Genomic DNA, 144,179 nt, shown 5'->3' on the forward strand with positions numbered 1-144,179 from the left:
AATTCTCTGGATTATTATAAGACGCTGCAGAAAGGAAGCCGCACCCGAAAATTGTATCCAGTGTCAATCTTTAAATCAGTCAGGTCACACACACACACATCTACCAGATTATAATACACACCCCCATATGTTGCTTATAAAATAAACAAGGGGAAAAGGTGTTTTATAATACGAAGATTGTGGTAGTATTCAGTTGCTTAACGTACACCGTAATATTATGTGAATTCCAGTTTTGTATTCTTGTCAAAAGCACAGGACTGTATTCTGATCTCTATTCAAGTGCTGCTAAAATTGCACAACTCAGCATTTTGGCCCACTAACCCAGTAACAATAAACAATTGACGGTGGAAAAAAGCGGCAGACTGGGCACTATTTTAGAGACTCACTGCACAGAAGAAAAAGGTCTGCATACGCCAAGTGCCATTTATTGTCGTGGCAGCAAGGAAATCACTTGCGCTTTTGAAAAAATCTGGCGGCTGATTTTTTTTTATTTGTAAGTTTCCTAATGAAATATAAAACCGGAGCAAAAATTATTCAGTTGATCACAGCTGATTGATATTAAAAGTTCATCGCCCCACGAGTATTATCCATGTGTATTTTTTGTCACACATGGGTTAGCATTGATTACGAATTATGTACAAGTGAAATTTGTATGTAAATTTTGATTTAATGCTTTCGTGACTGCAGGGATTCTTATTCTTGTTTCTTTTGGTAAAGTCACGTAGAAAGGAAACAATAAAATAATAAAAATATAAAACAATACTTACAAGTGGTTGGCAAAAAGTCTCCAGAGAAAGATAAACACATTCCTGCGAAGGGAGATGGTAGGAACGTTGGGTTGCTCGGTCAATGGCCAGGGTCAACGGCGGCACCACGTGGTGTATTCCGCAAATATGCCCAACTGTGAGGGCGGGCACAAGCCGGTGTGAGTAGGTTAAACGTTGAGTTTTATAAGGGCACCACGGGGTGACCAGCCCCTCCCCACCCAGCCCCACCCTCCCCACCCAGCCCCTCCCCACCCAGCCTCTCCCTCCCCACCCAGCCCTTCTCCACCCTCCCCTCTCCACCCAGCCCCACCCCTCCCATTTTTGAATGCACGACGGACGGACACAATAATCCCCTGTGGGCTGGTGTAACCAGGTTCCCTTCCAGGATTAACATTTAAGTCAATGTAAACTACCAAAATGTAAGATAACAAAATGTTTTTGGATACTCGATTAGCTTCATATTCTTGGTTTTTTCGGTAAAGTCACGTAGAAGGGAAAAAATAAAATAATACAAATATGAAACAACACGTTTCGACTGCAACACAAACAATCATCATCAGGTGTGAAAACCACGAGAAAATTTTAAAAAGTGGCGGGTTTTTTTAACGTTAGCACCACGGAGAGCGATTTGGCAGTTATTCAAATGGACGAGTCCATCTATCTTCAGAAAAGAGGGGGGAGACGAAAACAATGGATGCGGTCTGACAGCCACCGTAAGCGTGAACAATCAATTAAGACCCGAAATGGTTTATCAAATCCTTCCAATTATTGCCAAGCCAGAATCCATCTTCTCGGTTAAAATTGTCTCTGTGTTTGTATATGTGGATAGCCTCATGAACGAATCTCTCATGGTAGTCAGATGGCTTGCAGATAACCTCTGTCTTGGAGAAGTCAATGTCATGTGAGCCTACTGAATTATAACAGTGATCTGCCACGGCCGAGGTGTTGGTCCTACCGTGTTTTAGGTCTGCTTTGTGTTCACGAATGCGGTCCGAGACATGTCGTTTGGTTTCTTCAATGTAACTACTACCACAGAGACACCTTAGTTTGTAGAATATGAATCCCTGCAGTCACGAAAGCTTTAAATCTAAATTTAGATCAGTTTCATTCAACAATAGTGTACCTATTCAGTTTAACACGTAGGCTTTCGCGACCAATATTATTCATAATAAAGGTTTTTGGGTTAGATCGCGTTTATTTATAAATGTGTCGTAACCCTCCACCACCCGACACGGCCAATCAGCAAAAAAAGTGTCACGTTGACAAAAGACAAATAATTCACTACTTCAGCCCACCTGTGTGTTGAAGAGTTAATCCACATTTACAGTTTGAGTACGTTTCGCTGGTAAATACTTCCAGCAATTCGCGAATTGCCCGATGATGCTGGAAGTATTTACCAGCGAAACGTCGTACTCAAACTGTAAATGTGGATTAACTCTTCAACACACAGGTGGGCTGAAGTAGTGAATTATTTGTCTTTTGTCAACGTGACACTTTTTTTTTGCTGATTGGCCGTGTCGGGTGGTGGAGGGTTACGACACATTTATAAATAAACGCGATCTAACCCAAAAACCTTTATTATGAAGTGTACCTATTCTTGGTTCTTTCGGTAAAGTCACGTGGTTTTCACACCTGATGATTGCTTGTGTTGCAGTCGAAACGTCGTGAGAATTGTTTTATATTTTTATTATTTTATTGTTTCCCTTCTACGTGACTTTACCGAAAGAACGAAGAATATGAATCCCTGCAGTTACGAAAGCTTTAAATCAAAATTGAAGTGTACCTGTGTACTGTAATGCATTTGATCTTGTCACATTATAAGACAATGAAAAACATTGGGTTGTTTTGTGTTCAAGACAGACCTTAGCGTATCATACTCCTGTATAATAATAACAATCTATTCCTCGAATTTCCTGGCTAGCTGCTGGGTGGGATGCTTTATACCCCAACAATAAATAAACACGGAAGTTAATCGAAACGGCCGAAGAAGTTCAGAAGAAATAACAGAGCGAGAGCAAAGAGATGGGAGTAACGAAAGCAGCAGACTGACACGCGGTTGATTCAACTTGTGTTCCTGTTAATAGACGTTGAACGTCTTTCGCACCGTGATAATCGAAGGTGCAATTCTTTAAGCATATTCCTGAAATCCCATAGAATATAAAAAAAACAATCACAATATGCATTGTTGACATTTTATTATTACATTTTTAAAAATCGATTACTTTGAGTGTTCCGAGTACAGGACGATTGCGAGAAGACTATGAAAACAAAAAGCGGTCTCCGTTATTTTCCTTCGCAGAGACAACGGGGTTCTCGGAGACCATCCAGAAGGTAATTTGGCCAGGCTGGGCAGACGTCTTGGGAAAATGTAGCATTACCCACACTTTACCCCCATCGCACGTGATCTGCTGGTGCATACTGCTGGGTGGGCACGTGGCAGGAGAAATTCAACTGGCGACTTCTGGGATTGCAATGCCAGCGTGCTAATAATTATAACCAGGGCGTCTTCCACAAGCAGGGAAACACATTTGTCACGTTAACTCGTCACTTTGTTGGAGTGCACTTTTATATATGCTTCATATTTTTTTTATCTTAGGAAAGACCGCGGCAGCGTGCAACACACCGTCGACAGGCCCGTTGCTTGGCCGTTGGAAGTTCTGAGCAAACAGATAAATCACATTTACCCTTGATTTACTTGATGATAAAACATTAATGAGCAATCTATCCCAAATAAGCCGGTATCCCATGTGGCAATTTTCAAGATAGCAAAGGCATGATTGACTACAAATATAAATACCCAGGAGAATTCTCATTGTAAAACATTTTATCTTTGAAAGCCAAGTGCATTTCTAGTGTACAACAAAATGGTTTGCAGAACGTGTGCTGTACATAATGTGCTATGGACTAATTTTATTTTTCTTATTGTGGGTTTACACATCAAGATTCACATTGCAATTAAACTCGGTGATAACGGAATTTCGTGCATGTACACAATGTCTATATGCAATAGAGTGAATGGACGTATTGGTGATCATGTTAATGTGCATCTTCTATGGTAATACTCGAAGCCGCTTAATAAAAGGCTGACCTTTTTTCTGCAGCACGAGCCAATCAGCGACCTTACGTGGACACAATCAATAATGATATTATAGAAAACCCACGTGCACTGGCTTTCATAGTCAATATGATATCGAACACCACACTCCATTGTATAATTAGCCATTGATGCACTGAGGCATTACTGAAGTGGACAAGCGGCATCAAATGCGGGCGCTGTGAGAATTTAATAATTACAGGAAATTATTTTCGTAATCAAGAGAGCAATGTACATTAACAATTTAACACGCAGAAAATGAATACCTTCGCCATACTATGTCTGAGCAATGCATGTCAATTTTATGGACATTATATTGCAGTCGAGGGAGCCATCAACAGAGGCACAATAGCACGACGTCGTGACAGGATGAGTCTACGGAATTGACCCTAGGACTAGGGTGTCCAGATGGTTTCTGTGAATTATAAATCTTATTTGCATTTAGCTTTTCATCTCCACTCGTCTCTCAAAAGCTGTCAACGCCTCACCAACTGACAACGAAATGTCGTGCAGGACACTGTGCACACACAAGGTAATACAAAAGCATTCTCCATTGTACGCTGTGAACAAAAAACACCTCCAGCACAACGGTAAACGGGATGAAAGATTCAGCTGTTAAATTGCTATCATTTTGTCACCAGTTTTGAATCGCATGGAAGAGGCCAACAAAATGAGGCTAGGTGCATGTCAAGGGCGAGAATGGTCACTTTACAAGCTAAGAGAGACTGCGATCTTGGACTCGACCACCCACTTTCTTTCCAATTGCCCTCCAGCACGACCAGATTACCTCATTTGTTTTTTTTGCCGTATGGTCAGAAGGGTCGGCTGTGTCACTCAGTAGTGTGCGAAAGTGATGTTTTCGCAAAGCAAGGACATGTTTAAGAATTCTTTATTATGGTAACATGTGGAGAAGGGGAAGGGGGGAAACACAGACGTCACAGGGTAATGTGAAAGTTAGGCCCGCAGTCGTTGCAAGCCACCCCCTTTTCACGAGGATATTCACAACAAATGTCAACCATCATCCCTAAAAACTTCCGAATGCATTCGGATATCAAAGAACATGACAAAATATTTTACATAAACGTGTTTAGGTTATCACATTTTTTAAGCATAACGATGTGACGGTATTACAAAGGCAAACAACTTTTCACAAAAATATTTAAGAATGTTTTCCTAGCTGCGGCGATCGCGATCGTGGGAACTGTCACGTTCTCTTTTGCGGGGTCTGCCCTGGTGATCCCTCTCTCGTGACCTCTCTTGATCTCTTGCTTTCCTGCTGCTCAAACGGCTATCAATTTTGCTGCCTCCTTTTGCCTCACCCTTGTCTCTGGTTCTGTCTTGCGATCTCTCCCTGCGTCTCTCTGGAGATCTCTCCCTGCGTCTTTCTGGAGATCTCTCCCTGCGTCTCTCTGGAGATCTCTCCCTGCGTCTCTCTGGAGATTTCTCCTTGCGTCTCTCTGGAGATCTCTCCCTGTGTCTCTCTGGAGATTTCTCCTTGCGTCTCTCTGGAGATCTCTCCTTGCGTCTCTCTGGAGATTTCTCCCTGCGTCTCTCTGGAGATCTCTCCCTGCGTCTCTCTGGAGATCTCTCCCTGCGTCTCTCTGGAGATATCTCCTTGCGCCTCTCTGGAGATTTCTCCCTGCGTCTGTCTGCAGATTTATCCTTGCGTCTGTCTGAGGATCTCTCTTGATGTCTATCTGGAAATGTATTCTGTTTCTCTTGCGATCCGTCTATGTGTCTTTCTTCTGAATTGTCCCTACGTCGGTCTTGAAATCTGTCCTGGTGTCTGTCCTGAGATCCACCCCGAGTTCCCACTGGAGCTCTGTCCCTATGCCTGTCTTGGGATCGGTCTCGAAAGGGTTCTGGGGACATGTTCCTGGCTGTCTCCTGCACCTTCACGTGATTATTTTCTCTGGAATTCTTTTTTTGTCTTCCCCCGTCCATTTCCATGGACATGTCACTGGAATGGTCATGCTCCTTTCGTTTGTCAGTTCTCTCTTCAGGTCTGCCAGATCTCTTCCCACTTCCATCTGCCTTGTGATTACTTTTCTTTCCTTCATGCCTTCCACGATCATCATCATCATTCCTCTCTTTCTCATCACTAGCTTTCTTACGTCTTCTGCTTCTCTGCATGTCCTCCTCCTCATCCTCATCGCTTGTGTCATGACGGGCCCTTTTGCCGTCGCTTCGATTTGGTTTCCGTCCGGGCTGTACGTCATCCTTTGCTTGATCATTCTTCTTCTTCTTCTTGCCATGTCTTTTGGACTTCCTTGGTTCTTCGTGCTCCTCATCTGTACTTTGATTCGTCTTTCTCCGTCGATGCTCATCGTTTATTTGTGGGCTTGCACTGCTGCCATGTTCTCGACCTCTATGCTTCTGCCCGTCGTCGCTTTTGCTCGGCCTGTTGCTGCCCTTATCCTTGCTTTGATCTTTCTTTCCCTTTTGATCGGCACCTTTGACTCGACCACCATCCTTCCTTGTGACATCCCTCTCCTGGCTCGAGTCTCCGCGTCTCCCATCAGGGCTGGCGTCTCTGCCGCCACGCTTTGCTTTGGTGCTCGTCTCTCCGCTGTGACCCCTGCGTTTTTTCTGCTTCTCCTTCCTCTCTGCATCGCCGCCCCTCTCTCCTCTTTCCCGATTTGTCTCACTTCTCTGCGCCTCTCTTTGCCTACGATCCCCTCTTTGAGAGGTCTCTTCATCGCCCTCCCTACCTCGTCTACTCGTCCTCTTAGTTTGGCTCGCATCTTTCTTCTGAGCCTTCCCCTTTCCGGAGACTTGCTTGTCTTCTTTTCCACCTTTTCTCTTTTTCCTGGCACTCGTGTCATCTGTCGTGAAACGAAATGACAAGGATCAGAACAAATGAGTGACAAAGAAATCTAAGGTATTATAACATTTGCCATAACACATCCCATCACACCTTGACAGAAGAGGGTACACGCGCGGATCATGGATCCTCCGACAAAAAATCTGCACGTATAACATAGATGCATTAACAGAGACTTAAGAATCTTCTGGAAATGTTTAATGTAGTCATGATGATGACAAATACGCCCCGGGTTGATTAAAGCTAATTGCAGCCATAACTATGCAATTTCTAAATTTAGAAATTCTCCTGCCGATTATAATTATTATTGGCATTGGTTCATTTCAGTTGGGCAATCGATCACAATGCAGACTCGCTGAAAATGTCACCACGGCATATTAAAATAATTCTTAATGACAAAAGGTGTTCTAATGAGAAGAAAGACCATTTAAAGGTACCACACACACTGGGCAGTGACATTTAACTACTCAAGCATGGAAGTATGGGTGCAGTTGCATTTTCTCTCCTCACATAAGCCAAGAAAGACTATACAGCAGTGTTGCGCACGTTCTAAAAATAAAAATTCATGCACCATTTGACTCAAAATAACTTCAATCTAACATGTACACTTAATGCAAAAAAAATGTTCATGGATAGTTTAGTCAATTTCAAATCACCACGTGAGCAACAATATAAATGGCATCCAGAATGGAAAGCTTTAATGTTCCCAAAATGTAATAGCCCTGGGCAAATACTATATATTGGGCTAGTTGTCAATATAAACTCTGTGCTGCGAAATGATGAAACCTCCTGCTGAAGCATCATTAGGATGCAGTATTGATCCTCTGAAGCCCCAATACGTCAAAACAGCGATTAGAAGTCTAATTTATGAAAACAAAAACAAAATGGCGCGGAAAGCAGAAATATAACTGTAATATTAACAAGAGGCCAGGAGATATGCCAGGTTTGATTTTTATGGCACAATATTTCATTTTATGTTGACATTTATAAAACGTACTGAAAAACTCCATAATCTTATTGTATTGCACCATGTAAAAAAATGAAGTTAAAAAATTTGACATTTTATTTAACCCAAAATGAAAACTTGCCATCGGCCGTTCGTCAATTCACTCAACTCTTGAGCCTCCGTCACCGAATTGTGGCAATGTTGAACCGGTTATTGGATTTTCCTGGAGCAGTGTTAAAGTGCCTCAGAAAATTCAGAGGCATTTCGTAATGGTCTGCAGAAAAGTTCACTTGATCAATTCACGAACAATGTGTTGGCATAACGTGGAGGTTACTGCTTATCATGTGGCAATGGCAGAGTTCGTCAAGAAGCCGCGTTATTAACTTCCGAGGTGCTCTCTCCTTAAGGTCATCAGTCACTTTCCCGGCTGAACATTTTAGCGTTGTCATTAAAAGGAAAACATCAGCTGCAGCCTCAAATTTGACGGCAGCCACTGATTTGGTGCTGCGGTGGCGAGATAATAACTACCTTGCCTGGCATGCAGGAGGTCGTGGATTCGATCCCGACCCTGACAATGCCTGTATATTTGGAGTTTGCATGTGCTCCCCCTGTGGTCACGTGGATTTTTTTCCAGGTTCTCCGGTTTTTCTCTCCACATTTAGAAATATTCGTTTACAGTATGTATGCTGAACTATTTTCGCACCGTACATAGCCAACTTGTGCTCATCGAAGGTGTGAAGAAATATCACGTGCTAGAAATTTTCCACGTGCTTAGTCACTTCGTTGAGCTATCATTTGTGGCCAGGTCGTTTCTGACAAAAAAAAGAGATAAATAGCTCATGGGGCTTGCCTGGTTAAAAAAGAAAAAGTTTCGTTGAGTTTAGATTACAAAATGTATCATGAAAAACAAATTAACTTTGACGGGACCACGCTGCTGGAGCGGGACGATAACCAATGAGCAAAATTAACGGCAAGACAACAGTCAAGCGGGAGCACGCATGAAAGGACAAACAGAACATGAAGTGAGGAAATTGAGGCGCATAAGAGTTAAAGAGCAATTGAAAAAGGGGTGGGGAAACATCAACACCGAGAGCTTAACATAAAAAAAACTAAAGATAAGAATGTGCATTTTTTTAAAATAATATTATAACAAGCGCACAACTTTATCTATCCATGACGAACGCTGCGTTTTCCGTCGTTGTCATGCAGGGGGCGCTGCAAACCTACACACGCCCACTGCATGAACGACGGAGGCGCAGGGACAGACGCTCGATTACGTTAAAATCGATCTGCAGACGGCGGTCTTCTCGCACGGCCAGCAGCTCTGTCGCCTTATCTCGATCCCGCAATCCCAAACGGGTGAAAGTCCGCATCGAACCGAACCCCAAGCAAGGCCATCTACTTAACGACGAAAGAAAAGTCACACGAAATGTCGTTTTCAATTAAGTCTTCCAGATGTAAAATTATATAAGCTTTTAATGAAGAAATACAATTATCAAATTCAAAACATAATACAATTCAAAGATGTTTCATTTTAAAACTTCAAAATGGAGCATCGGGTGTTTGCGTGAATGCGTCGTTCGAGCGCAATTTTTTTCGTGAATTTCCTGGCCGAAGGCCGAAGGCCTTAAATGTTTGTGCTCGGGCACCGTAGGTGCCCCCGAACAACCCCTAGTAATATTATAATGGACTTATTAAAAGGAACAGTTCGTGCTATAAACCATCAAGGTACATTTGAGCTTCAAGAAAGGTTAATGTTTTTGTCGATTTCTTCTTTGCAAGGTCCAGGAATTATTTTCATAGTATGACAACGATATTGGTGCCGGTGGTGCATGCTACGTTAATATGCAGTCGCAATTGAAAATACAGCCAACACAATGCAGGTGACACTCTTGGGCTGTCTAAAGGCCGATAAGAAAGCAATAATAGTGCATTTAAAATTTGATACGACTCAATGGCCTTGTGAAAAATATATGCAAGCCAAATTCAAACTTTGGCTGGCAACAATAAACAAATTTATCACGGGAAAAACAACTTCATTTACACAGTCATCATGCTGTCCATTAAAGAAGTCGGTCAAAGCACGGGCAAGAGAGGACAATAATACAAAATAATACGCATTGTGGGCTCATTAGCAGACGGCACTTAAAACGGCATTAACTGCTTTTTCTAAGTGAAATGGTAACGCAGGCCCTGTGCTTATGCAAATTCTACATCTGGGAGGCGGCCGCAGCTTATAATCGAAATCTTTATGCTGGAGAAATCCGACGAGCTATGAAGCTCTTTTTCACAAATGTCCAAATGTCCTTTTTCACAGATGTCGGCAGAGGCCGAGCAAGTGAGGCGAGCTGCTCAATTTGTACAAGCCACCGGCACGTGCGCACCGGGGCAGTGCAAACCACCACAGCCCATTAGGATGGGATATAGGCTGCCTAAGGCCCAACACCTGGTGCTCATTAACTTTCACACATTTCTATTCCAAGGATTATCACAAGGTCAAAGGAAGACGGAAAGTTAATTTTCTTAAACGTACCTATTTGTTGACATTGCACACCATGCACGGTCTTTGTTTCCATTTGGATTAGAGAAATGTTGAATTTAGATTCCCTGTTTGTGGAATTCTATATGCATGACTAATGCAAAAAGCCACCCAACTCTACGTGACTTATTGCAAAAATGACATCCACCCTGAACTGTTAGGGAGCTCATTGTTTGAGAAATGGCCCTGCCATTTGGCATTATAAATCCCAGCTGTTCAAAACCAAGGAAGACATTCACTCTGTGATCCTCTTATTTACAAACCGTCAAAACGTCCCCTATATTTATTTAACCATTGACACAGATAATACGTGAAATATCTTCAACTTTATTTGCACACCAATGCCGTTTTTCTTGAACATCTACTGACATTTCCCAGCCCGTTAAAACACTTTATAGCCATTTTTAAAGAAAAAAAGTGAATTCCCCCACTGAACTCACCAATTCACAGCCACTGTATGCATCCTGAAACATGTTTAATGAATGCATTGTGGTACAATTATAACACCCCTGACAATTGCACATGGTTACATTGCTTAGTTTGTAAGCAACTAGAATATCTAAATGCAATCCCTTCCAAAGTTTATTTTGTATGATTGCATAATTTAGAAACGAATTTAGTAGACATCAAATATAGTTCCTACATTAATTTCAACGCACAATGCTCAGAATGACGAAATATTAGGTGAACATAATTGCTCAATAAATAGATAAAAATCTAAAATGTCAAGGTAAATGTATCAAGCAATTTAAATGACAGCTTACAATCATTTTTGTTCCTTGACATCAAAAGGATATCAACGAATGTAATAAGAAAAATGCAGAATTAATTACACTTTTTTTAAAGTAGCAGTATATTTCTCGTAATGCAATTAGTGTTTTCACACATTCATTACTTAAATAAGCTCGTTAGCATTTCGAGGTCAGCGGCTGACGATCGGGGGGGGGGGGGGGGGGGACTCCTTAATAGCGGGCGTCAGGATTTTATTAATCATTATCTTTTACGGGAGCTACATGTTTTCCTTGGAGCTGCAACAAGCTATTAACAAAAAATAATTCTACGCGCTTCAATGCCTTGGAGATGGAACAGTCATTCCACATGTGCATTGCTGTAATCCGTTGCTAAACCCAGCGAGATAAAATGGGTTGAAGTGTTTTTTTTTTGTTGCCGAGATTTCGCACAGCTTAGGAGAAGCGGCAAAACACTGAGTTCTAAAGACGAAGCGTGGCGTGTGCTGGCCACAGCGACGACCGGAGCTGCTAACATGATAGATGGTTCTGTTCAGAGATCTTTAGTCACTGTCAGAATGCCGTTACAATTATATTCAATCAAGCTCACAGTGTGACCCCACAGTGCAACCATTGGAGGCGATGCAGACAAGGACAACCCAGCAGTCAAAATAATTTGCTTGCCTGCTGGGTTACAAAATTAGGGCATGGGGCATGGGACCAGGAATATAATGGGGCAAAGAGAGCCCCCGTATTCACTCAGTGTGAGGCTTGCTACACCTCCTCAATTGTCGCGTGATGGGTACAAAATTAATTCCACGGCACCATGCCAGCTTTGTACTGGACACAGCGTTTATGCTACGTTATTACTAACCAACAACCTTCATATGTGACACTTAACTCACTTAACAAGGAGTGCCTACAGAATGATATCCAAGACGTGAATATGAACATGTAGGGCTCAGGGGTCTGTGGAGTGGCCGAGTGCCGTGTTTGTCACTGGCCCTCAGCGAGGGGGAAAGGGTCATTCGCTGCTCAATGACTTACGACAGAAAGAGTAAATCTGCTTTGAAGCACCCCGAGGGCAAACTCAGCATTTCCTTTACGAGGACGTAAATATTGTTTGTGCTGCCATTTGATAAACCTATACTGGCGATTTTTTTTTTTTAAAGCTTAGCTGAGCCATGGCCAACGTTTCCCCGTTCGCACCACCGGAACATCGCCGCTCGCAAAAAAAAAACAGCAACAAGGCTGCAACGCTGTAGGTTTTTGGCAGGTCGCCGTTCATCAACTACTGCCGCACTGACAAGCAACGAATAACATTTAACTGTCTCCATCTAAGTTGCGGTCTTCAAACTGTTCGAAAATAAAAGCTTGCTGGCGAGTTCACCCACACTTGAGCGCAACAGTATAGATATATATTTTTACGAAACTAGCCCACTTTAAATTCTATGTAACACATTATTAATGTGGTTCTGTATTTCCTTAAATACAGAATATCGGTGAATTCCACGTTATATTCTTAGTTTTTTCGGTAAAGTCACGTTGAAGAGAAACAACAAAATAACAAAATATATATAAAACAATAAAAAATTCTCACGACGTTTCGACCATAACTCAAACGGTCATCATCAGGTGTGTCGGTTTGCATAAATTTATTTTGAAAACGGCATATTTATTTATATATATAAAAATAACGTTTGCGTCACGCGCAACGATGGCAGTTTGCCAGGACTAGTCCATCTATTTTTTGAAAAGAGGAGGGGGGAGACGAAATTTGTTTTTATGTATGCTGTCTGAAAGGCACTGTAAGCGTGAACAATCAATCAAGAACTGAAATGATTTATCAAATCTTTCCAATGATTGCTAAGATAGAATCCATCTTCTCGGTTGAAATTGTCTCTGTGTTTGTATATGTGGATAGCCTCATGAACGAATCTCTCATGGAAGCCAGATGGCTTCCATGAGAGATTCGTTCATGAGGCTATCCACATATACAAACACAGAGACAATTTCAACCGAGAAGATGGATTCTATCTTAGCAATCATTGGAAAGATTTGATAAATCATTTCAGTTCTTGATTGATTGTTCACGCTTACAGTGCCTTTCAGACAGCATACATAAAAACAAATTTCGTCTCCCCCCTCCTCTTTTCAAAAAATAGATGGACTAGTCCTGGCAAACTGCCATCGTTGCGCGTGACGCAAACGTTATTTTTATATATATAAATAAATATGCCGTTTTCAAAATAAATTTATGCAAACCGACACACCTGATGATGACCGTTTGAGTTATGGTCGAAACGTCGTGAGAATTTTTTTTTTTATTGTTTTATATATATTTTGTTATTTTGTTGTTTCTCTTCAACGTGACTTTACCGAAAAAACTAAGAATATGAATTACTGCAGTCACGAAAGCTTTAAATCAGAATTCCACGTTGTTAAGGTTTTGCTTAAAATATGCAGCCAGACTGAGGTTTGGACCGCAATAGTGTTTACTGAAGATTTCAGAAGGGCACACGTAATAAGAGCTTTTGATACAGAGAAGCCAGCACTTTTGATGACTGAATGCGAGGATGCACTGCTTGGCGTATGGGACATAAGGAAAAAAAAAGCCTTACAAAAGTTAGGAGTCATTATTGTCTGGGAAATGTTTCTTGCTGTTATTTTTTACGTACAAAACACACAACAGATGCTCCCACTGTTAAAAAGAGCTGCACATCCTACTTAAATGCCATGCAATTTAAAACACATTCATCATGTGCATTGCGTGTAACTGCTTCCATGTGCATCTAGCAATAGTAAATGGTAGCACCTCTTTCATGATGGCCTAATGCAATGCAACCCATCAAAATGAGTATAGCAAATACTATTAGCCAAGCATTTTTATAGCAATAACAAGAATGTATTCCCTCAAGTCTTTCCGAACATGGAAATAATTACTAAAACGTATTTGTTTGTAAATCTCGACTTAAAGCTTTTGTGACTGCAGGAATTCATATTCTTGGGTCCTTCGGTAAAGTCACGTAGATAGGTTGTAATTAATGCCCTTTTATTTAACATGGCGAAAGGCAATTACCATTTTTACCTCGAGGTGGTTATTATTATTATTATCATACATTTTCATTTCTCGGTTGCACATTTCACATTTGACGTTCGACGCGGGTGCAAAAGAAGGCCCGCGATGTGACGCAATCCTCAACGTTTGCCGACGAGTGCTCTGGTAATTCACTGGTGTAGACCGCACTGGGCCTATCCCAGCTGCCTTTCACAAATAATGTCCCACGAGAGAGCCGTCACTGTGACACTTCACCAAAAACCTTCCCGTGGTGGGGTGGTGGGTGGGTGGGTGGGGGGGGCACGTGTGGCAATGAAAGTGCGATGTTTTAACCCTTTCGCGTTGCAACGACGTACGTGTACGTCATCAGTTGTTGTTCTTTACGATTACGTTCTGATGACGGAACCGAATCCGAACGGAAATCGGAAGTAAAACGGCACGCGGGAGGGGGGGCGTGGTGGCACAGTTTTGGCGCCAGCCATCGTAGAGTGTGGCAGTCGTGTCGCTACGGTTCTTCGCGGCGAGTGACAACGTCTTTTAACAACAACGGCGCTTCCGCGCCTCTAGAAATAAGATTAACCCTGAACCGCTTTGTGTGTTCAGAGATTCAGCGGCGAACGGGACCCACCCACCCTGCAACTTGCGCGACGTCTGGGAACGGGAAAGGGTTAAGCCGTGGCCGGTTCCGCTCTCTGCACCTGAGTCACTGCTGCTGCTGCTGCTGCTTTCCTCTTCGCTGGAAGAGTCCGCCGAGCCGGTGCTCTCGCTGCTGCCGGAACTGCCCGAGCCCGAAGACGAGTCGACGTCGTCGTCAGAGGACGAGTCAGAATCGTCGTCTGTGTCGTCCGTCTCGTCCGAGGATGACGAGGATGAAGAGGACGAGGTGTCGGACTCGACCTCCTGGCGCTGGGCCATGATCAGCTTGGGGGCGATTTTCAAATGGTCGCGCAGCTCGTCGCTGTAAGAAACGCATCGAAATAAACACGACTCAATGTCTGCGCAGTGAATGAAACACTTCGAAGGCAACACCGATCGATATTCATTCCCAAGAAGAGCGGGCAGAAAATTCTCGCCGTTCTCAATTTTGCTCGCCACGCCGAAGCAAACATTCCGCACGTAGCGATGTGATCTATTAAGCCAATTTTCTGCCTCCCAACGTTCAGCGCAAGCCAGCTGGACGCGCCACATTACTAAATGGGGCCGGGCGGCGCGAGGCGGCTTGGCAACCTCGCAACCACGCGCGCACCCGGAGGTCAAAGCGGGAGGTGCGAAATTCAAAAGGACCTACGTGAGACCCCCGAGCCCAATGGAGGTGAAGAAATTGATGGCGAATCTGGTGTTGCGTGGGTTGTCCCGTGGAAAGAGCCCTTCAAAGAACGGCTGCAGTGTTCTGTGGGGAAATGAGAGGTCGCAATCCATTAAACGCAGTTCGGACGAAAGTACAACAAACCAATACAACACGCGCGCCTAATCAATACGCGCCGATTGTAAAATTGCTCCCCCCCCCACCTTTTAGTTTACCCAAGTGTTGCACCTAAATGAAAACACGTTTTTACATCTTACAGTTTTACATGATACTTGGGTTGGTTTTTTTTAAGAGTGTAAAAATTGGCACTGTTTATTGGTTGAATATTTAAAAAAAAACGTTATATTTATTATGAATTTTGCTGTGCAATACAAGCAAGCTGTATATTAGTGTGTCAAGATATATTTTTTGTCCTGTGGAAATTTATATATATAGAGAGTAGCTACAAGGAATCAATTCAGTGTGCAATCACGCTCAATTTAAATCGACAAGCATCAACAGAAGCAAAGACCGAAATACCCCACGACTTCACAGCACAGCTGTACCCAGGAGTGGCTCACGACGGTAGCTTCGGTTAAATACAGACATTTACCGCGTTAAATTTTCAATCCCATTACAAGTTAACACGTGGCAACACTAATTAATATACTGCACAGTATACAGAAAATTAGAGGGTGACCGAAACTGAATTTCTGGTTTCGGCCAAAACCGAAACCAGCCCGAAAGTGAAAAATTGACTTTTGGCCGAAACCGAAAGTATGCCGAAAGAGGCCATTTGCCAACTTTCGGAACCGAAACCGAATTTCGGTCGGCCTTTACAGCAAATTTTTACGGTGTAAATGGATTGCACATGTGAAGCTGTGAAACCCAAGGCAGAGTACTTGTCACAGCCAAAGTGAACTACGCATCGACTGTCTATGAACAGGATTTACTGGTCTAGTACTTTCATACTGCAGTTCATATATCAAGCGCAGTGATCACTCACTCGTCCTTTAAGCGCGTGTTGAGGCGTGGAAGTCCCATGTATTCGCAAAGCTCTTGAAAAAGGATCTTGACAAAAATACGGCTCGAGGATGTGGTGGTGTCTTCACTGAGAACCACAGACTCCAGCACCTGCAGGAAAACGGACGAAGAGAAATGGGTTGATAAACCCGCCATCAAAACAAAATGTTACTGGTTCAGTCAACTATCATTGTCATCAACAGCAGCAGCCATTTGTCTATCCACTGCCGTTGACATTGCCAGCGGTCATTTGGACAGAGCACTTGTACAAGTGTAGGCACGGAGCCTTTACATTGAGGATAGTTTGGCCTACTCTTTACTCGCCGGATATGTTACGTTAGTTTGGATGATTAGCCGATTAAGTTAATGAATATACAAAAAAATTACCATTAACTTTTTTTTGTGGTCGATTGCCCAGGTGCTGCCGGACAACATCGAGCCTCCTGTCAAACAGCCATGCCCAGCGTGATACAGATGATACTGATAACATCAACAAGACCAGTCCATTTCCTCCCATCCAGTGGCACGGTATGGGAACAGAAGTGAGACTTTTCCCCCCAATTATTTTCCTGTCATCAGATTAGTCGAGTAATTGATAACTTAGGTAATCGGATTTCCCATCCCTAGTGAGAAAATATAATGGTACCAACACTTTTCCCCACCGCCACGTGCATGTATAATTGTTGAACTTCTTTCGCACCACACGTAGCCAACTGTGCTAATCGGAGGTGCGGGGAAAGGACAACAAACTAAACACAAAAGCAGTTAAATTTAGATTTAAAGCTTTCGTGACTGCAGGGATTCATATTCTTGGTTCTTTCGGTAAAGTCACGTAGAAGTGAAACAATAAAATAATAAAAATATAAAACAATAAAATTATCACGACGTTTCGACTGCAACACAAGCAATCACAATCAGGTGTGAAAACCACAGCAAGAAAAATTGAAAAAAAGTGGTGGTTCTTTTTTACGTTAGCACCACGGAAAACGATTTGGCAGTTTGTTCAGACGGACGAGTCCATCTACTTTGATTTAAAGCTTTCGTGACTGCAGTGATTCATATTCTTGGTTCTTTCGGTAAAGTCACGTTGAAGGGAAACAACGTGACTTTACCGAAAGAACCAAGAATATGAGTCCATCTATGTTCGAAAGAACCAAGAATACAAAAGCAGTTGTAAAGAAATGAGCTTTTCAATCGAGATGTAAAAGTTCATAGCGCAGAAAGGCATCTGAAAGCGCATCATATCCGTTTGCTGCTGGTGACAAAACCAAAGGGAGTCACCCAAGTAAACAAAGATCCCCCCAAGGATTCAATAACCCTGCTGACAATTACAACCCATCGAAATAATTGCCAACACTGAAAAAATATTCATAGTCTTGTAACAAAGGCAACAATTGTCTAAGTGTGGGTATTGTAATGCTTACTAAAAAAATAAATTGCAAAGATCAAAGCCGACATTTCTCAAGGAGAGCCTTTCTCCATCAAACTTCCGCGAGTATAAAACGAGTTATTTCTATTAACCTTGTTTTAAATTAACAAAGAGAGCAGTCAATTTTAATGAAATTCCATTTAGCGTCGGGGAAAAAAATATTTAAGAAGTTTTACATTTAATTATCAAAGGTAGGGGGGAAATGAGAAGGTATCGCAAGCATAACCAGCAAGCGAGCGAGCATGTGAGGCAAAGTTCACGTGGATGTATGAACGAGGAAAAAAGCTTTGGTCAAGATCAAAAACTTACTTTTTATGTTATTTTGCCAGCTAAGGCCCACTGAGCTAAAATAGCTCTTTTCCAGAAGCGACCTGGCTAAAATGATAGCGACACTGAGTGGTTTATCATGCAGAAATGTTTCGCAGCCAAATAATCTAAACACATTTTTCTAAACATGGAGGAAAAAAACCGGTGGAAAAATCCACGCGGCCACAGGAAGGACACGCAAACTCCAAATATACAGGCGCCAAGGTCGGGATCGAACCCACAACCTCCTGTATACCAGGCGAGGGATATAACATCTTGTCACTGCAGCGCCCGAAGGTCACGGGGGGTCAAACACATTGCTTCTTTCATTCTGATATTTTTGAAAGCAGTTGCAAAGCCTCCATCGGACCTCTTATAACTGCTTTTGTCGTATCTCACAATCTGGCTTCAGGTCTTCTTGATTGCAGAACCACGGGAGCCACACTCCAACACCAGTCTCAGCAACGCACAAGTGATTCAAACTGCTCTTTATGACACTATCTCAATTCTTTTGTGCCATGTCCTATATTTAACTTTCCAGTTGCTTACCACGATTCTTGCCATGACATTTTAAGCATTCCCCCCCCCCCCTTCATGCACTGTGTTCAAAGGTGAAAAGCATTTCCCTCTTGTCCGCTTGTTAAATCCACACATCTCTCCCCCCCACACACAAGAGGAAACCCATTACTCCAAACGCACACGTCCATGTCTTATCACTCAAGCCGAGATCTCTATTCTTTAGAAAGTGTATATGCTACATCAATAACCTGCCGTACTAATATAATATGCCTGTTGATCTCCTTCCCACCACATGCTGGGTTAATGCACATTACGAGCTCAATATAGTCTTCTTTTTACCATCACATGTTTCACTTTCTCCTGACACCTGTGAATAGCCCTGATATGCAATTTTCATATCAGAGCCCTCGGACACATTTGACCACTGTTGAGTCGTGACATAGCCAATACGGGTGGCATCTAGCAAAGTATCGACAAGGCTCAATTAATGCAACTCACTACTCTACGGGACATCCGGCAAAAACATTAGCAAGCTGCAGCGTGTACAATATTCTCTGGCGCTTGCCGCGACGGGTACTGCAAGATTCGTCCATGTCCATCCAGTGCTCGCCAAGCTGCAGTGGCTTCAAGTTGCCAACTGAATACGTTATAAGGTCGTACTCGTGACACAAACAATTATTGCCACAAATGAACCACAATACCCTGCTGATCTCGTCGAGGAGCATAAACCATCTCTTGAACTCCGGTCATATTCACAGCGGCTTTTGGCCGGCCACTGAACGAAAGACGGTCACCGCATCGCGCGCTTTCAGGTGCGCTTCTGCGTCCGTCTGGAACGCTCTTCCATCCGATATTAGGAAGCCACTGGAGCGATGCACTTTAAAAATCTTATTTCATTTAGAGCTGTGTTTTGTTTGTTGTCTTTACCCTGCACCTCCGATGAGCATGGTTGGCTATGTACGGTGCGAAAGAAGTTCAACATATGTACATACAAAGGTACATGAACCACTGGCAACTTTGTTTATGTAAAGCTCACCCACTACATTGTTGAGCCTTAGTACCTAAATGCCAAAATGTGCAATGCCCCAAAGTCAAGATCCTAGCTAACAAACCTGTATCGTCTACCTACTCAAAGTCTCTTAGGTGCTAATGATCAATTATGATGCCCGAGTGTTTTGCAACAGTTTCATAAAAAAAAATATTGACAATGCTGTCTGCTTTACATATATTACTTATGTTCTGCCTACATTTAACGAATAGAAAACGGTAAGAGTAAATAGCGGATTGAGGGATTTAATAAAATAGGGGACAAACCACACAATTAGTTCACCAATGATATATTACGTGTAAATTAATCTACTGAATAAAATGTTCTCTGTTTTAACAAGCATGTCATGTCATTTAAGTAGTTCCTCACCGAATATGTTATTTTGCAAGTGACTGTAATGCTCAGCCGATAGCAGGCTGCAGTAATGCCTCGCGTAAAACACGTCAATCGTTTCCATAAACGTCGTGTTAATTGTGAATTGGAATGCCCATGTTCCAGGGCAAACTCATTCATCACCAGGACAAAGTATCAATACCTTTAGAAGAGTACGCTATACACCGCAATTGTGAATGAAAATATGCACCAAAATTGTATCAGCCCTCTGTCAATCCACTGCTGCATAAAAGCCCCATGCACATGTCAGCCACATTTCGCCACGTTGGTGAAAGGAGACTGGGAGGGCGAGGCCAGGAGCGGTTTAGATATCACTCGCCACTGATGTTAGCCATGGTCAGGAATCAATCTCAGGTGACCAGGCTATTGTGATTTTAAAGACGTCACTTAATAAAAAAAACATATGCCACTAAAAAGGGCACTGTGGCTGAGACTGCCAACCTGAGCATGGAAAATTATGTCCACCTCTTATCGAACTGCAGATCTCAATCCCTCCTTGTTCTCTTAGACCTCAACTGCTTTTGACAGCACCCACTATACGCTTTTTCACTGCCTTTAAAAGTATGTACGAATTTTCAGAAAATTCCTCCTATTCAGTTCACTTACACTGTACTTCTTATTCAGGTCCTACTATGTTTCCATGCAAGCCATATAGTATTTTTTGCTACAGTATTCCACAAGGTTCCACCCTAAGTCTGTTCCGCCTCTCAATTTACCACCTACAAAGAAAGAAATCACCTCCAACCTTCAACGTTCACAAGCAATTTCTATGCTGACGACACTCTTACAACCATAGACCCCATTACAACGTCGACCCTCGCACTTTGCTTTGACGCTGCTGAATCTCCTGATTATGGTTGAAACTTACTCTAGCTAAACATTGGCAATACCTAAAGGAGTCCTCCTCATAAGCAAGAGGTCCAAGCTCAATAACCATAACAGCTGAAGTGTGTTTCTCTTAAACTTTGCCATGAAGCTGGCAAAGTGCCTGAACATTTGGAGGCAATGATCCTGAGCCATTATTCCCCTCCCACATTTCTCAACTCTGCAGGACTACTCTCTTTCCTGCAAAACACAATACCTCCTGCATCAAACACTGTCTCGCACTATCTTCTGCCGAAACCCGTATCTACGCCTTCGTATCTTTGACTGGACTAATATAATGCTGTGCTTTACGGCCTCCCAAAAATCCTTCACCTCCAAACTCCAATTGCCCCAGAATGCCTTTGCAAGACTCCTCACCTGCATCAGTAAACAAGGCCACATCCCCTTGATCCTAAGATCCCTTCACTCTAAGAATGCCCTCGCAACGTTCATGCTCCACTGATCCGCCCCCAAACCTTCGTATCCCTTCTCATCTGACTCTCTATTGACCTCCACTTTCCTCTCTGCTCCAGCAATCTTCTGCCAAAAAATCCCCAGTCAACCTTTGGTGATAGGGAGGGTCACTTCTTCTCTCGTGTTGTCACTGCTGTCTGGAATTTCCTTCCTACTGGTTGTCCAAACTGCCGAGATCCTTCACCTGCTCAAGTCGATAGTGAACATCTTCTCTTCATTGAAGAGTTTTCATTGCACCTTTACAATAGACGTGACAACGAATGGTGATGATGGATTGATTTAAATCTTTTTTTTTAAGCTCACAACACATGCCATTGAATCGTGCACGAACACATCAATTTATTTTTAAATGTATGTAATTGGTAGATGTAATCCAAGCAGGTATGATAAATACGACATTCACCATAATGTACATATATTGTGAAATTGAATGGTCACCACAGATAATGAATTGTTATGTGCAACACCATCTCACCCAAAAAAAACCTCTATTATGGATGATAATGGTCGCGAAAGCCTACGTGTTAAACTGACCGTTTTCCTGCCCTCCCTTGCCAGTAGCCCCTTCTACTCTTCATTCTCTCCCTGTCTAAAAAAATAAATGGAATACATAAAAAAATAACTGCCATTTGAATTACCTCAATGCATATGTCCTCCTCATTTTGTACGGAATTGAAATGCGGTCACATTTATATTCATAAAAAATTTCAAACGGTCACTCGTATTTTTGAAAAGCGTCGATGATTGGTTTACTCTCGGTGTGCCGTTTGAAGTTCAAGAAAGTTAATGTGCACATATGCTCACATAGTCGAATATATTTTATGGAGTTATTTCATCCCAGATACGGTATCAATGTAACAATAACCTGTTTACGTATGCATTACCCTGTATGTAATAATGAATAAAGCTTGTTTTACTAGTAATAGTGAATCAAGAAATGTATTTTGATATTATTACAAATACTATTAAATATATGGATAATTTTCTTCTATAAATTTCAACAACTGTCGAATAAAGAAAGGTATATTTACTGCCTATGTATTTAATATATCTGAGTCATCTGTAAATGTGGACAGTGCACGTGTGTTTTTCACGTCATCTGCACATATGCAGTTTGCGTGTTATCTGCATGTGTGCCGTGCATCTGTCATCTGCATGTATGAAGTGCATGTGTCATCTGCATGTGTGATGTGCATGTGTCATCTGTATCTATTCAGTGCATGCGTCATCTGCACCTGTGCTTTTTGCATGTCATCTGCATGTGTGCCGTGCATCTGTCATCTGCATGTATTAAGTGCATGTGTCATCTGCATGTGTGATGTGCATGTGTCATCTGCATGTGTGCTGTGCATGTGTCATGTGCATATGTCATCTGCATGTGTGCTGTTCATGTGTCATCTGTATCTATTAAGCGCATGAGTCATCTGCACCTGTGCTGTGCATGTCATCTCCACGTGTGCCGTGCATCTGTCACATGCATGTATGCTGTTCACGTGTCATGTGCATCTGTGCTGTGCATGTGTCATCTGCACGTATGATGTGCATGTGTCATCTCCACGTGTGGTATGCATGTATGATGTGCATGTTGACTGCACTGTGTTGCTTGCGGCAGCCATGTTGTGAGTGTGTGCACAATTGAGTAATGTGATCGTCCTCCGTGTGCAGCAACAAAACATGATTTAGCACCTGCTCATTAAAAAAAATCCCTTCTCAATATTGTTCTGCTTAATTTAACAGGTTCAATATGTAAAAAAAAAACTGTTGAATTTAGGTTAAATTGAGTCTCTAAGGAATACCACAGTCTTTTATCTCAAAAGAAGCCCACTTCTCCTAGCTTTATGGCCTCCATTTCACTTATAATATATGCCACCGTATTAAGAGCACCCTTTCATGTTTTCCAGCTGTAAAGAAATATTTCAATTCGGGCCTTTACAGCAACCCTTTCAGTGAGATAAAAACAAACCCGTAGGTTTACTAACAAGCAATAAACCCACACAGGTCTATTCGAGTGCTATCACTAATGGAAGGCTAAAATAAATCATCACATGCAACAGCTCCTAATTGGAAGGCAGGGCCGTTAAATTAGCGCAGCCAGGAGTGACAAAAGAAGTCAGGGGAATGCATACCTAACAAAACCGCGGCTCATCAGTGCGAAGCATGGGTGATGACCCCTCACCTCCCGCAGTGACTGTGGCACCTGGTGGTTGCTCTTGAGCCGAACTCCACTTTTCAAGTTTATTTTTTTTAAACCAGGTGACAACTCAAGATATAGTCCTAGACAGTCTCATTTTCAAGAATGAAGAATGACCGAGGGGGGGGCGCATTAGTTTGCCAGTAGGCGGCTATATGATTGCTATGTATTGTCCAACTTGAGTCATACGACATGGTCGAAAATTACAAAATTTGAACCCTGATGCCGGCACACAACGGCCTACTCCTAGCAACGATGCCACGGGGATCTTTCGCGTCCACTCTGAAATAGGCCTCGTCACCGACCAATGCACTGCCGCCACACTGCACGGATCCACACCGATACGCAGGACAAATCCGTACACACCTTGCGACTAGCTTTTCTAGGCAACTGCCAGTTTCCCACTTTCTCGAGGGACTCGTGATTCCCTCCCCATGCATTTGAGCTTCTCCGAATGTCCGTCGACCAGTCTTTCGTTGCGTTGTTTCCCAACCGCTTGAAAAATAAACTCAATCGCGGGACGCTCCATCAGTTGCAGAACGGGGCGGGGCTTAGCGATCTATCCTCGAAAATGTACGTTCCCGTAGGAGGGCTGAATGGATCAATTGCTCCTTAGCGGTCCCATGTGGGAAGGCTGAATAATGTTTTTGTTATTCTTTGACGCTTTACAATGTATCTGTGCAAGAGTGTTACCTGTAGGGAATGTAAATAACACAATTATTGAAATCTTATCAATAGAACAGGCTTAGTATACTTCTGTAATAATTTACTCAATATAAACTGCTCTAAATCAAGAGCCAACGATATAAAAAGCTGCTTAATTTAATTCCTAATGGTGAACGACAAAGCTTAGTAATTAATTAAGTTTCAACAATATGTTATTTCTTTTAAAATCATGTTAGGTGGCATAGAAAAAAAATATTTACGAATGTAAATGCCATATTGAAAAAGGCTATAAATACACCAATACTTTACAAGAGTTATTCAGTAATAATAATTTAAATTCACTGGGTCTTAACTTCTTTCTCCAAATAAGACAGCTTCATTGTCTGCTATATTACTCGCCATTACATTTAAATTACATCTACTCTCCTAATGTCTCCTTTGAAATGTCCATAATTCTATGACTGAGCATGAGAACCAGGTTTTAAAGAGCAGAGGTGTTATTGAGTGTTTTGGTCAATGTTGATTTTAAAAAATCTAAGATATTTTTGGTATGTACTCAGTAACATTTTATGAAAGTAGTAAATGTACCAAGATGTGTGATATTTCAAACGCTGAAAACTGTTTGACACTCATAGATTTTAATATACTGATATTATCCTTGATAGTAATCCACTTTTCAATCAACCTTAAATTTCATGAATTCTATGCCAGGCCATTTAAAGTTCAATACACGCAATTGATCAATTAGCTAACATGGTACATGTACTACTTACATCAATACAATCTTACTGAGTACATACCAAAAATATCTTAGATTTTTTAAAATCAACATTGACCAAAACACTCAATAACACCTCTGCTCTTTAAAACCTGGTTCTCATGCTCAGTCATAGAATTATGGACATTTCAAAGGAGACATTAGGAGAGTAGATATAATAATTTAAATGTAATGGCGAGTAATATAGCAGACAATGAAGCTGTCTTATTTGGAGAAAGAAGTTAAGACCCAGTGAATTTAAATTATTATTACTGAATAACTCTTGTAAAGTATTGGTGTATTTATAGCCTTTTTCAATATGGCATTTACATTCGTAAATATTTATTTTCTATGCCACCTAACATGATTTTAAAAGAAATAACATTGTTGAAACTTATTTAATTACTAAGCTTTGTCGTTCCCCATTAGGAATTAAATTAAGCAGCTTTTTATATCTTTGGCTCTTGATTTAGAGCAGTTTATATTGAGTAAATGATTACAGAAGTATACTTAGCCTGTTCTATTGATAAGATTTATCAGCGTACTCTGTTGAAATCGGTGAATAACATTAACTAGGATTTGTTTTACACGATGACACTTATAACAAATACTGAATGTAGGCCACATAATGCACTCAAAATGTTGTCCATCCCTAGCATGCATATGTGCATCTCTGTTAACCAGGCTGCTGCTTCCAATGCATTTGAAAATTGTGAAACCCCATAAAGCAATAAAGCATTTGCTGATGTTCCAGCGACTGCACTGGCTAGATTGAGTAACAACCTATGCAACAAATCTCACTCAAAAAGTGCTTCTTTTCTTTAACACAATGCGACCTCCTATGGGCTTAATTGTCAGATCTGACTTTAGCCACGGGGACTTTCATACACTTGTTTTCAAGTTTTTTTTTTACTGTGCAACGTAGCCTTTTAAAGTGCATACTCTATACTGTATAAGCTCGTGAACTCCCCGCCAAAACATTAAGTCTCAGCGCACAATAGCAGATGTTGGCTTGATTACGGAGCACATACCCAATCTGTCCGACAAATAACAAAAGTGGCATCGCAATCGCTGGCTGCCCCCGGACTGCTAATAAGTTCGGCAAGGCACTTACGCTCCACGGTATGGAGTCGGTGAACAGCAGGTGGGCAAAGAGCTTGGCCACGTTGCGGAGTTTATTCGTCTCCAGCCGGTGGATCGCCTCGTACTGCTCCCTGAACAAAGCCTCGTAGCTCTCCATGTACTCCTTCTTCAGAAGGGAAAATCTCTGAAACCAAGAAATGCGTGACAATTACGTGAGGGGTAAAGCGCAATTAAAAGGAAAAGGTAAAACGCCTTCTTTAGAACAAAATATTCGGATTGGATTAAGTTTCATGGAAAAAAAAACTACGGAAAAAAATGTTTATAATTGTTATGAGGTCGTAAAAGGTAAAAAGTTGCAGCCCTGCAATCGTTTGCTCATGCCACTGCTGGCACAAGGGCCTCCACTTAAGGGAACTATGGATAGGCCCTCTAAAGGGTATTTTGGCCTACTCTTCCTTGGTGGCCAAACCTCCTGGAAGGGGAGGGAGAGTTCCTACACTTTATCCCACCACATAAGACCTGCCGATTAACTGAATGTGGTGTATCTATTTATTTTGCTCCGTGGACAAAGGCAGAAAAATTTAAAATACCTGCCCACTGTTTCAACTGGTGTGCAGGGTAGATCGAACCGGTGACCCTTATATTTAAAGTCCAGCATGCTTCCAATGACACCAGCAATTTGTTTTTATTACGACAGACAAAACTCTGTAACTAAATGAGAGCCAATTAAGACAATAAAATAACTACATTTTGCAATGGAAACTGTGCTGTATGCAATTAAGATGGAACAAAAGGAGTGTAGATGTATCCCTTACACCTGCCAGAAGCCCAAAAAACTTTTCGTATGTCCTCTGTTGAGCGCAGCAGTCCAGAATCATGTTGCATAACTCCTTCTGCAGCCACAGATTAAGAGAGTAACAAAAACAACTTTCATCAGCATTCACAGACGTCAAATCGAATTGCCAGCGAATAACCGTTTGGAACAGCGTTGTATACACTGTGCCTTCACAGTGCCATGCTCACAGTCACATACCATAGACACGCACCCATTCAAAATGTCAAGTGTAGGACACAAAGTTATTTTCTGCAACAAATTCCTCTTTTTTTTTTTAAACGCATTTCTCAGAACCACAAATTACATAGCCTCCACATGCCCAGAATCAAATACTGTACAGTGCAGATTTCTACAATGATATTCGAGAACAACAAAGAACATTTTGTGAGAAAGAAAAGCAAAAAAAAAGAAAAAAATATATATTAAAAATAGATGCGCATGCCTCCTTTTCTTGCCAATGCCACCTTTTACCGAGAATGGCACACAGCACTGGTCTTCTCATAGGATTAAAATCAACACGGGTAGATAAGCAGACTGCCCCGGGTCGCTGCCAACCGGATGCATTATCACATCGCCAGCGGATTGGAAATGCAAAAAGAAGCCTTCCTGATCAACTATGCTGGTCATGCCACACGAGTATGTGTATTTTTATATTGCCTGTAGATCTCCAAGCATTAAGAAACCATGCCTAAGTGCACAGACGGGAAGGTAAGAGAAATGTTTAAACTTCCAACATTACACAATTCAACATTTCATTTCGGGATTGGTTTAAGTGCTATGTTTATCTCAGAAAAAAATCATACAAAGTGTACAAGAAAAAGATGAATGGCCTGATGAGTAAAAAATGATATACAAATTGGTTGGAATTGTAATACAAATTCTATGTAAATTGGTATTAGAAACAGTGTCAACATTAAAAGGCCAAACCTTTGAACAACAAACTCATAAAAACCACCAGTGCAGCACGATAAAGAACAATAATTCAGAGTAAATAACTTGGCACAAAAAGATGCATAACAAAAATGACTTAATGTAATTATAATCCAAACCCACCACTGAATGAATGTGCACAATTTTAGTCAGTGGAAACAACACACCTTACAAATTACTAAGATTTACCTACGCTTGGAGAATTCTCAGGAAATAAAAAAGTGGCAGACTGCTCTAAAGGCACCATCAAAGGGTGAAGATTGTGGCTTCTAGGACAAAGCAAATCGACAGCATTTCCCAAATTGGACGATTTTAAACTTCATCCACTGAGCCGACTCCAAGTGCTGTTTCCATTTACTGCATTTTCTTTGCGTGGGACAAAAACCACATGTGAATACAGACTATTGAGACAACTAAAATAAGAACGTGTTTTTGAAGGTCTCTGTAAATATCAGAATGTAATATGCTCTGGCATAGCTTTGTTTAAAAAAAAATTAGTCACAAGCAATAAATAGAAACAACATAATTATGCATTAGCCATTATCCTGTTAAAAATAAGCATGTGAAATGGGGAAATAAATAATCGTTGAAAACATTTTATGTTTTCATTGCTTTTTTACGTGACATTATTTCCTTCTGTGTCTTTCTAAAACTAGGTTTTTTTTGTGTAACGATAACATTTTTTTTTTACAAATATTCATGTGTGAAGTGCTCTGTAATTCTGCTGCTGGATTAGGACCCATCAATAACCATGAGGGTCGAGTTATTTGACCACACTTCAACACGCTGTTAAGTGGAGGTTGAAGGCGGAAAGCATAAATATTAGAGCATTGAGTGCACTACATCAATGGAATTTGCTGCACTGTCCTCTGGTTTCCAACACTTAGCCCAACAGCAGCCTACAGCAACTTGTTGTGTTCACCCAACCAAGTATTATCCAGGCTCAATGCTGCTCAGCTTCCAATATCTGACGAGACCAAGTGCATTGAGGGTGACTTGGTCAAAGGCTTAGAGGAACATACAGATGAATAATGAACAAACATCAAACAAATCCATGTACGACTTTACAAAAAAAATGTGTTAAAAGCAATTCCCTCCCGTCGAAAAATTTTCCCAAAAAATGCGATAGGAAAAAAAGAATTGGCTGACCTACATCTGACGGACAGGTTTATCATGGTCCAAATGTGTGAAAATATAGGAACATTCTCTATCAAAAAGTAGTCAAACTTGAAGGCACAAAGTTGGGAATGGTTGGAACGAGGCCATCGAGCGCGGATATAGCGTTTCCTGTCCATCTCCTACAAGCCCTCCACATGCCACTGCCAAATGTGCCCATATCAGTCACTAGCTTTCTCTGTAGATCCATCTTATCTGAAACGGTCTAGCAAATAATGGTGGCTACAGACACCCATCGAAATTGCCAACACTTCTATAAAAGTGTACTTTTTAAATCAGTTGACATTTGCGTGTGATTGCTCAAATTCTACCAAACATGCACAGCCTTGCAGATATTACTTTTGGTGAGAGCAAGTCACAAATTATCTTGTTCAGAAAAAATTGTCGTGTCTTTGGAGCTGACAGGAATTGGCGTTTGACGATGGGAAAGCCATGGGGGGGGGGGGGGGGGGGCTTTGTTCACGGCTTCGCAGTTCAATTGCGGTATATTCCAAGGCTCTGGCATGCCATGCTTACTGCAAGCAAGACTGACCCCAATCGAATTCAGACACAATGTTCAAGGAACAATTGTCAAAAATGTTTCTTGCCGAAATATTTTACCAAAGAAAACCATACGTAGAAGGCACTTAGACACATATACTTGTCACACACATTAAGCCATAAAACCAATTTAATTGTGTCTCCAAGACAGAGGTTCTTTGCAAGACATCTGGCTACCATGAAAGATTCGCTCATGAGGCTATCCACATATACAAACACAGAGACAATTTCAACCGAGAAGATGGATTCTGGCTTAGAAATCATTGGAAGGATTTGATAAACCATTTCGGGTCTTAATTGATTGTTCACGCTTACGGTGGCTTTCAGACCGCATCCATTATTTTCGTCTCCCCCCTCCTCTTTTCCGAACATAGATGGACTCGTCCGTCTGAACAAACTGCCAAATCGTTTTCCGTTGTGCTAACGTAAAAAAGAACCACCACTTTTTTTCAAATGTTCTTGATGTGGTTTTCACACCTGATGATTGCTTGTGTTGCAGTCGAAACGTCGTGAGAATTTTATTGTTTTATATTTGTATTATTTTATTGTTTCCCTTCTGCGTGACTTTACCGAAAGAACCAAGAATGTGTTCACGAGTTCAAGTAACAATCGCCAGACCGAGGTAAAACATGGACCCTCCTATGTAGGAGATTTGTTGGTCATCTGCCAAAACCAATGCCTGCGCAAAACGCCATTTTGCACTGAATTCTATCAAGCCTGGCTGAGCTTTTACAGTGGTATTCGGAAAAAAAATATTTGCTGAGTGAGCCCCTCTCTCATCTTTGCTGTGGAGGACAGCACAGTAAAATAGTTATTTAAAATAGATATTTAAAGGATATCGGGTGAAACCCCGTGATGTCAGTTTCCAGACTATTCCAAATGTGGCCCTTGTACAAGCTCACGGTTAAGTTAATAATCATGTGTAGCAAGCCCAATTCACAAATAACACGTACGAATAATTAAACATTATTTCAGCCCTATGTCATGAATCCACAGGGCGAGGATCAAATATCATGCACCACTGATGTCCACGGAAGGCTGGGAATTAAATTCCGGTCGGCAGGTTCAAAGTAAAATGTGCAAACCATCGTGCTACCACACCAGAATAATAACACCCCTTAAATGGACATACTTAGTCCAGACATGAGTAGAAAAAACGCAACAAATTGCAAAACTGCAATCAATAGAATGCCAAAATAATTCCAGATGTGAATATCACTGGATTAATTATAGATACACAGCAGCTGCTTCTAAACAGAAGAGACAACATTTTAATTGGGGAGCGTGGTCAATTATGAAGCACATATTCTTTTCAGCTTGCTCATGAATAATGAGAGGCTATTGCTAAGAAAGATTAATCCTTGTTTCACACAGCATATGGTATGTGCATGTTAAGTATAATGACTACAGGTGTGTTTTACTATTGACACAGATGGCCTTCTTTAATTTTATAAGTGCTGAGCATTACAAGAATTCACCGCACAATGTATCTTCAGGGAAAAAGAAAAGTGTTAATGAAATTATAAACAACGCAGTGCTGGTTGTGCAACTAATGATTTTTCCTTAAACCCCTCCGTTATAAAAACCATAATTCTTTATACGTTGAAAAATAATGCCGTATATAGTTTGCAATATGTGGTCTGAACGCGGGTAACCATGCCGACTGAAAGTCTAACAATGCAATACCTATTATCGTTCCACTGCAAAGCCTGGCTGATATCGTGCCCAATACAATTTCTCAACTAATCATGATAATTTCACACCCCAAAATTGGCAGCCGGATAAAATTAGCTCCATATATGTTTCGACAAAAGTAAGAGTTTCAAACTTTGGAAGAAGCAACAGTAAATGTATCGACCGATTGTGGTGAACTAAAGTGTGGATCCTCGTGCCTATGATAAGTCACCTGGTTAGAGTGAAATAATATTCTACGTGGATGGATAGTGAACATAGTGAGATGAAACAACTAACCAGACGTGTGAAACTACGTACGATTTCAGATAGTAGCTGGGTCAAAATGCTATACTTTATCCAACCAGAAATTCAAACGTATGCCGGTTGGAAACTGATATTCGGCTGATGTAATGATATTATTGCACATACATGGGAAACGATGAGTTCATTGTTTTTACGAATACAACATTTACAAAATAAATGTATCTGCACACGTGAGCTTGCAACAGGGACTCTGACGATAAAACAGCAACGTGCACGAATCACTGTGCAAACATCATTATAAGGCAAGCATGTTACAAAATGTTACACGATTCATTAATTGGCAAATATTGGCAATATTTGGCATCGTTGTCACTCCTTGTGGTGCCGCGATGCCACAATCCATGTCCCTCCTGCATATAAACCGATCTCATCAATCCATCTCTGCAGCGGTCAACCTCTGGGGCATGATCCCTCCCCCGGTTGCAACCTTGATTAACTGTCTTGTCCATCGCCCCATCAACCCTTCAAGTGATCTGTCCTACCCTAGCCCACTTACTTTTCCTCACAGTCACTCTGATGTCTTGGATTTGTGTTTGTTCTCTGAACCATGCGTTTCTTTTTCTGTCTCTCTGTAATTACATGCACTCGCCTCCCATGCTTCTTCATAGAGTACATGTAGGCTATTCTTCTACTAACTATTTTAGTGTTCTGGTTTTTTCATTCCTTTTTTCATAATGCATAATATCCATTGCTTTAATGATTTCCTCTTTAGGCACGTTGTTATGTTTTTTTTATTAGTAAATCACATTTTTCCAAAAGCACTCCAACCTGCACTCGCTCGCCTCTATTTCACAATTGATTTTGGAGTACCTTTGGTATTTTTTCCTAGAAAAAGACATATAGTCTTGTGTTCCTCCTACAACGATTTTTGGTCTCTCAAAAGTTGTTGTAAACAAATTTTATTTTGCTCATATTTATCATTATCCCAAGCAAAGAAAAAATGGGAATATATAGAAATCCATAGATTCTTTGTATAACCAGCAGAGGAGTCAGGTAAGGAGGAGATATGTTGTCACCCAGGATATTCACAGCAAATCCGAGTATAGCACGGTTGGCTACGCACGATGCAAAAGAAGTTCAATATGCATTACATACATACACATATACACAATCTGATAACATTTCGGATTAGATAGGTGAAATAAATGCATAAAATAAAGCCAAAATTGGCCATCTCATATTCGGTAATATTGGACATTACAAAGAATTAACAAATACATATTGAAAAACACCATAATAATGATACATTTAAGCATAGTTTATGATGAGTTCAGTTGCTAAACTATTTCTATCATGGTTTCCTATACGCAACATCATAGGCATATAGACAAATATATACATACATAAAAAAACGTGTAAAAATGATATTCTTAAGTTGGACAATGTAGTTTTGCATAACATAGCTTTTTTTGTGTTAAACAGCGTAAATAAAATGTCGTTAAACCCGCCACCACCCGACAGCCAATAAGTAAGGCATGTTCTGTTAATGTGACAAACCCTACTAATTGGCTCTGTAGGGCCATGGCAGGTTTAACGACACATTTATATTTACGCGATTTAACCCCAACATTTTTTATTATGGATTTTATTGGTCGCGAAAGCTTACGTGTTAAATGTAGTTTCGCCACACATTTTATTTAATAATTGGAAATGGGTGGAGAGGAAGCTTGCTCCTTTATGCAAGCGCATCCTTGACAAAAATAACAAAATTAGGATTCACATTCTCACATGAAAATACTACTTCCCTTTGACATTTAATTTTCAACTTCTTAATGATTGCACCACAGCAAGCGCATTTCTCGTCACAACTGAGGACCGTCGTAACAAAGATTTGCTTATGCAACCAAGTTTTAATTCAGCATTGTTACAAAATGGGCTTATAAAGGATGATTATAACTGATTAGCATACTGTCACAGATGGTGGGGCAGTGGCATTTAAATGTTAATGCTCATCGTGCCTCACACAAAACACCCCATATGTATTCTATGTCTGGTCGGGGAACCAAACATGGGTTGCTTATCTTGCTTGTGGAGATAAATATATTGAGGATTTTTTTTAGGAGGATCTGAAACGCAAGCGGTTATAACTTGTAAACATCTCTTACGTTTTCTTTTGAACAAAGGACATTTATTTTGGCGTTTCTTTAAGGTGTTTTTTTCATTATTATTTTTCATTCAGGTTATACCTTATTATGAAACAATGTAAAATCTCCACGAAACACCAGGTCATATAATAGTTGTTTTGGTGTATTTGTGTGATGGAAATGATACTGAGTTATTTCATACATCACCACAGCAACCTAGATATCAGCAGAAATGTTTTTGCAAGTAACATACTTCCCACAATCTAATATGACGCAATACATTACTGTTCACACCAAACCTGCAATGGAAAATCTCAGCAGGTAAATAACAAGTTGCTTTATGAACGGGTTAACACGTGATTTGGCGGAGCCCAGCTGCAACAAGACAGCTCAATCCAGAATCAAATTTTCACACTTGTAATGGAATCTGTCACTCACTGAGCGCCAATTTCCATCTCCATAACATACCCAAGAAAGCAGGCTGAGGCTTTTCCCCATGCCGATTGATTGCCGGGATGGAGTAGCACTATCCAAACTTAGTTTAGCAGGTCACATGTGATAGCCATGCGGGCTGGCCACGTGGCTACTAGCCAACCCAAGATCAACGCTCATATTAAATTACGGCTTTAAACTTTACAAAATGTCATTTTTATTCATGAATGCATGGCACGACTTTTAAATCATTGCTATCCGTACATTTTCGGCTGTATTTCAATCCCTGAAGTTGCCCACAAATGCTAATGTACAAAAAAACTATGATTGCTATATTTTCGTGCGATATTATAGCATCCGTGGCCTTATCAGTTGAATTGTCTGTTAAATATGTATTTTTTTTAATATTAGATAACATACATAGAGACACACATACTTTTATTTGTATGTGTGTCTGTATGTATGTATGCATGTTGATTTTCTTTCGCACTGTACGTAGCCAACCGTGCTAATCGGGTGCGAGGGAAGAACAAAAAATTCGTTTTCAATCTAGATTTAAAAGTGCAGAGCTACAGTGGCTTCCCATTATCGGAAGGAGGAGCGTTCCAGGTGGCCGCAGAAGCGCATCTGAAAGCGCGCGTAGGGTGACCATCTGAAAATTGCTGCAGGGTGATTCGACTTAATGGTCAGTGAGAAAGAACAGCAGGAAATGATTTCATAACTTAATAAAGGTGGAATATTGTGGTTCGAGAACTAAATGAAGTATTAATAGTTCTTGTGTACGTATAACTTCTTTCACACCCTACGTAGACAACCATGCTAATCAGAAGTGCGGGGGGATGGACAACTAAACACGAAAATAAGTTCGTTAAAAAGCAGTTCTAAAGGTAGTTTGATAAGCAAGTGAAAATATAAATTCAAGGGATGCAACTGGAAAACACTTCAGAGTATGTATCGCTAGGGCAGTGATGAAAGTGGCAGCATGAAGAGGCGCATGCTTAGAATCACACGTGTAAAGAAAAGACATGCGTCGGAGAACATCGGCGGATAAGAGACATCACCTTAAGAACAATAAGGGGGTATTGGGGCATGAAACATGTTGGTAGATGAGTTGATGGCCGGTGGTGGAGGCTATTGATGGAGTTGCAAAGGAAGGATCAAGGGATCATGCCCAAGAGTGTCTACCGCGGAGAGGGAGTGATGGAACCCTGCGTGTGTACGCGAGCTCGACGGATTATTGCATCGTGCAATAGCTAAGGCAGGTGTTCAGGACTAATGATGATTTTGATGACGAATATCTTCACACATAAGCAGTCACCAACTCAATAAGTGGTCAGACAATATTCAGATAAATATTTTTTTTTTCATTAATTGGGTAGTACAACTCAGACTGCTATAAAAACACACAATTATAAACTTTTTAAAAAGCTAAATAAAAGCATATGTATTGCAGCACAGAATTAAGACCATACAACTAACCCTGCAAGAGTTATTGTTTAGAAACAAATTAAAATGTAGATTAACACAGAGGATAGGACGCCTTTCTCATTAACTTTTAACAAATCAATGTGGTGCACAATTCAGACACTCTTAATTTGTGATATAAAATTTAAAACATTGTGGTGAACATGTTACCCAAATAAGTTCGAGCTCTCTCTACTTTTGTGAATGTTTTGTGTATGAGTTGTGTATATGCTGTGTATACGTTGTGTATGCTTTGTGTATGTTTTATGTTTTTTTCCCTGCTTTCAAGTGACCGTTTTTGTTTTGTTTTAACCCATGCACTAATTGTGCGCTTCTGCCACACACGTCCTCCTGCTTGAAAAATATTTCATTGCATGGCAGTCAAGCCAATATTGCCTAATTGTGAACAAATGTTGGCAACTGAGCTTAGGACCAACAATGCACTACACTTGCAAATTTGGTTTCATCGCAGGTGTCCATAAATCAAAAGTTCCAACCCGGATCTCAGTGGTGCCAACTCGGGACATTTAAAGGGCAGAACCGCCCTGCAATCTCAAAACTTAACTCGATCGTTTAACGTTGACATGGGGCAGATCAAGGCGACGCATCTCAATTGTACGTGGCGGGAACGAAATGACCCATCAATATTGGGGTTATCTCTTGCACACAGCAACACGATGGCAATTTTATTGTGGCCGGCATTTAACAACTAGCATTTTTATCACACGGATAATATCAACTTCATTACCAAAACCATACATACCTAATACAAACGAATTTTAATGAGAAAATACAATTTTCTCTGAACTTGTCATCAATGCGCTACTTACACTGACTGTGTCAACATGAAACGAAGGCTTGTTATTGTATCCAGTATCAAATGTACACGAGCCAGCCAAAACTATTTTTTTCTCTCTCTCTCTCTCTTCCGGGAAACCGTTAATGGTTCTGTGCGTTAAGCGAGAGAAGCATGTCGGGACTGCCCTCCCACACTGACCTCCATTAACCCCACCCACTCCCTTGTCACCGAAACGGATCTAACCCGCACATATCATGGCCAGGCTGCAAGGGCTGCTCAATTAAAGGAGCCAGAAGCCATTTGCCTCCGCAAATGTTGATGTTTCTTTCCGATACAACACCACTATGCATGGATTGTTAGTGATGCGTTTTAATCAGCTTCTGATTACATGTGCGGCTAAGCTCCTTGTTGTGGGAGTCCTTTGGGAAAGTGAACCCAGCTCTGAAACCCTACAAAATGGAATGCCCATCGAAATGTGTGCAAAATCTATAAGACAAATTCAATGAGAAAGAATAGGTTTTACCCTTCCTGGCAATAACACATTCCTGCGGAGGGAGCTGGTAGGAACGTTGGGTTGCTCGGTCAATGGCCAGGGCCAACGGCGGCACCACGTGGTGTATTCCGCAAAAATGCCCGACTGTGAGGGCGGGCACAAGCCGGCGTGAGTAGGTTAAACTTTATGAGTTTTATAAGGGCACCACGGGGTGACCAGCCCCTCTCCCCCCCAGCCCCACCCCTCCCACTCCCCACAGCTCCCACCCTCCCCAACCCCCACCCAGCCCCACCCAGCCCCACCCAGCCCCTGCACACCCTCCCCACCCAGCCCCTCCCCACCCTCCCCTCTCCACCCAGCTCCACCCCTCCCATTTTATCCGGGTGTCCGGATACACGTGGACAGGCATCCACAGACATACACAATTAATCCCCTGCCTCCTGTGAATTAATCCCGGTTGGGCTTCCAGTCCACTACATTTCCTACCAGTAACACAGGTGTTAAGAATCATGTCTGCATTAACCACATATACTTGTGGTGAACATGCAAAGAAAAAACATCCTCTGGTAGTATATGCATTGTCTTTGAAACTGATTGGTCCACACCGGTTTTATTGCCAGAAAGGGTAAAACCTATTCTTATATTTTGATACTGGCAAGGGAGGTCCCAAATTCAACGAGTCTGGTGAAAGTATAGCCACACCATTTGCTTGAATCCGTTTTACCTTGCAATGACACTCTGCACGTAAACATTGCTTTTAATTTATTAACCTCTTACCTTTCTTTATCGTATATTCCTATCTCCCAGAGACATTGTTTGAAAGGACTCTCATCATCATCATCATCTGTCCTAATCAATCCACGACTGGATGCGGCCCTCCCCAAATTGTTACCATCTTTCAGGGTTCAGCAGCGTAGCAATCCACCCAGCTCCTGCAACCCGAGCAAATTTCGTTGTTTCATCTCCGCAATTTCAATTGTTTTATTCTTCAAAGTTCAGCTTTTCAAAAGCAACAATTTAACATGTTCTCATCCACCTCTTTACTTAAGAGTTTTGATCTTGGTGTGCGTTTTAACAACTGGCCGAGGTATGTATATTCCACTCGTTTTCAGCTCTGTTCCTGTGGCAGGAAGTTTAAATTCTCTAGCGAACTTTTACAATCTGGCACCCCGTTGCCTCGCCTGGTATACAGCAGGTCGAGGGTTCGATCCCAAACCTGACGCCCGTATATTTCGAGTTTTCACATTCTCCCCGTGGTTGAGTCGATTTCATCTCCGAGCCCTCCGTTTCATCCCTCCACATTTAGAAACATGGAGTATTATTTGGCTGCTATAAATTTACACGCGATACGCCACTTCGTTGAGCTATCATTTGTGGCCAGATCACTTCTGAAAAAAATATCTATTTAGCTCAGTGGGCCTTACCTGATAAACAAACAAAAAAAAACATTAGTTTTAGTAAGAGCTCCAATACTTGTTCATATTTATTTTGGGGCTAACTTTGCTGGCATCACTATCAAATTCTTCCTGCGGTTACTGTGGTTAATTCTGGTGTACGTTGTAAAGGACCGTGCTTGTCAGCACAATCTGATACGGTGAATATTTTTCTACATTTATATTTTACGCCCTTTTTTTCTATCCAATTTCATGAAAACATCCTCCAGTGTCATCGTAAATAATTTAAACAAATTTGGACACAGCTGGCACGAGTGAGGTGAAAACTTAAGGGGAAAAAAAACTGACGGTGGATTTTGCACAAAAAGCTAACTTTATACGTGAACATTATTACATCACAAACAAATCTGAGCATTTGATACATAAACAAGTGCTTTTTATTTTACATAATCATAACCAGTGGCCTTAGGCTTGTAGGATGTTGAAAATTAACATGTACGAGTTGATGGTATGCTAATAAATTGCAATTAAAGAAATATGTATGTTGATAAACGTCTCGTTTTAAGTGGTAATGCAGCAAAGGTTAATATCAGTAGATTATAAAAAAAAAGTATTGTATCGGGCAAAATCTATTTTTCATAATTATGTTAGAGACTTAAAGTTGCATATCAGAAGCATGCCTTTGATGTTTTCAGAGCAAGCCAAAGGAAAATGAAACTTTAAAACGAAATACACCGCGCTATCTTACTTTTACAGTTCGCACGTGTGCTATTGGCGCGTGTGTCGGACTGACACAATTAATAAATTCCTCACCGAACAAAAAATCCACAGCAATTGTAACTGCTCTATAATAAAAGTTAAATTGCAGCAGGAAGCATCTCATTTACATCTAATTACATTGTAAGCTGATAATGATGCGATGTGCCAATGCACCCGAGGGGGAGAAGGCATCTGCACTTGCTTACATACATAATTTGAACAAACAAAATAGCTACCTTTGCAAAATGCAAATATACATTCGTTGTTATCTTTGAATGAAGCACGATTTTTTGATATTTAGAAAATTGGTCACTTCTATTCCCAAACAACATGGCACTTTATAAAAGAACATTTTCAAGGATTACTAAATATTGCATGGTGTCTATGGCATGTTTATTTGTGCTATAAAGGCTGAAATTCTATAAACGTAGTGCACTGTTAACAAATCAATACTGGCTCTTAAATAACAAATGGCATAACATAATAAATTATAGTTACTTCAAATTGCAAATCTGGAATACACTTTGTGAAAAGCATGTCTTGCAGAATTATGTTATCAGCTGCCAAATGGAATAAAAGCAATAATTACGATCACAAGCTCAATCCTAAGCAGTGATTGACACCCTTTCCATGATAATCAAAAATACTTATTTACACTGGAGGAATCCGACAAGAGCTAAGAGGCCCTTTTTCACAGATGTCCGGCAATTCTAGACCCACAATTCTAGGCCCCGCGAACCACTTTCAACCCTCAATATATCTTGCAGACCACCCCCATGCACTACTATTAACACATTTTTCAAAATTCAGCACAAATTCAATGGCCCATTTCACGTGGCTTCACGAAACCACCAAAGGTGCCACACGGATCACAGGTTGGAAACTAAGCGGGGTCGAGAGTGCTAGGCGTTCCCATCTCAATGCAACCCGCGCTGACCTCGTACACCTTTAGAAATAAAAATTGTAAGCTCGCGCACCTCAGGTCAATTCTGGCCTGTAGAGAAGCCCCATTGTGGCCTGGTACAATATGACCAAGCCTACGCTGATAAACTAAGAGCAAACTACAAATAAATAGGTTGTGGCCAGAGGCACAATGGCAATGTAATACTGGCCCGTTTGACGTCAGATTGGAAACATTTTATTTTTCTTCCAGCGCCGTTCTTGGGAAAAAGTTGCCTAACTGCTCCACTGATTCGACGCTATTTATTTGTTCAATTGCAGTATTGTTTGGAATTGCTTTTTTTTAAAGCATGAGCGCTATTGGGGTTTAAATAATTATTTCCTCAACCAGTTCTTCCCAATCAATACAAGTCAACTGTAATTGTGTAGCAGCCATTAGGAAATGTGTAAGGTACATGCAATGACATCTGACGAGACCAGTAAATTACGCGTTGTGAATGTCTTCTTAAGTTCACAATGCTAAGAGTATTATAATCGCCTGGAATAAGTAGTATACAGCATGTGTAACGCATATGTAGTTGTTAATGTGGAAAATGTATGCTCTCTTTTTGGGCATACTATTTTTCATATTTGTCTACAGACTAACTATTTATTCCGAGTTTATTCGTTATTCGACAGTATGGCGAGGCACTACAGTTTGAAATAAAAGCCATATTTAAAACATACCTCTTTAAGGAGATATTTGGTCAATATTTCGAGAAGAGATACATTACAGCAATCACACATATTTTCCGTCATTTGTGTTGTCACACAGCACGATGCGCTCAATATTTACAAATTATTTTCACAGCTTGAGACTTTGTGTATAGCACGCATACATCTGTCTGCGGCGAACAGCAGGGCGGAAATAGCACAACAAGGTAGAAAAAAGCGCTTGCCACAAGATGGCCAGATTATTATATAGTCGGTATAATAACTACACAGCCAATCCAAATTGTCTATTGGTTCATCAGGCCGGGGACAAATATTAAATTGCGCGTGCAAGCTACATTCCAATGTAACGTTTAGGATAATGGCGTGAACAAAAGTGCACAAACAAGACAAAACATGCAAAACAACACAAACGAGATGGTGAAAAGAGCCAAACAAAATAATAATCGTAAAAAAAATCTAATTATGACCTCGCATCACACCAACTCATCCAATCACAAGGCGGTGTGGTCTTCACGCCAATGTTATCGGGCACCCTATATTGAAGCAAGGTATGGTTATAATTTTTTATCACCTTAGCTGCTGTGGTCGCCTTAACGTATGTCACGCTTCTGAACAATGCTATTATATTTTGCTGCCGAGAATGCTTTGGCTCGACGGACAGTTTCACACATACCCATCGAGCATGCACGTCTCCCGGAGACTTCTTCATTGTGGAGGAGTGTGCACCGCATGGGCCAATTACTGCAAACGAGCAGAGGAATTTGTGAGCCATCGACATCGTAACTCAATCAGCCTTGCTCTCTGCGGACTAAAGCTACGGGGGCACAGCCTCAAAACATTGTAAAGCCTTACAAGCCCGAGCCAGTAGAAATCAGTAGAAAAAGGAAAGCTAAAAAAAAGTAAAATGTATTTCTTGATAAAATTAGCATTGAAGCGTTGCACGCTCATCTCCTGTTTAAAACCGCAGATACAAAAATGAAAATGTCACATTCCAATGGCAGGGTTGAGTCTATACATAGGACAACCACTGTTCACTTCCCCACTAGTTGGTACCCTTTTTATCGGCCCGGGTGAGATGATGGGCTGAGTCAACTACCAAGCAGGATTTTAACTCTCTTGAGCTGTCGATTTAGAGCCGCTCGCTCTGCTGCCGAGCCACCTGGCCGGTAATTCAATGCACAACACCGACGCAAGACAGCTTCCTTGTACATACTGTTGCTCAGATTTTGCAGTAAAATGGTTCTAGTTGGCCCAGTTTGGTGGAGGGCAAAATGTATTTACTTTTATGTTGAATGAAGTAGGCGCTTCAGTGCACATTATTTCTTATTCCCGACGAAAGTGAGCTTGGTCTACGCGGAGTCTGTACGGATTGACCAACCATGCATTCAATTTGCATTCACAATATAGATGAGCGATCAGAGTATATGAAGGGAGGAGATGTGAGACTTTGATTATAAGCTCCACACAGCACATCACCAAAGAATTAAGAGAAAAACATGTTTATTCTGATAGGCATATAATTTAAATCAAGGAATTAAATCACGTCCGAATACAATGTATGAGAAACTTAGATGAGCAACAGAAAAAGTTACATACTGGTCCGTCGAAGGAATTACTTTTCTCCACACAAAAGAGAGAATAGCATGTCGTCGAGAAACCTTGATTGTCACGTAAGTTTATATTTTAAGCATCGTTTGCATTATCTGGCGTTTCGGCCAAAAGTATGCAAATCCATTAAGAGTAGAAATGCCTTTTAATGAAAGGAGATTAAACGATGCCGCACATTTTTGTTCACATGGAGATAATTTGTCAAGTTGCTAGCTCAAGCTTCTACTCTGCCAAGAAAGGGACCGTATCTTCTCTCTGTACGCTGAACGCCTTTCGTACCGCACGTAGCCAACTGTGCTAATCGGAGGTGCGGGCCAACCATGCTAATCTGAGAGCATCTTCAACCATATAGTCTCTTAAGACTGTCAATGCCTGAAAAAAAATCATCTTTAATCCTGGTCCATGAATGTGCACATCCCCCATGTTTCATTTTTAAAATCAGTTGTGGAGAACAGCCACAAATGGTTAATTACTCCGAGAATGTATCAACAACAATAATAAACATGATTTATAACACGCAATGTTCAATTCTATCGAGCAACGGGACTATTCAAGGTGTAATTGCGAATGTTTCTTAAACTGAGCAGGGTTATCAGAACTTAAAGAGACAATGTTCTATCGTACAATGTTGACACCCAGTGCACTCCGAATCAAAACTGCAAAAGTAAAAAAAAAAATCCTGAACGCTTCTCAAGAAATGTGAACAGTTATCGTTGTTGGCGTTGTCAACCCAACAATAGCGTGTGATTGCAAGACGCAACCACATATAACAAGATGATCATACACCACCCCGAATTGGACAAAGGGCGTGCCGCCAAAGCACCGCATCGATATTTGGCGCAGAGCAGCAGGGGACCCCCCCCCCCGGCCACCCACGTGTGAGTGCACATTAAGAAAAAGAGCAGACATTACAAGAGAAAAAAAAAACTATGAAAATTCCCTTAAAGAACACTGTGGAAATGTCAGAGCCTGTGGGGGAAAACTAAAAAAATAACTTTCTCGGCAGAAAGTACATCGGTGATGTTCTGCTCGGTTGGCAGAATGATCTTATTCTATTTCTACATTGCTTCGAGTTCAGTTTATTTGAATCACCCTGTGAGCCAATAAGTTCTTAAATCGGCTTTCATCAACAATTATAAACAACACAGCCGCTTCTCCGACATACGCGACAAAATAATACGTAATAAACAATAACAGACAAGCGAAATAAACGATCGACAGCAAATCGCAATCGCAACGTAAACATCACGTTTTGCTTTAAAAATAAAAATTTAGTTACGGAGAGATTAGTCACGAAATAGAACGCTTTATCTCGAAAGATGACCCACATGAAAGAAAACACTTACTGGAGATGTTGTTGTTGCACAATCCTAAACTTGACAGGTGCAATTCTGGGCCACGAAGCAAAGATTAATAGGAAAAGTGCACATATCGAGAGATAGGTACAAGTATTTTTTTGAATGTACCCCCAATGCAGTTTTAAATTTGAAATGAGTATTTTGGCACATGCCAACCAATTTACGTTCCCATACTGTGGACCTTGATGTAATAAATGCAAAACCACGTACACGTTTTAAGTAATTGAGGCCAAGTAACACGAAACTTTATTTAAAATTGTTAAAATTGCCTGTTTATTTCTATTCGTGACAGCGTTAACATTATTTTCCGTAACAAGAAGTAGGCTTACGAAAGAAATGCTCCATAAAATACACAGCAGTGCATGGAAGCTTCCAACATTCTGTTGCCTTAAATAGAGATTCCTTAAAGAAAATGTCGATATGGATTACATTGTATATCCAAGTTCACGCAACAATTCATCATAACCATATCAAAACATTAGATAACGTACGCTTAGAATTAAATATTGTAGACGGACACAATATCTATAGTACTCTTGCTAGATAAAAAAAACACAACAATAATAACTTAAAATTATTATCTCCAAGAGCAGGGCCATGTCAAGCGAAAATTATAATCATAATGACACCTTTTAGAAGCACTTCAGGGGGAAGTGAACACTTGAAAATAATCTAGTGTGCTAATAATAAGGATTAAAAAAGAAAGACCTCCCTATTAGTATGACAACTAAACTGCAAGGCACAGCCGCCTTTGAGCGACATACAAGCAGCCAGAGAGCTCAGCTGCAAGGATGCAGCCTTTTTCTGCCACAAGGAAAGACAGTTTGATAATTGAGCTATGCAGGAATAGAGATGAAAAGTAGCTGACAAGAACAAGATAATTGAGCTGCATGCCTTGCAGCATGATTGGAGGACAGGGGAATAAAAACATGTATGTTTGGCTGGTAGGCAGCTGCAAATTACATATCCGATCAGGGCATGGGCCCTTTCACCATGTTTTGTGGCCGCGACCGGGCACATGCGTGTGCGCCAGCTCAGTATGCGGTGAGGATTTTAAGAGAGAACAACGTCTTTACTTTAGGAGAACCGGGCCCAATCGCGGAGGTGTTGCGGAGTGGTTGAAATTCATCTTTGGGCGCACTGTTCATTCACCAAAAGGCAGCATCTCTTTTACACAAATTGGTACCTTCACACAGTCCTCTGTCCTAAGCGTGCTCTCCTAATTTTGTCAACGATTGCTTTTGAAGAACGAGTGCCACCACTCTGGATACCGAATGTCGTTCATCGACCTCCCAGTCGGAAGCGGCAAGCCTTTTATCGCCGACTTGTGCCTGCCGAATAGTGCAAATGCAAGCCAACAGGGCTCAGAGCCACACGTTACCGTCCAACCAAAAAGCAATTGCTTCATTTGTGAACACAAGCAACAGATTATTGCAAGCAAGGAAACGCTATTAAACGTTTATTGGGTTTCACAATTGAGCAGCGCTACCTTCATGGTTAAACATGTAACTTATAGGAGATTTACATCATGAGGCCTCCTTTGCCAGTACCAAAATATACTAATAGGGGTTTTTCCCGTTTTTTTTTCTAGCAACAAAACCGACACCTTTTTCAAGGAATCATGTTTACATTAACCAATCAGTTTCAAGGACAATGCATAAATTATCAGAGCATTGTTTTTCGTTTGCATTTTACTGCAAGTATTGTGGTTAATGTAAACATGATTCCTTGCAAAAGGTGTCAGTTTTGTTGCCAGAAAAAAGGGGAAAACCCCTATTAGTATTATTATAGATTATTACTACTGTTCTCTGTGGTTTAGATGTATTTTCGTACTGGCAACTGAAACCACTGCTACATATATAGTACGCCGTTTAATAAGCACGTATACATATACCCTCTCCAAATGATACAAAAATTACACTTAAAAAGCCCTGCTTGGCCCTGACAGACTGCTTTTGTACATTAAATATAACAAGCCACGTTTTTATTGATGGTGACAAAATGACGATGGCAAGTCACGACAATTTGAAGCATAATAAAGAATTAAAGCTTTCGTGACTGCATCAATTACTCATTGTATTTTTCGGTAAAGTCATGTACGTAGAAATACCACAAAATTATATTGAAACAAATCAATCACGACGTTTCGACCGCAACACAAGCGATCTTCATCAGGTGTAAAAAAAAACAAATAGCAAGGGAGCATATAGGGTGACAAGAATTCAACAAACCTAAGAAAAAATGTACGTGATGCAAAACCAGTCGGCCAACGACACAGTTAAGACACTTGCCTGGCGGACCACGAATTTTGTGGTATTTCTACATACGTGACATTATAGTTCACTCTGTCTAAGCTGGTATGTTCAACCCAGAGGATGAACACGAAATTTAGCACTCTTCTGAAATTCGTGGTCCGCCAGGCAAGTGTCCAACTGTGTCGTTGGCCTGACTGGTTTTACATCACGTAAATTTTTTCCTAGGTTTGTTGAATTCTCGTCTCTCATCTCCTTGTTGTATTTACCTCCGTGCAGTTTAACGCTCTCTATGTGTTGCGTTGATGTCGCCCTATATGCTCCCTCGCTATTTGTTTTTTACACCCGATGAATACCGCTTGTGTTGCGGTCGAAACGTCGTGATTGATTTGTTTTAATATAATTTTGTGGTATTTCTACATACATGACTATACCGAAAAAACCAAATGAGTAATTTGAAGTATGCCAAATTTATCTCCCCACACGACGTGAAAGAGTTTTGCAAATTGACGCAAGCGATGGCAGAACATTGCGAGGTTTATTTCTGGACTAACCGTTCACTCTGATGCGCAAATAACTAAATTTGGAGAATGAAAAGTTTTAGGCGAGTGTTACTCCCGTTTTGAAGTTACTTATATAACAAGACAGGAAGGAAGACTCTAAAAACAAATCCAAATCTGTCTTCTAAAGCGATAACAGTCTCCAGAGCCATTTTCACAAAGAATCATCAGTAACAACCTCATTACTCCTTTATCATTAAGCATTTATTCTGCCACGCATTGCGCATGGGAGGTAAATCGCATCAGTGGCAAACACTAACTTTATAGAAAATTAAATTACATTACAGTAAAATTCCATAACGTTGTTGTTTGATATTGTATAATTTACATCACACCTTCAGGGTGTTACCATCATCTAAATATAGAAATCTAATTTGCTTATTATCAAATACAATTTGTAATTCCCCCCCTCAGAAATCATTGTTATTACATGCATTCATGTGCATGTTTTGGTGCTTTATTGAAAATACGAAAAGCAATATTCCGAGATTAAAATATTTATCCAGAAAAAGAGGGCATTTAAATTCGCTTGCTGTGGGTGCGAACGTGTAATCATAACAGATTGCAGCCTTTTTTTTTAAAAGAGCTACGTTGTTTTGTGCATTCATCATTCATGGAATGTCAGTCGATGACAAGATGTTTTCTGTCTCCGGCTCTTGCTAGTATATATATCTGACTTTGTTTTCTCAGTCCCAACCTGTAATCTATTCCAGACCAAAGGTTATGTATTTCTTGTTCCAGACGAAATGTTCTTAATGCACGCAGGTCTCCCAAATGTCTCCAGTGATGTGATCACGGTGAAAAAATGAAAATATTTTCTACGCTTCACTGAGGAATGTATCTTGGCATACTGCAGTTAATTTAAACGTCCACGACGCACCCATTGCATAAACAAATAATTTGCAGGTCTTTATCCATCCACTGCTGGATGACGGATCGCATTCACTATAACTCATGGCAGTTTTTTTTACCATACTGACATTAGCCATGGCCGGGAATTAAACTGAGGTTGCTGGGCTCTGAGTGCATTTGCGCTAACTGCTGTGTCATCCAGTCATCATGTTCCTCATGATTCTGTAGAAGTAGTTATTAAATAATGAAAAGTCAACAATTAGGAGTTCTAAATAAAATTTTAGTCAGAAATAATTGGATACCAGCTTAAAATGCTGTCCTCGTAATTATAGCTTTTCCAAATGAATTAATCCAACAAATGCACAAGCTGAAAATCTGTAATTGGGAAAAACTAAAAAAACTCTTCCTTAGGACAAGATGTTCTTTTGGCCTACGAGCACCCAAGAATATATTAAACATTCCCACGTTAACGTTTAGAATGCAGAGTGCATCACCGTTTTGTTCCTCTAAACGTACCATTGGCTTGAAGCTTGTATATCTGGAAATAGTTGGGAGAAGAATTATATATTTTTGTAAACTTTTATCATATACTTCACATTTGTTTGATGTGGTTTATTTTCGTTTGTCGTTATACATTTTAAAATTGCTTTCTCTGAATATTTTATGCTACACGCTTGAAGGTTAATTTCCATTCAAAAACCCCACATGAACAAGCATAAAGTCTACAGCAAATAAATTATGGTTCAACATAATTTACATTGTTACATTTTTTTTTATTGCATAATTAAAGTGTAATGGCAACATTTTTCTTTTCTTAAACAGACAACGTTATATGATTGAAGAGTTAATTGCTGACGGAGGGACAGACCAGCCAGATAGGCGGCGATTGAATGAAAAAAAAACTATCACCAAGCAGCGAGTTAAAGCATTAAAAGCAGCGTTTCAATTGCCCAATTACAGCACCCATAACGACAAATGGCGACTACACATATACTCGTGTTGAGGTACGACAGGCATCTGAGTCACAGCGTAAAGCTAACGGGGATAGGCGCAGCCCAGCAATGTCTTGCTCAAGCAACTGTTGGCCGAACGGAGCGCTATAGACAGCCCCCTCAAGAGCCCTGTTGACCACCTCCTTCACGCTGGTCAGACGCCGTGAATGAGACCGAAGCGTCCGCACTTTTACCACGTCACACGGGACCTGCTCGTCGACTGACCGTGGTGTAATCGTTTACGCGGCTGGGTGGCCAGGCATATGGGCGGGGGGGGTTAAGAAACATTGCCAGTATTTCAACTACCGTGCTGGGAGAACAAATCGAAGCAAGGACTTGAGGACTGCAAGTCTAGTGCGCTCACAGTATTAACAGTTTTGCTTATTTTACCAGGTAAGGCCCACTGAGCTATACAGCTCTTTGACAGAAGCGACCTGGCCACAAATCATAGCCCAATGAAGTGGCTTGTCACGTGGAACGTTACAGCAGCCAAATTACTCTAAAATGCATGTGATTCTAAATGCAGAGGGAAAAACCCGGAGGACCCGGAGAAAAATCCACTCGGCCACAGGGACAACATACAAACTTTAGATATACAGCAGGTGTCAGGGTTGGGATCGAACCCACGACCTCCTGTATGCCAGGCGAGGTAGTTAGCATCTCCTAGCCACCGTGGCGGCCACTTGGAAGCATCCCTAAATCACAGTGCAGAAGTTTTTTTTTAAATGGAAACAATAATCTCACTGGGTCAGGATGCAAAAGGGAAATGTGCTGCGACTCACTGCCTCCGCTGGTAAATATTACAAAGACTATTTGCTTTAAAACATGCAGAGACGCTAGCAAGGGGCACGTCTCGTGTGCTCAATGATTACCCAATTGAACATGCAGGCTTTTTTACCTTCTGGAGAAGCAACTGTCGCAAAGCCTCTTAAAAATCAAACAACCCTGGGGGAATGGGAGATCGCACGAAATGGACAACCAAGCTGTGTGGAACTGCCGTAGTTGTAATTGCATTAAGCCCTCTCTGTGATTGAAAGGCAGCCAACGCCAGTTTGGCATTGCGGACTTTAATTCGGCAAAGCTAGAGGAGGATGTAATTATCATCGCGGAGGCGTTGCAGGAAATTGGATACCCCAATACCCGAGCAGTTAAAGTTGTGGAGGGACAAGCTAAACGTCACCGTCTTAAGCAAGCCTTGCATTCTTAATCGGCATTATTTTACAAAAGCAGCTGCTTCTTTATGTCTGAACGACTGGATATCCACAAGCTCAATAGCATACCATTACAGCACTTGGCCAAATGTGAGATACATGTTTTCCGACGTCAAGCTTTCTCCTACAGATGGTAGGATGGTTCCTCCTTTGAAACATAGCATATGTAGCATATGCGCAGGATCCAATAGGCAATACGTTTAAGTTTTTCAGTTTATTTATTTTGGTATAGCCCTGTGAGCCATTCGGCTCTTGAAACGGGTGCAACCGCAAACAAACAAAAACACAAACAAGAAAAACATCTTCAAGTGACTATGTGACTGTGCAAACAGAAAATCATAAATATCTGAACACATACAATCTGCACTATTTTACTTGTTGCTGCAGACAAGCAAATCAACTGCACTGAAGTGGCCGCTCGATTCAATATGGGGCCTTTAAAGCCTGTTGGCAATCACACGTGTCCCATGAGACCAACTCCTCTGCGTTTCGTTTCATCTTTTCAAATGGCAGAATGAATTCCCTTGTAGCTCGCCGCATTCTTGAGCCGATTTAAATCTGCTTTGAACAATGCCCTCAATTGCTTTGTTCTTGAGCACATATCAACGCTTGTGACTTGACAGCAACAGCCTCAACTCGTGTTAAAATTGACTTGTTCCAATTTTTTGCAGACTTCGCACCATTCCAATAAAAAAAAATATCCCAAAATTAAAATCGTATCATATGAAGATTTTTTTTTGTCACTTACTTTACAACTCGGTCCTTGACAACTTTCTTTAAAAAAAAAAAAACTCCTATCATCTGTCATATCTCAAAGTAGAATCAATCCTATGACTCTCCATACCCCAAAAGTTGGAAGCAGCATCATTGGATGAATCAATCGACTGATCAAACGCTATCCACTTTGCAGCTGACGTTCGATCGCTGCACGAGAGGTCGTTTGAGTTTGTTGTAGCTGCCCCTGCAAACTAGCCACAAACCACGCACTGGCTTATCAGTGTCTACCCCAAACCCAAAGCCTGTAGAAGATGGGCATGTAAGGTAATCCGCAAACTGATACAACTTCAGACCAAGATGTTTCTCAAACGATTATGAACCTCTTGTTTGTGAAGTTCTATCAAGGGCAGTCCCCCCCCCACCCCCAACGTTTAATTGGGGTTACGCAAATAAAGAACGCTATACAACAAGTGCAGTCACACATTCTATGCAGCCACCATAATAATAATAATTTCAACCTGTAATGCACCGCACAACATTGGATGACTCAAAAGGCACGAGCATGAACCGGAAGTGGGAAAGGCAGCCAGGTTTGCGAGCCGTGCCAAATTTTCTCCCACACCTCCCCCGCGCACCCCCCAAGCTCTGCAGTCCTCTATATATATACACGAATACATCATTGTCAAATTCCTAAGTGTTTTACATGGTCAATCCACTGCCGGATGGAGGATCATGCCCTGAAGCCTCCAGCATGTCTCAGGATCCTGCACAGGAACCGATTTCGTTGCTACCGTTCCCTCGGTGGACTCGCTCTCGGATCCAATTTCACTCCTTGGCTGCGACGCCGTCATTAACTTTTACCATCTGCCACCATTCCCTGCCAGTGATGCATCCTGCCCAAGCCCACTTAATTTTCTCAAACAGTTTTAATTATGTCATGAGCGTGTCTATGTTATATAACACACATGCGTTTATCTTTATGTCTCTCAATACGATTCCAAAACGTGCATTTCTCCATGCTTGTGCGTACTTTTTTTATATTGTTATTTTTTCGTGAATGACCCACATTGCATTCATGTTCCTTTCCATTATCGAGTTCAGCTATCCAAAAGCACTCCAACTTGCTCTTATCCACGACTAAAATTTTAAGTAAACTAAACAAGAGCCTGGCACTACGGATTGCAATGCATGCAAATGTATTCTGAAAGTCACCTACCGTGATGATCCCCAAAATATGAAGTAACACCTGTTTTAGGGATTACAAGATACGCCGGGAAATGAACACATCTCAAACGTGTGCACGATGTCTATTACAAAGTTGTACAATTCTGGTCGCGCACACACACACACAAACACACCAGTTTAAACACTCTGAACTCTTGCTTTATGACACAGGACAAACAAGCGAGTGATATCATCTGAAGAACATAGCATTATTTACATTACGTTTACATTTGCTTTTACGGTAAAATAGAGGGTGACATATCATTAAGTGTTCATATATTTTTTTTGCTCCATTAACATAAGCAAACGCAAATTGATTCAGGCACGTACAGAACTTTTGCCAAAAATGTATAGACCAAAGTGGGGGAAACCCAGAGTTCAGACTGTGTTAGTGACTTAGAAAGCAAGAATCGTACATGTTGATCCCTGACATGGGATAATGTTAGATGTCACTAAGGTGAAGCCCACCAAAGCATGTCAAATAAAAGCATTTTTCATTGTATTGTTGGCAAAACCAACAACACATTGAATCAGTGCTGTCAGTGTAATCACACCATTTATCGGGCACTTAAATGGCCCGGCAACTCAAAACTCCTGACATCTCATCTCAACTATACCAATGCCCGTGCGGTGACTAACTCGGAGACGATAAGACTTGGAGGCACTTGTTTATTACCGAGCACCATCGGGATTAACAAACTTAATATTTAGTCCGTCTATTATGAGTGACGCTGCTCAGCCAGGACAGTTGGTAGGCTGCCTGACTAGCGGCGCCCCGAGATGGTAGAGACGGAGACGACGACGAGAAGAATGGTGAAGACGACGAGAAGAATTGCGACGATGGACTTCAACAGCACGACGGGGATCCCACTCCAACAACAAGCCCTGAGGTCCCCCACAGGGGCCCCTCTTATACCGTCAGCGTGGCATCGCTCCACGCCGGCCACGCCACCTTTCTGGAACCTACCAGCGGGTTCCTGGTGGGCCCCTTCTGTGACCTTTCCCCAAGATCCTCCTCTCGTGTATATCCTGGCCTGCTGACGTCAGGACTGCCACACGCCGCAGATCCCCTTTTCTGCCAGCAGCCAGCACTATGCCACTACACCCGTATGAAGGTTTTAGCCAAAGGGGACCTGCCGACGGCAGGATGTGCGGCAAACGGTGTATGTGGCACTGGCTTGCAAAAATGGGCTGCCAAGTAGGGTAGGATGCTGCCAATGGTTTTCCGAATTAAGTAATGAGTGACAAAAATAAATCCAATCCGTGGAATTTGAAACGTGATGCAAAAGGAAAACATACCTCTTGGCCAGCTGGTAACTCCATCTTTAGTAGCTTGTGGGCACACTCTTCAAAATCCAAGCTGTAAAGATATAAAGGCAACAGCTAAAGAAGCATATTAAAACTTGAATTAGCACTATTGTGTGCACATTCATTGTTCACTTACTCCTTAGCGATATACGTTTTATGTAACCCTGAAAGTCAAGGACATTCAAATGCAAAAATGCAAGAGATATACCCAAACTATGCAGGGAATTAGATTTTTGAGACCATAGTCACTTGCAGATTAGAAAGACAAAATAATTACACACTTTATTAAAGCTGAATGAGAATTTTGGAAAGGATTTTTTTTTAAACATTCCTTAGCTTTTTTATTTTCCCAACTTTCAAAACCGCTTTATCTCACTTTAATGCGTAATACAGTGGCCTATTTTCCACAAAGCATATTTCAGGCATTATTAAACCTCTGGAGTTACATTTTCTCTCAGTAAGTGCTGAAAAGTGGTCACACCGGGACCACCAGCGGGTTTCTCTCCATGAAAAAATCATCAAAGCAGGCGGGCACAAACAAGGGCAAAGATCTCCCGTATAGCCTTAATAGTGCTGTACGCGAGCACCTACGAAAGCCGACACCACCCACGAGGGGGTTGGGTTGTTTACACACCACACCAGGTACTCAATTGAGGCTGAGTCGACCTAGGGGAGGCCCAGGACCAGCTTAGGTAATCGTCAATGGTGCTGGCCGTGAGCGGGAATCGAACTCAGGTCGCCGGGTTCGTAGCACAGCGCGCTAACCGTTGCGCTACCACTCCCCACAAAGCAGGCAGTCACACACTCTCACAACAACATTGGGCCTAAACTACCATTCACTAGGGCAAAGCCAACATCAAACTCTGCACCATATTCACCCTGTATATTTGCATTTTTTTAAAAATTCAAAATGTAACCGTTCACAAAGAGATATAATTTGGCACAATGCTGCTGGTAATTTCAAAAGAAAACTATAAATGCGCTACAACTTTAAATTGAACACTACTCAGAGAATTCTAATTTGTACTAAAAATTAAGAGCATTATATTAAATCGTTTAAATAACAGCATGTAGCAGATTGGTTAAAATGGTAAAAAAATATTGTGATGCAGATGAATTGGCTCACAATTAATACGATTTTACATTCAACCGGAATGTTAAAATGCATAAAACTGTAAAATAATTTCTAAACGTAAGTTAACTATGGAAACACCACACAATTTTCAAATGAGCAGAAATGTACAGAGGGGAGATTTATGAAGCTCTCTTCATTGAACTGTACAAAAATATTCCTTTGTATTTTTTTACTTATAAACTTAAATGGGACTCATATACTTGCCAAACGAATGTCATAATGGCACAAAACGGTGGCTTTCTGACAAGTATGAACGATGACAAATGACAATATATATCCCCTTCTTTGGTTCTTTCGGTAAAGTCACGTAGAATGAGAATAAAATAATACATTGATAAAATAAAATAACACAATAATAATTGTGTTACAATAATATTGTGTTATTTTATTTTACAATAATATTGTGTTATTTTATTTTATCAATTTATTATTTTATTCTCATTCTACGTGACTTTACCGAAAGAACCAAAGAAGATGAATCATTGCAGTCACGAAAGCTTTAAATCGAAATATATATCCCATTGCCTTGTTACGTAACAAAATGTTTCACGCACGTATAGACATAACGGGCAATACCAGAATCAAAGTGTTCTTCCCGCGAAGCTCCCCGTCTTTCAATGCGTTTCACGAAAGTACTCGACACTTGCAAACTTTGCTTGTAGTTTACTGGGCACATCTGAAACAAAGCCAATCTGTGGCTCATGTGCAAAAATAAATGGACCGTTTTGCATGAAAATTGCTGATTTTATTGGGCTGCTTTGCTACTGAGTGAAAAAAAAATCCCTGCCAAATTTTTTTTTTTATTAAAATTATCGGTTGGCTGCTCTTCAAACACCCATAAGGGTTCTATGCGTATCACAAACACCTAGCGTTGCATGAAGAGCATCGACCTGACCTTGAAATATGCAGTTCAGACTATTTGCCAGGTTTGTTCTGGGAAGGACGAAATGGCAGAGCACAAAATGTAAGTGCTGCACAATTAATCGTGGATCCCAGTGAGGGAATTAAAGTACAAATTTTCCCATGAGCAATTGCAGTCTTCCATTAGGTCTAATGCACATTTCCCTACAATTTAAATGACTGTAGCTCTACACAGTCCCGTTTAATAAAGCTGATTTTGTAACGTAAAAACAATCTTAGATTCAGCACTAATTGGACGATACTTATTATATGAGGCGAAACTGTATACGAAAACACTATGTATGCCTCATTCAGACATCTTAACACATCTTCCACACAAACATCAGTGTATACTTTTGATTTAAAACTTTCGTAAATGCAATAATTCATATTCTATGGTTCTTTCGGCAAAGTCACGTAGATGAAAAAAATATAACAATAAAATAAAAATGAAAATAAAGTGAATAAAAAAGAATAAAAATAGCACGACGTTTCGATAGCAACACCATAGAATATCAGTGTATACCTTATTTGTGAAAAAACATTAGAAATGTTATACGAGTAAAACATCAAACAGGGTTTATCGAACACCAACACACTGCGTGTGTTGAACATTAACGAGTTAGATAGAAAGATGGGGAATAGAATGTTCCCTTCGTTATTCGCGAGGGATACATTCTGGAGATGCTTGAGAATAGTACATTTTGCTGATAACGATATTGACTTATGAAAACCTTTTTAATGAAATACATAAAAAAAGTAAATAAGCTATAAGATACGTGAAAAGTATCATAATAATAATATCTCTCACCACTACATCTCATCACTTTCTCACATCAAATTATCCCTCATCACTTTCTTTCTCTCTCTCGATGCAGTCGTGTAGAGTTCCAGATGCAATTCGTGGAAAGCCAAAGTCGCAGGTAGCAAGTTCGTGAATAACGAGGGGCAAATACAATACATGGGTTGACCTTTACAAATAAGAATCTTTTTTTTAAATAAAGCCTTAAAAATTGCTGTAGTAAATTTTTGGGAAATCTGATTTGCTGTTCAATGGCTTGTGAATGCCACAAATATAAGAGTTCCCTCAAGGCCAGAATAATGTCAAAATAAACGTCTCCATTCTTTTCACTGGTCCCACTGTAATGTCCAACGATGCTAAAGGTTAAGGTTTCAAGTCTATTGTGTTACAAAATACAGAAAGGTTCAGAGCACCTCCCCAAGCACCAAACATTTGCAATCATTACAAAACCAAAATCTACTCCAGCAGGAAATTTACAAAAACACAAGTAGCCTTCACGTATCAAGGAAAAGTTACTTTTTTTCGCAAATTGTGTACATACAATGATCAATGAAGTACAAATCACAGTAGCTTTTGACCTTTACATGTATAGGTTTTACTTTCATGCTTAGGTTTTTGCAATGATTTTACAAACTGCTAGAATTATGCGGACCATGTTAAACCGTCAAAATGTAAACGTAATTGGATGAGGGGCATGCAATGAGCTGGATAATATTGGTCTGGAAAGCCTATATGCCGTCGGACTAAAACGCATTTTACTTTAAAGTGGAGAAGCGGGGATTGTATACTCCAACATAATTTCAAAGATACATTGGTAAAACGTACACCAGTCATTCCTTGTGCGTTGCTTCCAAATACCTTTAGTTAATTGTAGTTAATGCTTCTTTTCATGAACAGTAACACCTTCATTATATGCATAAACCCCATAATGTGTTGTTGAGCATTCCTAGTAGTACCATGCATAGATCTCCGTTCATTTTGCACAAAAATAAAACATATCTGTGAGTCTGTCACACTAGAGGCTTTCCAGGCCAAAATTATCCAGCAACATTTTGTATTTGTTTAACAAGCCTTACTGTAGTGATGAAATCCAGATGATTAAAATAAGCCAGAGTGTGTTTATTTACACAAACGCTGAGAGAAAAAAAAACACATTTTATTTTTATGTTGGGAAAACGACCATATCATTATATTCTTGGTTCTTTCGGTAAAGTCACGTAGAAGGGAAACAATAAAATAATAAAAATATAAAACAATAAAATTCTCACGACGTTTCGACACTGCAACACAAGCAATCATCATCAGGTGTGAAAACCACAGCAAGAACATTTGAAAAAAGTGGCGTTTTTTTAACGTTAGCACCACGGAGAGCCATTTGGCAGTTATTCAGATGGACGAGTCCATCTATGTTCGGAAAATAGGAGGGAGGAGACGAAAATAATGGATGTGGTCTGAAAGCCACCATAAGCGTGAACAATCAATTAAGATCCGAAATGGCTTCTAAAATCCTTCCAATGATTGCTAAGCCAGAATCCATCTTCTCGGTTGAAATTGTCTCTGTGTTTGTATATGTGGATAGCCTCATGAACGAATCTTTCATGGTAGCCAGATGGCTTGCAAAGAACCTGTCTTGAAGAAGTCAATGTCATGTGAGCCTACCGAATTATAACAGTGATCTGTTACCGTGTTTTAGGTCTGCTTTGTGTTCACGAATGCGGTCCGAGACATGTCGTTCGGTTTCTCCAATGTAACTACTACCACAGAGGCAACTTAGTTTGTAGACGCCAGGGTACTGTATGTCCGGAATCACATCTTTTACAGACGGAACCAGATCACGGATTTTATGTAATGTGTTGAATCGGACCTGGATCTTGTGTTTATTCAAGATTTTGGAGATCTTTTTTGTGATCCCCGCAATGTAGGGTAAAGTGATGGTTTTGAATGGCTCCTCAAGAGGGTCCTTCTTCATGGTTGGAGTGATAGCTTTGTGGATTGTGTAGTCGGAGTAACCATTAGCCTTAAGAGCTTGGTGTACGTGCTTGAGTTCACTGACAATGTGTTCCTGGTCGGATATGCATTGGGCTCTATGGTGTAGAGTCTTGATGAGGGAATTCTTCTGGGATGGATGGTGGTGGGAATCCGGTTTCAGGTAAGCATCCGTATGGGTAGCCTTCCTGTAGACAGAGTGGCTCACTGAACCATCAGGTCTCTTTTATATTAGGACATCCAAAAAAGGTAGCTTGCCATCTTTTTCGACTTCCATGGTAAATCTGATGGCTGGGTGTATGGAATTGATGTGGTCGAGGAATTGGTCTAGAGCAGGCCGGCCATGTGGCCAGATGACAAAAGTGTCATCCACGTACCTCTTCCATAAGGTTGGGCGCAGAGTGGCAATCTGGATGGCGTCAGTCTCAAATTTATCCATGAAAATGTTGGCTAGAACCGGAGATAAGGGGGAGCCCATTGGGGTGCCCTCAGTTTGTTTGTAGAAAGTTCCATTCCAAGTGCTTAGCAATAATTGGAAGGATTTGATAAACCATTTCGGATCTTAATTGATTGTTCACGCTTACGGTGGCTTTCAATATTTTCGTCTTCCCCCTCCTCTTTTCAGAACATAGATGAACTCGTCCATCTGAATAACTGCCTAATCGCTCTCCGTGGTGCCAACGTTAAAAAAAAATGCCACTTTTTTCAAATTTTCTTGCTGTGGTTTTCACACCTGATGATGATTGCTTGTGTTGCAGTCGAAACGTCGTGATAATTTTATTGTTTTATATTTTTATTATTTTATTGTTTCCCTTCTACGTGACTTTACCAAAAGAACCAAGAATATGAATCCCTGCAGTCATGCATGCTTTAAATCAAGATCATATCATTGTTTATTTAACTTCAATCAATTGACAGGATTTGATTTCATTCTAGGAACAAAAATATACATTACATGCATAAAAATAAAAGCACAGGTTCATCAAACCTTATCAGCGTGACACATAACCTTCTGAGACCAAAATATGTTAAAGACTTAATTACAAAGTTAAAGGGAGGGAATGGCACAATAATTTCTGGCCATGCAATTAGTACTTGTATACTTATACAAATTTCGTTACTTCCTTAGCTTTCCTATACTTTGCACTCCTATCAGTCTTCATATTGTTTGTTGGGTATTTGGATGTGATACATTTTCACGTGATAAGCCACTTTGTTGAACTATCATTTATGGCCAGACCACTTCTGAGAAGCGAGCTACATAGCTCCGTGGGCCTTACCTGGTTACATAAAATGTCTAAGTAACTTTCTGACCCGTTCTGACTGGACATCTGTGAAAAATAGCTTCTTAGTACTTTTTCACAGATCGTCGGATTCTTCCAGTCTAAATAAATAATCTTGCTTCTGATAAAAACACTACGCAGCAGAAGGACCCAGTGGCCAACCCGCACAAACCATTGACGGATGAGGCCAAACCAGGATGATGCATTTGAGTGAAAGTTGTAAACAGAATGTAAGAGGACACAGGTCAGCTGCAGAGGCGATGTTGCCACCTTAGTCTGAAAAGAGCATTGACTGTACCAAACGCCACTGCCGAGAGATGGCATTGACCCGACTCTTGATTAATGAGACCTCCAGCGCCACCCTTGGATCTTCAGACTGAGCACGATTAGCACGCGAGTTGTAAGTGGCTGCAATATTTTTTGGCTTAGAGCCGTGTGGTTAACTGTAAATGCTAGTCACGGGCCTGTGTGATTAATCGTTAATCTATGTAAACACAACTTGTGGGTCATACAGGAGGTGAGTCTGCCTAATCTTTACTGCCAGAAAAGAATCCAAAGCTTGTTCATTATACATCACTCACTGTGCAACTGCCAATTTTTAGAATATGTTCGATGTTTGGTGAAAATCCCCATGGGAATATACTCAAGAGAGTTTTTCAGAACCACCACAAGGAAATTTCGAGAGCATCATTATGGGTGACCTCACTAATGCTAATCACGGACCCTTTGTAAGAGCCTACGCCTGCTGCTCGAGCTATCCTGCATCTAGCCTATATAGTATTTGATTGCTGCTGCAATCATTGCAGCAGCAATCAAATCATTGCTTAAGTTAGGTAATTTTTTTTGGAATTCATCACGACTGTGGAAGGATGGTGGAGTGGTGGTGGAGTGGTGGCGCAGTGGATAGCGGCGCACTGCCCTATAAACCGAGTGACCCGAGTGTGACCACCGGCCAGGGACTAACATAATTGGCGAGGTCATATCTGAAATGGTTCTGAGCACCACCTCTCCTCTCTTAACCCGTGCTTACCGGCTTGGTGAAAGTAAGGTTAATCAACCTCGCAAAATCATGGTGAAGCAGTGTCCTTCGACCAGCGGTAGACAGTCAAGGGGCTGCACATTTCTGCATCTATTGTGATGTATGAAGTCACGATGCGCAGCAAAGAGAGGTTCATTTTGGTGACTGCTGACTGAAATCAGCGATCCCACGTCGGAGAATAACCCTGGAAAATGACCCATCTTTCCTTTCCTCACAAAACATGATGCAGTGCTTCTTCGTGCTGTGTAGGTTGGTTTGGCGTGGGAAAATTTAGAGCGTATCCAAATATAGCCATTGTGGCTGGGCTCGAACGAATTTAGTATTCTGAATCATGCACGTGATGTTCTTTTCGTGCAATCATTTGTGATCCAGATTGAGACCGTCAACTCACTATACTGTTTAATCCAAGTGAAAATGTACGACTTTGCCAAACACGCAAAAACTACATAGATGAAAGATGTTCATTACATCTCACACTGATTTGTCTTCTAGATATTGTCCACTTCACAACCCACAATAACCGTTGCATGTAATGCACTGTTATATTAAGTTCAATTTGGAAATGTGCAATTATAATTTTAACAATTGAACTTGTGCCATATTTACAATTAAGGATCCAACCTGGAGGAAAAAAAGGCCTAATGCATTATCACAGGAGTCTAATATTGATTATACCAGACAACTACCATTAAATTTGTGTTGCATGCAAAATGTTTTATATTTGGGTTGGGGCGAAAGATAAAAGAACATTGTATATATGCAATGAAAAAAAATCACAATTTTACTCGCGATTGAGTGTTTAACAACCACAATTAATATAATAATTAACTACCTTGTAGTCGACGCAATAAATGTGCTTGCAAAGCCATTGTGTCATGATCGGGTCTCCCCCCACCCCCACTCCGAACCCCATACACACATCCTCCTCCGTCTTCATTCCCCTATATTTAGTTTAATTACAGATTACTTTTAATACGAATATCAATTGTGACCAAGGCTGAAATAACTTAATGACTGAAAAATGCCCAATGAGTAATGATCTGAATGAACATTACGGCTTCCGATCCTGCCAACTTCACAGTTAGCCGAGCGAACAAGACAGCCCTTCATTTAACCTTCACGACAGCGCTGTGCAAAGCCCAGCTCAACCAATGCGACCGCTGTGGACTACTGTAATGTACGAAACCATTAAAACAAAAACCTCAGAGGAGGAAAACGAGTAAAAAGCTAACGTACATCTTTTTGCGACGGCCGAACAACCAGAGATTATTTCACAGTCCGTAGAGGCAATGGCAAACTGGATTGTTAAAAAACACTCAATTCCTCGTCACCATACAATGCCGCGGCTCCCGATTGCCACGGTTGGCCACGTGCGGTGCGAAAGAGGTTCAACAAACACATACATACATACATACGAGGCCAACATCTGCGTGATCCAAGACTTTAGCTGTAAGGGGGTAAGAATAGAAGTGCCTACGACGCTATAAAATGGTCCACTTGTGCGGTGCTTAATGGTCTTGGCACTGAAGCTGATGACTGCACACAATATCCATTGAGAATTGTAGTCTGAACCTTCTTCAGTCACGTTCAACTCTTCGGAGGACGAGCAGCAACTGGTGATTGCTCGCATGTTGAGTGCACATTAAGCTCTAGGGAGTGTGAATTTTAAAAAAAGCCAATTGATCAGGTGGTAGCAAAATCCTTGATCCATCTGTACTCTTAAGACTGTAACTGGTAAAGCATATTACAAGTTTATCATATCTAGAAATATAACAAAATATAAAAACCATTAATGCGTGGTTCCTGTAAAGCTTTCCACCAGTAGGCATTTATCCTTGTAAGTATTTATTAAAAGAAAAGAATGTGACGTTTCACACCACAAACGGACATGATGTCACACGTAGTGACATCATCGGCAGGGAAGAGGAGGTGCTTGCATGGCATGTGATGTCATAAGATGATGTCGCATGCAATGTCAAAGCAACTTTATGAGTGCTGAATGTTGTCCCTAAATATTGGACGATCTTTTAATCAATGTGGTGGGCTTTCTGTAAGCAAAGCCCCAAAAAGCAACACAATCTTTCTATAAAGTTGCGGTCACATTTGATCATATTTACAATAGTTAAATTGACAGTGCATTTCCGACAGACAAAAAAAGGCCAGAGATAATATAATAACACATTCAACCTCAGTTGGCAAGTGTTAAAAAGAAAGTAACAATTTGCTGCAGGTTAATACAACTTTTGGAGACCTAGAAACACGCATTAACCGTATTTGTGACGTTAATTAAATCCTATATTAAAGTTCAGAGTACAAGATCTGCATAATAAGTGGAATAACAATAATAACTGCTAAAGCCTAGTCTCTTCAAGTACTCACTGGAAGGTTAATGAAAATGAACTTTGGCTTTCAAAGGGCATTCACTGCAGGATACAAAGAAATCTGGTGAGACTTTTAGTAAAAAAAAGAACAAGTTCCAACAAAAGCTCACCTTCAATACTCTTAGCTGCATAATAGGCAATATTTCACCGTTATACAAGGAAGAACACAATTACATAATCAATAGTGTACTTCCGCAGCTATTCACAGTCGAAAAGAATGCCCTCTCAGCTGCCCGATTCATCCTGCACCACTGTATCACTTTAACTCTTCGATGTAATCTCACCGATACGGGCTATAGAAAGCAGTGTGCATGGTCTGTGGGCACTATTCAGCTTTCCCGACACTCCTGGTATTGATTCCTAACTCCCCCCACCCCACCCCCGCATTAGATTAATATCATTCCGTGTGCCTGAAGACATCAAGCCAGCAAGAACAGAGGACACCTCGACTGACTTTGCACAAAGTCAATCTAGGTGTCATTTGTTTTTATGAAAAATAATGTGTGGCCTCGAAGACCAAACAACGTGAAGAAAAACAATTATATCTGCAACTCCATGGCCAAACCTGATTTTCTGTAACAATTCCATCATTCGCGACAAAAATCTACCGAATTCATTTCGGAATATTTATTTCACAACAGAACGCTTTGTCTCTTATTCACAGGCCCATTTAAAAACTGGTCATCGGAAGACATTTAAAACTGCAATTGTCATCAGGCCCCATGGTGTAAAGAGCAGTCTCCAACTCCTCTGGTTTGCAACCTCTTTGATATGATGAAGGGCCTTTGCCCAAAATGTCACCTATTATATTTCCTTTTAAGATCGTATTATTGACGAATGTGTTGAGTTTTATATTGGAATTGCAACGCTTATAAATGAAAGGAGCGGTGATACGAGTGGTTAGCACACAGCTCTGTGAACCAAGCATCCTGGATGTGATTCCTGGCCACGGCTAATATCAGTGGCGAGTGATATCTAAACTGGCCCTAGGCACAATCTTAACCAACCCACAGTAACCAGCGTGAAGAATGGTCAAACAAGCTTCACAACAGACACGGGCCTCGGTAGCCCTTCATCCAGTTGAGGATGTATCATTGTTTTCATTTGTTACATGCATTACAATTACATACTGCACTTCCCAACACCTTTTCCATTTGCAGATCTCCCACGAATATGACGTATATAGTCTCCATGGGCTCTCACCTGAACATGATGAAGATGACATTAAAAAGCAATCAAAGCAGCACAGGGTTAACAAGTACGATCATGTTACAACATCTTATCCAAGTTTCTCTCCACATTTCACACATGATTGCTCTTGAGAGCTGCTCACAGCCAGAACAGCAGGACACACTTTAATAGCCCACCACACATCACGGTGCTCACTACGCCTAATTTCCATCACTGTCTCCTTTTTGCAAAGTGCATGGCGGTGTAATGCGGGTTTCTGCTTAAAATACGGTTTTCAAAAATCCGTCGCTCAAACGCACGGCCACGATGCATAGTGCCAAAAATTGTGTTAAATTCTATGGTAGCAGGTACGACTTAAAACGATACACACCATCGAAACGCTTTTCAGAATAAAAAGTACGTGCTAATGAGACAATGATTTCAAGCTGAGAATGTGTTATGCGTTTTCCAAACCTCCCCCCCCCCAACCAACCCTGTCCATGCATATATGTGATTTTTTCTCGAGTATTCACGCTAAAATGCGAACGTTGCTGGATCCCATGAAAAAGCTAACGGGCAGCAGCAGCAGCAGCAGCCGCATCTGAGTCCTTGCAACAACAAAAAAAAAACAATTGCATTACACCCTGTGAGGAACAGCTGGGTTTCCACATAAAAATTCCGAATGCAAAGCAGTTTTACAGTTTACCCTTTCAGCAGGAAAAACAAACTTTGCATCAGTGGAATCACTTGACTTTCTTTTTTTTATTTCTGGCAAATATACAACCGAAACTATAACGAATTACATAACTTCACGAGGATTTAATGCTTCGTATTTTCGTGCAAGACTTAAGCATTAATACATGGAAGTTAAAAAGGACTGAATAACCGATGTATATAAATAATTTATGAATCTCAGATAAGACGCACAGGAATATATAGTTATTATTATAGTTATTCAAAGTTGAGGGTCGACGGATATATACGCTCATATTCAAGTATCTACAAAAAGTACTGCGGCATGAGGGTCAGTAGACGAAATTTACAGGCGAAAAGTACGTTGTTTTGTTCATAACCCAATCCACATGTCGGCCAACAGCTTGCATGGGATCAATGAAAGATCTTCGATGGCAATTATATAAGAAATTCAAATGCACAAGACTGAATGCTATTTGTAAATCTGCAGATATATTTAAAAGCCAACCTGAGCAATAACTAAAGCAGATTACATCAAACAACACGTTCAAGTTCACACACTCGAACTCTGCCCTGTGCCCCAGAATCAGATATCAGTCACCACTTACGTTAGACCCGGCCGCTAATCAAACCCGGGTCAACGGGTTCATAGCAGTGCACTAACTACCGCGCCACTGCTCCCCCCCATGACGTGTATCCATTTCTATCTTGATATCACGTTCTGTGAGATCTAAGAGCGGTCTTTTTTATCACGGCAAGGACCCTCAAACCACCATCTCAAGTCCTTGGCCGACCCCTCTGAAGCCATGAACCACATCCTCTCTTTCACCTTCCACTCCAGTGGGTTTGACTAAATGAGAAGGAACCACTTGGAGAGCTCAAACGCAGAGATGAGCAAACGTGACTATGTCCCCCGAGAGGTTGCCATGAGAGGTGGAAACACAGGGAATCACCTTCATCTCTTACTTCCAATGTCAAAGAGATATCTAAAGTGCCACGGGGTGGAACAGATTTCAAGAGTAAGGAGTGGAGTGTGCCAAAAGGCTGTAAGATAAGCCAGAGTTATGTGAACACATTCTTTGGGGTACAAGTGTTCAGGAGTAGCGTGATGACGTCATGGGGTAGTGCGATGACGTCATGTCACGGGTATTGTAAAGGGGTACTTAAGGGGGACCCCGTGACGTGAGCGGGGTCGTTGTGGGAGCCCGGGAGTATGGATCGGCTGGATGAGGTCTCGAATAGAGAGCCGAGAGTAGAGTTTGAAAAGGTCTTTGAGAACCGGCTGATAGTGAGTGAGGTTCTTCTCTCCTCGGGCCGGACGGTGTTGGATGAGCCCCCGTCCCGGTCAGAGTGACAGAAGCCATAGAGATAGCCGAGGTTAGGACGAGTCGAGCTCGGGGATCCATGGGAAGGACCAAGTGTAGAGTACACCTACCTCTGGTGTGAGTTTAGAGTGTGATTATTAACAGTGTTTAATACACGGATACAGCCCTGACATGAAGTTCCATCTCCGAGTGGTTCTACATCTTAACACAAAAATAGATGCATGTATGGATTGGAGCAAAACACAGTCGTACCTGCACATGCATACACATGTGGGAAATACTCATTGGCATTGATGAGAAATGAACATGGCAACACACACAATTGGACTCAAGCATGCTATGCCAAGCTTGAACATTTACAGATGCTTGTATACACAAAGGCACACGGCACCAATACAAATGTGTGTGACACACATCAGCTCAGGCAGGGAGTGAACAAAATATATATATTTTTTTCAACAGCATTGTTGGTTATAGCTTCAGGTTGAAAATGTCCAAGGGGAAAAAAAACAGCATTTCCAAAGCCTTTGGTGGTTCTCGAAGCTTTTGTCATGATGCTCTTCACGACAAAAGTAATTCTTTATAGAGGTCTAGTCTTACGGTTGACTTACTGGGTACAACAGTAAATATCTTTTAACAACAAGCTGTCTCGGAGAAACATGGCCAGAGATAGTCAGGGGCCTATCTTCACTGACCTCCTGTGCCAACTGAAGCAATGCCTGCCAAGCCATTGCTGATAAACTGCAAATTACAACAGGCAATTACATGCTGTCACTACTAGCTATGACCGTGGCCTACCCCCCTTTACTGTAACCAGGATGAATTACATCTCCGGAACAGCCCACTAATGCAGCGAGGCAATCGCTATTAATTACACGTGAGGTAATGTACATCCACAATGCACTGACAAAGAGAAACGTACGCAAAATCGTGAGTGGGTTATTTTAAAGCAACTAGAGATACTCAATAGTTTACATCCTGTTGGAGGCTTCTGGGCTGAAGCTGCAACAATAAAAATCTCAGCTGATCAAAGATGTTCATTCCAGGTTTTTAGCGATTTGTGTGTATAGATGTATTTGTTTTCACCATTTTTTTAATGCACAGCGCTCTGTGATCTTTCAATGAAAGGTGCTGTATAAAAGATCAATTATTATTAATTAAAAGACATGTTTGTGATGAGGTTCAGATTTCATTTTTTTATTTTAGTTCTGATTTCGCATATTTTGGGATTTGAATACATTACACTGTTTTTTGCACAAACATTTCTTTGCAACATCAAGTCCCATTGGTGAAGAAATCGTTTGAACGTAAAACGTTCTGTATAATAATAACTCAAGTGACATAGCATATAATCACTAACACACATTACAACTAATTACTAATGTACAACTCATTACTAATCATAACCAATGACTGATTACTAATCGATTATATAATTACAATACCCACCCCTCCGCCTCTAATCACCGCACCTGATGAGTTAAGTGATGACGTCACCCTGCTGCTCTATATAAAACCGGGAGCAAGCGAGGGCTTTACCATTCTGGCGAATTGCCCGATGATGCTGGATGTATTTACCAGCGAAACGTCGTACTCAAACTGTAAATGTGGATTCACTCTTCAACACACCGGTGGGCTAAAGTAGTGAATTATTTGTCTTTTGTCAACGTGACACTTTTTTTGCTGATTGGCCGTGTCGGGTGGTGGAGGGTTACGACACATTTATAAATAAACGCGATCTAACCCAAAAACCTTTATTATGAACTTAAGTGATGTCACATCGTTGAAATTACATCACTTGTTTTGTGGACAAAAGTGCAAGACATGACGCCATGGGGAATACTTTCAAATACATCCAAAATTAATTTAATTCCCGGACCATCTAAAATGTTGCATCTTGACCCAATAATCAAGTGTTTTTTTCTTTGGCTCTTTCGGTAAAGTCACGTAGAATGAGAATAAAATAATAAATTAATAAAATAAAATAACACAATAAAATTCTCACGACGTTTCGGCCACAACACAAGTGGCCTTCTTCAGGTGAAAGGAATGAAGCTCTGTCGTCCCGACAGGTGTGTTCCTTTCACCTGAAGAAGGCCACTTGTGTTGTGGCCGAAACGTCGTGAGAATTTTATTGTGTTATTTTATTTTATTAATTTATTATTTTATTCTCATTCTACGTGACTTTACCGAAAGAACCAAAGAAGATGAATCCTTGCAGTCACGAAAGCTTTAAATCGAAATCAAATGTTTCCCCGATTAAATATAAAAATTGGGAACACATCTCCCCTCCCCCCTTCTCCTGTGTGCACGTGAAATATTTCAAATGTTGAGTTAGGAAGCAGACTTTTCAAACAAGGATTAATCCAGTAAAATTCAAGTGGTGATGAAATCATGATTCTAGAGTACTTGGTTGGCAATAAAATTGGAGGGCTCATTAATCACCCAATGATCAAAGTATCAACATGTGTGTGGATGTCGTTGTTCACGTATAAAGAACGCAAGTGCATCGCACCGCAAAAATAAGCACTCAGAAACATGCGTATCGTATAAAATAAAATGGCAGCGATAAATATTTTCCCGTACGCAATTAAATGTGGACATTTTAACTTTCAATAAATTTTGGTTTGTAAAATCAAGTCAATGGTGTACACACGGATGTATAAACAGCGCGTTACAAGATGCTTCGTGTACCTTTAAAAGAACAGAATGGCAATAATAGCGTCATATTTGTTTGGCGTGCTTTTGGTGTCCTATTGCGTGGGCATGCGACAATTGCTTTTTAAACCTCAGAATATCATCTACAAAAGGCAAAAAAAACAAGCATTGAAATGTCAGACATGTAGGATGGATCAAAGACAATCAAGAGTCCTGTCTTCTTTAACCTTTGAACTGTGATATTGACGTTATGATACTTTCCCCCTGAATGGCAAAACTCAATACTGTGCCAGCTTTACCGTTTAACATGTGAAAATTTTCTTTCTTGGCTTTTAAAATAATCAAAGAAGTATTATGTTGGATCCCTTGACTTCAGCACAAACAACCTCATTTAACGCAGCCACAAACCCCGATTGAGACTTAATGATGTTAATTCTGGCTTTTTTTCACCCTGATTGCAGCCTGGCAACGCCGTTTGAAGACTTAAGATAATCTCGATCACACATAATAAACCTAACTAAAATCATAAAAAGGACCGCTTTTTTTTACCAGAAGCGTTGAGGTTTATGGCGGTATTGATACGAGATCTGACGCCGCAAGAGAAAGGTACAGCGCAGTTATTTCTTGCTCACGCCATTGCTGGCAGAAGGGGATTCACCCCACGAATAATTTTTGGCCTACTCTTCTTCCACGCTGGCCAGACGCCCTCACAAGGGGTGGAAGTACCCCACATGATACCTGCCGACCGGTGGTGTTACCCATTTAGCCTGCTGGGTGGACAGAGGCTGGGGGATTTAAGAAACTTTTCTACTTGTTCAACTGCCTGTGGCCAGGGGGTCAAATCAATTGTACTAACCATGAAAAGAATAACTACAGTATATGTTCCAACCAAAAAATATAGACAACTTGGCTTAGGATTAATAATGAAAGAGGAGTGATAGGTGGTAAGTTGGCTCTGAGGTCAGAGCGCTAAGCCATCACTGCTCAGTTCGTCGATTTGAATCCAGGCAGTCACCCACAATTAAACTGGGTTCTCTAGTGAGTCACAAGTTGAAGGTTTTCACGCCTGGTCATGAATGACTGCATAAAAACAACCCATAATATTACGTGTTTTTTTTAATTACTGAAATGCATAAAAACATTTCAAACAATCTCCTAGTATAGTGCTGGGTTAAGCGCAGTCCCGACTGTGAAATCAATAGAGACAACGTTGAATGAATCCTCACAAGTCAAGTAAAATCATTTCGACCGTGGACCCTTTTCTGACACCTGGAACGCACCCATCCTGTGAGCATTCCAAATGGAATTATGGATCTTATGACATGACACTGATCGCACAATTGCAATAAATCGGGGGTAAACTTGCAAAAGAATGCTTTCAAAAATTCAAAAGGACGGTTTATAAATTGTAAAATTCAGATACTTAAAATGGTAATTAATCGTGCATCATGATTAAAAAAGTGCTAAAAACGACCATTCAGTTTCTGATTGGTAAAAGTGGGATGAGACAACCACAATCTAAAACAAATAAGCATCTTGCACTTGTGCTAAGACTCAAAGGTCAGACCTGGCATCGGAAAGAACAGTGATTAAAGCAGTACAAAAAAACCAGGTCCATTTTCTCACTTTAGTAAATATAACACTGAAGCCAGTTGTTTCATCTTCAGAAATCCCCCGTTTGGTGACAAGTGATTCAACAGAGAATGGAAGTAACTTTTTGTGGCACAGACATTCCTGGTCCCCACGCTCCCAAAGCAATTTGAAGCTACGCTTTGCCTTCCTGCCGCAACAAAACTCCCCATGGAATACCCTCCAGCTGGAAAGAATTAGATTAAAACCTCTCGCAGTGATATATCGCCAACCTGCTTCCCAGCACTGGCTCAGCTTATGACATCCAATAAAAGCAGAGTGTCTTGCAGCAATTTTATATGAAGAGATGCAGTAGCAGAACCTCCCCTTAAAAGGGCTATATGGTGAGTTTATAATGGGACTGCCGTTTTGGAGATTGTTCGAGAAACTCTGTCATTTTGGCTATGTTCATGAAAAAAAAAACATTTTACTTTAATCCTACACTGATAAAATTAAGTAAACCTAAAAAAGGCGACATGAAGCTCCTTTAGACAATTTCCGAATATGTTGATTATCCAAAAAAAGACGTATCCTTTACCTTTATGAGTAATTGTGCTCATGCAAATTGTGGCCACATGATCTACACATTCACGACAATTTTCACAACATTTTAAGGATTGCATTTTATGTTATTCTGTACTAAAAATGCTTTATGCGAATTACGCAGCACATTAGTTTCATGTCAATGTTTAGCACCACGCTACAGCACGCTATTTTAGCCCCCTTAAGTGGCCGACATGCTTTGCATCCACAGTGCTTCACAAGCATTAAAAGCTCATCACGTGCTTTAAAAACACATTCTGCAATCGGCTACCTGCTCCCACACAATTACGAGAACACAGTGTGCAAAAATGCACCTTCTTTCTTTAATATACCCACCGGGATAATAACCAAATTATAATTTATCTTTTTTTGTCTCCTTCCTCGGTTTTTACCGATGGTGCGAACAGAATCGTGTCCATGAGATGCAGAATCCATTCCATCTCTCGCACAGCAGCGCAACCCTTCTTCATGTCAGAGAGCAGCTCACGGAAGCGGATATCAAAGAGCTACCACTGAAATTCCTTCAAGCGACCTCTGGTACACAGTAGAGATAAGCACTGTTTGTACGCAATGCACCACAGAGTAGTGTTCATCGTATGACAGTCAAACCAATACATTTTTTTATTATCAGAGGTGGAATAAGCCAAATCAAGTGCGCATCCAAATCTAATGTGATGGGGCGTTTTTGCACAGTGATTGATGATTGGGCTGAGACCATGAATTCACGAAACCCAAATTTGAACCCTGCATCTCAGCACGCGGATATCTGAGCCACTCAGCCACCATAATTAATATTTATTTTTAAATTACCTTTTCACAAGATTTGTATGACTTTAGAAAAAAAAATATACAATAAACAAAGGTGCATTAACGCAATTGAATGTAAAATTACCATTAATATTCGACACATTACGTATACTGTGGATTAGTAAAAACATGCCTCCGTCAATTTTGTTTGGGGCAAGCAGTTACATCGACTTTACCTCACCGTGAGCAGCGATTCATTGGTGATGACAAATAAAAGGTGAGCAAACACATGCAATACAAGAGCAGGCAACTTCAAATGTGTTTGCAATTAGACTCTTAAAAAATACAAACTGGATTGTATCCTATAAAGGTATTGGGTGGGGTGGAGTGGGGTGGAATGGCAGTGCGATAGTTTAGGGCACTGTGCTGTCAGCCTGGCTACCTGAGTTTGATACCCAGCCACGGTTTACCATCAGTGGTGAGTGACATCTGAACTGGTCCTAGGCAATTCTCATCATCCCACAATGCCCATCGTGGTAACCTGATGCTAAACACCCACATGAACGCCAATGCAATGGTGAGACCTACATCTACCAACAGATTGACAAAAGGCTCTAAAAAATTATTACCAGAGAAGTTTTATCATGCACGTATGATGAACCAGTGGTAAAAGACAATGGTATTCACTTATCCAAAACTGGACAAAGCATCATTGTTAGTCTTAATTTCAAATGCATTAAATGCCTTCTTCACTTTAAAGTTAGGGTAGTGCAGTGAACAGTTCAACATAAAATATTCAGGACCCTCTTAAAGTACAACTCTGTGCATCTGCGAGATGCATTAATTGGTTATTTTACTTATTTAAAACATGCAGGTTAGAGTTAAATTAGCAATTTTGTGCTATGCATGTTGAAATACAATGCAATGAGATCATTACTATTATCACGCACAGTATGGGTACCAAAGAAAATCTTTAATCCCGTCCGTCTGGTTTGTCAGTTGCCCGAGTGGAATAGTATTAATACTTGACTGCACCAAGAAACAGGTCCCTGCAGGGTGGGCTGGTAGGAACATTGGAATTTTGCGCAATTTTATTTTTACACCCCAACAGCACGAGATTTCACTTCATTAAAGTATTGAAAGGGGACGGACGGACACATTAATCTATTGCAGGCTGGTACACTCAGTTCACAACTTCCTTCCTACCAGTATAAAGGATGTCAGTGACAAGAGAGTGACTCTCAATGACGTCACTCACGTGGTTAAATAAAGGATGACAGTCACACGAGATTTCACTTCGTTAAAGTATTGAAAGGGGACGGACGGACGGACACATTAATCTATTGCAGGCTGGTACACTCAGTTCACAACTTCCTTCCTACCAGTATAAAGGATGTCAGTGACAAGAGAGTGCCTCTCAATGACGTCACTCACGTGGTTAAATAAAGGATGACAGTCACACGAGATTTCACTTCGTTAAAGTATTGAAAGGGGACGGACGGACAGACACATTAATCTATTGCAGGCTGGTACACTCAGTTTACAACTTCGTTCCTACCAGTAAAAGACTGCACTTCCAAACAATGTAATGTAGTATGGTAATGTAAATTCTCATCGCTCCAAGAATACATGACAGAATGTGCCCTGAAATTATATTTCATATTTCCGAGTGTTCAAAGATTATGTTAACTTCCAACACAATAACAACGACTGGAAAGCCTCCACATTATTATACTACTGTCTTCAATTAATCCGAAATATTTGATAAAATGTTTAAGTACTGCATTTATAACTATACGAGCACTCTGTCAGGAATCGCACGTAAACTTTATTTATCACCATTGCGAATTAATTCTACGACCAATCGTAAACTGAGAGGCAAGATTTGTAAAATACGAAATCGGACGTTAAAGTTGTTATAAAACGTGTTAGGTATGTACCAAAAAAACACACCGTGCTCATGGAGCTCACTGCCAACTCCCTAAAAAAAACACTGGGAACAAATATTTTAATTTGAAGTGCTTTGTCCTAAGCTTTTGGGCTAAGTACTCATCAGTATGCCACAGCAATCATAAAAATGGCTCAAGGTTTTCACAACTCGATGAAGGTACCAGGCAAAAATATCTACCGTTTAGCTTCACACATGCGCAAGTGGAAGAGATTATACCAGAAAGGCATACATGTCGGAAAATGACTAGACGCCAAAAGGGAAAGCCAAATATCAGCAAATGGCATGCTTGTCGAGTTATGCCATGTGTGTGCTCTGGAATTGAGAAACCAACTGTGTTTACTGGCCGAGTGCTGCTTATTGAACCAACATAAGCAAATTATAGGTCAATGCGACCGAATAAACGAGAACAAAGCGATGTAATGGATCAAAACCCTTTAAAAACGTACCCTAAATGTAGGCTTGAGCACGGGTTAAAGCTGTGCTTTAATGCAACTACAGAGAACAATCAGTATTGAACCAAGTGTAACATTTTCCAAGTTGCCAACAAAGTTTTTTTTTATTTTTGAAAGGTACTGATGTTTTGCTCGGCTTCGATCAATAGATAACAAATGTTAGCGGTTAGAAAGGTCATCTGAATTTTTGTTGTTCTAAATGTTGAGGTCACTTTTATTAGGTAATTTCATTGCCGGCGGGAAAAAAACCCAAAGCCTTCAAGACTCCAGTGTCCAAATCTCTGAACTATTTTTCACAAGTGAAACAAAAATGTTCCATCAATCAAACTACTCTCTCGAGACTGGTCTCTTTTCCCCAACCCCCCCATGCCCAATTTAAAGTAGCACACCCCCAAATGTACTTGAAAATATATATAACGAGATGCAGATTACAGTTTTCCATTCACGAAGCCGTTAAATAAATCATAATTTAATTACACTGCGCAAAATGGCGACTCAAGTTTTAAAGTAGCAAGTGAAATGTTTCCTGACAGGTAAACGTGCACGTTGCCCGTGCATTTTACTGCAGAAGGAAACCAGTGCTGCCACTGCAAAGGGAAATTCACAGCTGAAATGCCATCCAATGAGCCGCACCAGCAAACCGTCGCAAGCCCTCATGCATATCCAGCGACGGTTCTTTTTTGCTTCCCATTGGGATCATCTTGCAGCAACTCCCATATATGGTCGAAGATGCCCTCCGATTAGCAACGGCTGGTCCGCGCCTCCGATTCGCACGGTTGGCTACGTACGGGTGTGGAAGAAGTTCCAACATACATATTATACTCAAAAAAATTCCTACAGTGCTCCGCAGAAGGTTATTTAATGTGAAAGTAATTTATATAAAGGGCAATATTGATTTCAGGTGCAAAAACAAATACATGTCGTACTTTACGAAAAGGTCACGTGCAAGGCAATTTGAAATTACAAATGGCAGAAAAAATTGTATTGTGTAACCACTGCACCAGACCACTCCAATAAAATGGATTTTTTTATTCTTACCAGCCCCACCCTTAGCATATTTATTATTTCTATTGCTGCTTCTTTTCACAATATTATTTCAGTATTGATTGTTTACATGCCAACAAGAAGCACCCGTGTTACCGTACCCGTCACAGTGCTCCCCCACAAAACATGAAGCTAAATATCCTCAACAAACTCGATATGCATGTCCATTTTCAAGATACAGTTCCTTCTCTCTGTCGGTGGTCAAATGCTTGACTGAATGGCCCATCTCTCTGAGAAAACTAATCACCCACCAACGCTGCTTAAAGCCTTAACCCAAAACCCATTATTCTATGTTGACCTTCATGCCGACCTTTCCAGCACCAATTATCCGACGCATCAGTGAAAGCTTTGTAGTGCAGAAAGACCGAACATTTCCCCAAGCACTGACGCGTTAATGCAACTCAGCCTGGTAAACTGCAGGGTTGAAAGGAAAGAAAATCTTGTCACAATAGTTTTGTCCGCGCTTATCTATGGAAAACATCAATTCCCCAGGCAAACTAAGAGGTGTGCAGAACAAAATATGTTGGGTCTTAATGCACACACGCAGACTCTCATCGAGTCAATATAAAATGTTTAGCAATAATGGATTGCTTAGGGGTCTTATTTTCAATGCTGCTATAAGATTGGCAATAACCAAGTTGGAAGCAAATGGTGCTCACAGCATGGGTTTCTGTGTAAACAAAGCACTGCACCCGGAAAAACAAAATGCTGCAAAAACATTTTTTTGCTTTTTAAAATCCTACCACTTTTGACCCAAACGTACACACGAAATAAATAGCACACACGAGGTCACATTTACACAACCACAACTGGAGCTAAGGCTGAGAAGATTAAACAACTTGCTCTTCCTCTTGTAACATTGATCTATCGGGCTTCAATGGGCCTTTAAGCGCCACCAATAGCTCAGCGTGGAGAACATTTTAAAGACCTCCCCATGGAATACACAACATCGCCCGAGCATATTTTGCCTGTACCATGTAAAAAAAAATAAGTAAACACTAATATCAAAGGCTCAACAGATGCAGAAATACTGTACTCTGAATCTATGAGTGGTTTTTGCATCAATGATAGATTTTCCCTTGGCTTTTTAATGTAAGGTACAGACAATATGGTGAGCTCCAAAGAAAAAACATCTGTGCAGTCTTTATCACGTGGTGATCGTCTACTATGTACATTGTGCTTTGGTATCACAAATCTGTAACAATATAGTAAGTGAGCAAAGTTACATATGACAAAGTGTAATTATAGTTCTGTATTCAATTTCCCCCCTCCCAAAAGCATTTCCTCAGAGAAAAAAAATATATACTTGAAAGAGAGACAACCATGAAAACTGTTACATGAATAATTATGGCAAGACATCGCATTAACAGGAAAAGTCAAGCTATCTATAATTAACTCATCAGCAAAAAACCTTTGTGAAAGCTAATAAGTAATGTAAACCGTGTTTTAATGTCTCTTTTCTATTACGAGCAAACCTGAACCTTGTATCCAGCTATTTTTGACCATATTCTGTGCTAAAGGCCATACATCTTTTTTTGCACTCGATAGCAGAGTAATGGGGACATTCAGCCATCGTATTACCTGGCTATTGTGCACGGTCTATGAGCATAATTCTAAAGCGTATAATATATGATGTACCCCCCTTCCCCCCCCCTCCACTAACTTTACAGCTTTTAATTTAACACTAAGAAGGTAAATAATACAAGAGTTCTCAATATTCTGTTAACAAAAAAATGTGCTCAGAAAAATAAATACCTACATTCAATGTGGCATACACGTTTATGACTGTGCAATTACATCACAGTAGCTTGCGGCTAATTTTTAAAAGCCGCACATTTTCATTTGCACAGTTTTTAATTTTGCACACACACAAAAAAAGGTCACGCTGGTTTTTGCACGTCAGTGATATGCCTCACAATGGTCCCAACTACAAGGAATGGCCAATGTTAATGTCACAAGTTTAATGAGATGCTAAAACCTTTCCATGCTTAACATGCAGCAAAAAAACAAGCTTATGGAAGAAGGGTGGAATTTAATTGCACTGGTATCTGCATACATTCTTTTGTTCAATGCCTCAAACGAGCGAGGCAGAACAGATGCTGATATGCATGCTGAAAACAGCGCTCTGTTAATTACCTGCAAGCATCAGCCAAAAAAATAAGTTGGACCCCCACTGATAGAAAACGCACTCCCATACTCCGCTTGCTTTGCTGAGCACTTTATTTTCATTAGCCTAAGCAGCAGGGTTCCATGAGAATGCTGTAAAAAATATCTGTGATTTCACAAGAGCCAATAAAGCTTTGCATGTCACCCTGCCACTTTAACATGTCAAAAACGCAACCATTCTTGCTTTGGTGGTCTGAAAAACAATTTTTACCTTTTGAGTCACCTTTTTAGTCACCCCAAAGTGAGAACCAAAAAAAAATCCCGATTGCGACCCGCATTCGCGTTAATTGCATAGCCTTCACCATGGTAAGTTGGCTTGTATACTACATAGACCCCCCCCTCCCTGCTGTTTTCTGATCATCGATAACGACCCCCCCCCCACTCCTCTCCTCCACACACCCCCCACCCCACACACAACACGCCAAGCATTCCTTGCTCATCACCCCCCCCCCAACTCTCAGTTGCTTACGAATATTTGACATAAAGACTGATGGATGTGTTTTATTTTGATTTAAAGCTTTCGTGACTGCAGGGATTCATATTCTTGGTTCTTTTCGGTAAAATCACGTAGAAGGGAAACAATAAAATAATAAAATTCACACAAGCTTGTGTTGCAGTCGAAACGTCGTGAGAATTTTATTGTTTTATATTTTTATTATTTTATTGTTTCCCTTCTACGTGACTTTACCGAAAGAACCAAGAATACTGATGGATGTGCTTTTGCAGACCATACTTAACGTCATAAAAAAACATATCTATATATAACTGAATTGGTTACAGTGACTATATATTCAAAACACATTGCATGCTGTGGTCGATGGTTTTCTCTTGAATTGTTTTAAGTAGACCAATAAACCCCTGCTTAAAGACGCCAGCTTCCAGGACAACTGGGCTACATGCAAAAGCAAAATTATTCCGAATAAAATGAAGCAAATATTTATTATTTATCATTGCACGTTCCTCTGAGGAGCTCATTTCCCTCCCAGAATGGCCTCCGCGGTGCGAACGAACCTCTAGGTGATACCAGTGACGCGAAATTGCATATGCCACAATTAGCGTTCCATCAGAAAGACGGCAAGATTCTGCTCGCACAATTTAGTCCCGCGATTGGAAGGAAGTCGGTGTCTGTTACGTACTAATGAGCAGTTTAGGAACCAATTTTGAATACAGAATAAGAGCAACAATAATTGTTTCACAAATCCTAAAGGTTTCTGCCCCCCCCGCCCTTCTTGACAATTTAATTATTTTCCCAGGACACGAGAAATTTGTAAAATTAGAGTATCTTCTACTCTGTAGAATATGTTCACCACCTTTGGGCATTTCTGCAAATAAGCATACTTAAAAGACATTTCAGCATTCTCGATTGCGTGTTAATGAGCACAAAAATCCAGAACTTAAAAAAATCCAACCACTGCAACACGTCTGCCTTACAGATCACAGCTACGTAACCAAGAATGTGATTCAGAGAACAAACAATAGCCAAGCATTTCTACTAAAATCATTGAGACTATTCACAAGCAGAAGCTTTGATCGAGAAAATGACAAATCTCATGGAAATCGCTACAAGAGATTAACACCTAGGCTTTCGCGACCAATATCATCCACAATAAAGTTTGTTTTGTTAGATCGCATAAAGAGTTTTACACGACAAAAACAACAAACTGAATGACACCTTGCGTCCATGAAAATGAATTTCAACGGAACCAAACGAACCGTAAATTCAGTTAATTATAAAGCATGCTGAATAAATGAGGCTTTAATCCAGCAATAAATTAACTAAGGATCGTGAATTATTATATTTTTTTATGAGTATTTTGAATGTTGAGCCATGATTTATCCACTGCTAGATAGACGCCTCCCTAATCCATCACCTAATAGTCTCGCAAAGCAACAACCCATATAGCTCCTATATCCAAGCTTCTGTTGTCAATCCACCCTCCGCAGTGGAAATCCGTTTGGGGCTGTGTTCCGTTCCGTTGGCTGCAAATCCATCATTAGTCTCGACCACCCCTTATAGTGAATGGTCCTGCCCAAGCACACTTTTCTCGAGTAAAAATTACATTGTTTACCTGTTAATGTTGTCTATCACATATATTCTCGTTTCTGTCTCTCTATGTAATTCCCAAACGTGCACCTCTGCACTCATCACATTTTGTTTAATCACAATTGCTTTATATACATGAATCCCTGCAGTCACGAAAGCTTTAAATAAAAATTGCACAATTGCTTTGTTAATTTCTTTGCACAGAGATAAGTAAAAACATCCTTTCTCCGTGTAACCTACGCGATAAATCTATGAACTCAATCTTAGCTAAAGATAATTCACATCACATCAACGTGAATTATGATGAGAATGATACAATTCATCTTTTGTCTCTGAAATTATTTTATACAATGCGATCTGGTTTCCTAAAAGGGCCTGAAAAACATCCTAAAAACGATTAAGATTGAGTCACTGTAAAGTAAAAAAAATTCTCAAGTCCAACGTTTATCAGTTAGGCTGAAATACTACCTAGGTTTTGGCAACACATCTTTACAAAGTAACACTGAGTAGCAGCGGCCTTTGCATAAAATGACCTTGGCTCCAGATGAAGTGCAAAAGCATCACTTTTCGAGTGCAGTGCAAAGCCACTGTGTAAAATATTACGCGGGTTACCCACACCACAAAGACGACCAATCTCACGGGGAAAAAGGCAAACCTTCAGGCAATTGACCGAATTGCAAACGTTAGGTCCACCATTCCTTAGAAGATTCCTCGCAGTCGAAATCGAGACTCTATAATAAGCAATGTGCAAAATTTAATATTTCGTGCACAATGTGGCTCCCTCAAAGTTAAATAAATCAGTGAGGTACGAGCAAAATATGAATCGCCAATTCATCAAACACGCGTAGCGATAATCAGTAATCAACATCGATCGGCAGCGGCTAATAAACTGAAAAACATAGAGGAAACTAATTTAATTCAAATCGTGTTTGATATTGCAGAGGCACATCTTAAATGTGAGGCGCAATAGGGACACACATTCCCATAGTAAATAATCTAAATACAAAACACCCAGACGCTGTACAGCCTTCAGGTTGGCTACATAGATGTGAATGCCTCGGATTAAAACTAAATAGTGTGCAAATTCTAATTTGTATTCGTTATTTCTGACAAAAGCACCGCTATTTTGTAAGGAACCATTATAGTATAAAAAAACAGACGGTTGAAATGGACTATGCTTTGTGTATATGCAGAAACCAAGAAAGTAATTTAATTTTGAAGTTGTATCACATTATCCATCCTACAATAAAATGTGTTGCGATAAAATTGATTTATTCCAGGTTCTTCACAAACGCAATTACTCTGACATTATTTGCAATGCCATTGCAACCCCAAAACATATCCGAGACAAAGCTTCCACTAATTTTCTGCAGGCAAATGTTTCCCCGGGTGACAAAACCATAAATTGTCAACATAAACTACTTCGGTGTAATCTCTTTGTGCATGCATGGGGGGGGGGGCTGTGATTGTCACTTTTGGTTTGTGACAGTTTTTGTCAGTGGGTTGCACTGTATTCAAGTTCAATAATTCGAGTTCAGAGTAATTATTGAGCGTCTATGTCTATGACAGATGAGCGTTAATCCTTTAAACGGAGAAATTGGATTTGATAAGTAACACGAAATGTGCTTTCATGACAGACAAAAAGGTGCTTCTGTGACCATAAACAATAGGCGATCTAAAAAGAGGCATGGTACGTGCAAGCAACGTCAGACTGCAAGGTCTGGAGAGGCTCACTTCTAGTAGTGGATTGGCAAAATAGGCCTTACATCGTGATGTCATGTGACATGCAAGGCATGATGGGAGGACAGAGCTTTGATCAAAATACTTTAGTCAATAACACTGCCTTAAAATAAAATAAAAATATATATAAAACAGGTGATATTCTTAGTTTTTTCGGTAAAGTCACGTTGAAGAGAAACAACAAAATAATAAAATATATATAAAACAATAAAAATTTCTCACGTTTCGACCATAACTCAAACGGTCATCTTCATTGTTTTATATATTTTATTATTTTGTTGTTTCTCTTCAACGTGACTTTACCGAAAAAACTAAGAATATGAATTACTGCAGTCACGAAAGCTTTAAATCAAAACAGGTGATGTTAGGGCAATTACCTTTTTTCATGTGCTTGAAGGGCAATGGCTTGAATTGTCAGCTTTTATTTCGTCTTTTAAGGCCAAGGTGTTTTTGATGAAAAAGTTTAACTGTTTTGTTAATTGTGCTTGTGCACCACTGCCAACGCAGCGTCGCCAAAAAAATTGCTTAATTGTCACAGCAATGTCCCATTCGCCATGTCTGGAAATCACCGTGTGTGTGTTGTATTTGCATTACTAATGAGTTACTGGTCATTTACGGAAAGAGTCAGAATTGATTCGTTCACTCCAGCTTAACTCTTCAACCAGCTGATTTCAACTGCATGCCTTTCATCTACACTCACTATTGTGTAATGAGTTCATATAAGTATCTAACTTACATTAACACAGTATAAAAACATCAAAGTTGACATTCCTAAAATATAATGGATATATACAGACAATGGAAAAACTGTGCAAGGATGACTTTCTGATGAAAGATAAAGAGAACAAATAAAGTCCAAGCTTGCTGATGAAAAATATTAATCTTGAATATCAATCATCTGAAAATATTTCACCCTAAAATTTCCAATTTCTTTGACATTTAAATCATGTGGTAATGCTGATATGGCAACAAATGCTCTGTACATATGCATGTTTGGATTATTAACCATTTTCAAAGGGTATAATGATAACCCATAAAATTATATACTACAAACTTAAGTCTCACTGGCTAAAAACTCCAACACAATGGGTAACGTATTCTGAGGTAAACTATGACATCACCATGTGTGTGGAATGCAGCAATTAATTGCAAACCGACACACCTGATGATGACCGTTTGAGTTATGGTCGAAACGTCGTGAGAATTTTTTATTGTTTTATATATATTTTGTTATTTTGTTGTTTCTCTTCAACGTGACTTTACCGAAAAAACTAAGAATATAGATTCGTACCCAAAAAAATGTTCCGTTTTTTTTCAAGGGAGACCTTTATAATTGCATTTATATACGAGGGGATACATTAATTTATTCATGACGTAGGTGTAGTGACATCACAGGATGTCACTGTGTCATGCCGGCCCTAGAGAGGCACGGCGTGCGGTGTAGCGACATCGCAGACACCACCATGATGTGGGTGCAGTACCGGCCCTAGAGGGGCTTGGTAAGCGCTGATCGATAGCGTTGGATGGCACCACGCTCTGCGTTGCAGTGCCGGCCCCTACAGGACAGGGTGTGGGAGTGCCGGCCATGGGAATGGGGTTACTAAGGGCCGTGGCACTCTGGTTGACCCGAGAGGACACGTGACCGGTTAAGTCTCCACGGGGGCCCCAAGTGGGGAGCTAGGGGTGGTCACGTGTCAGGGTCGAGATCCTGCTCGAGGATTCTAGAAGGTGGTCGTGGCTAAGGGCGGAGACAGCCATGCCACAGGGGATATAATCCGAGGGACGGGCTGCTGTTGCTCATCCTGAAGAAATCTACGTTGTACGTCCTACCGAGTCTCCAACACGTGGACCTGGACCCAAGCTGTGGTCCGGTTCGTTGTAGCTAGTTACGGTGTGCTTAGTGTAGTTATCCTGGTGGTCACCACCATAGGTTGTTATTCTGTAAATGGGCAGTTGCCCCGTGTGTTGGTGTTAATAAATGTATTGCCTCCAAGAGTACGTCTGCAACTCAGTTGAACTCACTACATAGGTATGCGCTATTTTAAAATGTTGTCTGTGAAACCTGCACACACTGGCTTAAGTCTGGGGAATTATATGGCAGGAACGTTAATGTTTATTGACAGTAATCAAGGCATCTTGGTAATTCACCACAACATAACAGGTAGTAAGAATCATCTAAAGAATAACAGTTTGTATTTTGAAGGACAACACTACGCAAATAGTTTTCTCAGAAATATTTTGTATTATGACCAACAGATAATGGTGTCACTGATTTTGATTCAAATTGGCCATGTAATATATAGTTATACAGTATGCAGAATGTTTCAGTCCTTGGTCCATCTGCTATTAAATCAAGGCCTCCTCCATATTGTGTCGGTGATGGGTTTGTTTAACCATACTTCACCGCACTGGTCAGGGAAGGTTGGTGAAAAGAGAATGACCTATGAAATGGTTCAGAGATCACACTATTAATGTTAGCTGTAGAGAAGAATCTAACTCAAGTAAATGGATTCATCATGCAGGGAAACTAACCGCTGAAACACTAATTTCAGAATCAGAATATTAATTTATAGTGGAGGAATCCGATGAGCTATAAAGCTCTTTTTACATATGTCCATTAGGGGTGGGTCAGAACGTGCCAACAAACACTACAAAACACAAGCGGAGTGTACAGTATAGGAGAGGAAAGCACATTACTTAAAAAATATAAAAAACTAAACTATTTTTATCTTACTAGTCAAAACCCACTGAGCTATTAGATTATTTTTCAGATCCATCTGGCCACAAATTATAGCTCAACGAAGTGGCATATCATGTGGAAATTTATAGTAGCAAAATAATCTAAATATTCTCAAGGCATGTTTCTAAATATGGAGAGAAAAACCAGAGGACCTGGAGAAAAAATACACACTGTTCGTGTGTTAAAAAACACGATAAAACATGTTGGCAAATAGTTCCTGCTTGCCAAGCAGTCTGCATTTGAAATGCACGTGTTAAGAAATTGCACTTCACATTGGCAGAGTTCATGATTTGTACACCACATTGGAGAGCGGTATACTTGGCACAGGATATAAATGTACAATAACGCAAGAGACGATACTGTACAAGGGCTTGAAAAAAACAGGCAAGAGCTGCACTCGTCACACACAAAGTGCTTGCCACAAATGAACCACAAATGAACCACAATACCTTGTGATCTCGTCAAGGAGCATAAACCATCATCACGTAAACTCTGGTCACGCCCCCCACAGTGGCTTTTGGCTAGCCATCGAACAAAAAAGATCACTGCATCGCACGCTTTCAGATGCGCTTCTGCGGCCAACTGGAATGCTCTTCCTTCCGATATTAAGAAGCCACTGGAGCTATGCACTTTGATATCTAGATTTAAAACTCATTTCTTTAGAACTGCTTTTGGTGTTTAGTTTGTTGTCCTTCACGCACATCCCCGATCAGCATGGTTAGCTACGCTACGGTGCGAAAGAAGTTCAACATTCATACCTATATGCACAAAAAGGAGAGGTGCAAAGAAAATTCTAACCTTTTTCAAGTATGATCATAGCTTCTAAACAAAGCAGCTGTTTGAACATGTTTTCTAAATATAAAATTGGCAAGGGCTTTCAGCGAGTAAACTTTTGGCCCTCACCACATACCATTACCCCATGTTTGTGAAATCCACCACCCCGACACATCGCGAACAACATTTTACACCGTACCGGTAATGCAGAGTACGAGCATTACTGAGCAACACACATTGCCATGCCGGATGGCTTCCAACACTGCCATTATAAAAACTGACAAGCGAATATTGAGAAAATGTGCTGTGCTATTAATTTTGAAGCTGCAGTTTATCAACTGTGTTGAAGAAAATTCTCACGTTGGATGAAACATATAACACATTTTCTGTAATGGAATATTATATTTTAGAAGACATTATAAAGGCAGCCACATGTACCTGCTCAAAAACAATGTCCAAGATGCCAAAATGTTGTAAAAAAAAATGTTTTGAGTGTAAATCACTTCTCCCATACAAGTATGCTCTTTACAACTTGCCGACAGGTTTGATTTTCAACAATTATTTTACAATCCGCAGGTTCAAATACTCAGAGAACTATACAGTTTTTTTTTTTACACTCGGGTAGCTGGATACAAGGATAGAATTCAAAGTCAAATGTATTTTCAGGTAATTTCTCCAGTAGATATCCTATATTGCTCTCCCTTTGGGCTAGGTACTCGGTGTTCTGAAAATATATTAGCATATAAACGTTACTTGAGAATTCATTTTTAATTCCCCCTGTATTGGAGGTAAAAGAACACACCGTTTTATTGCTGAGCAATGAGCCACCTTTTCACACAGGAGTGCATGTAAATGCGTTTTACCAACAATTCCCCAAGTATACCAATGAACCACACATAAAAAGTATACATTCATGCATTGATGATAAAAAAAATTGCACTATTAAAAAAAAAATACTCAACACGTTCATCAATAATAATAATAATGTCTTAAAGGAACATATATAATAGCTGATGTTACGGGCAACTGCCCTTCTTCACAGCATATGTTAAAAAAAACAGGGTGTTTACTGCCTTCGTATCCATGAAACGTACCTTGACTGTATGGCAAGGTAGATGGTGCGACGGAAAGAAACCAGGTTTGTTTCTGTTTGGTCCAAAATTGTCATCTTTTGTTTCTCTGCAAGCGCAAAGGCAAGGTTGGTATTCACTTCAGGCATCATGGACACACAGTATAAACCAAAACATTTTTTTTATCAACATTTCTCTATAATAAGACGCTTTTGGGTTAGATCGTGGCATGTTTGTTTACATGACAAACCTTACTAATTGGCTGTGTCGGGTGGTGGTGGGTTTAACAACACATTTATATTTACGCGATCTAACCCACAGACCTCTATCATGGATAATATTGGTCGCGAAAGCCTAACTGTTAAACATTTGTTAAGAAAAGATACACACTTCTTGCGATTTCAAAGACAGGTGCTCAAATAAAGTCGAAGTCCTTCTGTGCTCAAATGAGCACCGAGGCAAAATTGCACATACCTATGGCGGGGATGAAAATATCCATAAGACACCCACTATTAACTTCCCCACAAAGTGGTACTCAATTCGACTCCAGAGGGATGATGGGCTTAATCAACCCGCAACCAAGGTTTGCACTCGCAATCAAGGTTCGAACTCGCAACCTTCCGAGCCACCTGGCCGGATTCCCAGGTTGCTCTCAGCAGCTGTTGTAATTTGCAAGGTCGGTTACAATCAAACAAGGCAACTGGCTGCTGTGAGTGCAGGTGTCTTGTTCACTCACCTGCTTCCTCTTCATCCTCTTCTTCATCGTCGCTGTCACTACCTTCCCCCTCCCCGCTCTCGCCTTCCCCGCTGCTGCCTTCATCCAATATTTCTGTGCAGTGATTAAATGAAGCGAGTACATTACAGTATGTGCACATGGTCTGAAGCAGTTCTCAAACTTGTTTGGGCCGCGGACCGCTCAGCCGATGCAAACATTTCCACGGACCACATCAACCAGAGCCAGCCCACCCCTGGTGACAAAACGCATTCACTTCTCTCTCTAAACACCAGTAATACAAAATGATTCATATTACCGGAATTATAAAAAAACGTAGACTTTTTTCTTTAGGGTTGGCATTTAGATCATACTAGTGGGAAGTACCTGGCATTGCCCGGGGGAAAAATATATTTCAAAACTTCTCTTAAAAATATAACACATGCATACACAAATACTAAGCTATTGTGAAAGCCCGGCATGCCGTTTGTTTGTCCATTTGTCTGTCAACAAAATTATAAGAGGCTTGCAGAAGTCCAAAAAATTATAGAAAGTGGGGGGTAAATAGTTAATCTAAAAGGTTTCCAAAAATTGTCGACCCCACCCCCACAAAAAATATTTTTATCCCCGCATAGGCATATATACCTACACACCCTACATACAAGAGAGTGAGTAGTATCTAATGACTCTACAGTAGTACCTGACTTTACAATAGTATTGGCTCTACAGTAGTATCTGCTGACTCTGTAGTTGTATCTACTGACTGTACAGTAGTATTTATGGAGCCCAGTAGTAGATACTGACTGCGTAGTAGTATCTACTGACTGTAGCAGTCACTACTGACCGTAGTAGTATCTACTGACCCTACAGTAGTATCTACCGACTCTATAGTAGTAACTACTAACTGTATAGTAGTATCTGCTGAATCTATAGCAGTATCTGCTGACTACAGCGGTATCCGCTGACTCTATAGTCGTATCTGCTGCCTCTATAGCAGTATTTACTGACTCTATAGCAGTATTTACTGACTCTATAGTAGTATCCACTGACTCTACAGCAGTATATACTGACTGTAGTATCTACTGACGATACAGTATCTTGACTCTATAGTAGTATCCACTGACTATAGTAGTAACTAACTCTATAGTAGTAACTTCTGACTCAATAGCAGTATCTGCTGACTCAATAGCAGTATCTGCTGACTCAATTATCATATCTACTGACCCTGCAGCAGTATATACTGACTACAGTGGTATCTACAGACTGTAGTATTATATACCGACTCTATAGTAGTATCTACTGACTATAGTCGTAACTACTAATTCGATAGTATTTGCTGACTCTAAAGAAGTATATGCTTACTCTATAGCAGTATATTACTGACTCTAAATTAGCATCTACCGACTCTGCAGTAGTATCTCCCGACTCTACAGTAGTGTCTACCAACTCTACAGTAGAATCTACCTACTCTATAGCCATATGTACCGACTCTATAATAGTGTCTATCGACTCTATAGCAGTTAAATACTAACTTAACAGTGGTGAGGCCTAGTCCCGTGCACAGCCCCCGGCCTCGCCTAGCTTGTCTAGATTGCCCAGCTGGCCAAGGTGGCGCATTGGCCGGCTGGGGCTGGGCCGCTACTCCCCCCACCATCCCCCCGCCCCACTACAGTAGTAGTATCTACGGACTATTGTAGTCTTATCTATCGACTCTATAGTAGTAACTGCACACATTGGGGTGGGAGGGGGGGAAAAGAGGACATCACACTTGGAAGAATTTACCTCAGTGTCGTGTATTTTTGTTGCATTTTTAACACAAATGAGAATTTCCCCCCCCGCCCCCACCGAGTCAGCGTTCCCGCACATGCGCAGGTGCGTGCTCTGACGCCACCCTGTGCTTATAAAAGAAATAAATTGTTAATTTAACTACTTTAAAGTTGACCGATGGGAAACAAGAATAGCGCTTTTCCGTCCAGGGCATATCGCGTGGTATCTGTGTACTTTTTTTGATACGTAAACCCCACAGTAAGTCAGTTAAAAACGTCACAAGGTAACCTGCACAGACAGACACCCAGACAGACAAAAATTACTTTTATAGATAAGGTGGTTAAGGGTAGTTTAATCAGGGTAGTTTACCTAACTTCATTTTTTTAATGAAATACCATGAGTAAAATATGAATGAATGTGCAAAACAAAAGGTATAAAGGTCATGAATTCCGGATCAAAATGCATTTGCATCAAACCCTCGCAGACCACCTGGGGGACCGTCACAGACCACCAGTCGTCCCGGGAGACAACACTTTGAGAACCAGTGGGCTAAATTAGCCACACAGCAACAATTGTAGCGGTGACATGGCCTAACAGTCGTGTAGGTGTATTAGTCATGAAATAGAAACCATCGGCTTCACAGCGGGCGTTAAAGAATCCGTGAAGTTCTTTGCAAGAGTAGGCCCCATTTCGGGCCTGCGTCACATTCCAAATTTGGCAAATTTGATAAATAGCCGGCAAAATGAAACAATGAGAATTATACGAAGCAATTATTGCCCTAAATTAGCAGGCCACAAAGCTTGGGCAATTGTTGGCACCGGTTCTGGCTGCCAACAGGCCAAACTGTGGTTTACCGTGCTTCCATTACAAAAGTGTGCACATTACAAATTGCACAACACTTGGGATGCAATTTTTGTGCAGAACGCGATATAAAATAACAATACAGAATCACCAAATCGCAAAAGGTGCAATGAACATTCACAATCAACGGCGAAAATAAAGCTCTAAATAAAAAGGTTCATGGGATTTATAAAAAATAAACCGGTCAATTAAGATGATTAAAAATAGAACGTTAAAAACATATACCAATATAATTCACTCTGTATAAATAACGAATTATACCAGTTTGTTTTTTATGACAAAGACAATTATTTAGGAATATTTTCAATCTTGTAATAATATCTAATATATTAAAACCCAAGTGCATTCAATAAACACTGGAGGTTGCATGTCTCCAAACACATTCAAGTAAATCTTGTAATAATATCTAATATATTAAAACCCAAGTGCATTCAATAAACACTGGAGGTTGCATGTCTCCAAACACATTCAAGTAAATATGTAGAGGGAAAAGATGGAAAAACTTAAGAGGATTGCATTACCTTTCTTGATGGCTTTGTATTTTTCTTCATTGTTCAAAAAATCTGGATCCAGCTTGAAAATATCTGTAATGACACCAATATGCAAAAAGCAAGTTAAGGTCAAAGTCATAATTATTCATCTGAAGACTCTTGGGTATATGTCATACAAGATTAATTGACTCACCTTCCAAACAAGCCTAAAATTAACTAATAAGTGGCAACTGATGACCAAACAAATTAGGAAGAATATTATAGTTGGGTGGAAACTAATTACATTTTAACTGGAATAGAAAAATAACAAAAAAAATTCAGTCATCTCTATTCAGTCATCTCCATACCAATTTTGTACCAAAAATCACAAATAAATAATACAAGATCACAAATAAGTGTAACAATGATCAAGGTCAGCATATTGCCACATACTGTATCAAAACACGATATTCCATAGCAAGTTAAGTTTTACATGCACACATCACTTCAGGCGAGAGCTGTGTACACCTGAAGCAAGGAACACCTTAAAAATCAGCTAATTTTACCTAATTTCCATAATTACCTTCTAAGGGACTCTCAAAAGCCATCATTTTCATAATTAGCCTTATTGGAATACAATTAAAGTCATTAAAACAGAAATATTATTCCCCCACTTGATGTTTTTATAATGAAATTCTGTGGTATGCAATCAGCACTTTAAATGAGTCCAGCGAAGAATGTCTTTAAACTCAAGTTAAATTAAAATACTGCAACACGTGCAGCAGTCAGCATACGTTCAAAAACAAACTTTATTTTAAACCAAGATAAGGAATTTTTTAGTTACCTAATGCCTATAGCAATCGGGCAATGCCAAATCTGCCTACAGCAGGAATAGTGAAAACACGTTTTGTTACTTTGCTGGTCTGAGTGTATCGTGGCTTTCTTTGATTTTACACACTGTCTTTTTCTAAAGCCTGGTTTCGCATTTTCATTAACGATGATGTCTGTGTACATAAAACAGATACAAAGTCAAACAAGCATCTCGCCAAGTTAAAACAAAGGAAGTTTCTGATCCCCGATAGTAAATATTCCCGGTCAACCGTCTCCTTCCATTGGTCACAAGGATATGGCTGCTTGACAAAGCTGTATCCAGGGTGATTACTCCATGCAAGATCCGAGCTCTGGTGCTAAACATGGTTGGCCTTATGAGGAAGAATACTTTAGGCCCTACATACAACACTAGAGAATGAACCAAATCAGCATCAATGTACTTCATGTCATATCTTGTAAATTACACGGAGTTGAGGCTGTTAATTCTTAGATGGAAGGACTGCGAATGAAAGATTTGAAAAACACCACTGAAACCACTGTCAATCACAAATCAATTGTGGAACACAATGCATTGCGAGAGCAGTTACCGTAGAGTAACTAAGCCTCCCTGACGCCTGCCATTTCTGTGCAGCATGGAGATACCGATAACAAGGTAGCATTGCTTTGCACGCTGTTCAGTTTTTTAATCTTTGGAGCCACGATTTTATATTTCAAAATTGCTTTTCATTTTTTTTAGGGATCCTGAAAAAAAATAAAAAACTCGTTATATGCGACACATGGGATATCTGCCCATATTACTCCCAAGGACAAGCTGCGACGCTTTCTGGCGCTTCCGCAAAAGGGGCCACCAAACTCCCACCCACGGACAACTGCTCACTTAAAAGGTCTTCAGAGTTGTAGTCATCCTCCAGCGGCAGCATGTGCGTGAACTGGTCATCCTCTTCCACAAGGTCCAGGCCTTCAGGGATCACCGGGTGGTCCTTGAAGCCATCCTTGCGGATGGCGAACATCACCTCAATCATGTACTGCACGCGCTTGTCGATCTGGGACTCGTGCAGAATGTTCCGCAGCCTCTCAAAGATCGCTGCAGAGCGAGAAGCACGGCAGATATTATTAACAGGGGTTTGTGACAGCAGTGTACGCGTGCAGGCTACCAATATGCAAACCATGCAATTTGTTAATTCTGTAGGTAAAGGTATGTATAAATAGCTCACATGTGTGTAGGTGTTGAGATGCCATATTTAAATGTAGTCTATTTGTTTCAAAGATGGAAACAAAATGGTGTAGACACCCACATATTTTCACATCCTAAACCAACAAGGAATTTTGTCTCAATTTACATCCATCTCTCAAGTCGTGCTAAAATGTGAAGAAAACATGCAGAAGCTTTGACAATGTAGAGATGTGTCCAGGGTGCGGCAAGAGTCAGAAACCATAGTAATTGCAGGACCATGCTGTGTATATTGTGGTTTGGCATGTGCAGGGCATAGATGGCCTCGACATTGACCCTTGAGGTCAATATCAACGAACCTCGTGCCAACTGATCTGTTTCTGTGGGGCATTGTAAGTCGGTCGTCCACACGACGACAAAACAAATAAATATTAATATACCAAGTTCGGTGTGTTAATACAATGCAATTTACATTCATATGACGTTTAAAATGCAACCGCATCTCCGGACACTTAATAGGAAAATAAATGAGTCTTAAATCTTGACCTGCCTGTCCAAGGGCACCGTCTAATATCTAAGATCACTGTAATACACCATGAAGAATGTTCCAGCATCCTGTGTGAAACGGACTGAAACGTGTCCAGGCACATGGCGCACGGTTCGAGCATCTGCTATAATTTACCGTACAGATGGCACCGCAACTACTGCCGCGCCCTGCACAATATACCGCAACATTAATTTAATGCATTTCAAAACAGGTTAATTGTACTGTGTGCCTTCACAATTAGTATATGGAGAAATGTTTCACATACGAGCCATTCAAAAACAAAAGATATGTAAGTACGCGCTAAGAGCTTGTAAAATGTCCAATGGCCATCAAAATGAAGGTACAATAGCACCCCCTAGTGGAGTATTTCTAAAACTGCAAGATTTAATTAAATGGTGTGTATTAAAGAGATTGTCAATTAAAGCAATTTGTCATATCCAGGGAGCTTACTACATGCTTGTGGTGTGAGCTTTTACAAATTGCCCCAAGCAAAAATGCGAAAAAGTAAAAGCATGCATACACGCATGACATTTGAAGAATTACCTTTTCAAAAGCTTCTGCAGTTTAAAATGTTGGAAAGCCAGTAGAGAGGGGATGTGCCTGGTGTTTGGCATTGTATATTGAACCATCCGACATTGTATAAGCAGCATATGAAATTAGGCCCATTAATTCTTAATTCAACACAATGCAAAAATCAATACTTGCAATAGTTAGTTGGGTCTGATCGGAATTTCAGCCGAGCGAGCCAAAAAAAATATTTTCTACAACGCTTTTGCGCAAAAACAATACATGTACATCGTGAAAAAAGTTCGTTACCAACTATTTAAATAAGTAATGAAAACTGAAGTACTGCCAAGGGGAATTTTTGTGGCCCCAGGATAATGAATCAACCCAATACAATTTCCAAAGGTTAATTAAATTTAGTTTATTCCTGGTACTCGAGCAGCACCGGATGACTTGTTGGTGCCACCGTGTATGTGTGTCCTGACCGTTGATTCCCCGCGGTGAGACCTCTGTGAGCTTGAGACCACACTCCTTGAGGAAGCCAACAGCCACCTCCACGCTGTCATCCGTCGGCCGCTCCAGCAGCAGAGTGAGAATCTCCAGGGACAGCACTTCGTGCGCCTGTGCAACGAGAGCACGCACGCATGCAGTCACTCATGGGCGTCACGATGCCAATTAGCAGCAGCAACATGGGAATTAGTGTGACGTTAACAGAGAATGGTACGAGTTAGCGCTGCAGACAATTTGTGTCTAATGCAGATCGCTTAGGTTCTTGTATTTATTCGCCAAGTTTGAAAAATATTTGCTTTTTTTGACGTGGTGATATTATAACTGGCAACTCCTAATTAATCTTAACGTTGACGAGCACTCCCTGTGCATTTGAGCTGGACACACGGCCAGAGTGGAGCTTGACGTCGGTGTGACGCGCGAAATGGCTCAACGCTGTGGAACTTGGGTGACATCACCGCACAGATCCAAACACGGAGACTTGCCTGCCCGTGCGCCAGCCAGCCATCAATTCAGAAAGGTAGCAAAACTTTTTTTTTATAGTATAGTATGAAATATGTAGCGGCAGTGTATAGTTATCATTGTAATATTAGCAGCGGGTACAATAGATATGTTGACATTTAATTATAGTCTCATATAAGTTTAGATTTTCAAAAGTCGGAATAAAAAAGTAAATGAGTACGCATGTCCATTAAATTCAAATTTTATTACAAAATTAACCTCCTGTTCAATTGTTATCTTATATTGTATTCATAACCATTCCATGCCTTATTAAAAAATGTAAACAGAGAACTATTTATGTAAAATATCTCAAATTTAGCTAGTCAAAGCGCTAATTTATTATGGGGATGTTTTAATCAGATAATACAATGGAGCTTCATTGCCATTAAAACTACTACACCAGGTAATATTTAAACAGTGCAACTCATGCCAATGTTGAAACTTAAAACAATCTTCGTTTAAACATTGGTGTGATGGTGAAATGTTTTTAAAGCATGCTGCTTTGAGTCATGAGGTTCACAAAATGCTCACCTTAAAATTCATTTTAACAATACCCATCCCTTATGTTCTCAATAAGACTGGGTGCATCTAATGTAATACGTCAATATTGAATAAAAAATAACAAATTACATACCACATTCTGGTTCACAAGGTGAGCAATGTACTTGCTTGTGGACAGGCAGAGTGGCTGTAAATAAGCAGAAACAGCCAGTTAGTGGAGAATATATTTCATTTCACTCTACATCATACATAATCATGACCTTCATACCCATGTATTATACAGCAATGGCAAACTTCATAGTGCTAGAAGATTCCAGTAAAACGATGTATTATTCAATACCATACAAAACCATGATTAATTTACCATAGTGCACATTATACAAATGAAACGAACTACAGCAGAGGTTTATGTAAATATCACAACGACTATTCTGCCAGACTAAAAAAAATGATAAAAGTAAATGGTTAAGAGTGAGAACAACCTTATTTAGCAATGTCAAGGAAAGATGACTACGGAAATTTGGACATGTTCTGAGACTGGGATGAAACCTACACTTGGTGAAGTGGAAAGAGTGGGTTCAAATATCGAGAAGAAAAAGGATTAAGAGATTGCATAAAGCAGAATTACTGGCTCAAGAGAACAGTGACAAAAAGTAGTTGTAATTCCCCATTGTAGCGAATGAACTGACAGAATAAACAAATTAAGACAATGAAAATAACCCAGCTATGAAGGACTTTGGCAGTTTTCAAATCTGCAAGGATGATCATACCACGCACGATCACGTGACCCTGCTTCTCAGGAATAATTTGTTTGCAGAGACTCTCAATTCCATGCAGAATTGGCATGCAATGACCTCGGCTCAGTCAGCATTCCCATCCGATCCCTGGCCTGGGGAATGGCTTGCCTTGTCGTTACGGCGGTATCCCTTGCGAAAGTTGAGTATGAGACGCCGAAGAATGAGCTCGCCAATCTGCGGAAACTTGGAGTTGATGATGGCGGTGAGCGCAGAGTAGACGTGTGTGAACGTTGGGGAGGCCATCTGTGCTTGGATCATGGAGCGTGACAACATACCACTGCAGGAGAGACAAAATAGGTGATCAAAACGTGTGCTCTCAGCAACACAATCCCAGCAGTGTAGATTCATGTATCCCACAATAGGAGACAATCTACAATTACTGTGATGGATGGACTGTACATTTAGTGGCACACGCGCGTACATGTACCTTGGGTTTATTCAGAAAATGCACCTGCTTTTTTTTTAAATACGTGGCAAAGGACAGTTTAGGCATCCGGAAGAAAGGCTTCACCATAATATTACCCAAGCAAAAACAAAATCCATTTATAAAAACATTGAAATTAAAACAAAACCTCTAAATTCACACTAGTCATAGCCCTAAATCAATCCAATTAGGATGACAGAGCAGGCACATGTTCTATATACTTGTTTTATTAGTATTCTAGCGATGCTTGATTTGGAACCTATCCACTGCACATCGCCACACTTCAAGTGACAAATACATCTACCCCAATATGTACGCACGAATACTCGGCGGAATTACGTAAAGATGCAAAGATAGCAAATGGTTGAGGACCGTATCATGACTTTATGATTTCTGGATACTGCACGCAAAAAAGTTCACCTTTAAGGGAACAAAAGTGTAAAACGTTTTTTTATATATATACATAGAAAACTTAATGTTTCAAAAACATAAACTAGATTTGATGCTTTCGTGACTGCAGGAATGAATCTGTTTTTTTTCGGTAAAGTCATGTAGAAATAAGAAAAAGAAAATTACATAATATACGACGTTTCGATTGCAACACAAGCAATCATCATCAGGTAGAGGAAACGCATAACCACAGATATATATACAGACCTTAAGTAGGGGGAATTAAACACAGATATACCAGGGGATACAGAGAGACGGAACATCACACTAAATCAAACAGGGTTTAGCAAAATTTGGAAACTATATAAAGCAACACAGACGGTCGGTTAAAACACAATTAACGCATGGTTTGGTTGAATGCCGACCGTCTGTGTTGCTTCATATAGTTTCCAAATTTTGCTAAACCCTGTTTTATTTAGTGTGATGTTCCGTCTCTTCTGTATCCCCTGGTATATCTGTGTCAATTCCCCCTACTTAAGGTCTGTATATACATCTGTGGTTATGTTTCCTCTACCTGATGATGATTGCTTGTGTTGCAATCGAAACGTCGTATATTATGCAATTTTATTTTTATTTTTCTTATTTCAAAAACATGTTTGTAAAAAAAAAACTGACAATTCAAGGCTAAAGGGCAAGAGTTCTTACCGTCCCCGAACAATGTTCTCTTGCAACAGCTCCTTGATGATGTTGAAGATGTTTGAAACGTTTACTTTGTTGATCAAGCCATTTATTGATTTCTTCAGAGCTTCCCAGCTCATTCGCTGATACGCCAAACTTGGATAAACATAAACGGGAACACCACGTTAGTAAAAACGCAACACAAATTACATATTCCCATATCATCGGTGAACATAAATCACAAAACGTCTTACCAAAAAAGCCGACTTGTGTAAACTCCTACTGACTGGGATCACCTCACAAATCAAACTGAATTGAGCCATCAATGTATTACGTCTGGGTGGTTTACTTGGGCATGCCCAATGATGCAAGGAACTAGTCTTTAATACACATCATCCAATCAGAACATTTGAAATCACGTACCTGTACTGTAATGTGTATTTTATGCAAAAGTTGTAATTCGAGTGAAATTTCTATTTTCATTTTCGTTTGAAGTCGGCCAAATACTGGCCTGCTTATTTTTGTGTTTTATTTTACTGGATTAAATGAAGAATTAAATGTGAAGCCAGACATTCGTTTCGAGCAGCCATGGTTGGCCAAGGGAGGAGGGTAGGCATGGAATTGGAGCTGTGATGGGAAAAACAACCCCCACCACAAGTGCATGGTTAGTGAGAGACAAGAGATGAGACAGGCAGCGACGGAGGAAGAGATCGAGGGAGGCAGTGACATAAATGCAAATAAACAAGACAGAGGGAGAAAGAAAGACACTCAGACAGTGGAAGACAGTAACAGACACGCCGTGAGACAGAAAGAGACACAGAGGGACAAAGACAGGGAGACAGACGAAAGGGGAAGGACAGGAAGATACTTTTCAGTTTAGAGAATACATTAAAACAATACGACTCAGCTTAGAATTCTGATTTGCAGAAGGAAAATAATCAAGTGCTATTTGGTACTCCTGCAACTTACAATAGAAAACACAAATAGTGCACGCTGCATCAAAGCAGTATGCAGTGTTAAAACAAAATCATCAATCCTCATGTGATAGTGCATACCTGCTCTTGTCTGCAATTTGCTCTTGCATCATGCGCAGCCTTGCAGGAGGAATGTATGCTCCCCCTGAGCGTGTCAGGATGGGATCCACTTCATCCTTCTTTTTCTTAGTTGGTGGCTCCTCTCCACCTGTTACCTCCCCGTCTGGCTCAATTCGTCCCCGCACTGTCTCCACTGCGTTTGCATCTCCCAACTCATGACCTCTCTCGGCCTCATCCTGGGTAGGAGATTTTCCTCGCTTCCTCCGCTCAACATCACGGTCTCTTCCTCTGTCCCTGTATCTGTCCCTGCCGCCATCTCTGTATCTGCCCTCGTCCTCAATCATATTCCTATTTCTGTCCCTATCTCTGTATCTGTCCTCATCCAAGTCCCTGTGTCTGTCCCTATCTCTGTCCTTGTTTCTGAATCCATCTCTTTCTCCATATCTGTCCTCATCGTCATGTCTATCTCTGTACCTTTCATCATCCATCTCTCTGTCTCGATCTCGATTCCTGCCACGGTCCTTCTCTCTATCCCGGTCTCTACCTCCATCTCTATCTCTCTCCCTGTCCCTCACTCCATGTTCCCCATCTCTGTCTCTCTCCCCATCTCTCACCTCATTTTCATCCACACCACTATCCCCACCACTATCTCTGTACCGGTCCCAGTCTCTCTCTCGGTCCCCATCTTTTTCCTTACCCCCATGTCTATGTCTTTTCCTGTCCTTGCCCTTATCTCTTTCTATGCTTTTGACATTGTCCCCTTCCTCATTCATGTCTCCATCCTCATTCCTATCCTTGTTTCTCTTCCCACTGCCATTTTTGTCACTGCTATTTTCTTTTCTCCGATCCACATCCATATCACTATCCTCGTCTTTATCACTGCTTCTCTCCCTGCCATGATCTCGGTCCCCTTTCCTGTTTCTGCCTCCTTCCCTCTTTCTGTACCTATCAGCCACACCTTCCTGACCTCTGCTATTGCTGCCATTCTTATCTTGATCACTGGTTCCATCCCCATAATTCGCCTTGTCTAAATCCCTATCCTTGCGTTTGTCCTTGGTGCCGTCCCTATATTTGTGCTTGCTTCCATCATCATCAATGTCTCTTTCCCTACTCTTATCCAGCTCTCCATCCTCACTCGTACTACTGCTCTGGTCACTGTCACTGGATTCATCATGCTCCATATCTCTTTCCTTGCGTTTGTCCTTGGTCTTGTCACTGCTATTGTCATGCTTTGCTCTGCTGCTCCTCCTACCCTCTTCTCTGTCATCGCTCCTGTCCCCACTCCGGTCGTTCTCCTTTTCATGATCCTTGTCACGGTCACGACTTCGTTCTCTGTAAAAGATGCACATGGGCTTCGAATTAATGATCATACGATATGATTTACTTCCATACTAGTCTTACCAAAGACAATATAGTTTATGTTTGCAATATAAAGTGAGAATCTGCATGCATTTTATATTGCATTGCTTGTTAAATGCAAAACGTATATGTGTAACTATGACAGTAACATGTATGCATGGGGTGACTCCAACACGAATGTTATCCTGTATCCCATTCAAAGGCTTTAAAACCAATATACGGGTACATTGATGTCATACATGTATCGGCAACAGGTTGGATTTCTAATAATCGGGTTTACGTGGAGTAGAAAACACAACGCACACTTAATGTTCTAGAGTTGAGGTAGTAGAAGGGTGTAAAGAAATTAATGAATAGTACTTAATTTTCATATGCAAAACAAACATTTCCATACAGGGTGAACCATGAATATATACCCTTTGGTTCTATTCGGTAAAGTCACGTAAAAGTATAAAACAAAAATAATAATTGTTTTATACTTTTACGTGACTTTACCGAATAGAACCAAAGAGTATGATCCTTGCAGTCACGAAAGCTTCAAATCTAGCCGTGAATATATACCCTACTAAACAGGTAGTAATTAAACTTACAACTTAAAAGTATCTACATGTCTCCCACCAACCTCCATACACGCGTTAAATATTCTAGCGCTCTCTTTGTGAGGAATGGAACCATCGCCTTCATAACATTCAAACATTTGTTGAGAATAAAGTAAAAGGGGTAATCATAAATCCGTGGAATATCTACAGATGGCTCACTCCGTACAACAAATGTCAGGAGCGTTCACGCACGTGCACATGAGCGCATTTTGATGCCAAGCCTTTAGTACCGAGCAAGTTCGACACTTAAGTTTCCTGACAAGCCGGTGTTTACGTGTCCTTATAATTAGAAGAAAAAAAACCGCGCAATGGATATTAAGATAGTAACGATATTAAAGCAAAAAACACACGACATGAGCAACTTGCACGGTTTGATAAAATGGGCGCAAAAGACAAACTTGAACCTCCCCACGACTATACTTCGATATCGTAGCACTGGGCGATTTACAAACGGTTCACCAAGGGCTCTATCGTACTCTGAACGTGGCCGCGAACACCATAAATACACGAAGTGGGTTATTATAGTTGATTACATTACGTCAATTGCAACAACAAAGGGGGAATGTCAGTTTTTTTTTTAAACCACACCCATCCTCGCCTAGTGCCCCCCCCTGCGGGAAGTGAAGGCAAGCCGGTACGTAAGCTAGGCAAGGCAGGATTCCCGTGGGGTGGGCCCAGTGCACTCACAACACAACGATTTAAAACGAATCATCAAAGCAACCGATACTTACTTGGACGACATTACGGGGTGCGTCACAGTGAACTATCCTCTCCAACAATCTTTAAACAAAAAAAAAGGAAACTTGCTAAAAGCAACGGAGTTCTGTATTCAAAGAGCCACGTTCTGGCGCGATGTGCAGCCTAGGCCGTGGATGGGGCAGCGTCGAAGTTGGAGGAAGGGGGCGGTCCCCACAAGGGACCGCGGCGAATTTTTTTCCGGAGATTGACTTTTCTGAGCCCCGACACAGGCAGTCCCCGGGTTACGGAAGGGTTAGGGGCCGTCCATAAATGACGTCACGCGATTTTGGCTTATTTTTTTACCCCCCCCCTCGTCACACGGCGTCACAAAAAGTCAGACCCCCCCCCCCTCAAATATGACGTCACAAAGCTCTGCGCCCCCCCCCCCTAAACCGTTTTTCCATTTTGAAAATAAAACATGCTTCAAATCACTTTAAACTATTGTCATTGTAGTGCGTATTTAATGTGGCGCTGCACTCTGATGTTGTAGGAGAAAACACGTTTTAAAAGGTGGCGTTGGAAAGCTAAAATTTAGCATAAAATGCACTTGAAAATATTTAACGTTTAACTAAACCTGCAGATGTTCAGAATATATTGAAATTCTCTCATAATTTTAAAATATTAAAAGTAATTCTAACTATTAAAACATACTTGAAACTTTGTAGTAGAACGAAGCAAAATGGAGAGTACAATCACATATTCATTCCACAGAATGAAAAGCCCTGGTAGAATTATTAAAATAAAAATGTTTAATAACAATCATTCAAAAATTACAAAATGTATGCTTCTCCATTCTCCCATGAAGCAAAATGCTCCTTCATGGAATAAATAAAAGGTGACCTTAGTAAACTTAAATAATCAAATAGTTAATAATGAAAATTAATCAAAATTTGTGTTGCTATAACAATAACATTTAATTAAGTAGAACGTGTTGTTTATATTTAATGTTGCGCATTTTAATGTGACGTCACATTTCTCAAACCCTTCCCCTCCCCCCCTCGTCACACATCGTCACAAATGTCTGACCCCCCTCCCCCCCCTAGGTGCGTGACGTCATTTATGGACGGCCCCTTAGGATCCCGAGAACTAATTTTCCCTTTGTTGGAAAACTGAACCATTTCCCCCCCAAAAGCAAGAAAAAACCCTATAGTTGTACCTGCCCTACCCGATTACGAGTTAGTTTTCTCTCAATGTTGTAAGACGCTGCCGTCCGGTTTCTGTAACTACTGTACCTGTATCGTATTGCTGTACACACGCTCTGCACTTCCTATGATTCTTTTAATTCACAAAATATCGACTTAACACTACCCGTAATTAAACTAACATATACTGTTACCGATTGTTTATGATCAACCTGAAATATTTTTATATTCATTGTAAACAGAAAGCAGTCACTTCCGAATGTTCGTCTGGTGTGCATTAGGTTAGGCCTATACTTTTTTCATCGCTATTTGCTGAGACCATAAGCAACCGTCTTTACGGAGTGTTTCCGTAAAGTCTGATTTCCGTAAGTCGGTTCTTCCGCAACCCGAGGACTTCCTATATACAGGGAGAACCTCTAATTACGAATGAGTCAGGTTCCAGAGGTCTCTTCGTAAGTTGATTTGTTAGTAAGTCCAACTTTCCTCCTGGTCCATTTCAAACATGTGCTGTGCGGCATGTACACTAAACACAGGGAATGGCTTTAAAAGTTGTATAATATCCTGTAGATGTAGTTGCCACTGGTTCTTCATGTTCTGCAGATGTAGATGCCACCACCGCCATCATCTACTGCGTGGCGGTTGAACTTACGACTCTCGGTCCGAACAGGACATAAAGGCGGGTTTGTTGGTATCTCTGAAAGTTCGTAAGTCGAATGTTCGTAAGTAGAGGAGTGTTATGCAACGTATCGGGCAATGGCTCTTCTTCATATCACATAAACAGAGTGATTAAGAGTTGGAGACTGCACTCTACGGCATGGAACCTGATAAAAATTTAACTTTTATATAGTTTCCTCATCAGTTTTTATTTTATTTTGGGAGCTATGAAAGTAGGGCCATTACCCAAAACGTTGCCTGTTATATATTTTTCTTTCTAAAGCCACATTGTTATTGACGAATGTGGTGAGTTTTTGTTGTTGATGAGAAGGGAAAAAAGTTTATCTGAATGTAACAGGGTATACAATATATGAATGTATCATCACCTTGAGTCCCATCGTTTGGCAGATGCCACTTGTTGCAGAGGTTCACGGTATTAATTCAACAGGCCGCCCTGGTTATATTTTTTTATTTTTACTTCAGATGCGCTTCTGCGGCCGTCTGAAACGCGCGATGTTAATTCGAAATGTGGAGGGGAAAACCCGGAGAACCCGGAAAAACAAAAATCCACGCGACAACGGGGAGAGAGAGAGAGAAAGAGACACGTAAACTCCAAATATACAGCGGGCATCAGGGTCGGGATCGAACCCACAACCATCCTGTATACCAGGCGAGATAGTTGACATCTGTGAGAATAGTGCAACGAATTCAATGCACTCAATGGTCACCGTTATGAATTGCTGTGCATTGGCTCCTGCATATATGGTCGCCAACCTCTCTCGTGTGTATCGTTTTCAGTTCCTGTCCCAGCGGCCACAGTGACCGGGGAGCCGGTCGATTTGGACAATTTACAAACCATTAACCTTCCTCCACGTCACTCTCTATCATCAATGTCGGATTATTCTATTAGCAAAAGTAGCTACATATGTAGTCGCTACGGGGCCCGCACTTTCAAGGGCCCCGCGCTAAATGCTTTCAATCTCTAAATTCCGGTTCATTGATTCTGCACTTGCTCTATTACTATAGTACTATACCACCTTCAACTTTTATGAACGACTGGGTGTTTCAGGTTAGCGATTTGTCGTATTATCTGGCTGTATAGCAAATGAAAAAATACAATTCCGTTAATATGAAAGTTAAAAATTTGTTTTAATATTTATGTGTGTTTTTATTTAGGGCCCCTTTATAACATATGTTACAGGCCCCGCACTAGCTTAATCCGGCACTGTCTATAATCCATCATCGTACGGCGGTGACTGCAGTGTTTAGTTTGTAGTCCTTGCCCCCTCCGGCATCCTCCGATTAGCACGGTTGACTACGTACGGTGCGAAAGAAGTTCAACATACACTGTAGAGGCAGCGAATGACGATGAAGGCAGTGACGGACGGTGCTTATCATCGCGATTATCATCATCACTCGCCCATCATCATTATCATCATCATAATTCCTGTTATCTGCAAATAGCCGTGCACGTGATGAGCATCACGTATTACTGTTGTATTCTTCTTATTTGCAAAATCACGTGCGTATGTTGAACTTCTTTCGCACCGTACGTGGCCAACCGCGCCCATCGGAGGTGCTAAAAAAAAGAGCCCCAGTAGACGTTGGCCCAACGTTGCATGTTCACTAAGAGGAAGTCTGATTTGTGAAAAAGGGGGAAGAATCGTACATCTGCCAGGGCCTGGCAGGGATGGGTTAATAGCAAAACTGCGATAAACCTGCTATTAACCTGCTCAAGTTAATATCAGTTTGCTGTGTGGAATATGAAATGTGCAGGTTTGCAGTGACAGCAGATACTGCAGTTAACTGTGATTCGACCAACAATCGTTACAAAGCCACGACAAATGCATTGGCATTATTATTATTTTAAAATGCAGACGTCAAAGTGGTTCGTTGATAAGATGTGGTCGGGATTGGCAAATTACACACTCAGCACGTCTCATCGGTGGCAGCCGACATGCAAACTCGCACTCATCCTATACGGCCATCAAGTTATTCCAGTGGGGGGGGAGCAGATTTGACACGATCAATTGTATGCCTGTTAAAGCTAAACGAGGGCCACTGTAGAAAGACGTCACAAATGAACAGTAGCCCTTTTCTACATTCACGTGATTGATCCACGCAGGCGTGAGACGATATTTCCTCGGGGCTGTGGTGGAACGGCACGGGGAGGGGCAGGCAGTTTGGAGGCATTTTTCCATTGCTCGCAGTGTGATGGCTCCACTTCAACAACAAGGACACACTGCCCGTTTGTAATGGGTGCAACCAGTGCCGAATTAAGCTCGTGCGGGGCCCTAAATAATAATAAAAAAACGTAATTATTAAAACACAAATTTTTAAACTTGCATAATAAAGTAATTGTATTTTTTTTCATTTTGCTATACAGCCAGATAATACGACAAATCGCTAACCTTAAACACTCAGTCGTTCATAAACGTTGAAGGCGGTATAGTACTATAGTAATAGAGCAAGTGCAGAATCACTGAACCGGAATTGATAGCTTGAAAGCGTTTAGCGCGGGGCCCTTCAAAGTGCGGAGCCCGTAGCAACATATGTAGCTACTTTTGCTACTAAGATAATCCGACATTGGGTGCAACTGCGTCGAGCAACTGTGTTGACACAGTCACATTGGCAAATGTGATTTGTAACTTCGATCCTTACCTGTGTACCGATATTTAATTGACGGACTGTCTGCCGCTGCGTTATCTTGGTTGTGGTCCAGGACTGTTTTTTGGGGGTTTTGCTTCCTTGCCCAAGCTTGATCAAACGGGACTTAAAGAACCAATGAATGTATGAATTGGTTATTTATATATCGTCACATGCTTTCCCTTTTCTCTATTTTGCGCTCCGACAGTTTTTCTTTGTATTGTTTGCTGTTGTAACTTGCTGACCCGGTCCTTGCTGGAACGCCTGTGAAAAAGAGCTTCACAGCTCATCGGATTCCTCGAGTCTAAATAAAGATTCTGATTCTGGTGACAGCTTCACGTATTCCCCATCAGCATTCGCTGACTGATCAATTGTTCGCAAATTATAGTCGTCACACCTCTCCATGGTTCGTGTTTTTGTTTTAATCAGCCACCAGGTGTAAACGTTACATCTTTCCTTTTACACCAATGCAGTGGAAATATTTGTATCCGTGGCTCTATTACCCACCGTTCGCTTATTATCTGCGAGTGTGCAACACATCCTATTACCAATGCCCCTATTCTTCCTCTCATCTGCGGTTCATTGTACAGGGTGCTTTTAATTTTTGTAACACTTCTGAGAATTTGCAACAACACCACGTGACACGTGCTGCTGCCTCCGGGCTCTGGAGACCACCTGGAGAAGATTCCAGGCCACGTGTTGACAATGATGGCGAACAAATGGAGACTCTTTGACTTTTGAAGCTATTAACATTACATTTGTTATCATGTTACAGTATTATCCATTCTTTTTCCATTAAAAACGATAGTCCCATATAAGTGTTTACAAAAATTTAAGCACCCTGTATGTGAAATAGATATGCAGATAACCTTGTGGACATTTTGATTTAAAGCTTTCGTGACTGCAGGGATTCATATTCTTGGTTCTTTCGGTAAAGTCACGTAGAAGGGAAACAATAAAATAATGAAAATAGAAAACAATAAAATTTTAAATAATAAAAATATAAAACAATAAAAATATAAAAAATGAAATTTTATTGTTTTATATTTTTATTATTTACCGAAAGAACCAAGAATATATAACCTTGTGGACAGTCGGATCCACGACACTCATCCAGCACATCGCCGCAGATAAGAGGAGTCGTTTCATATCGATGAAAAAAGGAAATATGTGTACCACCAAAGCATCACTTAACATCAACATGGATCTGTTCCCTGGTCTATGCTGCTCATCTTAATGCCCCCGAGTGTAAATCCAAGCAAGAGTGTAATCCACGCTTCTACGTGACTTTACCGAAAGAACCAAGAATATGAATCCCTGCAGTCACGAAAGCTTTAAATAAAAATTTAAGTTTTGTTCCATTTTCCTCGTCAATGGCCAGGCGTTCTGACCCATACTTCACAGGAGGTAGTAACGTTTAAAAAATACAATGTACTTCTGAGGGACACACTATGTTGGAAAGCGTTACAAGAATCCACGCACGTACGCGATTTTTCACCCTTGTTTTAAACAAAAAAAAACATATTTCCAAATGACCACATTTTGACTTTTCATTGCAAATGTAGGGCAGAGGTGTCTCGACCAATCCCGGCTGGCAGAATGGAAATGCAAAACAAACCAAATAAATAAACGCTTCAACAATTGACCAACGCATGTGTATGACAACACAACACACATCCTTTTATTAATGCAACATTTACCTTATGTACAAGCAAATGACAGTTATGGTACTGTTGTATAGAAGGCATAGGGATTTTTTTGGTATAGATTTGAACTCCTGCCAGAAATACAGATATTCAGCGCTAAAGACTTTTTGTTGCTCTCTTTTTATTATTGTTTCATTTCAAACACAATTCCGATTCAACTAAAGCCCGGCGAAATGACGCTCATATGACATTCCTAGAAGAGAAAGAAAAATATGTACAGATTTCCGCACAGTTTCAAAAACAACGTCAAAACATAAACACCCCTTTTATCTGTCCAACAGTCTTCAGTATCCATGTTGGACGCGAGCCATATGAAATGCTTTCATACAGCAAACTAGGGCACGATACAAAGTGAAAACGGATGCTTACAAGATGAAGGTTTCAGACATTTAACAATGTAATGCACTCTTCTTTAAGATCACGCAAAACTTGTCACTAGGGTGCTGCTCAGGATTGCGACGTTCTCGTCAATTCCAGGTTTTATAGCCCTCCACAACAGGTGCTGGGTATGTGCAGTTGCATTTGTGTTATTTCAAATATTAAAATCTGGGTTTCAAATCTCACGCTATCTCATTGATGAGAGTTGATGACACCCAAAAGGTTGAAATCCTATCCAGAATTTGCTTGCTTAAACAAATGCTACAATATGTTGTTGGTACTAAAACATGTTACATATATGTGGAGACAAAAAGGAATTATGCTTATATTTGAGTTTAATGTCTTTAAATATCATATATAATAGTTCCTAAATTATGCAACGTCAATCAAATTAGCACATGGCCTGTATGCTCAGAATTTTTTTTGAGAAATACATCACACATCAAAGAGCAAAAAGACAATTGTTATTTGTAATGCTCACACTACGCACACAATTATACCTTTGATTGGGCCTATTTTTGTGCAGGGTCCTCAGCTTGGATAATTATTATTTTGTAATGAATTCAGCAAGCAAGTTGTTCCAATGTAAAGCTCATGAACACTTTATAATTGTGAATACAAATGTGTTGGCTTTTTTTTTTGCTGCATTCTCTGACACCGTAAAGTGAGGACTGCAAGAACGACCTTCCAATACAAAGTAAGTCTTATTCTTGGTTCTTTCGCTAAAGTCACGTAGAAGGGAAACAATAAAATAATAAAAATATAAAACAATAAAATTCTCACGACGCTTCGACTGAAACACAAGCAATCATTATCAGGTGTGAAAACCACAGCAAGAAATTTTGAAAAAAGTGGTGGTTTTTTTAACGTTAGCACCACGGAGAGCGATTTGGCAGTTATTCAGATGGACGAGTCCATCTATGTTCGGAAAAGAGGAGGGGGGAGACGAAAATAATGGATGCGGTCTGAAAGCCACCGTAAGCGTGACTTTACCGAAAGAACCAAGAATATGAATCCCTGCAGTCACGAAAGCTTTAAAGCAAAAAGTAAGTCTTGTTGACAGTTGGGGTAACGTGACCTCTCATCATTATTTCCCCTTCCAGCTCCCCCACCCGAAATTAATTTTGGGAAAAGGCATCGACGAGCAACATCTCATTACACAAAGAACATCCAAGTGTGCGCGTATAATGCATGTCAAGCGAGACGTTATTTTTCTGTAAGTTAAACAAATCTAATTAGCATGCCGCAGCGATATGCGAAATCAAAATCAGCAGTAACGAACAGCGATGCAATGCTATGCAATGTATACATGTTTATATAAGTGGAATACTTGTCAAACGTAGCTCTTTAACAACCACGACAATGTTTCCACAGCATGTGCCTTGCGATCTGTAATTCATGACACCATTCAATAACTGCCTTTGAAGTCTGAATTTACGCGTTTATCATGACAGACAAATATAACTTTTTTTCTCTTATAGAAGCACAAACCTAGCTGGCTGTAGCCCTTCCCCACCACCTCCTCATGTTTATTACTTAAACATGTTTTACATTTAAAGTACCTAAAGTTAAACCACTTTTCTCTTCTCAAGCAAGGCAAGCGCGAGTAAGATTTGACTAAATCTATACAGGTCTCTTAAACACATCGCAAACCGTGTGAGTCTTTACAATGACGTAGAGTACATATGAAAAGTGGCGGGTCAATTATTACCACGATGGAACACACACACAGGGGAAATCTTTTTGTTTTCACACAACCACCTGCTCAGAATACACTTGCAACTAGGCTTACAGGTCAGCACGTATTAACAAGATACCGCTTTTCCATTGGCACATCCGTGCCGAGCCAATGCAGGACCCTCACCGTGCTGGTCATGTCCCACTGGCGATTCTCCATGCCGAGATGGAACCTAATCCTCGGTGCCATCTGAATCCAGCTCAAATGCCAAGCAGGGCCAGCCGGGGGCGGGTGGGCGGGTGGGAGGCAGAGCGGGGCTAGTGACGTGTGCATGGCGTGGAGAAAAACGTGAGTCGGCACGATTTGAGAACGCAACATCACTGCGCCATCTGTGTGCGTCGCGACTCGTTCTACGCGTGGACGTCATTGGCGCGGCTCGGCTTGTGCAATGGAAACGCAACCTGGCTGAGCCATGCCGGGCTGGCTCAGCATGGCCCTCATGCCGTTCGGTCCCCAGGGGGTCGGCAACAAAAATAACAAGAGACATTTGATTTAGTAATTGGCAAAAAAAGAAACGATATTTCAAGAGCCACAATCAATGCACGCGCGGCTTCGGAACTGCAGGTTTCCAACCTCTGGGCTAGGCTGTTCAGAAGCATAGTCAAATGGTTGTTATTTAAAGTTTCGCTTTCAAAAAGTATTCTTGCATGACAAAATTACCAGGCATGTAACCAGTCATCCCACGGCGATTCTTTGAGTTGTCACGATTCATGGTCACAATTCAATTCAAGAATGAATTATATTTTGGTCAGATTTTTATCACCTCATTTGCATTGTTTCTTGATAAAAACAAATGTTTACAGTTTTCGCCACACCATGAGGCTAAATGCGAAATTAGCATACAATTTGCATACATTGTAAATAATCCATGCACATGCACATTATTTGATGCAAGTATCATGAATCGAATCGATGATTTTTACCGATAAATATATCCGTTGTTACATGCCTAGGTAATACATCCTGGGGACCACTTGGTTAATGTGGGAAGGAGAGGAGCAAATTTGCCTCCTCTTTAACCACGGAATGATGGGGAACGAATGTCGCAGATCCTATTGTCCACGGAGTTGTTCATGAATTGACTCCACTTTGGGGCAGAGGTTAGTAGTTTAAATTTGGCAGGCTGCCCTGGTTAATATCGCTGATGCAATAACCGTCAAATGTGTGCACCGTCTGCTTCGCAGCGGACGTTAATCATCCCGTGACGTCGCTCAAAAAGAGATATTTAAAATTGCACCGAAAATTACTCAATTAGGATTGCACATAGCAACATAGCGGCCCTGCAGTGAAACGACTGCAGAGGATGTCTGTAAAAGTACCATCCTTCCTGATAGCCTTGCGCTATAAGAATGGCATGGATACTAATTGTACTAACTTATGACGCATTTTATTAGTATTCTCTCGTTATTGACGAGGGATACATTCTGGAGATGCTCTTGAATAGCAAATTAATAAAGCTATTAAATACATGAAAATAATCTCATCACTTTATCTCTCGTCGCTTTATCTCTCATCACTTTATCTCCCATCACTTCATCTCATCACTTTCCCGCATCACATTCTCTCTCTGTCGATGCAGCCGTGTTGCGTTCCAGACGCGATTCGTGGATATACAAAACCACAGATTACGAATAATGAGGGAATACTTTACTTATCCAAGGAAGAAAAACATGCGGAGATAATCGTAAATAAGAATTGGGTCGCGGATAATTGTAGACATCGCAGACCCTACAGCTCCTGCGGATGATAGGATTCTTGGGCAACAGGGTCTCGTGTATTGCATTTTCAAATATAGCCAACTGAACTCGAAAGGTTGCCTCCGTCAGCCTGATACACAATGGCAGCAACGTCCTTTCATAAGTTTTTTTTTTACACCAACAAGTGACCACCACCGTGTTTGTGGCTAAATTAAAAATCCCTTTCCACGCAGAAGTGCGAGCGGGTTTTTATTATTTTTAGACAGTGTTGTCTGCTTTGTATTACATCAAAGCCATAACAGCGGCTTCGAGTTCCACATTGAATCTCAAGTTACGTTGCACGTCACATCCGTAACTAGCGACGAAGTTTAATTAAACACAAGGCAGACAGCACTCTATCATCCATCGCCAATATTTTCACATGACCACGACGCAACAAAAGATTTATTTTGCGAACATGCAGCATTATCGGTACTGCGTGTCACTGCGATATGCCATGAAAGTGACGCATCCATTTTAGCACAGCGTAAACTGCACAATAATGTTTCGTACGGCATTTTAGAATATATTAAACCAACTTAAAACATTACACATGAGAACTGGACGTTGTTCGATTGCTTCGCGAACAGCGTCAAAGGCAATCGCGCAGTTGGGAATTCATTCGACAATTAAGAGTACTTTGAAGTGTTTTATTTCCATACTTAAAGGTTCGTGGCAGCCAAGGCATGGGAACGCATCCACCGGGAAAGATGGGGAGATGAAATCAGTTCGGGCACGCGAGCTGGATTGAATTTTTCTTTTTTTTACCACATCTCAGGATTGTACGAAGAGATGATGACCGTGGCTTGGGGGAAGGCCTTCATCCAACAGTGGATTGAGCGTGGCTGGTGACGATGACTATGAACACAACAAATATTTATAGGCGTTTAACACAAAACACATCTATGTGCAAAACAAATACTGCAGGATGAGATATATATGTCTAGGTTAAGATGTACTACATATCACAAGCTGCCCTTATATGGTATTAAAATCTTTCATCGTGTAGGATAAGACACCACATAACAAGCGGGTTGATTAACTTAATAAACGCAAGTGATTGAAGCAAGTCGTTAACTGTGTTCTAAAGATCAACCAACCCTAGGCTATAGAGCTTATGTTATGCTGTAGAAAATTGTAGCTGTCCACCATGAAGTTGAATCTGTTGGTGCATAAATTGTACGTGTCTTTCTTTAAATCATGCATTGTTAATATACCGGTTCAAGTTTAACTTAACACTTAAACTGCTACTTTATTTTCCAGAGTACAAATCCTGAAACGCATATTCACAAATGTCTCAGTAAGCATTTTTCCTTTATTGTACTTTGTAATCTGAACAATTTTCCTGGACACTGTAAAAAAAATATCCAGAAGAGACCATTTAGAAACATGTATACAGTACTTTATATCGTTCTAGTGTTAATGGTAATGTTATAATTTTCCAGACCCACTGCATTTTGGCTAAATTATCTGCACGGACAGCAGCTGTGTAGTTTTAAATTGGACAAAATTCTCCAAATAATTAAACCAATTCAAACCAACGAAGTATTTTGGTTGTACAGTGAGGGAAAAAAAGTATTTGATCCCCTGCTGATTTTGTACGTTTGCCCACTGACAAATAAATGATCAGTCTATAATTTCAATAGTAGGTTTATTTGAAGTGAGAGACAGAATAACCAAAAAAATCCAGAAAAACGCATGTAAAAAATGTTATAAATTGATTTGCATTTTAATGAGGGAAATAAGTATTTGACCCCCTCTCAATCAGAAAGATTTTTGGCTCCCAGGTGTCTTTTATACAGGTAACGAGCTGAGATGAGGAGCAAACTCTTAAAGGGAGTGGTCGTCATCTCAGCTTGTTACCTGTATAAAAGACACCTGTCCACAGAAGCAATCAATCAGATTCCAAACTCTCCACCATGGCCAAGACCAAAAAGCTCTCCAAGGATGTCAGGGACAAGACTGTAGACCTACACAAGGCTGGAATGGGCTACAAGACCATTGCCAAGCAGCTTGGTGAGAAGGTGACAACAGTTTGTGCAAATATTCGCAAATGGAAGAACCACAAAAGAACTGTCAATCTCCCTCGGCCTGGGGCTCCATGCAAGATCTCACCTCGTGGAGTTGCAATGATCATGAGAACGGTGAGGAATCAGCCCAGAACTACACGGGAAGATCTTGTCAATGATCTCAAGGCAGCTGGGACCATAGTCACCAAGAAAACAATTGGTAACACACTACGCCATGAAGGACTGAAATCCTACAGCGCCCGCAAGGTCCCCCTGCTCAAGAAAGCACATATACATGCCCGTCTGAAGTTTGCCAATAAACATCTGAATGATTCAGAGGACAACTGGGTGAAAGTGTTGTGGTCAGATGAGACCAAAATGGAGCTCTATGGCATCAACTCAACTCGCCGTGTTTGGAGGAGGAGGAATGCTGCCTATGACCCCAAGAACACCATCCCCACCGTCAAACATGGAGGTGGAAACATTATGCTTTGGGGGTGTTTTTCTGCTAAGGGGACCAGACAACTTCACCGCATCAAAGGAACGATGGACGGAGCCATGTACCGTCAAATCTTGGGTGAGAACCTCCTTCCCTCAGCCAGGGCATTGAAAATGGGTCATGGATGGGTATTCCAGCATCACAATGACCCAAAACACACGGCCAAGGCAACAAATGAGTGGCTCAAGAAGAAGCACATTAAGGTCCTGGAGTGGCCAAGCCAGTCTCCAGACCTTAATCCCATAGAAACTCTGTGGAGGGAGCTGAAGGTTCGAGTTGCCAAACATCAGCCTCGAAACCTTAATGACTTGGAAAAGATCTGCAAAGAGGAGTGGGACAAAATCCCTCCTGAGATGTGTGCAAACCTGGTGGCCAACTACAAGAAACGTCTGACCTCTGTGATTGCCAACAAGGCTTTTGCCACCAAGTACTAAGTCATGTTTTGCAGAGGGGTCAAATACTTATTTCCCTCATTAAAATGCAAATCAATTTATAACATTTTTGACATGCGTTTTTCTGGATTTTGTTGTTGTTATTCTGTCTCTCACTGTTCAAATAAACCTACCATTAAAATTATACACTGATCATTTCTTTGTCAGTGGGCAGACGTACAAAATCAGCAGGGGATCAAATACTTTTTTCCCTCACTGTACATATGTAAAACATGCAGGGTGATCCATCTACAGACACTCCACTCATTTCTAATAACGCTCTTGCTGTCACCTAAAGAGCTGATTAAATATTGTGCAGGCTCGGTTTTAAAAATAAAAATATTGGGCGAGTTTCAAAAGATGTAATGTTTATTGACAGTGATGGCAGACATGTAGAGGCTTAAAATAAAATGTAATTCCCTCTGTAATTTCTCCCCGTTATTTTAGCGGAGTGCCTATAAACAGATCGACTTGTACAAAGGGTAGCAAAGAAACACAATTCAACATACCAAAACACACGTTAATGTGTGGATATTTTGTTGCAGTAGAACAAGGGATGTTCCATAAAGGCCCTTTGTACCACAAGAGTGCGGATATGCCAAGTCTGTTGTGACAAAGGTGAGCCTTGAAAGAAAAACGTCGCTGGAACTTCCCAAAAGCAGTTTTATAATATCAGCAGCATAAAAGCATTCACATTTGCAAACCAAACAAGCAGAGTGTCAAACTGCTGCTGCTGCTACTCTGAAACGTGCCAAATGGCAATTTGCTTGTTTTCCTAACTCGTGTTTACGAGGAACTTGCATCATTTTAATTTCAACCAGAGCTCTGTGTTGGAGTCTTGAACTTATCTCGTGAGGGGTCGGGTGCCAAGTAATTTATTTTAAACTAATGTAACAAACATTGGCAAAAATTGTGCCACCCTTCAAGTCAAGTCTTCAGCAGCGTCTATACTCTTATTTCTATTCAACTGATATCGCAGCGACAGATTCAAGAGAAGCCACGATGAGCAGCTTTGTACGGCTATATCATACGAATGACTGCTTACGCAACATGACAAACAAGCTTCCTTTACGCGCAGTGCGAAGCTTTTAAAGCGTCACCTCCGTGTGCCCAAAAAATGAGCAAAATCAGCCGATGCGTGACTCATCAGAAGGTTACCCAATTAACTTTTCTGCAATAACAGAAAGGTGACGCAATGTTCATTACAATCTTACCACACCATTGCTCAACAAAATAAAACAACACGTTCGTGAAATGGCAAACGATTGTAAAAAACACAAAGTTACTTTCTGACCGGCAGTTCAAATGCAACCCCAAATATCGTACAGGCAAACGGATCGACAGATGGTAGAGTGGAACAATTCACCCCTCTCCCCCGCCTCTGGAGATTCAATGAATTGTCACGATTCCATTTAAGAATTTATGTAATTTTAACATTGCGGAGAGAACGGTAGTTGCTTCCTAGTGTGACTGCAGGGGTAATGTGAACCAATCACATACAACGTTATACAAATTGAAAAAAAATCCATTGCGACACGTGATTTCATGCATGTATCGCGAGCTCAAGAATTAATCGATGAACAGATGCATTGTTCCACTTGTGTATGAAGATTTCATTACTAGATGGAAACCCATGGATACATGCATATCTTCTGCAAAGCAGTGAATATTTTGCAGCAAATCAAAACGAAGCGATCATAAAATCATCTTCTTGGTTCTTTCGGTAAAGTCACGTAGAAGGGAAACAATAAAAGAAAAACATAAAAGTCGAAACGTCGTGAGAATTTTATTGTTTTTTTTTGTTTCCCTTCTACGTGACTTTACCGAAAGAACCAAGAAGATGAATCCATGCAGTCACGAAAGCTTTAAATCAAGATCATAAAATCACTTTCACACTACGTAAAAATCGAAAATTTAACGTAATCATTCGTTTATCTTCCATTTCCCCCTCCACGTATTGCTGCAAAAATGACCAAACAATGAGACCGATGACAACAACAACACGTGGGTGAAAATTTACTCTAGCCGGCGTAAAGCAGATGATATTGGGTTCGCTTGCCATCTGAACCAATCAGAAAGAGTGGGTGGGGTGGGGGGAGGGGGGGAGTGGAGCAGGTGGGGTGGGTAGCGTAAGAGGCGGGCGTTTGTCGTGCTGCGTGACCTGTGGCTCGGCTCGGTCACGGGGCAGGGAGGGGGAGGGGGGGAGAAGTGAGGGTTGGAGAGGGGGGGGGGGCAGCATCACGAGGGGACAGCGTCGTGCTTCGCCCGTTTACGTTGCGTAGCGCTTGGTCCACTGCCGCGCGGTCCGGTCGTGCTCGCTCCTGTTCGTCAGGTACTGCGTGGCGATGCTCCCCACGAGCGGGTCCGCTGTGACCAACGAAAGCGGTGACAGAGAAACGCGCGCAAATCACGCACTCTCTGATGCGGCAAACATGGCGGCGGGGCAGGGGGGGAGCCCTTCCTGGCAGAGGGAGCTCGAGAGAACTAGAGAACACCTCCAGAGGTTATTTGGCCTACTCTTCCACACTGGCGAGATGTCTTGGAAGAGGCGGGAGAAGCCACACATTACTTCCCACCACATGCGACCCAGCCGGCAATCGACTAACTGTGCATAATACATGTTTTTTTTTGGTTAGATCGCGTAAATCTAAATGTGTCGTAAAACCCGCCACAGCCAATTACTAAGGTTTGTCACGAAAACAGAACATGCCAATTAATTACTAGTACAGAATACCGGTGGGTTGGAGAGCAAATCCACTACATTTACAATCCGAGTACGATGTTTCGCCAGTAATTACAGCTAGCTTCATCAGGCGACAACCAGATTTGTGGAGAAATCCTCCTGTTTCGTTCCTTAAATAGAGGGATAGATGTGATGACGTCACTTGTGAGCCCTTCACGTGTGAAGGGGGGGGGGATTAATGAACGCATATAAATTACAATGGGTATCCATTACAGGTTGGGTTATATTTATGCGATCTAACCCAAAAAACCTATATTACGGATGATATTGGTCACAAAAGCCTACATGTTAAACCGACTAACTGTGGTATGCCTATTCATACTGCTGGCAAGGCAGGGCTAGCATGTGCGGGGCACATCCTAAGCTGGGGCTGCGATGAAGATGATTCTGCAATGGAAACTTGAAGAGAGGAGGAGGAGGAAGAAGGAGGAAACAGATTACGGTGGGAGACAATATGATTGGTTGGACAGGACTTCTCCTTGAGAGACGCTGAAGGTCACGGGAGATGGAAAGTGTCCGTTATGAACATCAGCTATCAATAATAAGGATGACACTGGAAAGAAAGGGAAACTGCATTTCACTGGTGCCACATGATAGTTACTGGTAGTAGCTTGCTTGGCTTGAAGTGGCCCGCTCATATGCCTGTACACAGCACACCTTATTACAACTGGCATTTAGCTTGCTGTTAGATACTGCCTGTCACAATAACTTCAGTAATTTCTACAACCTGCTGGAAAGAGACAACATAACATAAAACTGCTCTACAGGTGTTGTTAGTCTAACTCAGAATGCACAAAACAGGGCAATATGCGTTGAATAAAAAAAAAATCTACTACTTCTTACGGTGCGGAGAATTGATCTGCAAAGGTTTATACATTTGTGTCGAGGTGGGCTAGTGAGCCAGCGGATGGCTTCAGGAGCACCCTGGTGAATATGCAAAGCGCTGCCGGTGAATGATCAAAGAGGGCAAGTGGTGTTAATGTGCGCTCTGTGGCTTGAGGTTAGTGACCACAGTCTCACCGTAGGGATAGGTTCTCAATTGGCTATTGGTTTAGGGAGATACCTGCAACTGTCGTGCGACCTGTCCAGAAATGACAGCTCAACGAAGTGGCTTTCACCACATGGAAATATATTGCATCCAAATATATACAACTAGAATTTCGGCGGCTCATCGGATTCCTCCAGGAAAACAAAAATATTCACTCTGATTATCTATGCATTCATCTTGAACATCGCACCGTACACAGCTAGCCGTATTGAGCACATCTTCTCTCGGGCTTTCTCCAAGCACGACTGCGGGCATCTTCAGTGGTTGAAGAATCGCCTAACAGTGGCAGCCCAAACCCGGGAAAGACCACACTCAGGATTCCACACAGGTTTGAGAACCCACGTAGAATATTACGCATTTATGCAACATGCAAACTCAGCGAAAGCTCCACTCACCAGGGTTGCAATCGGTGAGGAGGGAACAGATGGAAAGGAGCACTTTGGAGATGGTGAGTGCCGGGCTCCAGTTATCCTTGAGAATGTCCAGGCAGATGACTCCCTGGCTGTTGATGTTGCAGTGGTAAATGCGAGTGCGGAAGGTCACCTAAGGGAAAATTGTTTGGCACCATCAGCAGAAATCCTGGCTTATAAGGAATGTGAATGTGTCGATTCAGCCATAAAAAATGTATTCTCGTGCTCACAATACACACGGTGAAACTCCTGTTGTCTACAGCAGGATGAACATTGTGGATCCTATTACCCGCAATGTCAACCACGAGTTTTCTCCACTCATCCTTACTCGGGTGGCATGATTCATAGCATAGTGTGTGAACCACTGTGCCACCGCTCTAGCTCAATTTGCATTTAGTTTTCACAAATGATCGATTCTCCCATGCAGTTTAACGGATGAATCCAGAGATTAGGAATCAATTTAAATTGATGAATCAATGCATTATTACATGCCTACTAACCTGTTCAAAAATGTCACTGTGTAATTTGCTGGCAAAATGCTCTCTCTGACTACACCACTATCATAGCTAATTTTTCCCACTATAACAACAACAAAAACACATTCATGAACAATGCATCTTAGCAATATTGATGTATTCATCATCACTTAGCCATGGTCAATCCCCTGCCAGATGAAGGCCTCCCCAAAGCCACAGCCACTTCTAATGATCCTGCAGTCACAATCTGTGGAGCACCTGCCCATTAATTTATTGTCATCGCTCCATCTCCTGGGTGGACGTTACATTCCTGATGTGTTGCAATGTGAACTATTCCGGGAAAACTCTGACCTCTGCTCACCGAGTCTCAATTCGGTAAAATGTTATATACCATGCAGTCTTACTGTCTTAGTTGAAAGGCTGGAGGATATTTTAAAAAAATGATGAAAGAGAAACCAAAACATCCTCATCCCCACCCTGTCTTACGTACAATGCGTAAACATGTGTGTGCCTGCCCGCAGGGCTGCGCTCGCCTTTCACAGAATGTCACACAATGTGAATCTAACATCGCTAGACTGCGTACTCTGGAGTAATGACAGGGGCCCTTTAGTTTTGGATACGTCACAATGCGCAGCAATCGACACTGGTATTATACATCCGAATAATACAGAGGCAACGATTACCCACTTAGCCTTAACAGATTGTGGGGGCAAGTGCCATCAGCAAACACTTATTTATGTCGGCGTGGTGCACCCGGGAATTGTGTAGCCAGCACCAGGCTCAGCCACATTTTCCTCCCAAGTTCTGATGTGGTACACGCCACACCACTTATTCATTTGAGGCCGAGTCCATCTACGACAGGTCTGGGACTGGTGCAGATGTTATCCACTACTTATTCTTGGTTCTTTCGGTAAAGTCACGTAGAAGAGAAATAATAAAATAATAATAAAACAATAACTTTACCGAAAGAACCAAGAATATGAATCCCTGCAGTCACGAAAGCTTTAAATCGAAATTTATCCACTACGGTCAGCTGTGGCTGGGAGTTGAACCCAGGTTGTCGGATGCCAAGCACCATGTGCTAACCCACTACTCCACCCTCTAAGTAAAAGCCTAAACCACAGGCACTTACTCAAACAAGCATGGCACAGTATTAAACACACAAGGCTATCAATATATGTAAGAAACATGTAAGAAAACACATTCCCGAAATTAAAAATAGCTTCGTAAAATTATCAGGAGCTTTGCAAAAACAAACAAGAAGTATATAGCACTGTACTTCATTACGGTTTTTTTTTTAAATAAAAACACACCCAGTATTATGCCATTACTGGTGAATGCCGTTCTTATGGGCGCACCCCCACCTCAGAAATCTGTTGCACAACCCAGTTGCACGCAACCGAGTTGCTTATGTGTGGACGTCTTTGTTGCAAGTCAAAAGCAGCTGCACCAGCCCCCCTTGCTTAAAGCAGACTCCACTTTCGAGGATCGAACTGCTCAGATATGATTGCTACCGACTTAGTCCATCACGTTGACATTTGCGGACGCATCATTGGTCGTAAAGGTGGGTGGGGGTGGAGCTAAGCGAGAAAAGGGAGGGTGGGACAGTGCTGTTAAGGGGCGGCCAGACACTTTAAGCCACACCCAGACGTGACCACGGTGCTGCAACTACTCACCCAGAAGCGGTCAAAGCCCTCGCAGGCGACGACGACGATAGAGTTTCACGGCAGACTCCAGTGGCGATTTGTTCACATAACGGATGGGGGCTCAGGTGCGGATGCGCCCAATGAACACAACGTCCATAGAACGAGAGCTCACCTTGGGTGGTTTGAAGGGGTATTCTGGAGTGAAGGTTATGTCCAGGAAAAACACTCCGCCCTCATACACAGAGCCAGGAGGGCCCAGGATGGTTGACCTCCATTCGTATATGTTATCACCCTTGGGGCCAGCACTGCAAGAAAAGAAAGTTCCATTTGAAGCTTGCGTGCTATGTTCTGCCACAAGATCACTATAAACGTAGAGTCGCAAGGCACCAAAGCTTCGTTCACATAAGTTGACAGTTGTTAACTCCATTGAGTTAATTGTATCGACCCTGGTAGGATGATAGGCTGAATCAACCCTCAAAAAGGATTTGAACTCACAACAGTCAGATTGCGGGCCACTCAATATCGCTTAGCCACCCAGGCTGGGTGTCGGAATCAGAGTATTTATTTATCCTGGAGAAATCCAGTGATCTATGAAGCTCTTTTTCACAGATGTGCAGTAGGGGCAGGTCATAAAGTTATAACAACAATACAACAAACTATAGGAGTGCAGAGTATAGGAAAGGTAGGCAAATAACTATAAATAAATAAACTACAACCAGAAATTAGTTCATTTTCAGAAGCGACCTGGCCACAAATTATAGCTCAACGAAGTGGCTTATGGAGAAATGTATAGCGGTCAAATATACTAGACACGTTTCCAAATGTGGAGGGCAGGTTACACTACATTATGCATAGCAGGTGTTTTATTATGTGCATATGTACGTGCCTGTGTGAGTGGATTTGCGGATAAATGCCGTATTGTTTGGCAGGCCACCTGGGCCGTCTTGCGACCACTTGCTTAAGTCTGCGGACAGCTTGATTTAGGGCGGCAAGTGTGAATGCTGGCGCACACGTTGTGCATTTGTACCCCAAACACAAGGGCCATGTGAAGATGTACGAGGCAAACTGAAGCGCCACGTCACAGCGGCGGGGGCGGCACCTTCTGAGACCTCTTATCCATTTGTGTGCATCGAGCCATGAGGTCACGACGCACAGCGGTCGTCCACCCACACCAACGACCGCTTTCTCCAAAACAGAATCATCATTAATCTTTCTTTAGACTGCAGGAGGAATCCGATGAGCCATGAAGCTCTTTTTTCACAGATATTCATTAGGGGCAGGGTCAGCAAGTTACAACAGCACGGTTCTTCATAATAGAGATTTTTGGGTTAGATCGCGTAAATATGAATGTCGGCAAACCCGCCACCACCCGACACAGCCAACTAGTAAGGTTTGTCACGTAAACAAAACGTGCCAATTCGTTATGAGTACAGCACACCGGTGGGTTGGAAAGTAAACCCAAAACATTTACAATTTGAGTACGACGTTTCACCAGTAATTACAATTAGTATCATCAGGCGATAGCCAAAAACGATAGTAGAGAAAATGGTAAGCGAGTCACAGAATATGAAAAAATTATTCATAAATTATTAAATGAAACAATTCCGATTTATCAAGATTGGGCAAGGCAGCAAAAAACAACAACAACAACAAAACAGTCCCAGACCACACCAAGACATCACACAGCAGTAGTCACTCAATAACACTGGATTTTAACATTGAACTATCGATACACCGGTAATGATCAAAGTCACAAATCACATCTGCAAACGACGAAGAGGCGCACGTGCGATTCGCACGGACGTGCCGGTCTACGTTGGCCCAACGCGCCCGCAAGAAGTGGGGCACCGCTTGCGCCTTTCACACGGCGGCAGTTATGTGCTGGCAATGCCATAACTCTGGCGTACAGCGACGGGGACATGGCACCTGCTGCTATACGGCCATGTGTAATATAACACCCACATCATCTGCTCCATAGCCAGAGGGTCAAGAACACGCAAGTACACACAGGGGAACTATTATGCATTGATGTCAAGGCCATTTTGACACCCAACAGCCACCGTAAGCTGGACGAATGCCACGTGCATCCGACTGCGTATATATCTATTATATATCTATTCAATGAGAAGCTAACAAAAGCGGTTCGCGGGGGTCTACCGTTTTTAAGCGACGTCTCATTTTAATTGCCAAGCACATTCTCGTTGTTTTGTTATTCGCTTCAACTCATTGTCTCTGCTGATCATTTCCTAAAAAATAAGGAAATAAACGCGCTGGCGGCACCTTGCCAATAAATCTACCCGTGCGGTGCCTTTTAAAACCCGGTTATTAACTTCCAAAGGGTGTGATTTCTCCGCAAAATATGACAAAACCACACGGCTGAGTGAACGCAACGTGCTTCAGCGTGTTCAGGCGATTTTTTTGCTTCATTATTTTGTATTATTCAAAGCAAACAGACGTCCAAGTCTCACGCCAACCACCGCCTCTCGCATGTGCTACGCTCGACCCCAGTAAGTGTAGACTCTGCGACACCAATACGGTGAGGGTAGACATCTAAGCTCCTCATGCACAGCACTGGAATACAGTGCTGCTGTGCTCAAGGGACCAATGCACATACACGCACGCACCATGGACACGCGCATACGAGCACGCATCTGCGCAACCTCATTACGAACGAGTAACAGCCTCGCCGGACGTTATTTTCGTTGGAACCTGAATGATGTCCTACTTAATTGCGACTTCAAACCAACGTCGCCCAAGCATCAATCATATCAAACGCGTCTGCATTTCAGATGTTCTATGGAGCTTTCCCATCTGAAGCTTTGTCGACATCCTTGGACACACTGGCCCACCGCTGCGAAGCGTAAAAATAATCTCTGTTATTTTTAGTCTGTCCACCCCGCCTCATCGACACGGGGCTGTTAAAATGTGCGCCCCATCCACAGAGCGGCCCCGCATTCGTGTTTTGGACGTAAAGGAGCTGGGCGGGAAACAGGAAACATATGGGCAACACACGAGAACCGCAGACATCCCCAAAGCGAGCTCGCCCACACACAACAACGCACATCTCTATGAAGCACTCCTGGCCAGGTGCAGCGACGTGTGCAGTTCTCCCTCTCTCTCTCTCTGCACGAGGAGGTCCATTGTCCAGTTGCTGATTGAGGGGAGTGGGCGTCGAGTCAAGAGCCCACAGAGGTAGTCGCCGGGTGCCGTGCTCGCTCCGTGACAGCGTTGGCAGGGTCCGGTTTATTTTCCGTGCAGGTTCTGCACATTTCTGCCCGTAATTTTAAGAAGCCGTCATCCGTTTTGGTGTCTTGTGATATTACTGCCAGGGTTATGCTTGCGTTCAAGAAAGGGACTTAAGGGTGTAAGGCCTTCAACGCTTTGCATTTAAGATGAGGATTTCCCTTACGGCAGTTTTGATTTAAAAATGAATTGAGTTTGGCTTGGGAATTCATATTTTTAAAAAAAACATGGATTGCATAAAGAAGATATGGTGATGAACTGTGAACCCAGCAGCCTGAGTTTGAGTCCCGACCAACACTGGTGATGAGTGATGTGTGAACCTATCCTCGCTCACCAGTAAGGTGAATTGTGTTCAAACAACCTCTTATTGTCATCAGTGTATGGTAATATGACCCATATAGCATAAATAACAATGAGCGCATTGATATCTTGGTGGCAGAGAAATCCAGGTCAAGACTGAAAATGTCACAAACTCAGCAAATTATTGTTTTTCTTAGCAAGAATACTTCCCATAGGGTGAAAGCCTCTTTGTGCAGACATCAGTTCAATGCTGTAATCTCCACTCATATGATGAAAGGTGCTTGCGAGATGAATGGGCGTCTAATTGTACTAGCTGATTGAACAGCCAAGCCCAGCAATCCTTTACCTCTGCTGTCCATTACACTCCGCTCAAGTAAAAAAAATGTGACACATCGACTTTAGTAACAATTGCTAGACTAGTGATAATCATTAACAGCCGTGCTTTATCCACTGCTTGGGGGGGGGGAGGCCTCCCCCACAAGCTGTTGATACCCCACACGGCCTTTGCGATGCAACAATCAATAGAACTCCTGAAAGACCAGTCGATTTCCCATTCTATGTCCCCTCGGATGTGTTCCCACCATTGGCTGCCAATCCACCATCAGGTCTCATCCACCGGCAAATCATCCTTCCCAAACCTACTGACTCTTCTGAACAAAGAACGCTGTCATCTCTCCAATAGCTTCTTTGGCTGCCATTCCGTCACCTGCCATGGCGGCGAGATGTTAACAACCTTTCCTGGTATACAGAAAGGTAGTGGGTTTGATCCAGACCCAGATGCCTGTATACGTGGAGTTTGCATGTTCTCTCTCCACGTCGTCACGTGGATTTTTCTCCGGGTCCTCCGGTTTTTCCCTCCACATTAAGAATCAACGTCACCCGTTTTAGAGTATTTGGCTGCTATAAATGTCCACGACATGAGCCACTTCGTTGGGCTATCATTGTGATAGTCAAGTCGCTTCTGAAAAAGAGCTACATGGCTCAGTGGGTCTTGCCTGGTAAAATATAGTTTAGTTTTAGTTTAACCCCAGCCATCGTCATCCTTTCTAATGGTGTGTGCCGTCTCATCCACTGTCCATCAACTTTTCATCAGCCGGCCATCATCAATGGGAAGAATGTTTCCCATTTGCTTTTGGCCTCCGGTCCGTGTGTTCCTTCTCGCGTCTTACATTGTAATTCTAAGCATGCCCCTCTCGATGCATGCATTTCATCTTTTGTTTCATTCGCTTCCCCACTGTCAATGTATTAAAGCCATGTGTCATCGCAGTAAATATGCACTCGTTGAATACTTCTGCTTGAGGTACGCTGGCACGTCGCTTCTCATTATCAAACTCAGTTTATAAAAAGCACCCCAATCACTTTTTCGCCCTCTTAACTTCATCATTTTGATCCTAGACTCCCTTCAATAATTGACCTTGGTATATTTACTTAGCTGTCTTTTCCAGTTATTTTTCTCCAAAACATAGCTTCATTCGTCGAGCGAAATCATTGTACATGGCCCTCTTGTTTTTCTCAAGCAAAACTCTTTATTATGTTTGACCATACTTCACCACACTTGTCAGTGTTGGGAAGTGAAGGAATGGTGGGGGGGGGGGGGGGGGGTGCCCAGGACTGAATCAGCAGTTATCACGTGCTACTGTTAGCCATGGCCAGGAATCAAACTTAGTTACCCGGGTTTATATAGCAGTGTCAGCCTAGGTGACACCGCTCCCCTGGAGTAATATATATATATTCCTTACAAACTATTGTACAATACCGAGAGCCAAACACACAAATCTAACAACTTAGTAATGTCCTCCATTCATCATATGCCATGTTCATAATGCTGCACATAACCGGTTAAATATCCTGTCCAATGAGACCGAATATGCAAATACAACCTCACACCGCAACTGCTTTCTGATGCAACTGGTGTCACAAAGGTCTACACTCGAAGGGGGCTCTCGATACCCCTGCTTAAAAGGTATTTGGCCTACTCCTCCATGCCGACCAGACGTCCGGGAAGAGTCGGAAGTACCCACACTTTACCCCCGACCATACGTGACCTGCCAATCTATTGATTAACTGTGTACCCATTTATTGCATGCTGCTGGGTGGACAGAGGCTGGTGGGCGATTCAAGGAACGTGCTCCACTGAACCTGACGACTTACAGACTTGCAAGTCCCGTGTGCTAACCATTACACCATGGCAGCACCCCCAAGCGTGTTATTTAATTGTTATTATTGAGCCAAAAGGCTACATTTGGCTTCAGGTTAATGAATCGATGTGCATGACGTATGCATGCTTTACGCATTCGAAGCGTGTGCAGATTTCTTGGTGTTCAACTGCCTGCCACTTTTGCGACCATAATTTGTGCTGCGGGAAGCACGGAACAAGAGTTCACCCATTCAAGGCCAGTTTTGGCAGACGAGGATAAGCAGAGCCTGTAAACATCCAACTTCGCTTTTTTTTTTTTAACCAATATAAAAAAATAAAATTCCTTCAAATGTAGATGCAACAGGCTGGTCATCGTTCGCCGAGCACATTTTCACGGAAGCAATCCAACTCTTACATAGTTCCCCTGTTTGTAGCATTTTTGCAAGGATGCGTTTCGTTTATTCGTCGTCTTCAGAAAATTAATTCAAGAGCTGCCGCGGATTTCTTTCTTGGCTCTCGGGACAATGCGGCCAGTGCTGTGGCCCGCGGGAATCATACGAGCACATTAATGGAGGATGGCAACGGCTCGTACGGCAGATCGGATGAAAGCCCCCTCCCCCCCCCCCCCCCCAGGGGCCACGATCTCCACGCACGCGCAACACCCGAATCCACCGCGCACGAAAACGTCCAAACGAGCGTGTTTCCACGACGCGCGCCGAGTATTCCTGACGCGTCACGTTCACAGCCGCTAGACGCCGATGCAAAAAAGCCAAGATATTTTTCTCACAACCTATTTTTTTTTTCTCTCTCTCTCTCTCTCTCTGAAAGACAACGGTAAGGAATTGCAGAAGAAATATAATTGACGTGTTACTTTTCACTTAGGTGTTTTGTTTGTTGTTATATTTTAAACACGACAGTCCGTTAAAGCTGTAATTCTTCAATGCTAATAATTTGTGTTTGCTACTGCAATGTTCTCGTAATCTGTGCTCATGCGACAAGCAATCGTGACTTCCCAAAGAAGTGGTACAAAGGTTTGCTCCCCCCTGGAGTGATGACGACGACTGAGCGAGTCATCCCTCAACTGGGCACTGAACCTTAACGCAAAAATAACTGTCCACCTGTTTCGCACCTCCGATGAGCATGGTTGGCTACGTACGGTGCGAAAGAAGTTCAATATACATACAGATAGTACTGAGCGAAGGCAGACCATGATCACAATAATTAAATTGAGGCAACTGAATAAAGGTTGAAAACCACAGAAGGGAAACATTTCTCCAAAGCGGGTTCTTAAATGCTTTCAAGTACAGGCGAAAAGTACTGTAATTCATCTTCTTGGTTCTTTCGGTAAAGTCACGTAGAATGAGAATTAAATAATATTATTTATTAAATAATATGTTTTATTATTTTATTCTCATTTAAATAATATTTTTCATTATTTTATTCTCATTCTACGTGACTTTACCGAAAGAACCAAGAAGATTAATCCTTGCAGTCACGAAAGCTTTACATCGAAAAAGTACTGTGATACCATTCACTTGGAGGATATATCAATGACGAGTGCAATTTTTTAGTCTGTTGCCGATCCAAAATGCAATGTGTATACCACGACTCTCATGGTGTGCGGAGGCCTTAATCCAGTGGAGGTATTGACAGAGGGCTGTAAATTATAGATTTTTTTTTTATCAGGAAACCACACCTTTCCTTGAGTAAAGTCCACCACAGTATTTTAATTTTGCTCCAAATATTTCGAGTTAAGTTAATTTATTGCTTCATGTAACTTCCTATGAGGCCAATAATTCATCCCCAATCTCTTGTTATTTAAGACCAAATCACCCTGAATGTGCTCGACCCCAAGACGGGTTGAGCCTGGCTAGTGCTTTGAAAGAAGACTGCCTGAGAATACCAGATGTTGTAGACTTGAGCTGTGAGCTAGACAGGAAGCGGCTGTAGCACATTGGAGTCCTGCACCTATCTGTGCAGCGCTTTAAGTAACTCTCTAATGTTTCACTCCCAGTTCCTGAAGAAGCTCCAAATATTTGGGAGTGAAATGTCAGACATCATACCGAAAAAACACGCGATACAACCCCAAACCAGATCAGAGCTATACAGCACAACTAGAAAAACCTCGTGAGTCGAGCTTTGACTGCTATCCCCTCGTGTGGAAGGATTTTCTCCGGGTAGTCAGGCTTCTGTCAAATACTCACAAATATAATTATTTCCGTATGTATTTTACACTACTTTCGCACCGTACGTAGCCAACCATGCTAATCGGACGTGCAAATTGGCCAGAAGTCCCAACACAGGAACACACCTGTTAACCCACCTTATTACAGACCAATTCAGACCTTATTGGTCACCCCGTGCCCCTTATAAATCTCAACGTTCATCCTATAAAGTCTCATCAAAAAGGCGAAACACAAACCAATATGAATGCATTTATTTATTGAAACAGCTGTATGCGATATGGACCTGAAAACTCAATTTCCCTGTACAACAATACGAGTACACCGTATGGGTTGACAGGTATGCAGGACTATCCAGATGAATAGTTTTAAGACTTAGTGTGGTGTTCCTGAGTGAAGAGGATTATTCTTGCTCGACTTCCCTCTCTTGCCTCTCTCTATACGTTTGCTATGAAGAAAGGCAACTGCCCTAAACGTCGCCTATTATATTACTCATCCTTTTAAGGCAAACCTGTCATTAACAAAAGTGTTGGGAGTTTTCGTTTTTTTGTTTAATTCTCAACATAATGTCATCGTTAGGAGGAGGAGCAGGAGGAAGAGGACAGAAGTAGCGCTAATTTTGACATTGTTTTCAACATTCTTGGTTCTTTCGGTAAAGTCACGTAGAAGGGAGATTCAACACATTACATAAAATCCGTGATCTGGTTCCGTCTGTAAAAGATGTGATTCCGGACATACAGCACCCTGGCGTCTACAAACTAAGTTGCCTCTGTGGTAGTAGTTACATTGGAGAAACCAAACGACATGCCTCTGACCGCATTCGTTAACACAAAGCAGACCTAAAACACGGTAGGACCTACACCTCGGCCGTGGCAGATCACTGTTATAATTCAGAAGGCTTACATGAGATTGACTTCTCCAAGACAGAGGTTATTTGCAAGCCATCTGGCTACCATGAGAGATTCGTTCATGAGGCTATCCACATATACAAACACAGAGACAATTTCAACCGAGAAGATGGATTCTGGCTTAGCAATCATTGGAAGGATTTGAGAAACCATTTCGGGTCTTAATTGATTGTTTACGCTTACGGTGGCTTTCAGACCGCAACCATTATTTTCGTCTCCCCCCTCCTCTTTTCCGAACATAGATGAACTCGTCCATCTGAATAACTGCCAAATTGCTCTCCGTGGTGCTAACGTTAAAAAAACGCCACTTTTTTCAAATTTTCTTGCTGTGGTTTTCACACCTGATGATGATTGCTTGCGTTGCAGTTGAAACGTCGTGAGAATTTTATTGTTTTATATTTTTATTATTTTATTGTTTCCCTTCTACATGACTTTACCGAAAGAACCAAGAATATGAATCCCTGCAGTCAAGAAAGCTTCAATAAAAATAAAATTTCAATGTCGCGGGTGTTCACACGCCGCCCAGGTACAGCTGCTCAAGAGTCACAGCCACGACATTTTTGGATGAGAATCACCGTTTGCATCCCTTCAAACAAGGTGACATAAATTGATCGATTGTGCTGACCGCAGACCAGTTCAATACACAGCAGTGTACGGAAACGTGTCTCAGCACCGAGCCGGTAGCCAGTCAGTATAGATTCGATACAATTATAAAGCAACACATTCATCAATAACGCTGCCCTCTAATAGGGGGAAATATATGACAGGCAACGTTTCAGGCAATTGCCCTTCTTCGTCTTCTTCAAGGACAGTGTTGTAAAATGTCACCTATTATATATCTCTTCCCCCCCCCCCCCCCATTCAGGGTGGCATTATGACAAATGTGTTGAGATTTTTCTTATGCATGCTCATGCACCACTGTTTTTTGTCCCAACATGATCATTGTACAATAAACCTCCACTTAGCCATGACGCAGTTGGGCGCAACTCCATGGACCCTAAATGTAATCTCGCCAAATAAACAACCGGGAACCATTCAGCAGTACGACACTGCCCCCCTCCCCCCCCTAACGTTTCACGGTGTGGCTGCTTCCATTGCCGTGCGCCGGCTGACGATGACATTTAGCGAGACGCGAGGGGTCGGGGAGCCCCTTCAACTCACCTGCAGTTGGGCGGAGGGTCGAGCGTTATCTCGGCGAGCTCCTTCTGGATCCTGCACGCATTCCCCCATACACATAAACTGGGTCAGTTATCAGAATCAGAACATTTATTTATACTGGAGGAATCCGACGAGCTGTATATATATATCTATATTTCACAGATGTTCCAGTTGAGGCAGGTCAGAACATAACAACAACGGTACAAAAACACGACAGGAGTGCAAAGTATAGCAAAGGAAAGCAAATGACAAAAAAAGAATACAAATAATACTAAACTATTTTTTTATATTGCACGGTGAAGCCCACCGAGCTGTTAGCTTTTTTGTTACATGCGACCTGGCCACAAATGATCGCTCAATTAAGTGGGTTATCATGTGGAAATTTATAGCAGTGAAATAATCGAAACACGTTTCTAAACATCCACATGACCACACTGAGAACATGCAAACTCCAAATATACAGGCGTCAGGGTTGGCATCGAACCTCCGACCCCCTGTGTACCAGGCGAAGAAGGTAACATTTGGTCACCTTGGACACACAAACCAGTCGGCGCTGCGCTCACAACCCCGAGCCGCAACATATATTACAGCTGCATCTTTATTACCATTACCGCTAGAGATAGCTCACAACGGTAAATTACACTTAACCATGGATATAATCCATTTCACAGTGCAATTTATGCAGCATAATTGCATAATAAAAAGTAAATTTTAAGAAAATAGAGGGTCCATGCGAGGGTCTATTGAGATCCATTATTATTATCATCATCACCTCCTCCATATGGGAGTAACAAGGTTTTGTATTTACACAGTTGTTATTTAGGGTGGCACAGTGGTTAGTATACTGCGCTATGAATCCGGCAGTCCGAGTCCGATACGTGGCCATGGAAATCATCAGCGATGAGTGATATCTGATCCGGTCTCTCTTCTTTACCAACCCACACTGACCAGCATGGTGAAGTATGGTAAAAAAAAACCCTCGTGACCAACATGGCATGGGAAGGACCTTCATCCAGCAATGGAATGGCAAAGGGCTGTATCATGAGCATATCAATCGGTTGCCATATTGACGAATAGATGCATCATCGCATGCCTAACGCTGACGACCATTAAGGCTATCCAGCCACTTGCAAAAGAGACTTATAGTCTCAATGGGCTCTCAAAATTGATTGAAGTCCGAGGGTAATACTGCTTGGATTTTTCGCAGTTTTGTTGTCTAGCTCTCCGATGTGTTTTCGAGTCATTCGGCGTGCTGTGTCTGGTGTCACGTCCGACACTGCTACCGGCACAGAGCGAAATTTCGGACATCAACATGCCAGAGAAAGTTTGAGGCTTTTTAACAAAGTGTAAATGTATAATGTTGCGAATATATATTAAAAAAAAGAAAGTACATTTACTTGTCACCCTGTGAATGACACTGCTTGATATATATTTAGCGGCAGGTAACAAAAAGCTAAATTAGTGGATATATTTGATTACCATGTCAATCGCAAAATGAACGGCATAGACGTAATCAACAAATGTAGCTCTCAGCGTGTAACTGAGCGACAAACGCTCGGACAGTTAAATACGCCCCAAAATTATTACCTCGCATTACGTGGTACGTCAAGTAAATAACAGCAACACAAAATATGCTATGATCTTTTAAACATGAAAATGCCAGGAAACCACTGAAAAACTTGCAATATTTTTTATACTTAGAAGGCGTTAACTCAACATGCCCAAAGAAAAACAGATTAGCAGTGACAGCCAAGCACCGAGAGAAATCTGATCCTTAGCGAATGCGCCTTTGCATTTGGCAAGATTCCAAACAGACCACCCACATCTATTTAAACTACAGACCCTTCTCAATGTTATAGCCTTTTGCTTGCAGGATTAAATTATTCTTCAATTTAAAAGCCACTTTTGTGCCTACGAGTGTCCATGCTTTAATACGCCAGTCGGACGACCAAAACGAAGAGACAATTCCTCAGCAATTTGGCTCAGCATCCATGGCCAACGGTAGCGACACGGGGGGGGGGGGGGGGGGGGGCGCACGATATCCATTTCAAAATGCATGGTGTGAGCAACGAAAGCGGACAATGTTACTCGGCCGTTTGGGACACGATTAAATAATCAGTGGTCACCTGTGGCAGTCGAACAACTCTGTCTAGATTTACACTGCGCGGTAATTTAATTCACGCACGGCAATTACGGCATTCGGGCCACAATATCTGCATTGACCTTCGAGAGCGCCATCGAATACAGCGTCACCATATAAAATACCGTCATTTTAATGATGACTCTTAACAATTCCTTCTCATGCTGGGGACTGCATAAGCAGTTACACGTCATGGCACACAATAAATCACTTTTCTTTTTTCACTTCAGAGCATTATCCCCTATCCTCGCCTCTAGTCCTGCATAAAAACCTCATCAGCCTCAACCCTTACAATTTGCATTTCTCTTTTTCCCGCAGCGTAAATTCAAGTGCAATATATGTCATTGTTTAATTAATAATAAAATACATATTATTCCAAAGTAGGGAGTGTTGGGACAACCCATAAACAAAAAAGGAGATGAATCGATTGGTTGTTCAGGCCTTGTAAGGGTGGTACTCTTTGCTTTAGTATCAATGCCCTGCTGTGTAACCTTCACCGACTGCTTATTTTGGACTCAATGTAATAAGTAGGGAAATAGGGTGGGAGGAGATGAAAAAACAAACCTCACTACCTAATGTCGTGTGAGCATGCTGGTAGAAACGTACTGAAAATCAATAGTAGTAAACAAAAAATTATCCCAACCATTTCAATCCACCGATGAATGAACACACTTTCCCATGCGATGTTGGTAATGTGTTTGTTTTTTCTAATCATACTTTACCACACTGGTGGGTTTGTGCAAGGGGCAGGAAGGGGTTAGCTATCGCTCGCCAATGATGTTAGCCGTGGCCGGGGAATTAAAACTCGGGTAGCTGAGTTCATTGCACAGCGCTCTAACCGCAGCACCACCGCTCCCACCCCGGGTACCAATGTAAAGACACATTATGATGTAAGTGAAGAACATAGTGAAAAATTGATGATCAACCATTGGTGTATGAGCTATTAAGAAGCTAACTGATAGATTTGAATGGCTGCCACGAGTGAAATCACACTTGCGGCGATAACGACATTTAAAGTACAGATGTACTTAATCAGACATTACTTTTGGTCTAAGATGTGTATTTTAGCATTGACAGACATGGAGAAAATTACAAGAACGTTGTCAAATTATGATGCTTGGTACACTGCGAGTACGTACATCCACAAGTCGGGATGTGCGCAAATCAACACTCGAGTTTTACTTTTGTCGATATAAAAATAATACATACCACCACTTTCAATGTTGGCAGCCCATTGTTCATTCTTATACCAAAACTGTGGAATTTACTCCATAGTAAATGACACAATCTAATGCCTCATCAGCTTTTACGTTTTACATAACACGTGAAGTTGTATGAACGCATCCATGATAAGTACTTCCTGTCCTTCCCCCACACCTCTAATTAGCACGGCTGGATGCATACTACGCAAAAGAAGTTCCAACACACATACGTACATACAATGACGATAATGTTTTCATGTATTTCTTTTCATCATTTCCCGCGATTTTATTCCGATTGTGCTATTGCCGTCATCTCATGAGATGAAGCATCCATTCACATCTCTCGTACGGCAATGCAACCCTACGATTTAGCGAACGGCCTACGGAAGCAGAAACCACAGATCTACTTTAGAGATCCCTTCAAGTGACCTCTGATGCATTAGGTGACATTATTTTTACCCATCCTACCAAGAGACATGTTCATCGCGCGACAGTCAACCCTAAATATTAGTTTTCTGGAGCTGAAATTTTGGGCAAAATTAAAGTGCAGAACCAAATTTAATGTAATACTTTTGGTGCGCTCATTCATGACGAAAACGAAACTACACTTGAGAACACGGTTTATCCGTAACAAACTCTACGCAATTCTATAGGTCTCAATGTGAGTCTATGCGTCTTTATGTAAGTCAATGTCAACCGGGCTGAGACCATCAACTCACTCCACTTGAGAACCCATTTGAATCACGAGCAGTAGCATGAAACCAGGATCCAAACCTGGTACATCAATGGTGCTAACTCAGCACTCCGACCTGTTTGCCACCCAGCCACCTTGATGATGATGATGACGATGACGACAACGGCGATCAAAAATCCGCAAATCACTCGCCTTTTTGCGCTGGTCGACAGCTTGGCTGCAGTTTTGCCCGGAATCTTGGCCTCCTTCCTGCGCGGCTGGGCAGGCTCACGCTCGGGCTGGTCAGCGTCCGAGCCGGTGCCGCTCGTGCCAGGGCTGTCTCCGGATCGTTGCTCCCTCTCAGCCGCACTCGACATGGCCTCGTGTCAACGCTGCCGGCGCAACACAACTCGCAAATCAACCCCGCGTCGCCCGTCCCCCACATTGCTCCACCTCCAACGAAACACACGTCTGGGTTTGATCGCCAACCCGCGTAAGGTAAAGCACATGATCCGACGAGTGCTGCTAGTCCCGAGGACCCAATATATGGCCCACGGATGCATGCATAATGTAAAATCATCATCATCATCACCAGCCATGATCCACTGCTGGATGAAGGCCTCCCCAAGTCATCGCTATCTCTCACAACTCTGCGGGTTTGATAATCCAACGAGCACCTGTACATGAGCTGATTTGTATACGTACAGCCCCTCTGCCAGTCCACTGCTGGATGAGGGCCTCCCTACACCATACGGGGCCGTTGGCGTTATTTCACGCTTCTTCACCAGGCTGGCCAATGCGGGTTGGTGAAGGCGGGGAGAATAGACGTCCGAGCATAGTACAGTACAACAATGAATTTTGCTGAATTGCTATATGCTGACAATGCTGCCCCACGACAGCCTAAAACACCAGTTTCATGCATGGTGGTCACCCATTCAGGCACTCGCCATTCTCAGCCCTGCTTAGCATAATACAAATTGTATGGCGAGAATGCAAGGACGAATAACAAAAAGCGAAGCAGTTTGTTTAAGACATAATTCAATAACCAACGCAAAGTAAAGGCTTAAAAGCTTGTATTCGTGAACCCAGTGTTCTATCGCATACGACACTTCAGTCATTAAACATCACTGCAGGAACACTTCAATCCAAAAATAATTCTCGCAAAAATCCCCACCACCACCGTCACCGATGTAATTTCCCACATTACACGCAACCACGCTTTCATATTCCCATTAACAGAAAATAAGCAAATCAGACTACAAAGACACGATTGCTAAGTCCATTAGACATACAGTGTGGGTATTTAGGCAGACGGTAGCCGAAAAAAAAGACTAATCTTCCATATTTCCCATCGGGATGTAAACATGGTTAGCCTGCATCATCCTCATTATAAACGGAGAACTGCTGAGCAGTACAGAGCAACACAATGGACCAGTATTCACAGGTCACAGTAACTCCATTGGCATAACATGAAGCGCAGAAACTTTGGGAAAAAAAACTAACAGGCTTTTTGATCCTCGCCAGCAATACTGCAGCCAGTCTGCCATAAATCCTCTCTTTCTTTTACAAATCCTGCCCTCAACGCACTCCCAAAAGCACCCTCACAACGGAGCGGTTGACCTTCAGCGTTAAATATCAAGGTCTGTGATGATGCGGGTGTGTTAAGTTAATGTCCTTTGGAGTAAACAGACCTTTGGAAGTCACGTTGCATTAAAAAGCATCGTACTGTATACACTATGTATATCGTGTTAAATCTCTGTGCAATCAATGCTGGCGTGTGGAAAGGCCCAATTTGACCCACTGCTTAAGATCCCCCCCCCCGTCATATGCCGGATACTTTCCACAGTTTACGGTAAAAAAGTTGAAGGTGGACCCCTGCAAAATTTGGTGGAAAGACCTCCACTACAGGAAGGTGTATTCGGCATACTCTTCCACACTGGCCAGATGTCTTGTATTTATGTACGCTGAACTTCTATCGCACCGTACGTAGCCAACCGTGCTAATCAGAGGTGCGGGACCAACTGTGTTAATCAGAGGTCTTGGAAGAGGTAGGAAGTAAACCACACTTTACCCCACCACACGCAAACCTGCCCAGGATCGACTGTGGTGTGCCCATTTATACTGCTGGATGCACAGCGGGTGGAGGAGGGATTTGAGAAAGTCTCAAAAGCTGCGAATGCCCTGCCGGAAGATGGAGTCGAACCGGTGAAAGCTCTGCTCAGTATTACACAGCGGCAACTCCCTGCTCATCATACTTGAGGAATAGTACTGATACAATAGCTGTATGTGATTTCATAATAATAGCAATGCACCGGCCTTTGTCAATCCATTGCTGGATGAAGGCCTACTCACGCCGTATCAATCAAGGGGGCAGCTGACCATATTTAATGACAAGTTCAGATATCACTTGCCTCCGATGTTACCCCGTAATCGGGAATCAAACTTAAGTGGGCAGGTTCACAATGCACTGCGTTCCTCACTGTGCCACCACTCTCCCCACCCCGTATGATTTGTCAGGCTTGGGTTATTTAAACGAGGTAAGGAGCCAATTGAGATAACACATGGGAAACCACAGGACATGCGCACACATGCAAAGCTTATTCAGCATGTTTTGATAGAATGCTTTTCAGAGCATGAGTGCACAGATTATAAATCTGGCTTTGTAAATTACTTGCCAAAAAGAGAAAAGATGAGTTGCCAACTGCCAAACGAATGCTTATGCCAGCAATGTAAGGTAGATCTCTGATACTGCAAGGTTGCTTTTGCCATTTGTCCTCAATCTCTTTCCTCCATCATCATGAAAATAAAATTGAGATCTCCTTAAACACGTGTAAACATCGCCAGTTTTCAGATAACACGGTTCAATGTTTGTGAGCGTTATGTGGCTTGTTGCGGAAGATATCAATGACACATATTTGCCTGTAATAGGTCTGTATATAATATAAAAAATACCAAATCTCACAGCTTTCACGTTTTCCACAGCCACTCGCACATAAATAAGCCAGTATCAATTTCATGGTGTGGTGAGGATTTTGACGGCAAGGTTTCGTACGTGCCAGCAAATCATCCTGTGATTGTCGTTTGATAAATTGCATAAAACATGAACGCATCTTAATCCGATTCGGTCATATAAGCCTGTGTATGATTAACACATTGCAAACAAATGAGCACATACGGGCAATACAACATATGATGGCCAAATTGCGGTGCACAAAAACCACAATGGTTGGGGTTTATTGGTTGTCACCATTGCCGAGCAGCACACTTTAACACATCTGTGGTGTGCACGATTAAGTCTCCCACCTGGTCTTACGCTTCTAAGAGTAAACGATATTTACTTCACATTATACAGCATTAAAGGTCCTTTTTCTTCGCGACCGACAGCTGATAAGCAAGCTAGAGAAGAGCCAAGAGCCACATGGCAGATAATAAACACGTCCAAAGCCTACTGAACACAATTCCTGTGCGTTCGTGCTCGGTAGAAGAAGAGAACCCATCCCGTGAAGTCTCGCCATGACCAATGTAATACGTTACATGAATCGATAACGTCAAATGCAACCAGGACAGATATTATTTGTTGTTGTTGTTGTGTTTTAAGCCCAACGCACACATGAACACACGGAGGTTTTATCCTTCTGTATCACGAACAGCCCCCTCCCGAATTCCTGTCGTGGCTAGAAGATCTCGACAATGGTATTTAGCTGCTGGACATGTTGCTGTCTTAAGCAAGACGAAAACATAACGTTGAAGCCCTCGTGTGAAATGTAATCCGTATGCGTATTTATGCATTTCACGATGGAAAGAAAAAAACACGCTGGCGAGAGAGAGAAGAGAGAGAGACCATGTGGAATCATGCAAAACACGAGAACGAACCTCGCTCGCAGCCTCTTTTATGAAAGAAAAAATAAATCCATGCCACAGAGTATCTATCCATTTCATGTAGTTGTTTATGCTGTTAAGCTCAAGGAAGCCCGCGTTCGTCCTACTACCGAACGTCCAACGTTCTGAACCGTAATCGATGGGGCGATGTTGGGGGGGGGGGTCTCTTCGGGACAACCCACAACATATTGGGGACCCGAGAATAATAATAACAACAACAAACAATAACAACAAAGGGGTTGAGCGCGTCCTCCGAACAAACGAGCGAGCCGAATGGAAGGTGTTGACCGACAATTCAAGGGTTAAACTGGCGTTGGTTTTTAAAGGCTTTGGGTCAGCGAGCAAACAAAAGAAACGCGTACTGCTGCTGCTGCTGCCACCACCACCACCAACCACTAACCACCACCTCCAGCAACTCATCCCGATTCTCTTCGTGATCCATCAACCCTCCCTCCTCCTCTTTCCATGTCGGTTGTCATTTCCCAACACGAATCCACTCTACCCAACCCACACTGCGCCAACAATTAAAAAGCACAACAAGCCCGGCCAGTTCTATCCCATGCACACTTACTTGGCTCTTTTGTTCTCCAAGTCGTCTTCTTGTTCCCCGTAGTAATAATCCTGTTCGTTATTTCTTTTGGATGTTAATAGTTGGCAGAGGAGGAGGAAGGAGGAGGGCGAGTGGAGGTGATGGGGGAGGGGATGTCGACAACACAGCCACCAAACCACGCTGCTGTAGAAATGTTATTGTCTGCACCACCACCACCAACAACAACAACCAAACCCAACCACGAGAAATCGGCGCTCGTTCTTCCCCAAGTCTACAAGGTCTCACGAAAGCCAAAGCAGCCTTGCTTGCTTGCTTGGAACCCTGACCCTCGACGGCTCTCCCGAGTGGCTTCGCTTTCGCCGCGTACGCCTTCTCTCCGTGTCAGCACGCAGCGGGGGTGGGGGGTAAGGCTATGAAGCTGTCCCGATCAGCTGCCCCCCCCCCCACCACCACCAGCTCCTCTTTGAGAACCCCACAAATAAAATAACGAAACGCGAACTCCCCGAACTGCCCAGTGTCTCTCTCGTAACCTCCCCTCCTTTCCCTTACCCCGAGCCAACCTTTCGTCGTTCCGTCTTGACACGGCGTGTGTCTGTGTGTGTGTCTGTGTGTGTGTGTCTCTGTGTGTGTCTCTGTGTGTGTGTCTCTCTGTGTGTGTGTCTCTGTGTGTGTCTCTGTGTGTGCCCTGCTTGGTGTGTGTGTCTCTGTGTGTCTCTGTGTCTGTGTGTGTGTGTCTGTGTGTGTGTCTCTGTGTGTCTCTGTGTGTGTGTGTCTCTGTGTGTGTGTGTCTCTGTGTCTGTGTGTCTCTGTGTCTGTGTGTCTCTGTGTCTGTGTGTCTCTGTGTCTGTGTGTGTGTCTCTGTGTCTGTGTGTGTGTCTCTGTGTGTGTGTGTCTCTGTGTGTGTCTCTGTGTGTGTGTGTCTCTGTGTGTATGTGTCTCTGTGTCTGTGTGTGTGTCTCTGTGTCTGTGTGTGTGTCTCTGTGTCTGTGTGTGTGTCTCTGTGTCTGTGTCTCTGTGTCTGTGTCTCTGTGTGTGTGTCTCTGTGTGTGTGTCTGTGTGTGTGTGTCTGTGTGTGTCTCTGTGTGTGTGTCTCTGTGTCTCTGTGTGTGTCTGTGTGTCTCTCTGTGTGCCCTGGTTGGTGTGTCTCTGGCTGTCTTCCCCTCCTCCCTCCTCGCTGCCTGCGGCTCCGTCTATCTCCTCTCTCTCTCTCTGCGCCCGTCCCTCCCCTCCGTACGTGGAGAGCGTTCACGCCTCCGACGACGCCGACGCCGCGATGACGTCTCTCTACGCCTGGGTCAGCTCAGACGGAACGACGCTGCCTCGGTGGTGGTGGTGGTGGAGGAAGAGGAGGCGAGAGGGCGGGTGGGTGACTGTGTGACCGTGAGTGGGAGCAGAGAGAGAGGATGGGTGGGTGACTGTGAGTGAGAGCAGAGGGAGACGAGGGAGATGGGGGTGACTGTGTGACCGTGAGTGGGAGCAGAGAGAGAGGGTGGGTGGGTGACTGTGTGAGTGAGTGGGAGCAGAGAGAGAGGGGGGAGATGGGGGTGACGGTGTGACCGTGAGTGGAAGCAGAGAGAGAGGGGGGAGATGGGGGTGACTGTGTGAGTGAGTGGGAGCAGAGAGAGAGGGTGGGTGGGTGACTGTGTGAGTGAGTGGGAGCAGAGAGAGATGGGGGAAAGGGTGGGTGACTGTGTGAGTGAGTGAGAGCAGGGAGAGAGGGGGGAGATGGGGGTGACTGTGTGACCGTGAGTGGGAGCAGAGAGAGACGAGGGAGATGGGGGTGACTGTGTGAGTGAGAGCAGAGAGAGACGAGGGAGATGGGGGTGACTGTGTGAGTGAGTGAGAGCAGAGAGAGAGGGTGGGTGACTGTGTGAGTGAGTGAGAGCAGAGAGAGAGGTGGGAGATGGGGGTGACTGTGTGAGTGGGAGCAGAGAGAGAGGGTGGGTGGGTGACTGTGTGAGTGAGTGGGAGCAGAGAGAGAGGGGGGAGATGGGGGTGACGGTGTGAGTGAGAGCAGAGAGAGAGGTGGGAGATGGGGGTGACTGTGTGAGTGAGTGGGAGCAAAGAGAGACGAGGGAGATGGGGTGACGGTGTGAGTGAGTGGGAGCAGAGAGAGAAGGGTGGGATGGGGGTGACTGTGTGAGTGAGTGGGAGCAGAGAGAGAGGGTGGGTGGGTGACTGTGTGAGTGAGTGAGAGCAGGGAGAGAGGGTGGGTGGGTGACTGTGTGAGTGAGTGGGAGCAGAGAGAGAGGGGGGAGATGGGGGTGACTGTGTGACCGTGAGTGGGAGCAGAGAGAGAGGGTGGGTGGGTGACTGTGTGAGTGAGTGGGAGCAGAGAGAGAGGGGGGAGATGGGGGTGACGGTGTGACCGTGAGTGGAAGCAGAGAGAGAGGGGGGAGATGGGGGTGACTGTGTGAGTGAGTGGGAGCAGAGAGAGAGGGTGGGTGGGTGACTGTGTGAGTGAGTGGGAGCAGAGAGAGATGGGGGAAAGGGTGGGTGGGTGACTGTGTGAGTGAGTGAGAGCAGGGAGAGAGGGGGAGATGGGGGTGACTGTGTGACCGTGAGTGGGAGCAGAGAGAGACGAGGGAGATGGGGGTGACTGTGTGAGTGAGAGCAGAGAGAGAGGGTGGGTGGCTGTGTGAGTGAGTGGGAGCAGAGAGAGAGGGTGGGTGGGTGACTGTGAGTGAGAGCAGAGAGAGACGGGGGAGAGGGTGGGTGGGTGACTGGGCGAGCGAGTGAGAGGGTAAGAGGGGGGATGACCGTGGGTAAGAGAGAGAGAGAGCGTGGGTTGACTTGGTGAGTGAGAGCAAGGAGAGAGAGAGATAAAGGAAAGACAGGGAATGAGTGAGAGAGAATGAGTGAGCGGGGAGTGGTGGGTAGAGAGAGAGGGAAGGGGTAAGTAGAAGGAGAGCAGAGCGTGAAATATTTCGTGAAATCTTTCATTTTAAAAGAGGTCGGCGGGGGGGGGGCACATAAAGCAAAGCATTGAAAAAAAACCCCGAAATGATGAACGAAGCAAAGTGCCGACTACACCGAGCATCTTCTTGTCTCCTCTGATCTTAAAAAAGAAGAGAGAGATAAAGGGAAGAGCGAGTTGGTGAGTGTCGTGGGTTCTGGGTGGAAACGCCGTTTCCTGTGCGGGGAATCGTAACATCCCGGCAGGCAACAGACGTGGTGGCAACGACGAAGCGACTTGATGAAGGCGGTGAGATACATTACACAACATCTCGTTTACTAGCTGGGCGTTGCGGCGGGGTGTAGAGAATCTCACTCTTGCTGTACAACAACAACAAAAACAAACAACAATAACAGCGTGCGCGGTACTGCACGATTCGAATGCGGAAACGCCGTTGCTGCTCACAATTGGCGAATCTGCCGCTTGCGGTGTTGACCGACCCTGGGTTTGAGTGCGTACGACGTCGCCCGCCATCGGTTTAACACGTGGACTTCCGCGATAATACCAATATTATCCACAATATTATCAATAACTGTTGGGATTAACGCTTACACGCGATCTAACACCCCTAAAGAAAAAGAAACGCCTCTGGGTGACATCTCCGTGGTGAGTTGATGCACAGGCGTCCCGCGGAGACGGGCCATGATGGGCAAGCGTGTTGTTGTGTGTGGTGTGTACACTTGATATTTACAGATACACACACTCGTGTAAACGCCTGCAGAATTGTGCGCTTGCTATTGTAAATGTACCCATACCGCGTCAACACATACGGTTGTAGCCCCGTAATCTTGTACGGGAGAAATTAAAGAGTTTTTTTTTTCAAGTCCATACGGGCACATTTTTTTTTGTCAATTTGTTTGCGTTTCTCCCCTTTTGTGATGTGGGATTTTGTAGGATAAAGGTTGATATTTATAAGGCCACGGGGGTGACGAATAAGGTCTGAATTGGTCTGTAATAAGTGTGGGGCACTGATAATGGGTTGACAGGTATATATACACGTGTGTGTGTACTTGTAAACGTCCTTACGGCAGACAGTGTTACTGGTAGCAACCTCCTGGTTACACCACCAGCCCACAGGGGATTCTTGTGTCCGTCCGTCCGTCGTGCATCCAAAAATGGGAGGGGCTGGGTGGGGAGGGTGGGGAGGGGCTGGGTGGAGAGGGAGGGGCTGGGTGGGGAGGGAGGGGCTGGGTGGGGGGTGGGAGGGGTGGGGCTGGGTGGGGAGGGGATGGTCACCCCGTGGTGCCCTTATAAAACTCAACGTTTAACTTTCTCACGCCGGCTTGTGCCCGCCCTCACAGTCGGGCATATTGTGCGGAATACACCACGTGGTGCCGCCGTTGACCCTGGCCATTGACCGAGCAACCCAACGTTCCTACCAGCTCCCTTCGCAGGAATGTGTTTGTGTAAGTGTTTGTTTACGGCATGCGGTGGTTTGTGTGTAGGTCAATGAGACGCAACAACCCCGCCAGAGGTGAGTTACACAACCGTGTTATTGTGTACTTGCCAATGCAACGGTGTACTCAGTAATGTCATTGTGTTATAGCACTTACCATTGTGTATACTTCCTACAGGATATGTAACTCGGTGTTTGTGTCTGTCTCTTTGAGCTGCATACACGCCTCCTAATGTGAGTACACGCGTGTTATTGTGTGTTTTAATACTGTAATTGTATACAGTTCTTACCAATGGCTGTACGTACTGCAAGTAGTGTGTGTGTGTGATGTATATGTTATGGTGGTTTGTGTGTCTGTAGGAAGAACTGTTTACACACTTGTGTAATTGTGTACTTGCTGTGCATATTCTGAACGTACAGTATGCACATTAGCCTGCAGTTATGGTGGCGGTAATTTCTTATTGACTTACACAGTACTACCTTCATAATGCTACAATGTAATTGTGTACTGCACTTGCTAACCTGTGCTGTATTGCTGTTGTAATTCGCTGAACCGCCCATACTGGACATCTGTAAATAAAGAGCTTCATAGCTCATCGGATTTCTCCAGTCTGAATACAGATTCTGATAACACTGTAACACAATTTTTGTTCCTGGGTAGTAAGTGTTATTTCATAATTGGTTATGCCTAAAAGGTATAGAAAATTGTTATTATTCCCCACAAACTTTGCTTTTGTGACCAGGACAGTGGTATTTTGAAATTTACCTATTTTCAATGAGAAAATGGGCAAATTTGTGTATTCTCGTTCACATACAGTCAGAAAAAAACAACATATGAATCAAAATTAACATTAGTTATACTATAGTAATGCAAAAATGACTACAAAAAATTTAGAAGTGAGTAGTTTTTCGAGATTTACAATTATACTGTAAATCACTTTTACGATCAGCCCTCAAATGTAGTCTCCCATCATGTTCTCGTTATACTGTCCTTGGTAGCGGCATTCAAATCCCAGTATATCCTGGTGGAAGCGCTCGCCTTGCTCCTCTGAGTACGCTTCCATGTTCTTTAATGTATCAAGATGAGCATCAAGGATGTGGACTTTGAGGGACATCCTACAGCCCATTGTGCCGTAGTTCTTCACCAGAGTCTGAACCAGCTCCACATAGTTTTCGACCTTGTGATTGCTCAGGAAGCCACGAACCTCTGTGACAAAGCTGTTCCAAGCCGCTTTCTTCTTACTAGTGAGCTTCTTGGGGAATTCATTGCACTCCAGGATCTTCTTTATCTGTGGTCCGACGAAGACACCGGCTATGACCTTTGCCTCAGACAGCTTATGGAAGAAGTCTTGAAGGTACTTGAAGGCTGCCAACTCTTTTTCTACAGCTCTGACAAATTGTTTCATAAGGCCCAATTTGATGTGCAGTGGTGGCATCAGCACCTTCCGGGGGTCCACCAGTGGCTCCCACTTAATGTTCCTCCCCACAGAGAACTCTCTGTCCGCTGTGGCCAGTCCCACCTGTGGTAGTGCGCCTTGGTGTCTAAATCTTTTGTAGTAATTTTTGTATTACTTTAGTATAAGTACATGTTAATTTTGATTCAGATGTTGTTTTTTGTGACTTTATGTGAACGAAAAGACACATTCGCCCATTTTTCTCATTGAAAATAGGTACATTTCTGAATATCACTGTCCTGGTCACAAAAGCAAAGTTTGTGGGGATTCATAGCCATTTTCTGTACTTTTGAGGCACAAGCAATTAAGAAATAACACTTACTACCCAGGAAGAAAAAATATTGTGACAGTGTAATAGTTCTGGAGGACAGTTAAACACGTAGGCTTTCGCTCTCAATATTATCCGATACAGGCTTTTCTGGGTTAGATCGCGTAAATATAAATGTGTGGTTAAACCCGGCAGCACCCGACACAGACAATTAGTAAGGTTTTGCCACGTAAACAAAACACACCCAAAAAACCCTCTAATAGTTCTGGTGGCGTTTCTCTCACCAACGGGCACATACCACCACCACAACTGTGCACACAACTCACACTCACCAATGTACATAACTGATACATACTGGCTAGTGTACACCGTTGCGGTGAGGTTGTGTGTCTCGACCTACAGACATCACCACCTTACTATGTACATACTTAATGTAATTGTATACTAAGTGCCTACTAAAGTACCTTACTAATACTGTCTGTACGCAGAGCACACAGCAAATGTTGGGTCGGGTGTCGGTACCATTTCTGTGTACACACTCATGTAACTGTTTACATCACTAGTTGAACACAGTTGTGATGTTGGTGTGTGTTGCGTGAAGGGGGGAGCAGTGGTGAAGCGGTTAGCGAGTTCGATTCCCGCTCACGGCCACCAACACCGATGACGCAAGATCTGAACCGGTCCTGGGCCTCCCCTAGGTCGACTCAGCCTCAACTGAGTACCTGGTGCGATGTGTAAACATCAGCACCGAGGAGACAAAGGCGGCCGGGCGTAGTGCTGGCCAACCACCCCCCTCGTATCCCGTGCTAGCCTTCATAGGTGCTTGCTAAGAGCACTTGCCCCAACAGTCTTTTCAGGCTATACAGGGGGGGGGCGGATCTTTGTCTTTGTATTGCTCTGCCTAAGCTCCCAGCTGTCATGTACTGTACTGTGAAGCTGTGGTTTTCCATACACAGTGGTGTGTGTGTGTGTGTATGTGCTGTGACCACGTGTAACAAGTATCTCCCAGTCGACATGTGCTTTTAGCTGTACTCATTCCTGATAATCATCAGCAGCCGTGGTCCACTGCTGGATGAATGTCTCCCACAAGCTGTTGGTAGACCTCACGCGGCCTTGCTATGCAACGATCCATTGGACTCCTGCACGGGAGCTGGTTCACCGGTCCGATGTCACCTCGGATGTGTTCCCTCCGTTGGCTGTCATTCTACCATGG

General features: G+C 41.9%; 3 protein-coding genes across 14 annotated transcripts in view; 1 reads left to right on the plus strand and 2 right to left on the minus strand.

The window, feature by feature from the left end:
• Window positions 1-2,947: 2,947 nt before the first annotated feature.
• Window positions 2,948-99,478, minus strand: CWC22 (CWC22 spliceosome associated protein). 4 transcript variants are annotated; one of them, XM_032957253.2, is made up of 17 exons: window positions 99,251-99,459; window positions 96,583-97,893; window positions 95,555-95,683; window positions 94,144-94,312; window positions 93,372-93,425; window positions 92,215-92,350; window positions 90,385-90,591; window positions 88,728-88,790; window positions 85,603-85,695; window positions 84,891-84,975; window positions 52,586-52,646; window positions 26,810-26,887; window positions 26,026-26,178; window positions 16,248-16,375; window positions 15,245-15,346; window positions 14,655-14,914; window positions 2,948-6,686 (listed from the first exon to the last, which is right to left on the minus strand). In XM_032957253.2, the coding sequence occupies exons 1-17, from the start codon at window positions 99,259-99,261 to the stop codon at window positions 5,035-5,037; spliced, it is 4,692 nt and encodes a 1,563-aa protein (XP_032813144.2). In that variant the 5' UTR covers window positions 99,262-99,459; the 3' UTR covers window positions 2,948-5,034. The 4 variants fall into 4 exon arrangements, with proteins under 4 accessions (XP_032813144.2, XP_032813145.2, XP_032813147.2 ...); XM_032957254.2 differs by lacking the exons at window positions 2,948-6,686; window positions 14,655-14,914; window positions 15,245-15,346 and having other exon boundaries at window positions 16,244-16,375; window positions 99,251-99,476; XM_032957256.2 differs by lacking the exons at window positions 2,948-6,686; window positions 14,655-14,914; window positions 15,245-15,346; ... (2 more) ...; window positions 26,810-26,887; window positions 52,586-52,646 and adding an exon at window positions 56,616-61,388 and having other exon boundaries at window positions 99,251-99,477.
• Window positions 99,479-105,340: 5,862 nt separating this feature from the next.
• LOC116943909 (ubiquitin-conjugating enzyme E2 E2) lies at window positions 105,341-140,894 on the minus strand. Of its 6 annotated transcripts, none has more exons than XM_032957250.2 (7): window positions 138,127-138,235; window positions 136,914-136,976; window positions 132,677-132,855; window positions 128,452-128,502; window positions 118,692-118,824; window positions 116,383-116,530; window positions 105,341-114,563 (listed from the first exon to the last, which is right to left on the minus strand). In XM_032957250.2, exons 3-7 carry the CDS (start codon window positions 132,838-132,840, stop codon window positions 114,466-114,468), a joined length of 594 nt encoding a protein of 197 aa, XP_032813141.1. In that variant the 5' UTR covers window positions 132,841-132,855; window positions 136,914-136,976; window positions 138,127-138,235; the 3' UTR covers window positions 105,341-114,465. The 6 variants fall into 6 exon arrangements, with proteins under 6 accessions (XP_032813141.1, XP_032813140.1, XP_032813139.1 ...); XM_032957249.2 differs by lacking the exon at window positions 138,127-138,235 and adding an exon at window positions 137,453-138,115; XM_032957248.2 differs by lacking the exon at window positions 138,127-138,235 and adding an exon at window positions 137,442-138,115.
• The window catches only part of PRMT2 (protein arginine methyltransferase 2), a 24,640-nt gene continuing 18,636 nt past the window's right edge, over window positions 138,176-144,179 (plus strand). Inside the window, exon 1 of one of the 4 annotated variants that reach the window (XM_032957246.2) lies at window positions 138,176-138,254. The gene's annotated coding sequence lies outside the window, so the exon portion shown is untranslated. Of the gene's footprint in view, window positions 138,255-139,947; window positions 140,098-140,254; window positions 140,455-144,179 lie in introns of those variants that run through there. The other 3 variants (XM_032957247.2, XM_032957243.2, XM_032957244.2) reach the window with 3 other exon arrangements.

This window comes from Petromyzon marinus, chromosome 19 (assembly GCF_048934315.1).
Source record: "Petromyzon marinus isolate PM22_M1 ecotype Great Lakes invasive population chromosome 19, UKy_Petmar_22M1.pri1.0, whole genome shotgun sequence".
Taxonomy (NCBI): domain Eukaryota; kingdom Metazoa; phylum Chordata; class Hyperoartia; order Petromyzontiformes; family Petromyzontidae; genus Petromyzon; species Petromyzon marinus.

Excerpts from the sequence above, each read along its gene's own strand:
- CWC22 (XM_032957253.2), bottom strand. Across the intron at positions 84,976-85,602 it reads AGAGGATGAAGAGGAAGCAG|AGAAACAAAAGATGACAATT; the intron begins GTGAGTGAACAA and ends TTGCGCTTGCAG. Across the intron at positions 52,647-84,890 it reads TACCTTGCCATACAGTCAAG|CTTGGATTTTGAAGAGTGTG; the intron begins GTACGTTTCATG and ends ATATCTTTACAG.
- LOC116943909 (XM_076068093.1), bottom strand. The coding sequence starts at position 132,840 with ATGTCGAGTGCGGCTGAGAGGGAGCAACGATCCGGAGACAGCCCTGGC. Across the intron at positions 128,503-132,676 it reads CTGTCGACCAGCGCAAAAAG|GATCCAGAAGGAGCTCGCCG; the intron begins GCGAGTGATTTG and ends GAATGCGTGCAG. Across the intron at positions 118,825-128,451 it reads GACCCTCCGCCCAACTGCAG|TGCTGGCCCCAAGGGTGATA; the intron begins GTGAGTTGAAGG and ends CTTTTCTTGCAG.